Below are 121,099 nucleotides of genomic sequence, written 5' to 3'. Positions count from 1 at the left end.
CTGTTTTATTAATATTTACTGTTTTATTTATGTTTACTCATTTGTATTACTGTATCAATCATTTTCTTTATAAATGTGTGATATGGTTTGAGAGTTGTACTCAACTTAAAACACTGTATGCCCGCTTGACAATGAAGTGTCAGTGTTTCTCAGGAGGGAAATTATGGAATACATTAAATATCAAATACAAACAAATTAATAATATCAGGCAGTTTATCAGACCGAGGTAAAGTTAGTTTGATGTTTGATATTCAACAGATATTCAGACACCCAGTCTCCCGACCCGAAGCCACGTCGTCGTGGGGTTAAGATGCACGATGCAACGGTCTTCTTAACTTCATACCTTCCGTCTATATTTGAACACCCAGTCTCCTCGTAATGAATTGCCGACCCTAAGCTGCTCTGTCGTGGGGTTGTGATAGCAAATTTCACCGCAGCTGTCTTCACCACCGGCGGATAGTTAGGGACCGTCAACAAATTAAAAATAGCAGAATTTAAACATAACTATCTCCGCAACCACTGGGGCTATGAATGTCAAAATAATTTTAAATAGTTTACGATTTATCTGTGAGTGCTACACTGCCTTTATTTTCTCCATTTTCATCTAGTCCTATTTTATATGAATTTTTAATCAATTCAAACATCAATAGGTTTTTACTCACGTGACTTACACACCTAAAATCACTGCCTAATTACTAGTCCAGTCCTGCCACACATTGCACAGCCTTTTATTTTCCTCATTTTCATCTTGTGGGATTTTATATGAATTTTTTAATATTTTAAAGTTCAATAGCTTTTTAGTCATGTGATCTAAACACGTAGTCGATGCCAGTTTTAGCTGTTATCCACTGGAAGTCCTGTCATTAGACAGAGATGGTAGCTGTTGGTTAGATTGCAGGCTCATCATCAGAGTGAAGAGATCTAATCATGGGTTTTGTGAGAGACCCACTGCTGGGATTTTCTGTGGACCTGAGGACAAAGTCTCAGTTCTGTTTAATTGTCTGATGAAACCTTGCAAGATTGTAGATGAGTGAACTTTAACAGACCTATCTGAGGTCGAGTCTTGGGGACAGCAGACAACAGGTAGTAATACTGCCATCAGGTGGTGAATTTGGGTATATAACACGCATCTGTTTATCATGAAGGGCAAATTATCTTGTCATATACACCAGTGATCCTCAATCCTGGTCCTTGAGGACCGGTATCCTACAGGTTTTCCGAGTGTCCCTGCTGCACCACACCCTATTCAATTCAATGTGTACTTAGCAGACATGTGCAGAGCTTGTCTTAGGCTGAGTCAGATGTGTTCCAGCAGGAACACTTGGAAAACCTGCAGGACACCGGTCCTTGAGGACCAGGGTTGGGGATCCCTGATATACACCATCTTTCGAAGTTTAAAGCAAAGAAAGTTGGATGAAAATTCAGATGACCCGTGTGAAGATAAATCTGTTGGACCAGTACAACCAGAACCAGAGACTTAAAGAAACCAAATCAACTGATGCAGAATTTCTAGTTCATTTCTGGGAACTGATCTGAAGCTCCTGGAGTGGATTCTCCAGAGAAGAATGGTGGACAAGCTGCTGGACATGATGGACAAATCTTCACTTCCTCTACAGAGCAACCATGCGTCCTCATGCAGTCGGATCCAAACAAATGGCTTGGAAATGAAGCAAAGCACCATAATTACAATTTTATCACACTATTATATTGATGTTTTATACACACACAAACACACACACACACACACACACACACACACACACACACACACACACACACACACACACACACACACACACACATGTCTGATATATATTTTAAATAAAATGATAAATTAGTCCTCTGCAATAAATTCTATTCTATTCTATTCTATTCTATTCTAATAAAACAGTCCCTGGATAATACAAATAAATTACTAAAAAATTAATAGTGAGCAGCATCAGCTGTACTGACTGTGGGGGTGGGAGTGGGAGTGGGAGTGGGGGTGGGGGCGGGATGATGATGCTCAGTACACCGGAACCTGAACAGTCACGGTTCTCAGACGCTGCTGCCTGGTGTCTGGAACATCACCGTCGGCTCTGGGCTGCCTGCCGGCCGCTGACCCACCCAGGTAGGTGTCTTCTGCTTATCGGCAGCCCCCTCCTCTCCGACGGCCATGAGAGGCAGCGTGGGGCCGCGGGATGAGCGCTGCGCCCGGCGTGTGGGATGAGACAGGCCGGTGGATGGAGGTGGTTGGAGGCGTTAGCGCCCATCAGACAGCGTTAGCTAACAGAAAGCTGTGGTTCCTGCAGCATCCTGTTACAGCCACAGATCAGATCATAAACAGCATGTCTAATCAGACATTTTCATAATTGAAAGCATTAACGTGTCAGATTTATGAAGAGGATCAGAACAGATGGAGATCACCTGCTTTTCTACTGAGGATGCCAGGCTGGAAGACGGTTTCCATCGGGAGCAACAACACCTGCCTGAAATGGTTTCAAATTACTCCTTCTGGCAGAAGATGATGATAGAAAAAAAAAAGAAAAAAAAAAAAGGGAGAGAAGAAGCAGATCTAGTAATGTGTTGATGTGTTTTTGCAAACCAAACTGAGCTGCTGTTGGAAAGAATGAATGTGTTCACAGCAATGTTTGTTATGATTGTGTGTTTTATTTCAGACTGAGCTCACATAATGCAGATCATGTGATGTTTAAAATCTTTGTTCATCACCGTTTGATAAAACCAACCTTTTAAAAATCAGTGTCTCTGTGTAAAACAAATAACAACAGAGCAGAATGATTTCCAAATCTCATAAAATAACATTCTGTTTCCAGCAGAAAATAAACAACATATTAGATACTGAAAATGACATTTCACCATTTCATGAAAAATATGAGCTTCTCATGAGTCTGATGACATCATATCTGTGAAAAGTAGTTCCAGGGTGATATTTAGCCTTGTATCGTATCCCCTGTTCTTCTGTCTGTAAACATCTGGGAAGTGTGGAGACCAGTCGCTGGAGTTTTAGGAGAGAAACCTTGTCCTGCTCTGGTCTGATGCAGGATTCTAGCTGATCATCCCTCCAGGTTCTTCACCATCACAGTAAGATCATTAACTTCTGGTTTTGTCTGTGTCCTGCAGCAGAGCAGTCCTGTGGATCCTGATGCGTCCGTCCAGTCACCATGCAGTGTTCCTGGAAGTCCGTGGTACTGCTAGCATTAGCCTCCATAGCTATCCAGTACACAGCCATCCGGACCTTCTCCACCACCCCGTTCAGCCTGCTGTGCTCGGTCGGTCTGGCCTCCACCAGCCGTTCGATCAACTGCACCCTCAGAGAAGCAATGGGAGCCTGCAGGGACACACCAGGATGCGATGACGTTCTTTCCCCAACTCCATCATCCATCTCCTCGCCTCCCTCCCATAACGCAAACAGGAGAACCAACATCCTCATTCTGGCCACCACACGGAGCGGGTCTTCGTTTGTGGGCCAGCTGTTCAACCAACATCCAGAGGTCAGAACATCATGTGCGTTCATGTAGATTCCAGAGATTCAAGTCACGTGGACGATATGAAAACCATAAAAGCAGAAAACACAAATGTTCTCCATTGTTTTCCAGACATAGACATTTTCAGTCCAGCTAATTGTTGATCTACAAGAAATATTCCATCATACTTTAAAAATGCTCCAGGAAAATGTCTGTTCCACTGCATTTGGTGATGGACTAAATATTTTGTACAACAAAAACATACAGAAAACGAACGTAGACAGCTCAAACGGTGAAGAAATGAGTGTTTGGTGGATTTTTTGTTCGTGGTAACAGTGCTTCTTAATGATAAATTGTGTACAGTTCAGTTAACTTATAAATGGAGCCACATTTATAAGGAAAATGTGTTTGTGGACAGGAGAGCTGAGTGGGTTGTGTCTGTGTGTGTCTGTCATGAAAAACTTGCCAAATCTTTGTCAGACAGCTGGTTCTGCGGTTGACTCTTGTTTGGTGTTGGTAATTAGACTGAATGACTTATGTCTGACAAAACAAGACGTGTTGGGAAGATAAGTATGTCTGTATTTATCAAACAGGGACCTCAGCATCATGTTGAAAAGCACACACAGTCTGGTACTTCTTCCTCATGCTGGTCACCAGTTCAGTCATTCTGGTACCAACAGCAAGAGGATCCTGGTTTAGGTCAGGACTGCAGGCAAGCCATCTATCCTGTTGAGGTAGTCTCTGATAAACCTCACTCTGCAGGGGCCAGCATTGTCATTATGGAAAACAGAGTTCATTCCCAGACTGTGGCGATATAGAATTCCTCCATAATGTCAAGCCCTGTTTTCCAGATAGAGGTATGCTGTCCCACATCGTCACACTGCCTTCACAAGAACATGTTACTCATCGCTGCAGCAATCAGCAGCATTCTCCATGTCTACTCCACACTTTGACCCTACAAGCCAGCTGAACTCTGTTGCAGGACCATGATAGTGCTGCAAATCAGGCAGAATCAGCTGTTTGCCAGAAAAGTTTTGCCAGATTTTTCATGGCATAATCCACATAATCAACTCTGTCCCACAAATACGTTTTCCTTACAAATGTGGCTCCAGTTAAAAGGGAAATAGACGTACTTTCCACCATTATAAGATCTATTACCAATAAGCATCACAACAACAAAGAAGTAATCCAAACAAAGTGGTTGCAAAGGTTAAGGTTAATCACTGAACACTAGGGCTGTGACGATATGCTTTTGTCCCGATTCGATTTGTTTCTGATTTTTTGGGTGCCGATTCGATTTAAATTGTGATTCTTACAATTTCTCTATATTGCTGATTTTGTAGATTAAAAACAAAAGAAATGTATAAAACTTTTTCTTTTTGTTCGTCATTTTTCTTGATTTGAATGAGGAAAAACAACACAGTAGCCAGATCATCATTCTGCTGCTATTACGCCCAAGAAGACAAGTAAAAAGATCAATAAAAACAATTAAAATTGCAAAAATTTCATAATGGATTACTTTTATTTGTTTAAAAAAAATGTGATTTTTTTTTAACAAAAAAAAAAATCGATTTTAAAATTGTGAAGCAAAAAAATCCAGATTTTCGATTCGATTTTCCCACCCCGACTGAACACACACTTATTACATGCGTAATAATACAGAGGAGTGCATGAGCTGAATTTATAAAGCTTGTAGTAAAGTTGAATCACATGCTGTAGAAAGAAAAAGCAAAAAAAAAAAAAAACCCAAAAAAACAAGAAAATGAACAAGAGATCCTAAAAACTGTGCACTTTTCCTTCTACTTCTTTTCCTTCCTTACTGCTGATAGAGAAACGGGTATGGGTGGGGCTATACCTGAGTAGAAAAATTACAGTCTGATTTCAGCTGGTTTGAAAAATATTCATTACTTTGAATAATAGATTTGTTTGGCCAAACATTTGAGGAGTTCAGTGTGTTGGAAAAGGAAAGAAACAAGCAGAAATGGAAACACAAACCTGCTCCTACCACCCACCCCCTGCCTCAGGTGATGTATCACTTGGCATCCTGTAAAACCTAGACTGTATGCCATGAGAACAATTCAAAAGCATACATACACTGTATTTCACAGGGGACATACGGTTAAAAAAAAATATTGGAACAACAAAATCAAACAATGTTAGATAAAAAATAATCCCAGACTTTAATTAGGAACAACAGACCATCAGAATCTGGGTATTGTAAATTTTTCTTGCAAGGAATTTTATGGACTCAATATAAAGTCATATTATTTTCCAGCTGTAAATGAATGTTTGCAAAAAATCTCAGAGTTTATATTTGTAAATTCAGTTCTGTCATCCTGCACAAGGAATCTGCCCCCCAAAAATAAGTTTGTAGACATTAAGGATAGGACTTGAATGGTTGTAAAAAAGGTTTACATTTGTGGGAAAAAAGTAATTTAGCATCAAACTTCATGTGAGACTCTAAAGTTGCAGATGTGAATTTTGTTCTTTTTATACTTCTATCTGATTGGATGGTGCCTAATCTAACTGTACAATCAGAGAGCAGGTGGTTTCTTGTTCTTCTGCACCACTGCAGGTTCTTAAAGAGGAGTAAATATGTTTAAAAGATGGGTGATAGTATAACCAGAGTGGTTTGTTTAATGGCGCTCAGTTTGACAATCTTTGTGACTAAATTATCTCAATCAGTGGTTGGCAAACTTGATGAGTCATTACAATGAGGTATAACTTGTTAGGATTGTACTACTGTGCAATGAGCAACCCAGCCCGGAGCTGCTGAGTGAATGTGATAAACTGATATTAGGCTATTCCGTCTAATACTTGAGCATCAGATGTGTCAGGCTCTCTCTACAAACCACCACTTTCTCCTCTACCTGATCGCTCTTCTCCAGCTGGCTTCTCTGTGCCACAGTTACCATTTCTGTTTGATAGCAAAGTTAAAAATGCTACAATATCCCAAAGTTAATTGTTGGATTGTTGGCCCGTTGGGGCTGTACCAAAGATGGTTGTTAGACTTGTTCGCTCAACAGTTCGCTCAAGCTTCATTTTGAAAATACACAATTCAAAAGTTCAAACCTTTTTTCTACAGACACCCCCCCCCCCCCCCCCCCCCCCCCCCAAACCACGCCTCCAAATTACGGAAACACAATAATTGTTTCCGACGGATTGAGCAGGAAGGAACAAATGGCAGTTGAGTTAGATGGACATATCACCATTGTTTAGAATGGGCTGGTAAAGGGGGGGGGTTAGGGGGTATGTATGTGTGTAGAGTGGAGTATGTGATGGGGTGTGTGTGGGTGTATAGAGGTGGAGCGAGGTGGAGGGATGGGGTCGGAGTATGGGCATGTATAGGGGGACAATGTATAAGGGGAACTGGGGTGGATTGAGTGTAAAGCAGAAGTGTGTGTGGATGGGGACTGAGTAGGGGGCGCGTGATGAGTGTGAGGGTGTGTCATGGGGAGATGGGGTGTGAGTTTGAATGGGGTGGGGGGGGCAGAGGAGCGGGGGAGTGCGGGATGGGGTGTCTGTAAGCAACAGGATAGATAGTGTGTGTGTGTGTAGGAAGGGAATGTGTGTGCACATATGTGAATGCGTGTGTGTGTGTGTGTAAGTGTGAGTGTTTGAGAGTGTGTGAGAGTGTGTGAGGGTGTGAGAGTGTGAGTGAGTGAGTGAGTGGTAGGGGTGAAAGGGCCTTGGTGGCCGGGGAGTGCGGCTGGTGCACTGGGGCGCGGCCTGGCTACCATTCAGTGGCGGTCTGGGTATCCTGGCTCTCCATTGGCGTGGGCTGTACCTTCTGCCTACGGGGGTGGGGGGGTTGCCTTCGGGCTCTTGGGGTCCTGGGGCCCGCATTCTGTCTGCCCTGGGTGGCCGGTGCCCGGCAGAGCCGGGCTTTGCCGCTCCGGGCTGCTGGAGCCTGTTCCCCCTCTGCCACCTCTTAGGTGGATGCATGGCTGGCTCTGGAGCTGGGCGGTTGGGATCTGTGCTTGGGGACGGCCGCCAGCTGCTTGAGCCTCGGGGTTCTCCGGGCCTTCCTCTTGCCTGCGTGTGGGCGGGGCCACATTGATCACTCTTCTCTGAACACGTTCCACTCTGTATGTTCTGCATGTGACACAGTCACTGAGTCGCCTGCAGGTTCAGTTACTAACAACGGCTGGTTTTCTTCCTGTGTGTCTAATTTAGCTTGTGAGCTCTGGGTTTTCCTGATAGTTGATGGCTTCGTCCTCCCGCAGGGGGAACATGACTCCAGTATGTATAGGTGTATGGATGTGTGCATATATAAGTGGGTGTGTAGGTGTGCTTATATACAAGCAAATGTATGTAGGCTGTTCTCTTTTTCAATCTTTTTTTTTTCCTTTCTCTCTCTCTTTCTCTCTCTCTACGAGGTGTTTTCTGTTTTCTCTTCTTTTCGATTCTTTTTCTGTCCCTCTTCTGTCCTCTCCGGTCCGGTCCAGCAGTACAAACTTTGTAATACAAAGAATTATGCAAAATAAATTGAAAAATAAAATTAAAATCCAGAATATCAAGGGGAGCATTATATCTATGATGCTTCCCTTGGCAAAGTAAATTTGCCCAGCAGAATAGAGCATCCAGAAAATCCATTTTGCCTGCTTAAATGCTGGACAAGACAAAAAAAAAAGAAAAAAAAGAATGGGCTGGTAAAAATGTTTGGTGTTTTTTTAATTCCTGCCCGTTTGACCGGTAGCTAAATATCTTTAATTTTGTGTTAAAGCATTACTTAGTTGGTTTCAGTTGGGATATGAAGGGGATTTTAAGCAATATAAGAAAAATGCTCCTGGAAAATGTCTTCTACCGTTCTCTAAATGGATGCTTAAAACTGAATAACTCTGTTTAGAAAAAGATGTGCTGCAAATTAATTCTAGGCAGCGGAGCATTCTATGTGTTTTTCAAAAACAACCTCTGACTATCCAAATGATTGTCATGTTGGAATTCATCTTTCCTTAGATTAAGTCTGTTGACCTCTTTGTTGTCTTTGTCTCTGCAGGTCTTCTACCTTTTTGAGCCTTTGTACCATGTCCAGCTGGCACTGCTGCCTCGCCTGGCACAAAGTCGTAACCTGTCTGAGAGGAGGGTGATGCTGGGAGCAGCCAGAGACCTGCTGAGGTCTCTGTATCAGTGTCACCTCCACAGCCTGGAGAACTACATCCAACCCCGTCCTGCTCAGCATCTGACCGACAAGCTGTTCCGACGAGGAGCCAGTAAGAGACTTGCCCGTCCATGTCACACCAGTGTCTTTACAACATGCTAACGTGTGTATGTGTCGTGTTTAGGTCGGTCTCTTTGCTCCGCACCTGTGTGTGAAGCCCAACTCGGCCCAAAAGAGCAGAGTCTGGTCCTGTCTGATGAGGGTGAATGTGTGAAGAAGTGTGGACCACTCAACGTGTCTCTGGCAGCCGATGCCTGCAGAGAAAAGCACCACGCAGCCATCAAGACGGTCCGGATCCCACAAATTAGCGACCTCAGAGCTCTGATGGAGGACCCAAAACTTAACCTGAAGGTAGAGGAACATCTCACTCGGTTCACATGGAGCTACTACTGTCAGTAGCTGCAGCAGCCAATAACTGTCTACATGTTTGCATCAGCGTTACATTTCCGATCTGACCTTTACTGTGAACACGGTCCTGAAAAAGTATGATGTTTACATACATCACATATGAATGACATAAGTCATTTTGACATGCCAAGAACATGATTCCCAAAACAGCCAAAAATGAAAAAAAAAACAAAAATGAATTTCAAATATAAACAAGCACCACCGTGGGTATTTGTTTCCATTTTACTGACATCAGTTTTTCCCTCTTAATTATTCTCTATCCTCTTAGTACCAGACGTCCTGTGGGCAGGATGTGACAAATATATGTTCTCAGTACTTGGCCTCCTTTCCAAGTCCTTTCTTGTGTTAGACACCATTAGAAAGTTAAGATTCATTGAATCTGAATGTATAAAATTCCAGACTGCAATCATAACTAGATTCAGTAAATACCTGTTGTAGAACAGTCGGAAATGAAATTTATCTCTGAAGCCATACTCCAGTAGTAGATGACACTGCAACAAAAACACTCTTGTTTCATCAGCTAGTAAGAGTAGTCCAATAAAATAGCTGGTCCACAACAAGTCTTATATCCAAAAACCCTTTAGCAAAAACTGAAGGATTTGTAGGATCTAGCTTTTTGTATCACATGCAGGACACATGCAGGTTTCCGTAGGAGCAAAACACTGAGCTGCATCAGACCAAACGCTGAACGCTCGACCCTGGTCACTAAACTGCCACTTTTGTGTCCGACGCCCAAAACGCTCCCAACGCTCCTGCCGCGTCTGCCGCTTGTGTCTGGAGCAAGCGGCAAACGCGGCGGAAAAGAGAGGAGGGAGGCAGCGCTTTTCTTCCGGTCAGTTTGAATGATGGCAGATTTAGTAGAGATATGACATGGTTTTATTTAATAAATAAAGCTAGAGAATGTTGTCGTAGGGCAGTGATAGTCAGTGTTAATGCAACAAGAGCCGCACTCAGCAGAGAGCAGCCGCCACCCCCAAACAAAGCGTTGCTAGGCAACGTATCCTGCTACGTTGTCAAATCAGCAATATTCAGTTTTTTTTTTTTTTTTTTAGCAAGGAATGGTTATTCTAAATATTGCACGGAGTAATCGCATCTCAGCCCCGTGTCTGGGTTCACCACAGAAATCCTCCAGGAGCCCCAAGTTCAGTTTTGCCCATCTCTGGCTTTTGACGCGCGTTCCGCACGGAATGCCGACGCCCAAAACGCTCAAAACGCGACGCGAGAAAGCTCAACGCCCCCTTGCCGCTCCTCCACATAGACTTTACATAGAAACCTGCCGCTCTTGACGCTCAAAACGCGTTTGGTCCGAACACACTGTGAGTTGTCATGAGATTACCGCATTCTTCCACATTGCACCATGAGCCATTTCTCACATTCAAAAACTTGAATTATTCAGGCAGATTTCTTTGTACAGGGTGAAAAAACTTGATTTACAAATACAACTTATGAAAGGATTTGCAAATATTCCTACATTGCAGCAAAATCCTTATCACTTTTTATTGAGCCCATAAAAAGGCCAGTAGGACTGCCATAGCTTCCTAAAACATAGTATGTTTCTGGATACTACTATGGGGGTAGAGAGTGGACTTGTAAATACACAAGCAGGAATTATTGAATGTCAAACAGCTTAGGCTGTTAACAAGACGGAAAGATACAGATTCAGAGCACTTTGGCCACCACCGAGTGGTTTTTGAGGTTGAGGACTTTTTCCCTCCAGAATCCCTTCAGCTATACAACACAGTGGTTCTGAGGCACATCGCTATGAGCTGTCAGCGCCCTTGCACTGGCTTGCATCAACAGCTCCAGCAAGCTCTGGCAAGCTGTGGAGACTCATGGCAGGTTGATGCAGCTGTTGGAAGTACTGCTGCAAGTTGCTGCTGCTGTGAATTGAGTTGATGCCTGTCACCAGATGATGATCAGCAGGTAAAGAATAAAGTCCAGACCTATTTTCATACCGTTCAAAAGCACAAACTTGTCCTATTGCAGCCATATTTTTTCCCAAAGCTCTGTAAAAGTCATTCTACGTCAGATAACAGTTTTACAGCCATGCATATGTGTTGGTGGGTGTAATTTCTATGCCCTCAAGGCCATTCTGCCTTTTTTTTTAAATTTACTTGTGATGCAGGGGAGCACCAAGTTTACGGATACATCATGACAAACAAAGCCTGGTTTTATTCTGTAGGGGCTGTTTTGATCAACAACAATATAAAGTGTTTTCATCACAGTTAAGTTATTATGTTGTTTACAGCTCAAAAATCACACTTTCAAGTGCAGTTTCTCTTTAAGAACCCTCAGTGAAATTTGCTGATCGAAACTTGTTTTCTTCACATTGAAAAGGGCTCACCAACGTCGGACCTCGCAGCCAGTGTCTTACAGGTTTTTAAATGTTTTCCTGCTGCAACACACCAGGTTCAAATACTGGGTCGATAAGAGGCTTGCTGCTTGTAGGACTTGACATAAGATACTGGAGATTGATTGTCATGATGTGGTTTTAGTATAGTTTTAGTATAGTTTTCGTCTTGTAGTTTTTCCTCCCTGTGTATTTCGTTTAGCTTCCCCTAACTAAGTTAATGCTATCCACCTGCGTCTTGTTGTGTTTTTTGTATATAAATGCTACCTGGTTTCTGGTTTCATTCTCTGGTTCATTGGCTGTGTCTGTTCAGTTAATTAAAATATATTCATAGCATTTCCTCTGCCTCTCTAGCCTGCATTTGGGTTCACATCTCCATGCATCATAACAACCATTTCATCTGAACCAGATGTGTTGCAGTGGGTAAACACTGAAAACATGTTTCAGTGTTTCCCCACTGCGAGTCCAAGAAGTCCACCAACTCTGAACTCAAGAACTCCAGAACACAAGAAGTCTAGAGTTGGTGATCCCTGCCTTATAGCATTCATAAACTCACTTGCTTTTAGAAGGCTAGCCTGGGTCAAAACAGAAGGGTGGCCTTTGTTAGGAATTAGAGGAATTATATTGGTTCTTGAGTAGGTGTGTAAATGATTTGTACTTGTAAAACTGACTTGTATTTTCAGACTAGCAAAGGTAATCTGTATTTGTTGATTTAATTTCTATTTGTACTGATAGTAACAGTAACAAATATGGAGGTTCAAGTTAGCAAATGTGTCACTATCATAGTTCCATACAGAACCACACAGACCTGATACAGGGGGCTCAGATATGTACAGAGGAGGTAATAAACAGGCCCAGGGCCAGAAAAATCAGGAAAAGAGATGTAACAATGACAAACAAAATTCAATATGATTGATCAGTACATGGTGGTCTGCATGTTGATGGGAGGTCAGTCAGCTTGTGTGAGCACTTTTGGTGTGAACTTTGATTGAAAATTTAGCAGATGCTTCTCTTAAAAGCAACTTATCTGAGAGTGAGAACAACACAAGCAAACAAATCAAACAGTAAGGGTGTCCTAATTAAGGGGTAGTCAGACTACTTTGAGACCACTTTAACACAGTTCACACAGTTTAACCATGTAGTGCTCGAGGCAGTGAATTTTTTTTTAAAATTTGTTTTGTTCTGTTTTTGCTCCCTTCCCCTCCTTAGTCTGCTAAAAATGATTTCATCACATAATATCTTCAGGTTTTTCTAACCCATTCTCATAAGTAGAAGAGGTAAACTAAGGTCAGAAATGCTCCTTGAAAAGCTTAGTTTTTAGCTTGCTCTTAAAAGTAGACAGGGACTCTGCGGATCAGCCAGAGTTCAGTAGATCATTCCACCACCGGGGAACAACTGAGGAAAAGAGACTAGCTACTGATTTTGTCTTGCATCGTGGTAGGAGCATTAGGTGTCTTTCATTGGCAGAACATAACTCTGGATTAAGATTAAGAGTTGTTTCAGTTATTGCCTTGTAAGCCAGAATTAGAGCTTTGAATTTGATGCACATTGCAAGTGGAAGGCTGTGAAGTATGATTAGCAGCGAAGGGACATGAGGTCTTATGGGCTGGGTTAAGACCAGACATGCTGTTGCATTGTGAATCATCTTCAGGGGTTGAATTGAGCATGCAGGCAGGCCTTTCACTAAGGAATTGTAGTAGTCGATGTGTGAAATGACCAGAGCCTGAATCTTGAATTGTGTTGTGTTTTCTGTTAAGTAGGGCCTGATTCTCCTGATGTTGTAGAAAGCAAATCATCAACCGAGACAACATGGATCTTAAAAGTCACCAAATGACACCAAGATTCTTTGTAGATGACATAGGCAGAAGTGTAATGATGAACTGCACACTCATCTGCTGGGTAAGGAAGGATTATCTGAAACCACAATAAGCTTGGTATTGGAAAGATTTAGCTAAAGGTGGTGGTCTTTCTTCCATACAAAGATATCAGCAAGGCATGCTGATATTCTCTTTGAGACGGCTGGGTCATCAGCTGGGAAGGAAAAGAAAAGCTGAGTGTCATCCCCGTAGCGTGGTAGGAGAGGCCATGAGAGCTAATCATTGAGGAGATATATAGTTAAAAGAGAAGAGGGGGGCACCCCTGCTTTTAAAACCCATGCGATTTGGAATCCCCACCCTTGCCAGGAAGCTCTGAAGATCTTCCTGTGAGTAAAGATGTGAACCACGAGAGGACAGATCCTGAGACGCTAAGCGAGAATGTGGAGAGGATAATCCGCTGGTTGACTGTGTCAAAGGCAGCGAGCTGAAAGAGCAGCTTGTTGGGGCAGGCTAAGTTGGTCAGGCTCAGATAATTGTTTACCCATTCAGTGAAGTAGGAAGCGATCGTTTCTCAGCCAACGCAGCGGGTCGCTGAGCAGTTGGTGCAGATAGAAGACAGTTAAATACTATGAACAATTGTGTGTTGTAAGCATTATGGATCACCTTCTGATAAAAGGCTATCTTGGCAGCCTGTAGGCTGGATGTGAAAGAAGCAAGTTTTTGTCGGTACCCAGACAAGACGTTTTGCTCTTTTGATTTGCACCACTTTCTTTCTGCTGCTTTGAGTCCTGCTGTCTGATCCTTTAGGCCCTCAGTGAGCCGTGGACTGGAAGATTTTGTGTAGCTGTTTTTGACACCAGAAATTGCTTAAACCTGTTGTAGCCTGTTTCTGCCACTGAGCGGAGCTCCCACAACCTGAAACAGAGCGAAAGCTTTGTTCTGCTGGGGAAAAGATGTTGTCTCTTTGTTTTTAATACTTCTCTGAGAACCTTCTGTGGTCTGCTTCCTGCCTGATCAGGCCAACTTTTTACCAATGCTGCTTTGCCGAGCAGCTGTAAGCTGTGTCACATCACATCCCCGTAGCTGTATGTCATTGAAATTAAATGCCGTTAAAAAAATATGGGACAAAATATGTCAATTTTGTTTAGCGGACTTTACACTGGAAACGCTGACTTTATACTTATTCACCTGTAACACAGAGTTGCATAGTTTATACTGTCCCAGTAAATACCTTCATCACTCTCAGGTGGTCCAGCTTGTCCGTGATCCACGTGGCATCCTGGCATCTCGCATTGAGACTTTTCGAGACACCTATCGGCTGTGGCGTCTGTGGAGGGCAACAGGACGTCGACCCCACAACTTGGACCTGAAACAGATCAACACAGTGTGTGAGGACTTCCTCCAATCCGTGTCCACAGGCCTGGCTAGACCGCCATGGCTCAAAGGGAGGTACATGCTGCTCAGGTGAGAAGAATGAGGCTTACAGGATAAAGGACAGATAAATTTGTGTTTCTTCTTAAACTGTTAAAAAAAACTTGTATTGTTTGATCAAAGTCAAGAAGCTTTTTCCAACAATTAATGTTGGAAAAATGTATTTAATTACATTTCTATTCAGTAGAAAAGTAAGGTGAATAAGGTTGGGCTAACCAGTGGCTCCTTTGCACATTTCACCTTTCGTTTGGCCATGAAGCAGATGTGAAAACCTCCATATCGGACAGCAGCTTGGCGCTGGGTGCTGCATGAGGACCAAACCTATTGTGTGTTCTTTTGGGTAGGGCCCTGCGGCAGTACCTGCTGCTGCTCATTGATAAGAGGGAATGATACCAATTTTAATTTCGGTTTTCAAAGGTTTTCACCACCACAAAAATCTGCTAGATTTGTCGCTCATCACTCTTTTTTTAAGTGAATCACAAAGCTGAGCTTCAACATGTGGACCAGTGTAATTGCTGTACCAGAAAATTGTACACAGATGAATGTTACAGATTGGAGTTCTTAAATGTTTCTTAATAGCAATTTCTTTTGAAATTAAATAGTCATATTTAATTTGTGGAAGCCCCCCTATGTACAGTATAAGGGAACACCTAAACAACACAATGTAACTCCACATCAACCACACTTCTGTGAAATCAAACTGTCCACTTAGGAAGCAACACTGATTGACAACCAATCACATGCTGTTGTGCAAATGGAATAGACAACAGGTGGAAATTATAGGCAACTGGCAAGACACACCCAATAAAGGAGTGGTTCTGCAGGTGGTGACCACAGACCACTTCTCAGTTCCGATGCTTTCTGACTGATGTTTTGGTCACTTTTGAATGCTGGCGGTGCTTTCACTCTAGTGGTAGCATGAGACGGAGTCTACAACCCACACAAGTGGCTCAAGTAGTGCAGCTCATCCAGGATGGCACATCAATGCGAGCTGTGGCAAGGTTTGCTTTGTCTGTCAGCGTAGTGTCCAGAGCATGGAGGCGCTACCAGGAGACAGGAGGAGGCCGTGGGCGGGCAACAACCCAGCAGCAGGACCGCTACCTCCTTCTTTGTGCCAGGAGGAACAGGAGGAGCGCTGCCAGAGCCCTGCAAAATGAGCTCCAACAGGCCACAAATGTTCATGTGTCTGCTCAAACAGTCAGAAACAGACTCCATGAGGATGGTATGAGGGCCCGACGTCCACAGGTGGGGGTTGTGCTTTCAGCCCAACACCGTGCAGGACGTTTGGCATTTGCCAGAGAACACCAAGATTGGCAATTTCACCACTGGCGCCCTGTGCTCTTCACAGATGAAAGAAGGTTCACACTGAGCACATGTGACAGACGTGACAGAGTCTGGAGATGCCGTGGAGAACGTTCTGCTGCCTGCAACATCCTCCAGCATGACCAGTTTGGCAGTGGGTCAGTAATGATGTGGGGTAGAATTTTTTTGGTGGGCCGCAAAGCCCTCCATGTGCTCGCCTGAGGTAACCTGACTGCCATTAGGTACCGAGATGAGATCCTCAGACCCCTTGTGAGACCATATGCTGGTAAAGTTGGCCCTGGGTTCCTCTTAATGCAAGACAATGCTAGACCTCATGTAGCTGGAGTGTGTCAGCAGTTCCTGCAACACGAAGGCATTGATGTTATGGACTGGTCCGCCCGTTCCCCAGACCTGAATCCAGTTGAGCACATCTGGGACATCATGTCTCGCTCCATCCACCAATGCCAAGTTGCACCACAGACTGTCTAGGAGTTGGTGGATCCTTTAGTCCAGGTCTGGGAGGAGATCCCTCAGGAGAACATCCACTGCCTCATCAGGAGCATGCCCAGGCATTGTAGGGAGGTCATACTGTTACACAAATAAAATACTCACATTCGAAGTCGAACGTTAACTTTATTTCACTGACACCATGTTTACCACATCTACACCGACCCACTTCCTTCCGTCCACACCTTTAGAATAAAATAAGACTTCTACTCATTTCACAATAATACATATATAACAATGAAACATGTACTAACCAAAACACAGTTACTGTATTTTAAACTTATCAATACAGGCACGTGGAGCCCACACACACTACTGACCTCATTTTGACTTATTTAAAGGACATTACATCAAAGTGTGTTTTTCCACTTTCATTTGGAGTATAACTCCAAATCCAGACGTCCATGGGCTGATACATTTGATTTTCATTCATAATTTTTGTGTGATTTTTTTGTCAGCACATTTAACTATGGAAAGACAAAAAAAAATTAATAAAAAAATTTCTTTCATTCAGATCTACAACGTGTTACTTTAGTGTTCCCTTTATTTCTTTTAGCAGTGTATATATGGCTGCATGGATGTAGTTGGGTTATGTTTTACACATTTCTGACAGTTTTGTTTTATTTAGATAACTTATACTTATGCTCCCTCTTTTGTTTAGGTATGAAGACTTGGCCCGGTTTCCCCTCCAGAAAACCCGGGAGCTGTACAGCTTCCTCGGTCTTGTTCTGGACCACAATGTCGTGGACTGGATCCTGAACAACACTCGGGGCAGCAGCGATCTATTGTCCCGACAAAAGTTTACCACAGTTCGGGACTCTGCAGCCAATGCAGAGAACTGGAGGGTGAAGCTGTCCTTCGATATGGTGGTCTACACCCAGACTGCCTGTCAGCCACTTTTGGGCCTCCTCGGATACAAAACAGTCTTCCATCCCAGAGACCTGAGAAACTTCTCACACTCGTTAGTGGAGGACAGGACGTTTCTCCCATTTTTGTAAGCTGATGGTTACCATAATCCACCCAGACATAATGGTTCATGGAAAATGTGGTCTGGGTTCCCTCAATCTGTCTCAGACGGAGGAAGAACTGTGTCCATCAATCGGTTTCAGACTTTTAATAATCAGTGACAGATGGGACATCCTCTCCCACACATCATGGTTTTTTTGGAGGTCAGGTCATCTGTCTCACATTAATTTATTCTCTGAGCAATCAGCTGCGTTGGTTCTCGTCTTTTTTTCCTGCTGAGGCACTGCTGGGTAGATTTCAGTGACAGTGCAGATGGAAAGTTAAATGTTTGAGTTGTTTATTCAGTTATAGCATGCTTTATTTTTATGGAGTTTTATTTCTGTGTGTTATTTAATAAAATGTCAAAAACTAGCAGAACGTGCTTCATTTGTAGGCAAAGACATTCATCTGGACGACGATGCTAAGCAGTAAAAGATTTTGTAACAAAAACTGAGTTACTCATCATTTGAAATGAATGCACAGAAGAAAACAAGAGGCAGTGGACATAACATTATATTTTAATCCCAGTAGAGCTCAAAGAACATATTAAATGTTAAAAGTGAGACATTTTACCATGTCATGGAAAATATTAGCTTATTTTAAATCTGAGGTTAGCAACACATCAATTATAGTATCATCGAGAGATTTAGAGAATCAGGATTGCATGAGACTGTTTGCATGAGACAATGGTAAAGGTCGAACTGGACTCTGGTGATCTTGGAGCTCTCACACAGCAATGCATTTACAGTTATTAAAGCAACACAACATAACTTTCTGACTATAAAAGTCCATGCTTTTGATGGTATAGTGATTTTTACATTCCTGGAACATTTGTTGCCATGCAGCACACTTTGAAATCACACTTCACTATTCATTTGTCTCGCAATGACCATCATGTTCCTGCTGTGTTTCGCTTTATGCAGCATGAACTAGATATCAACACACTAGCCATTTAAAAGTGGACCATGGGTGACCCATCAATGTAACACAACAGGACATTATCAGAGGAGGTAAGGAAAAGAGAGAGGGAAAGGGACAGACAAAAGATAAGGCAAGATATAAGACTGACTTTTCCTGACTGGAGATATCTCAGAGAAGTTACAGGGAGAAGATGGATGCTGATTTAGCCATTGTTAGGGGTTGCCAAAATATTAATATACCTGCCAAAGTCTATTTGTATGGCATTAAGACAAGAGGGGATGCTACACAATGGTAAATGTAACCCTGTTCCAACTTTTAAAAGATGTGCTGCTGCCGTCCGATTCAAAATGAGCAAATATGTTCTATGAAAGGCTAAAATGTCTCATTTTCAAGATCTGATATGTTGTTTATGTCTTTTGGGGATAATATAAGACATTTCATTTTTAATCCTTAAAAAAAATAAATAAATAAATAAAAATAAAAAAAAATCCAGAATGTGCCCTGCAGGTCACAACTCACAAAGGGACTGCAGGGACAAACCTGAATCTGGATCCCTGGGTTCTGGAGTTTTTGACAAACTAGGACAGAGGAGGTTAAACCCCAGATACTCAACAAAAAGATCATTACAGCTCAGCTTTGCTTTAGTACCTGTTAAACCTAAGAGCTTAAATCAAAGGCAGCTGCACTTCCTTTTGTCTCATGGAAACATGTCTCCTCTCATTCAAAAGGCCTCTTCAGGTCTAAACTGACTGGAGAAGACTTCCAGACTTATAGGCTGTAGTTTGGACAGTCACACTACAGGGTTGGTGAAATCACATGAATATTGTTGGGACTGCTGCCATCTGTTAGTTGCTCACCTGCCTCACCAGCATGTGATGCCCTTTAGTCACAAGACTCTAGATTAGGGGTCTGCAATGATTACTAAAAAGCCATTTTTGCCACTTGTGCTCGCAAATAAAGATAGTTTAAAACCATGAAAGTTATTTCACTCTTAAAAAATAGCTTTGAATCAACACATTTTATTGATTTTTTTAAGTGTCAGGACAAAAGAAAATAAAGAACCTCGTCATTTGACTCATCCCAAATGCCTGCTGGAACCGAAATCAGTTTGCTGAATTATTTGCTTTCATTTTGTGTCATTTTCTGTCCTTGACAACAAATCTCCAATTTTCTGGACAATTTAACTTCTTTGAAATATCTTCCATTTGTGAACAACTTTACTATCTCCCGAGTTGCCACAAAACCCATAGAATTAAACTCTATTTTGCTCTAGAACCAGTGAGGAAGGTACTGCATGAAGCTCAAAAGTCACAGGCTGCAGACCGCTGCGCTCGGTGTGAAGTGGAGTCTTGGCTGCGCTGTAGGTGTTGGACAGATGAAACCCAAGGCCACCTGTCCAACACCTACATGCAGCCTTGACGAAGCCTCCCAACACTCCTGATGTGCCTTTTGAAAGAACTGTGTTCAAATGTATTATTTGAATGCATTAATTTGTGCAGAAAGTACATTAACCTGTTTTAATACTTGACTGGTTATTTTTATGCAAAGTCATATGGCACCATTAGTACGAATGTGACAATATGCAATAAAACATTTAAGACAAGCAGAAGCTCAATTTTCTGAAAGGGTAAATGGCCCTTTAGTCTTTTACCAAATTCAAGGAGAATTCTTGTCTGTGAGGAGCTAGGAAAGCAGCACTTCCTTCCTTAAATTTATAGTATTAATGCCTTTTCAACCTTTGCTTCAATAATGTCGAAAGGCAGACAATAGATGGCATCGGTGCTTAAAGAACCTCAGGAACTCATCACATCTCTATAAAAGATGGACAGTTGCCTGGCAAGAAAGGGAAAATTTAAATGATAAGGATGCAGCCAGGTAAGAACCATCCTTTACTGACTATCGCCCACTCACTACAGTACGCGATAGCCACTCTACTTCAGTCTTGAACTACAGCAGAGTTTTCACTGCTACACATCCATGCTGACAACACCTAGGAAAAGCTTTACAGTTGTCAGAGGTAAAGAGCAGCGAGCTTGGGTGTACACGCCACAGATTTCCACTTTCACTTGGTGCTCCAAGCCTTTATCCAGACCTCCAACTTTAATGACTCCAAACATATATTCACTTTTGTATGACAAAGCCTTTTACTGAGGCCCTAAATGAAGCTGAAAGTGTCAAGCATGTTCTAGGTACACAAGAATGCATTGTCTGAGACACCGAGCCTGACAAACAGACTATGAAGAAAGTGATTATAAAGATGTAACTCATCAACCCACATGATGCCCCTCTGCAGCCACCATTATCAAGCATCTCACCTTCAAGCTTGTCACAGTATAGCCCACACTGGCTGAAACGTGTTGGTGTTTTTAAGGTCACTATGGCCATGCCGCAGAAATGAAGGCATTTTAGTTATTTTTTACCAGAGAGCCTTGGACTTTTTTTGGACAGTCTACTCTAGAGAGAGTAGACTGTCCAATCTTGTGTGTTTGTTGATGGTGAAAAACTCCAAGTGGTGTCTCAGTTAAAGTATGCTGGCACACTGATCACTAACTTATGGCAATTAAAGGCTCAGACAAAAAGTTTGCCAGCAAATGAAGTTCAGCATCCTCATATATATGCACAACTGTATGGCCACTTAGACTGCTTTTATGTAGATGTATTCAATAATTCTACTGTTTAGAGAAAATGGTAATAACAGAATATTTAAATTGAATCTAAAGAAGTGACTGCTTACCATTCAGGTTTGTCAGCATTGATATTACATAGATTTTTGCCAGTTAGACAAATACTTACATTACTTAGTACATTTGTTTTATAGTATGTTTATGTGCCCTTTTTTCTTTCAGGATTCTCCAACCTTTTTAAACATCCATCTATAGATAACATGTAAAATAGTTATCTGACACATTCACATTTTGATGTTCTTCCCTGTATTTGAATTTAAGCTTTCAATCAAATAAAAAGGAGCACATTTAATCTGCAGAATCTGGTTCCAGCTTTTACTTTTCCAGCTGAGCAGACAGTCACCTGTTCTCAGTTACCTGCTGGAGGTGGGGATAAACATTGTACCTAAAGAAGACAGCACTGACAGGGCATGTAAAACCCAACACATCACCCAAGTCTTCACTTCGGATTGTCTCTGTGACATGCAGCTCTGCGTCGAAGCATGAATCAGGATCATCATCACTTAAGATGTTTTTAATTACATTATAAATTAAATGTGGAGTTTTTTTTTTTTTTTTTAAATGAAACACACTGAAAACATTATAATGCTTGATCATCATCAGATTCAGAACTGACTTAAAAAAAATTAGACAGTGATCTGACTGCTGAACACAAAGCTTTGACCGTTCTTGTTATAAAAACTAAGTTACTGTATGTGAACACAAACACAACTCCCATCTGTTTCCTGTGAGAAGCAAACTCTGACCCCTACATCTTGCTCCCAGTATCAAGTCAGACACATGGTCTCTCTTGGGACTTGACAGCCTGTGATCTGCAGGGTCTCTGCTTTCCTTTGCCTGATTCTCTGTATATTTTTTAACTCTTAAAGTCTAAAAATAAACTTGAGTGCGGATGTTGTTGCTGTGTTACATAAGCTTGTGGGACTGAAGTGTCAGGAATGAGAGGTTGTACAGAAAGTTTTTGGATCTCAGTTCTCACAAAGTAAACAGTCATGGAAGATGGGACAGTTTCCTGGAACAGCTTCACAGAACCAACTCCATGGTTCATGTATTGGTCACTCTTTTCTGTACATTAGGAGGAAAGTCGCAGAATTCCTCAACTTCAAAAGTTAACACTAACAGTGTTCTGAAGTCAGACTGTGTAGTCCCTGATCCAGTTTTATGGATCTCAGCTGTTTGCCCAATCCAACAGTGATGAAAAACATCCCTGCAGCATGACTCTAAACGACAGTTTAAGCTTTGACAGCAGCGCAGTCTTTTGAGCTGAAATTAGAGTAACAGTTTTGCAAACCGATGCTGCATGGCGACGATGGCTCCAGGAATCAGCATAACGATGTCAGTCTGCGTTAAGAATGGATCAGAAGCACAGAGTTTTATGGTCAGAAGCTTATTAGTGTAACCCTCAGTCCAACTTGACTTCAACACTTATCTGTTGCTCCCTCATCAACACAACCTAAATAATGACGGAAAAGGGATCTTAATTGGTCATTACTGGGATATCTGTGTGGCACTCTCATAAGACCAGTTTGTCAAACAACACATATAACATACAATGCAATTAAATTACACTATAAAATAAAAACAGACGGGTGAAAATATCAATAAAAAAAAACTCAAACAAAGCAGCAGTGATTATAATATCACTGGACGTCAAAAGGGGGACATTCACTAATAAATCAAATTATTGTGATCCTTTCTCAAACAGTGTTGCCAGGTTGGGCAGGTTGCCACCAAAGTATTCTAGTTTTTAACATATTGGGCTGAGCTGATGTGTATATATATATATATATATATATATATATATATATATATATATATATATATATATATATATATATACACATATATATAGTGTTGCCAACCTGGCAACACTGTTTGAGAAAGGATCACAATAATTTGATTTATATATATATTATATATATATATATATACATATATATATATACATATATATATGAAGAGAAAACATCTTGTAAACTCCACGGGGCTTGATCCACCACCATCCATCACACCACCACCATGCAGCCCTTAAAGCTGGGGTAGGTAATGTTGGGGAGCTAGCAAGACTTGAAAGTGGCACCCTGTCTTGTCTCTTCCTCATCTGAATTTGCTCCTTGCATGATCCAAGGCTTTTTTCCTTTTTATTTAGAGATGAATAACTTCAGTTTGATCCGAACATTTGGATTTGTCAGAGTTTATACAGATATACTGTAAACTGAGGGGTGTAAATATATTTCTTATTATTCATGATTACAAACTGTATATCAGGGCATACTATCGGGGCATACTATCAGGACAAAGAAACATTTCACCCAGAGTAAAAAAATAATGTCTCTGAGCAAGATTACCTACCCTAGCTTCAGTATGTTAAAACCTGAAAAGTCAACTTTAAGTCTACATAGAGACATCAGAACTGGACTGATGTGATCCACTTTTGGTCTAAGTGAGAATGCTGGACCAGTTGCAGTCTTATCCATCTGTCCCCAGTAAAACCAGTCAAAACACCTATCAAGTTTACTAAAGATAAACACAGCTTTTGTGAACAACTCAGTTTTTTTTCTTTAGGGGAACTTTGGTGGACTTGAAACCCAGCCCTGGAAGTGACTTTCATAGTTCAGGTCTGAATCCAGGTTGAGACTCAGAATCCTGGTTCCTTTATGGTTTTTAATGTCAGTGACTGAACTCCAGCTCTGAGTTTTAACGGCACTTCCTTTGAAAAGAAAATTACTTTTTTTCTTAACATTCAGCTGTTTATTTGTTTCAGAGACTTAACGAGACTTTGTGAGGAATTTTAATTCGGCGGTGACGTAGGTTTGTGTGTCCACATGCTGACATTTTTAGTTGTCTTGCCTAATCTGTGGATGTGGGAACATGAAAATGTTTGTAATACAGTTTCCAGAAACAAACCCTGCATAAAACCACTGGAACCAGTACAGTTCTACATGTCCTTCTGCTTAAAATGTGTCCTCTCTTCTGGCTTATGATCACTGAATACATTGCTCTACTGAAAATAGGCTCAGCTGATACTCCACCTGTTAAGGAGTCTGTGCTTGTTCACCTTCTTTCACCTGGCGGGTCAGGAGAGAAACTTTTAGGTTTAAATTAAGCAGCAGCTTCACATCATAGCAGATCTTACTTCTTTGCTCCGTGTTCTGTCCATGGCTCACAGCTAATTATACATGCCTATATTATGTTACAAGCTAAACTTTTCATGTTTTATCTTCTCACATATTATTCATGTTTTAATATTTTCATGATTAATATTTTGATGTTTGTTACTTTCCAGGTTTTTTTTAAAAATTATTTTTTATTTATTTATTTATTTTTTTTACATATTTTCATATTTTGTTTGGTTCTTTTTAATGTGTTGTTGTTTAATGTTTCTATATGATCACATTTTCATGTTTTCATGTTTTATCTGCAGAATTTTTGACTCTTTTTAGGTTTTTTTTTTGTTTTATTTTTGCAGCACTCCGTTAACACACTCTAGCTGTTCATGACTGAAGTCTTTTTACTTCCTGAGTCATGCTGATATGTCATTTACATGTAACACACTTATTTCACATGACATGTGACCTCTCAGTGAGACTCGGAGGGATGTCAGCTGGACGTGGAGGCGGCTGATCTTCCATCAGTGTTGAGTGAATACAGAGAAAGTGAGGGAGGGCACTTTGTGTTCAAAGTTTTATCGTTGTCTAAGTTTAGATCTTGGCTTGCAGACGGCTTCTCAAGTAACAAGGCTGCAGGCTCAGCTCAGGACTCCACTCTGCAGACGGGACACAGATCAGAGCTTTACAGACACAGAAAAGTGGGAAGATCCAGGGAAATAAGAGGGGAGGCAGTAGTAGGACTGTTAATGCCAGGAATAGTCCTTTATTCAATGGGAGACACACACAGGGACGCTTAGGACACACACTGGACTATTCCGTTTGGAAACCCTCTGCAGGCATCATGACCGAGGAACCAGGAGATAACCCGACTTCAAAATCTGAGCACTACACTCCACATTTTCTACGAGATGTCATCTTCCATGGAAAGTTCAGGGTGAGTGTCTACAAAGGAGACGCAGAATGACGGGACACTCAGAGAAGGAGACAGATAACCTGGCACAACCAAAAACCTGATCTGTTCAGAGTTTACGTCTTAAAAAACACACACAAAATAAAAACAAGCCATGTGTTGAGATATATTTTTCAAAATAAATGAATTTCTAAATTAAATAATTAATTTGTGAATTTAATGCATGAATTAATTTGCTTCACAAGACAGAGAGGAACTGGTCTGAGTTCTTAGATCTGACTGCTGTTTGACTTCAAATCTCCCAGAAAAAAAAACCCAATCAGAGACTGATAATAATCCAAATGTTTCTAAATGTTACTGGTATGTCTGAGTGATGTTAAAGGAAACTATGTGTCAGGTATCTCCTCTCCTGATGTAAGTGTTCAGTGAAGTACTATTTTCAGATGAGTTGTTTACAGACTGAAAGTGAGGTCTTTTGTGATTCTTTGTTAACCATTCAACAAATTTCCGATGAGAACCCATTTTATTGCATCTTTGCAGCCGCTCTCAATGGCTTTCAGAGATTTCTGACTGGTTTTTTCTTCATGCAGCAATGGTGGTGGAAGGAATATTGACTTGGCCTCTAGATGTCATTAAATCTTACTGACTTGTTTTGCAGATAATTGCATGTGAGGAAGAGGAGTATTTCCAACAGTCTCAAAGTTTTCTTACTGTGATAAATCTGCAGAAAACATTAAGGAACTTGTTTTTTTTTTTTTTGTTTTTTTTTTGTTGTTTGTTTTGTTTTATCTGTAAAAAAAAACCAAAGTGACATAAAAAGAGAAATTCTTTTTTCCATCTCTTTTCTCAGAGCAAAACCAGGCATTTTGCTGCCTGTTACTAAGCTGTTGATATGATTTCTGGTGGGCGTAATGTGACCACTCACATGAGCATTAACCCTAACCCCCTGCAGAGAAGCCTGCTATCCAAAATATTGGGAAATATATTAAAAAGCAGCTGTGGTTTTACAAATAAGATCAGTATCTCACAATTCAGCTGCTTGTGACCAAAATTATTATTCTGTTTTTAGAATCTAATTTTATGGGGAGTTCAAAACAAAACAAGTAACTAATAAACCACTACTGCTGTTTACTGTTTTATCATTAACTTAGATCCAGCCATACCAGATCCAGAATCTGAAGATGGATGGATGGATGGATGGATGGACGGACGGGTGGGTGGATGGGTGGATGGATGGATGTGTGGGTGGGTGGGTGGATGGGTGAATGGATAGATGATGGATGGATGGATGTGTGGGTGGGTGGTTGGATGGTGGATGGGTGGATGGATGGGTGGATGGATGGGTGAATGGTTTGATGGATGGATGAATAATTCATTTAAATTCCAGTGTGTTTGCAATGTACTTATTTATAAGTAATTTCAAGGCTCGTTATCCAGTTTACAGCAGCCCAACAATAATCCTATAAAACAATAAGATTTAAACACATTGGTCTTTTTAATAATCAGAGATAAAAATAAAAAAAGACATAATTTAAATGACAGAAGTAAAAAAAAAGTAACGTTTCCTCTTTGGGCTGCAGCGCTTCATCAACCAAGCTTCTACATGCATATCTCCACATAGTAAGACATCTAGTGAGCTGAAGCAGAGCTGACAAAACTGCAGGAAATGACATCACTACAAGAGCTTGGATCCTGAAAAAAAAAACAACTTCTAAACAAAATGAAAATGTATATTCATTATACTGTATATTATTTTTAATTAAAGCACTTCAAGTGCAATAATATTACAAAGAAAACTGGTAGCGACATGAGATTAAAATTAAAGTTAAAAGCTAATAATGTACATTTCAGAATGATACAAAAAGTTTTTTGTGTCCACAATAGGCTGTTAGTTTCAATAAAAAAAACTTCTCTGCTCTAAACTACTGTTTATTCACTTGTGGTGCGGAAATGGCAGATCAATGTGTTTTTACTGGTTTTATGTGCCCGTATCAGGTGCACATGCTTGATGTTTCTTGCCTGTGTTTAGCATGTGGTTCATTTTCAAGCGTGCTTGTTCTGGACCTAAATAAATCCCATACAGCTCTTTTTAATAGAAAGACAGTGGCAATCAGAAATCATATCTGAGATTTAGATTGTTTTCTATTTTAAAGAAGTACTAGAACTTACTTCAAAACCAGCTTGTATTAAACCTGAAAAACACTTTAAAAAAAAAAAAAAAAAGAAAAAAAAAAAGAAAGTTAAATTAATCCCTTTTTTAATTTTATTTTAATGTACTGGACTTTGATTGGAGGTGAATATTTGTCAGTGTGCAGGCAGTGTTAGTCACCTGCAGAAGAACAAATACCTTCCTTTCATTAATTAACGTGGGAGGATTACAAATTTTAAAATAAAAAGGGTAATGAACAGTTTAACATGTTATGACAATCCTGTTATTCTTTTTTAAAAAAAAGTTACTGCTTCTCTGCAGTGAAATAAACATGTGTGAGCAAAGCGGTAGTTTAAATACTAGCTGTCGAGTATTTAAACACAGTACAGAATGTGTTAAGATACTCCAATTAAAGGGGAGAAATACTTTTCAATGGGTATAAATCCCTTCCCAAAGCATCAACAGTTTCAGTTATCCTAAACATAATACATTCATCTCACCTGACTCCCTGTTCTTTTGAGCGAAGTGGTATTACGCAATGAGAAGTAAAACCACAGATATTAGCATCTGAACACTAATGTTAACAACAGATGCCACCAAAGTGTTCCTTGTACTTTTAGTAGTATTCTTTTGACTACCCCCTCTGCCACAACAAAACAATAGAAAAAATGACCTGATCCGGGCAAAGTCGTTGATATTTACTTTCTCCTGTAGATTTATCATGAACACTGTGCTCAGTTGATGCCTTGCAGTAATGTGACGTTATTATGCATACAACTTTGCTGCCATCATTGTGAGTACATGATTCTCTTTGATCAGAATGCTGCTTTATTTGCGATACAGTGAGACTGAGGTAATGTGAAGCTCATTTTAATCCATAAGAACTGAAAAAAATGGCTGTTTGGATGCTATCTATATAGAGTCCCTGGAGACGATTTCCAACAGTTAACACTGACTGACAAACTATACTGTACTTTTCCCCTCTAAGACATTTAAATCGACCTGATAGACAACACGTCTTCAGACACTGGAGGAACTCTTCATGTTTGGTAAAACCACAGATGCTTATCGTCAGGGCTGCTGGGTTATTGACCCCAAAAATACGGCATCAAGGAGCTATGGTTGCTGTAGATCAATATCTAAGCTAAGCTAACACTTGCTATCACTGTAGCAAGATCTGCATATTAAATGCTGATAAAATGTGTTTGATACACAAGGGTGGATAATAGGCCTATCGCAATAAGCAATAAATCGATTAATCGCACGATAAGAAAAAATGTGTGCAATAAGTTTGCCAGACGCAATCATTTTCATTTGTCTTTCTTTTCTTGTGTCACATTTGTTTTAAGACATATTAACTAAACACAGCAATACAACAAGCGTCCATCTGCACATAAAACACTGCAATTTTCCCAGCTGTGAAAAAAAGACCGTAACAAGCAGGCTAGTTCCATCTTCCCGACAGTCCATGATCACTGGGGTGTTTAACAGGTTAAATACCAACAGGACAGTGCAAAATGGTCTGCACTCAGACTGCATGGTTCGGTAAAGCCATGTTGCCCTTTAGTATTGTTAAAAAGGTGACAATTTGAAAAATGTTGCAAATATTTCACAGCCAATATGAATCGCCTGGATGAACATACATGTTACAAACGGCATTTCCACAACTTTACAATGACATGAAAAATGACATACTGAAGGCGTTCAAAGACATTCAATTTTACCATTCCAGCTCTGGTCAAGTCCAAACATGTACCCGTATATTGGCTTGACCATAGACTATGTAAATGTGCTACATAGCGTTTGGAGACCATATGTTCCAGATGACCATGTTGCCAAAACCCCAGGGGAAATCCTGATCTGTTTTAGCAGACTGGGGCCTGGATGAGAATAAACTAGTCTGCACATTGAGCTAAATGTTCTTTAGAAATTAAAGTATGTTGATCTTTGAATTGGTGTACTTGCATTATTATGACATTATTGTTATTTTAGTTTAAAATAGTCTCAAAATTATAACAATCATCACTTAGCGCAATATTATCGTCTATCGCAATCATTTCTGAGACAATTAATCGCATGGCAGAATTTGTTATCGTGACAGGCCTAATGCATAATCAGATTCACTTTAATTAATGAATTTTTTAAAAAGTACTGATAACAGACATCAAACCCAGTTAGCGGTAGCTAAAGCTAGCTCTCTGTGTTCTCTGGGTGTAAAACCAGTAACTCTCTGTGACTCTCTGTGTTCTGTCTTTCCTGTCGTCTCCACCCCAACCAGTCGAGGCAGATGACTGCCCTTCCTGAGCCGGGTTCTGCCAGAGGTTTTCTTCCTGTTAAAGGGGAGTTTTTTCCTTCCCACTGTCGCCGCATGCATGCTCAGGATGGGGGTTTGGATCGAAGTCATGACTTGATACAATCAGTTGGTTTCTATTATAGGATATGCATGAATTGGCTCGAAATGATGTGTATGTTGATTCGTGTATGTAAAGTCCTGTGACAACATTGTTGTGAAGTGGCGCTATACAGATAAAGTTGAATTGAATTGAATTCTATTCAAACTCACCTGATACAAAATGGCTCTGTGATGGACTGGTGACTTGTCACCATCCCCTCATTGCAGTTCCTCAACACACCTCTGGGAATTTATACATGTAAAAAAGGCACTTACTCCAAATTTGCTTGTTTTCAATGAGACACTTTTACTCACAAAAAGTTTTTTCTTGAAGTGGAACTTTTAGACACCTAGTTGGAGTTCTGATGAGTGCAAAGCCCTATAAGATGTAGGGTCACACAAGTTTAGGTGTGCAAAATTGACCACCAAGCACTTTACATCCCATTTAGTACAATAAATATTCGAAAGACTGTAATGACATGTACTCTTTTTTTTTTTTTTTTTTTTAATTATAAATTCTTTAGTACCGTAATTTTTAAAGCTTTTTTTTTTTTTAATGTATGGATGTTTTTTTTTTTTTTCTTTTTTTTTTTCCCCTATTTTTGAATGGTGCATTTCATATTAGAGGTTTACATGAATGAACTGCTTGGGACAGAACAATATCTAATTTTTTTAGTATGTAGAATTTTACCTTAGACATGGTAAAATACTCTAATTTTGTACCATAAGCAATAATTAAAATATGTATTATAAATGAATGACATGGATTGAATAGAGGACCAACATAGCATTGGTCTCTGTGGGTCCTTGGGGTTTTTACGATGGCCGCAGTCATAAATCAATATAGAACTAAAAAGGAGCTATATAAAAAAGCGAGTGAAGCTGCATGACTATGTGGTAACTTATGAAAATACATATCTGGTACTGAATTTCAGCTATCAGTTACACCTTACCACAGACCAACATAGCACTACTGTTAGCTGTCGCAATCAGTCAGCTGGTTTACCGATTTGGTTGCACATAGCAGGACAAATTTGAGTGCGCTAAATGAGTACAAACATTGCTGATCTCTGATTGGTATATTTGCTCATTATATTTTTATATTTTTTCTTGTTTTTTTAAAAAATTTGTTTATTTATTTATTAATTTTTGGTTGTTTGAAAAAGTTTACATTAACGTTTCAGTGCATGATGAAATTAAATGAAAAAAAACTAAATAAAACAAACAAACAACAACAAAAAACCTGGTGACTAAATTGTGACAATGGGGAAGAGGAAGTCTGAGGAAAGCTAGACCTTTCCTCCTGTTTAGTCTCTCCAGTTGCTTCTTCAGCTGACCACAGGAGACAGACAGGCTAGAGGTAGAGGAAGTGGTCTTCCTAAATGCTTTTTTTTGTGTTTTTGTTTAAGTGACTTTTTCCAGGTCACTGGTGATCCAGAGCTTTTCACAGAGAAGAACCTTCATGTTCTTAATGGGATGATGCTGTCCTTCCTGCCTTTTCTCAGCTATGTTTGCCTTCCAAGTTTCTTCTTCACTACTTTGTATTTTTATCCTAACACTCTATTTATATGCAGGGTGTGGCTATCAGGTGGTAATGCGTTGCCTGAGGAGGAGAGTTGGGAGAAGAAGCTTACGAAATATAAGAAATGAGCAATCAATTCAGCCTAAACGTTTGTCAGAGTTTTTACAGATTTACAGTAAACTGAGGGGTCTAACTAGATTTCTTATTGTTCATGATGACAAAATGCATAGACTTTAATAGATGTTGATTTCCGAGTATAATCTGGGCAATGAAAATTTACACCATGCCATCTAATGATATTATCTGAAGGAATCATGTACAACATGAAACGTTTGAGTCCAAGTACAGATCCCTAAGGAACTCCATGAAAAACAATAGCAACCTGAGTCAATACAATTTGTACAAATGATGGATGATGGACAAAATGTGGAGACAAAGTGTCACTAAAACAGTTTGACAAATTACTTGACAAAATATAAATTACAAGTTGTAGAGGCTCAGGTTTCTAAATAAACTAACAACAGCTAAGTTTGAAAAGAACAATTAACAAATGCAGTTCTTTTAAAAATAAAGAGCTGAAAGGCTCCCTGACTCACAATCACAGGTATGGTCCATGGGTACCCACGGGTACTGTTGGTCTGCAAATTCATTTGGACCAAAAAAACAAAAAAACAAAACAAAAAAAAAAAACAAATAAAAAAAAAAACCTATATTAAATAACTTTGTTGTATTTTGCTAATTTAAATAATAATATTTCAGAAAATCAGGCATAATAGTTTTCTTTTCTAAAACAAGTATTAATATGATTTGTGTTGTTTTTCTGTTGCTTTTTTTTTCTTGATTATATCTTTCTTTCTTCTTCTTTTTTTTTTTTTTTTAAAGTAATTTTAGTTCAAAATACTGTGAACTGTTTTTTTTTATTAGTTTCCAGGATCAGAACCAGACATGTAAAAGCTGCATTCAGCTTCCATGCTGATGTCTAGGAGAGAGCCACACATTAGCAGAAATAACCAATTTATTTAAAACCAGACCCATCTGTTCTCAGCTGCATTTCAATAGATTGTATTTAAAAGGCCAACTACTGTTTATTTTAAGCTTGAATTTTCAAACTTCTTCCCACCCCCGAGATGTCTGACTATCACATGTAAGCCACTTTGGATAAAAGCGTCTGCCAAATAACTGTAGAAAAGAAACAGCTGGTCTTCACTGTGAAGCGGGATGTTTGGGATGGCGTCTTTGTTTAGTTTTTCTTTTTGTAAAAGTATTTTTCATTGAGACAATACTCAAACACACACACACACACAAACACAAATATATACACACATATACACTCAGCACAAACAAGCTTGGGAAATTAATGTTTCTTATTATGATCCCAGTTGGCTGGAAATTATTGAAAACCCTAATTAGTCACCTTTATAGCTGTAAAGGATGGCACCTCTGTGGAACGAGCAATACAAATAAATGCAGCAGTCGCGCCCTAAAATAGTTCTAATTATATCCAGTGCAAAACTTTCAAGTTGGTATCTAGTCTGGTTCTGAGTTACAATATAATGACATATTGATCAGGAAAAAATAACAGTTATTTTTCAGTTCCAGTTATGATTCATTCATTCATTCATTCATTTTCCTAACCGCCTAATCCAATTCAGGGTCACGAAGCTGGAGCCTATCCCAGCAGGCTTTGGGCGACAGGCAGGGTACACCCTGGACGCAGAGCCCAGTTATGATTCATTGTGTAATAATTTTTCTTCTAATCTGCGTATTTGCATTGCATGTCAGCTGCTTCAGGTGGGAAAAGACAAGGTAAAAAACTCATAGTGAGAGTTCTCTCAACTTTTTGAATAGAAACGACAGACCTCGCAGCTGTTTGAGCAACAGAAAATGATGAATTGATATGGACATGTCCCTACCGATGCCACTCAGTTCTATGCAATCATCTGATCAATATACACACTCATGTGTGAAACACGTATCAGCTTCCAGTCTTTAGAGAAAAATTGCTTTTGCAAACATAGCTTTTTGTTCTCCACAATTAATATAAAGAGATTAGTTGAAATTAAAGTCTGAACTGGATCCAACTTAGAATGAACTAATAAACAAATCTAAACTGGGTGGTGGTCCCCTTACAAAACTGGCAAGGACCACGTAGTTTGATACGTAGAAATATTTCCTCAGACCTGCAGCCAGACGTTATAAGTAGACTTCATAATGTAAGAGGCTGAGGTCATGACACAGCTCATAATTCACACACTATTTATGTCTCATAGAGTTTCTTGGAAGAACTACAGCAGTCATGACAGCTGCTGTTCCTACTATGGAATGCGTCTGCTGCACAGACTCCAGAAATCACAAATTAACAAAGATTATGTCGGTGTCCAGTACAAAGCCTAGAGAAATATCTTTGTCTTCCTCTTCTGTAAACTTAGATAATTCTGTTGTAGAAGTACAACAAACATTGTGTCAGAGAATGTAAATATGCACCATGCTAAGAACATGTAAAAAGGGAATGAATTGAATTGTTTTTTTTTATACCAAGAACCTGCAATACAAAGGTTTTTACATTTAAACCGTAAACTACAAACCATCTTGACTCATATAGCAAAAATATATGTTGCCCCAATTCTAGCAATATAAAGATCATCTGTAAAAAAACAAAACAAAAAAAAACAATTTCCTAATCTCATCAACCTATATACTTACAACTCTTCCCTCACCTGCCCTCCCACCTCCAATGGTTAGGGTGGGTGGGTGGTTGTTCATCTGAAGTTCAGGTCCCCTACCAGAGTCCTGGGAGCTTGAGGATGCTGTTTAGTAACTCAGCTGTTCCCAGGACTGCACTCTTCTGGACAGAGATGTCTGACGTGTCTCCAGGTATCTGTTGGAGCCACTTCTCCAGCAAGGGGAACGCAGCCCCCTGTGCTCCAGTAACTATGGGTATTAGCCGTTGCCTTCAACCTCCAGACCTTCTCCAGGTCTTCCTTGAGTCCGCTGGTATTTCCCCAGTTTCTAATGTTCCTTTGACCTGATATTTTCATCATTGGGGATTGATATGTTTATCATTACGGCCTTCCTCTGTGCTCCCTATTCGTGTTCACCATTTTGTCACGCTGTATCTGGAAGTCCTGATCTTATCCCTTTTTCTGCCACCTTGAGGTGTTTCCCATTGTTACCCACTTGTCTCCAGTCCGTATTCTGCGCAGATGTTTTTCATACACTAAGCCGATTACTTGATTATGGCGTTGTATGTATTCCTTGCCTGTCAGTATCTTGCAACCTGCTGTGATGTGCAGGATTGTTTTAGGATTCTCTTTGAACAGCTTGCACCTGGGGGTCCTGCCTGGTGTGGTAGATTTGGGTCTTAAATTGCCCTGGTACTCACATCTTGCTCCTGTGCTGCAATGATTTGTGCCTTTGTGCTGTCCTGTGCTGTCATATATGAGCCTGCGTGTTCTAATCCTGGCTCAGCTGGGGAAAAGGGGATGGCAACATTAAACCCTAGAAACAGTTTTTGAAGGGAATTTATAAACCGACAAAATGATCGAAATAAAATAAAACAGTCTCAAAACTCAAGTCAAGAATAAACTAAACTCCAAAATACATAAATGAAACACTTTGCTAACATCTGCAGCCATCTGTAATAATCGCAAACTCGTGGACCACCTCCGGCTTTTCACCCTCATAATAAGTTGGCATGGCTAGAACAAAAACTAGAAGCAGGATCAGAAAAACTTTTTAAACCCCCACTCCTTGTATTGTTAATTTGTTGTATCTGCTGTAATGACTAAACAACAAGAACTAAAAATATAAACAATTTTAATAAAAGAAAGAAAAAAAACATTATTCTCACAGTCATGTATAGATACATATAAAAACTCTAAAGTTGTGTCAATGTATGGTCAGCCCAGTGCTGAGTATGCATCTGTCCAGGGTGGGTGGTAAAAGTATTGTAGAGACTGACAGTAGCAGGCAGGAATGACCTTTTGTTTTGTTCCTTCACACAGTATATATAGGATGGAGGACTCTGTTACTAAAGCTCCTCTATCGGTCCAGTGTGTATGGAGGGACTGGGATTTACTGTGTTTTGATTGCCAGCAGCTTTTCCAGCATTCTGTCCCTGATCACGTCCAAAGTGAAAAAAGCTTCATCCCGATGAGGTACTCTGCCTTTTTGATAAGTTTGTTAATTGAGTCTTCACACCTATGCTTTCTATGTATGTGCATATCATAAAAACATGACACACTCATAAAACCATGTTACTGTCAAGTTCATGTTTAACAACCATTTCTCTCTGTTGTGCCTTGTTAAATAAACTGATTCATAAATACCCTACCTCTCTTCTGATGCCTGATGAATCCTGGGATAGGCTCTAGCTTCTTTTCCATCCTTTATTGAACTAAGAGGCATAGAGAAATAAACAAACTGAATGAAGAAATGAATGGATGAAAAGCAACTATTAACGAAAGTAGGAACAGAGGCACAAACTGTTTGATGGGTGCACCAACAGTTAGAGGTGGGAATACTGTAACTGGCCAACAGAAAACCATTGAAACAATGAATCGCCATTTTGAAGCCAGAGAAGCCAAGGATTATGCAACCAAAAAAAGTTCATCCAAAGAAGAAACTTGACAGACTTAGAGGCTTTATATTTGTCCATCTGTGGAAATCTTGGCAAATTTGAAAGGACAAGAGCAGTATTTGTAAAAGCACTATAAAATCCTTGATTTGACCAATCTTGGGTGGGCTTCCCCTTTCTTCTTCTCCAGGCAGGTGTAATCAGTTGCATAGCAACGTTGTAGATGACAGATTCATGCAGCACTGACATGGCTCTGTGTTTGTGGAAAACAAACAGGTTCACCGAACCAGGCTATGTTCCTGTTTAATTGAAAAGTGCTATAAAAAGGGTTCATAAGTCAATGCATCTATGTGGATAGATGAGAATTTGTCATACCTGGTAACCATCTCCTCTCACCTGTCAGTTCTGTACTGTGCAACAGCACTCGGTGGAAGCAGACATTGAATGAATGCCAGTATGAAAGGCCAAGAAAGTCAAAATGAGACCACTTTACCTGCCAATCAAAACCCTACCTGGTATCTGTTACACATCTAAGCATCATCAAGAAGGAGAGTTGCATCATATGACATACCTACAAACACCCACATCAAATGGACAACGTGGTGTTTTTTATCTTCTGGGTTTAGAAGAGTCCTGCTGTGAGTTTTGGACTAAAATATGTGAAAAAAAAGCACGAACATCCCACATTTCTGTCCTGATGAGAGCACAATCAGCAAAATGCTACTTTATCCCATAGCTAACATAGCCTCTGCAAGAACTAGGTGACGTACTGTCAACCCCTCTATTCTCTCTCCAGTCTTACATATTTTTCTTTTCTTTTTAAACTTCCTGATATTTCTTTGATATTGTAACATAATACTCATTCTGAAACTTCTGTAATAACCTCCAATGGATCAGCTTTCTTTTGACACCATGCAGCCCCTGTAGTTTTGAAGATAAACAAAAAAAAAAAACAGGCCTCATGATAAAGAATTTTGTTTATATATCTGCTGCAAACTTGAACAATAATCATTAAACAAACCTGACTTCTTAATCCTCACTGTCTGTCTTCATGTTCATTTGTCCAGCTACTGAAGGCTCTTACGCCAGAAGAAAACACCCGTTGTCAACATGGACTGTTCTTCCAGGATGGTCAGCGGCGTGTCGACTATGTTCTCACTTATCCTGTGAAGAAGCCAGGTGGAGGCCGTTCCAGTCGACAGTCAGTCCACCGGCTGGCTGAAAACGCATTCACCCGCAGTCTGCGACATGCTTCTCACAGTCAAGCTGAACATATCCGAGTCCGTCAAGCTCAAAGGGTCACCAACTATTCATCACAGTCATCACCAGCAGCTGATGTGGAAATGGGCTGTCTGGGAGAACCAATCAATGGCCATGAGGACCACAAAACTCTGAAGCGGGAGGAGTTTGAAGGAAAACTGAAGGAGATGGGGCTAGAGCTGGAAAAAGATGAAGAAGTGAGTTTTATCTTTGTTCAGTTTTAGCAACCAGTTTCTAAGAACCCACTACATGGGACTCGAGTCCATTGCACATGGAACTTAGAAATATTTCTTACATTTGTTTGGTTTCATGCTACACTTGCCACACGGACCAAGCCACCTGAGAAATGTCTCACTGCTCAATAGGGGGCGATGTTCTACAAAGCGTCCACTGACCAAGAGGCCAGAGGAAGAAAATCCCATTCATTCATTGACTGAATATGGCACATTCACCACATGTAAACAGTAGAGCCACTAAAAGTGTCTTTGCAAAGCTAGCACAAGAGCTGGATATGATGTTGTACAGCTGAAATAGAAGGGATGTAGATCAAAGTAATGGATATCTGGCTGACTTGCCTGCTGCTCAAACTGGACAGATTCTGGTGGAAATCATGTTAGGTTTCAAACCCGGTACAAACCCGGCACATAGTTTACTTTTGCTAAAGGTTTTGCACGACATTGGAAATTCTATGTTCATATTCCATTTCAACAGAAACTTATACACCATGTATAATCTGGAGGGACGGTTTGGTCTGCTTTAAACTGCCTCTGGTCTCCTTCCATAGACAATGTGGTTCTGTCCAGATTCATGTCGACACACAACTCAGGTGAACCATCACCTTAAAGTCCAAACAGCAACTACTTTTCAGTATTTTTATTGTCCAGTATTTCTCAAAGTATGTCTCCAGTGTAAACAAAGGGTCCACCAGGTAGCTGCTGGAGGGAGAGGTGCTGCCCGCTGCAGCGCCTGTTCAAAATGGTTGGAGGTGGTGTAGGTACCAGATCTGCATGGGGCCCTGCGCCTGCCAATGACGTTGTGGTATATGATTGGCTGGATGTTGGGTACACTATTGTGGCTGGTCTATACAACTTATGGTAGTTTCAGTTAAGTAGGATTGTAGTGCTTTTTTGTCACAAAAGCAATTTTCCAACAACGTGGGGTTGTAGTTCTTTTTTGAAGATACGCGGACAACGTTTATAAAGAAATACATCATTACTTATTAACAGGGACTTACCACAGCCTGACCATCACTTCTAAAACTCCAGAGAGTAGAAAGACCACATTTCTGAAGGCACCCAAAAAATTACACAATGAAAAATAGCAATATGACTTAATGTTAATGTTATTGCAATATTTATTCACAATTTAATAAATTACTATTAAATGATACACTCGTCCCTAAATGGACAAGTGTATCATTGCTACTGCAAGCTCTGCTTGATGGTGGTTTAAACACATTTAAAATGTATTGACAAGTGGCCTTGATAATGAGATTGATCCATCTTCAAATTTAAAAGGGCCTTATTGGTCTGGGAAAACATACTTAGTTTGACAAAGAAATGTAAAATAAAAACAAAAACATCTATTGATAAATTAGACACCACAAGCATCTTATTGCGCTCTAATGGAGCGCAGCCTCTATGACAGCAACATAGTGTGGCGTCATCAACAGGCGCAGGGCCCCGAGCCGATCTGACCACCTGAGCAGATCTGCTACCTACACCGGTCGTTCTAAAAGTGGCATTTAAGTATCTATACCAATGTTAATTAATATCTAACCCGAGTATCTACTTTTTTAACCACACTAGTACCATATGTAACAGTTCTTGGCATTTAGCGGTAAAGATGGGCATAGCATAATACTTTAACAGGCACAGTTGTAAACAGATTGTGGCCATCAGTATGCAAAATTGTTCCAGAAATAAACATGTTTTCACCTGTAAATGGATCCAGTGGCCTCGGGTGGAGCAATGACTCACTACAGGTAACTACTTTAACATTGTGCATTTGTTTACTCTCTTCTTCTATTGTACTTTTATGATGTGTCTCGCACATATCTAACAAAGCCAATACTCCAGTTTTAAAGCTTCACACACAGAGTAGTTTGTCCATTCTGATACAATCTAATAAAAATGGTGGCACAAATAAGGCAACTGCCATGTATGTGGACCGACAGCAAGTAGATAAAAATGGATCATTATGAAAAAACTACAAAAGTAATAGATATTTTAATATGTAATTATGTACTGGTAGAAACTATAAAAGAACTCAGAGCGCAGACCTCTGCCAAGCAGCTCATTTCCACCATATTGTGAAGAGTCCTTTCTTTACAAGATTTTCAGAGATATCCCCTTTTACATGCCGACAACAAGTTTGGAGGGGGATCATTTCTTTACAAACATGTGCCTGGTTGGAATTTACATGTATGCGTGTCAGTGGCTGAAAGGTGTTAACTGATACTCTGCCAGTGGGTAACATGTACTCATGCCAGCATATAAATAGAAAAAAAATCTCGGCAGCAAAGGCTTCAAATGCTTGACCTAAAGTTGATGTCACCACAAAGAAAGTCTAGACTTGAGTTTTCTTGAAACTGAGGACACCAACAATGCTGCAGTTCCAAATGTTAATTTCAGCTGGTTCACTGTAACCCAGAAAGTAACGGTGTGTTCAGACCAAATGCGTTTTGAGCGTTTTCGACGCTCAAAACGTTGAACGGTCAACACTGGTCACTAAACTGCCACTAGTGTTTCCGACGCCCAAAACGCTCCTAAAGCACACAGTTATCGGGAATGAGCACAGATTAAACCATAAAGAGAACGTGGTAAGGAGAAGAGCATCATGGGATATGTAACAAACCCAGCCAGGCAGTGGTAAAATGTACTTATGTTTTGAATTGTCTTTTATTATTGTTCACATTTTTTTTTGGACAATTTTCCACTTTAAAAACTAAAAGGACATTTAAAAAAAACTAGACAATATTAAAATACAAAGAACAAAGAACTATATAAAATAATGTCTTCTTTAAAGACAGCTAAATTAGTGCACTATAAAATATCTATTATTTTGGACAAAGAATTATAGAAGACCCTGATCCAACTTTCAAATGTTTGCTTGCAAAGAGAAACATCAAGTTGTATGTTGGTGAGTTGCAACCGGCTTCCTTATAGTATATTCAGTAGTGCCATTCCTGCTTTGTATGGTCAACAAAATACATGCCTAGAAAGTTGCAAAATAGCTTTCACTTAGTTTTCTTCTCTTTCTTCTCTCTTGGTCATTTACAGGATGTTTCTTGTAAGTGCTGGTTCAGGGCCACACACTTGAGCACATCATTCACACTCTGGGTTAGTGTTGCTATATTTCCTAGCAGTTTTAGTACCTGCAGCTGTTCTGTCTTTGTATCTGTGACAACGAGAAAAGTAGAAAACACATGTGATACCCTTTTGAGACTCATTTTGTTCAGACCATTTGGGGACAGTAGTGTTTGTGTTGTGTGGGGGGTGTTTTGAACATTAGCATTTAACCTAGTCTGACTGCATTACGAGGCTATACCAGGTCAGTTAAACACTGCATCTGCAGAACTGTTCATCTCAATAAAACCTGTTATTTTTCCTCATCTTTCTATGTGGTCTTTTTGCTCCTGTAGTAGCAACATTTCTGTGGCTGTTTAGTAACTGTGCTGCTCCGGTCTTTTGCCATCCAAGGAATGGCAAAAGACCATCCAGGAAGAAAAAAGTAGTGCACTCAAAATAACCCACAATGCATCTTGAAAAGTAGTGTACATCAATGACATTGAGACAGGTTGATATGGACCACAATGCATTGTAGGCAAGAGCTCGAAGTGGTGCGAGTGACACAAACGTCAAAGCAGGTTCAGAAAAAAAGATAATTAATATAATAATAATAATTAATAATATAGATAATTAATTTATATCCTTATTAGTTGAATAAATATGAAACAAAGAAATGATAAAATACAATATATGAAAGAAATTTAGATTAGATTTGAAATAATGCATGGTGGTTGCCGCGGTGACAGTTGGCAGTCATGTGATCTCCAACGAGGAGATCTGTGTCCGAATCGCCAACAAAATGAGTGCACTAGTATGCTGTATACCAGGCCTCTTCAAATGCCAGCCTGCGGGACACAACTTCTATGTAGCCCAGCTTATGTAAAAGAATAAAGATATTAATCAAGAACCTTCAGTCATTCCTCATTAAGTAGCCTACAATTCTACAGTTGTGAGGACTATGAATGCAACACTTGGTTGCCTTGCAATATTAAACCCAGCATGTGTTGTTGTGGTTTGAATTTGTAAGAGTAGCGCTATCATTTGGGCATTTTGTCCCAAAATGCAAAATTGACAAAGAAAACCACAGATTTAACTCCGCCTGAACTGTTAAGTATTTATTTTGCTGTCACACTCAAGCGCCAAACCGATGTGTTTAATATGCAATGAGTGTGTGGCGGTGTTTAAAGATTATAATGTGAGGAGACACTAGTATCGAGAAGTTTAGTTTGATATGACCTTCTTATGTTAAAAGCTAGGAGAAAGATAGGCCCTGACTGGAATTTTCATTATTTTATTTTGTGCATTTGCCCTTGTCATGTGGGACGGAATTTAAAATAGAAAAATTAATAAACTACTTATATTTTAAAATCTAAATGTTTTTTTTTTTATTTATTTATTAATTGTTTTTACAGATTTATTTTCCCTTACTTTATTTACTGGCTCTGAGCATTTTTATATTTGAAAATCTGGCCCACATATCTAATTGAAGAGCCCTGTGTTGTAAATGAGAAGTTTGGGAATAGGGTGGACACTCAGACAGCCTTGGTTTACATGACAGAGGATTTAATCAGTTAAGATTTAAAATGTGGCGGTCTGGGGATCCCGGCCCTCCGTCGGTGTGGGCTGGGCCCTCTGCCTGCGGGGGTGGGGGGTTGCTTCTGGGCTCTTGGGGCCGTGGGGCCCGCGCTCTGTCTGCCCTGGGTGGCCGGTGCCCGGCGGGGCCGGTCCTCGCTGGTCCGGGCCTGCTGGGGCCTGTTCCCCTTGACTGCGGGGGACTCTGGCTGGGACCCCCCTCTGCCTCCTGGGTCGGTGCATGGCTGGCTCCGGGGTGGGGCGGTTGGGGTCTGCGCCTGGGGATGGCTGCCGATGGCCCTGGTCTCGGAGGTACTCCTGGCGTGCCTCTTGCCTTTGTGTGGGAAGGGTCACACTGGCATGATCACCTTTTCCGGAACACGTTCCACTCTGCATGTTCTGCATGTGACACAGTCACAGAGTCGTCACGCAGTTTTATTCCCTAACAGCAGCTAGTTTTCTCATTTCTGTTTGTTTCTCATTTATATTTAACTTTTTAGATTCATAGTTTAGTTACTATGAGCTAAAGTTGGCTTGTATGTGTATGTATATGTGTTAATACTGGCAAGTGCGTATATGTTTGTACGTATGTATGTGTGTGTATGTGTGTGCATAGAGGTGTGTGTGTATATGTATGTATGTGTATATGTATATGTGTACATATGTATATATATGTGTATATATATATATATATATTATGTGTGTATACGTGTGTGTATATGTATGTGTATGTATGCGTGTGTATGTGTGTGTATATGTATGTGTGTGCCTGTATGTGTGTATGTATACATCTGTAGGTTGTTTTCTTTCTTTTTGTTTTTGGGTTATTTTTTAAGTTGTTGTTTTTTTCTCTCCCTTTATCTCTTTCCCTTTTCTTATGAGGTGTTTCTTCTCCTTTCTCTTTCTGTCTTTTGTCTGTCCTCTCTGGTCCAGCAGTACAAACTCTACAATTCAAACAACAATACAAAATAAACATAGAAATAAAATAAAAATTCAGAAAGTCAAGGGGATCATTATATCTATAAAGCTTCCCTTGGCAGAGAAAATTTGCTCAGCAGAACACAGCACCCAGACCATCATTCTGCTTGCCTAAATGCTGGACAAGACAAAAAAAAAAAAAAAAAAAAAAAAAAAAAAAAAAAGATTTAAAATGCGAATAAACCAGCCACATACATCGGAATTAAGTTTAATTCTGTATTGACCTTTGCATTCAGAATTAGGTGTTTACATGGTCATTTTTTATCAGTTTAAAGCGGAATTAACTTTTATTTAGAATTAAAAAGTAATACAAACTCCCATGTAAATGTAGACATTCACTGCTAAACAGGCTTTTTCTCTCAGCTAATTTTACTGCTCTGCTCCTCCATACTTTACTCAGACTTGTGCTATGCATCTCTCTCTCTTTTAGGTTTCAATGTTTATCTGCTGTAACACACCTTACAAAACAATTGATCATTAATTTGCTTGTACAGATTTTGGCTGGCTGTGTAGGCTACTCAGTAGCTATTGTAGTTCTAGCTTACAGTGGCCATTGGCCATTTGTGAAATTTGCCAGTTTACCTAGCCAGCAGTGGGCCCTCTAGGCACTATTGCCCAGCAACCTAAGATGAGACAATTATCAAAAGTTTAATATTCATAGGCATTCTGATTCTTACTAGGATTTCCTTCAGTTACGTTTGCATTTTGAAACCCAAATGGAGCCGGATTTTTCTTTTCATTTACCTCTTTCTTGAAACGGAAAGCTTTTTCTCGCCACTAGATACCCAATTAACCACTTACAAATACACAAATATTAAACAATACCATTTTAATGACATTAAGACATCTGCTTTTGTCAAATTTCTACTAAAGTGAGGTAAATGATAAAAAACATAGCAATGGACTGCTGCTCGTTCACCATCATATTGTGCAGTGATTTTTTAGGCAAAAACAAGGCAGTGAAGTATCAACTACCAATGGTATCATGCATGTCAAATAGAGTGCAGGTTTACTGGGTGGATTTGGGGGTGCCTTCCAAATGGGACAGTGATGGGACAATAGCACACCATTGTTACCTTCGCCAAGGAGGTTTTGTTTTTACTGGCCTTTATCTGTTTGTTTGTTTGTGTTCAAGATAACTCAAAAAGTTATGGATGGGTTTTCATGAAATATTTTTAGGAGTTTTTGAAAAATGTAAAAAAGGAAGAACTGATTTAATTTTCCTGCTGATCCGAATCACCATCAAGGCCTTGGCAGAGATTTGTGCTCTCCGAGTGCTTTTCCAGTTCTGTATGTAGCCAACAAACCAGCACTCCAAAGTCAATAGACTCTAAACAGAGACACAAATCTTAATAAGCTGATAGAGAACTATTTGATTTGATCCTGGTGAGTTCCTGTTGGAACATCATAAACTTGGAGGACACTGGCCCCAGAGGTCCAGAGTTGGTGATCTCTGGCATATAACATAAACAAGCCTTAAGACAGCGTAACGTTAGTATTTTCCACAGAGAGAATCTGGCTTTCTATTTCATCTAAGGTTAATAAACTCTGACTACATCAAACTCTGAATTTCTCCAGTACATTTGCTACTTTTCTGACTATTAAAACATCATGGATTAATTAAATTTTCACCACAGGGCCAGGTTTGGGATGGGACTCTATGGTTTGGTAAAGTCTGATCACTGTTGGTTTTCCACAGGCAACCATACCCTAGCACAGGGATGGGCAACTCTGCTTCTCAAGGGCCGCAGTCCTGCAAATGTTGGAAGTTTTTCTGGTGCTACACACCTAACTTAACATCAATGTTTAATTAGCGAACTTGCCCTCGAGGATCGGAGGGCTGCTGTCTTTACATCGCAATGTCCTCTTTGAATCATGACTAAATAAATGACCCAGAAACAAAAGAGGAGAAAAGTGGACATCCAGCAGTGTGTGTTCTTTCTTCTTGACATGCTGCTTCAGCCAACAAAAATATATATATATACTAAACCATGGAACTGTTGCTGCTTTGTTCTCATTTCCGAGTCACACATTCTTTCAACCAGTCAGTGGATTCAGTGTGCCACATTCCACCCTTTAAGGTTAACTCTTTAAGATAAGTACCCCAGTGGAAGGGTCCCATAAAAGGGTTGTGGAGCATGCACTCTCCCATCTTTTGTTTAAGGAAATACAAAAAAATGTGTACTGAGCCACCCTGTGCTAGACCCCTTAATAGAAATGGGGCTTTTGTCCTAAGTCTGTTTTTAAGCCAGACTGGGGTTTTTGGTTTTCAACTCTTTCTACCACAATATATAATGTTAATCTGAAAAATTTATTTTGCTTTACTTCTGTGTTTCTTTACACAGGATCTGATGTGTAACTTGGTGTTCATTTTCTTTTCTTCTTATGAAACAATGACTATGATTCTTCTACCATTTGTTCACTATCTGTAAGGCTAAACTCCCAGGACTGGGCTTCGTTAAGATTCATGCTCCCTGGAACGTTCTCTGTCGAGAGGCGGAGCTGATGAAGCTGAAAATGCCCACCAAGAAAGTAAGTCTTACCAGTGTGTGCCCTGGTCCTGGTCCTTGTCCTGATCCTGGTCCTTTCCTGGTCCTGGTCGGGTTTAAAATGAAGGATCTTTTGTTATAATACCAGTTAAGTTTTTCTTCTTTTCTTTTTAATGCCAGTGGAGTTATGGAGTGAGTGATGGGTTGGTCAGTATTGGTATGAGCGTCAGACTCAGGCTTCATATTTACATGATAATATTTACGTGTATGAGTGAAAGAGGATTTACACTAAGCTGTCTCTACATCTGAATATGCTTCATTTATTTAATAGTATGACACTCTAGCTTTGACTATTGCCTCTGATTTTCTCTGTTTTGTTACCTTGCTTATTTATCAGATTTTCTGACTTTTAATCACATTACAATGACCAGCTGGTAGTAGAAGGGCTGTTTTATGGTAAACCTGAGGAAATATCAGCCATCTGTAAAACAATCAGCAGAATTCTACAATAAAAAGTGTTTTGCTGTAAAACAAACAGTATTTTACAGCAAAATAAAAGATCATAGTAAAGTTGATCTATTTCTGACATCTACTCAGGGCAAATAAGTATCTAAGAGTCATGGACCGAGCATGTTGTTTGTCTCCATTTCAAGGTGTATGAAGTCAAACAGTCGAGTGGGGTTGTAAAGAAGATCAGCTCTTTGTACCATAAAGTTCTGGAGCCGCTCCATCCTCATGTTGAGGAAAACAGACCGAAGAACATTAAGCACCTATCACACACCTTCTCCAGAGAAAAACAACACCTGTAAGTAAACTTCTCACACTCAGTTGAGGAGTTGGTCCGTGACGAGCTGTGAGATCAGTGGAGGAATGGTTGACCTAATATTCAGGAACACTACAAAGAAGGTTCCTGGTTTGAACCTTGATTGAGACTTTTCAGTGTGGAGTTTACATGTTCTCTCCCTCCATGCGAGGTTCTCTCTAGCACAGCCCTCTGTCAGGATAATACATAGTGGGCTCAACTGTCCAGTCTGTCCCTGCTGGGGAGTAAATGTTCGGATAGCACTATATTTTTAATTATGTAAATAGACACACCTAAAATGTATAAATGACACAGAAAAGTGCTTAAAGAGGAGCAAAGTTTGTTTAGTTTTGCCAAGGAAGACATCAAAGCATTAGAGCAAAAAACTCAAAGTAACATGACTGAAAATGGAAAATGTCTACCAAAAGAAATAAAAACTATGAACAGAAACATGAGTTATTGCGATTAATTCATGGATTTTACCAGCAAAATTGTTTCTCAGTCCCACTTAAGGACTTCTTTTTGTCAATAGCCTCTTCCTGATCTGCTTATATTTGTCCATAAGTTGAATTTAAAATGTTTTTTAACATAAAACTTGTGCTGTATTCATGAAAATGTTTGCAGATGCAAAATTGTTTGCATCTGGCCTCAATTTACAGGCAAATGTTTGAAAATATTTATGAAGCATAATGACTGATAGGCTGTAAGCAAACAGACAATATTTAAAGGGAAAGGAAAATTTATACAGTGTACTACTACCCTCTGTCCCCACAACAGAGAGACTGGTTTCCACCAATCTAAGATGAAAGATCCAAACAGTTTTGCCATTTTGTGAATAAGATCATTAATTGTTGGATTTTGTAAAAAACTTCTCATAAAATCTAGAAAATATTTAGATATTTAACAGATATTGGTGAATGAGGCTCAATGTTTGTGAGTGAACAGGAATAAAACACCTGAATGAACTAAGATTTCCATCCTGAAAACTCAAACATGAACCATCCCTAACAGCTGCACAGAAGAAAAGCAGGTTCTTGTGAAGTGGAAGAGAAGCAGTCATGGACTGGGAATAATTTATGGAAGTGATGTTTAGATCACTAACCTGATTGAAAAATGAGATGGTGCAGGAACTTTAATTTACATCTGTTTAAAATGTAGAAAATGAGTGTGTGAAGACAAGTAGCAGATATCCTCCATCAACGTTGATCTAGTGTTGATGTAAAGTAAAGAACCAGGGGAGATGGAGGTCATGACCCTACAGGTGTCCAGGTGGACATTGTTTTCATTTCATTCATTAAATGAAGGTTAAGGGCACATTGACATCAGCTTTTTTGATTTGAATCCTAATCCGTTGGCTCGGAAAGTTTGCTTTGTTTGGGGAGCTGTGAATGCGCCAAACAAATTCTGATTCGGACCAAAGAAGCGGACTTGGTTTGCCTACAAATACAGCTCTTGGTCCGTTACAAGCAGACCAAATACAGGAAGCGGACTACAAAAAAAAGTCACTTTGTGCATTTGACATAGCATTGCATTGTGGGTAAATGCGTAGCGATTGTGTTAAGAGCCTTCTGTCTCATCTGTTGTTCATACTGCGCCCATTGTTGTAGTGTATTTCTGTAAACTAAAATAAAAATCCCAAAACAGCGATAGTTTCATGCTTTATTTTTAACTCACAACAGAGTTTTTTTCTTCATTTGGGTCTTGTCCCCTCTTTTGCTAAATACTAGTGCAGCGCCACCTTTGGTGGGAATGGGGATTTATTATTGAAAAGGTTTGACGCATTTGACCCAAGTGCTGCATGAATGCAATCTCAGACTGCATGGATACACTCCCCTACAACTGAGCAGAGTCTCCAATCGGACCGAGTCTAGCCGACCATCCTGATGTGAATGCACCTGCTGAACCCCTTTTTATGGTTGTTGTTGTTGATGATGATGATGATGATGATAAATCTCACCACAGAACCAAGAGTGTTCACCCAACAACTCAACAACATGGGCAGAAAATTGGAAAGACATTCCTCCTGGAGAGCAGATCTATTAACAATTTCATTTCATTTTATTTTACTCATGCCTCAATATGTACGTCTTCATGACATTGATTCCATAATTTTCTCAACTTGTTGTGGATCAAATCACAAGTTGCTCTATTCCTTCCTGAACAACTGCAGGTAGTGAAGACTATTATAACAGTGAAGCCCATGTACCACCTAACCAATGATCTAAAACACAGTTAGCTGGTCCAGTTAGTCAGATAACAACTGAGCAGTAACTTCTCATTTTCTTTTAAGTTCTAACTCTATATTCTCTTCACAGAAAGATTAGCTGGTTCCAGTCCAAGACATGATATAATCCCTGAAAGCTTTGCTTCCTGTTGTTGTTAAATAGATAACCAATCATGTTCATTCCTGGTGTAAATGTTAAACTTCTATTTCTAGATTTCCAGGCTTTATCTTGACAGACTTCTGAGTCATCTGGCATACATTTAAACATCCAGTGTTTTCAGAAATGTCGTGTTATCAGGGTATTGACTGTAGAAAAGGGACTGAACAGTTATGATAATACCTGCTTTGTTTGTTTTGTGTTAACAGGTTTGACCTCTCGGACAAAGAGAACTTCTTTGACAGCAAAACCAGGAGTTCAATAGTAAGTCCTGCAAATCTCTATTTGACTGAAATCCTCTGGGAACGCCTGCTGACAAATCAATTCTGAATTATACAACAGAAAGTAATAAGTGAACTTTGTGAAATTACACATGTAATATATGTTTTTGTCACATCAGGTGACAAATTACACTATCAATCAAAAATTCAATTTCTGTTTGACTGACATTTAAAAGTTATTCAAACAAAATTTAAATTTCACCATAGAATCATAAAAAAACAAGAAAAATTTATAAGTCCAACATGTTTAATATTTCATACATCTTGTCTGAGAATTTATCATCTAGCTGCTTCATCAGTTCATCAAACTGAAGCACCAATCATTCATGTTCCTGTTCTTCCATATCAGCAGGGGGCAGTAAGGAGCCAGATGCTTCATTCAGAAGCATCCTTCCGTTCATCCATTTTCTTTACAGATTTGTCCATTTTAGAGTTGCAGGCATTCAGAAACTTGTTGTAATTTATATATAGTAAACAGATTATTTCTTTCCACAACTAAGTTGTACATATTAATTAAACTAAGTTTAATTAATATGTACATTTAAAACAACCACAGCGGATCAAGTAAGAACACTGCAAGACAGAAAATCAAAACGCGTGGAAACAAATTAAAAGGGAAAAATAGTAATGCTGATAACCTCTTTCAAACACTGACTTCAATAAAAACTAAATAGAAAGAAGAGAATTCTGTCCTATAATTTCCACCCCTGCTTCTCTACTTACTGCAAAAGAGAATGTAGGCACCCTGATTGTTTTTGTTTTGGTTGTGAACAATACTTTAATCCTTAAGGGAAATGACTAATTACTTGTAGCTTTATTCTTGAGAAGTTTTGTTTGATAGATTCTCTTTTTGACTCCCTTCCAGGTATTTGAAATATTGAAAAGAACTAAATGCAAGGCCAAGTACAGCATGGGTAAGTCAGGCTTTGGTTCAAGGCCTCTGTTTGACAAAAATCTTCCCTCAAAGTCTTACCTATCCGATAATGATAAGTCTCTGCTTGTTCACCAAGTCCTTCTAAAACAGACAGAATGTCCATTCTATATCTTCAGTGAACAAACAGTTGGACTTCAGACTTTCTAATGCACATGGTCATGACATCAGACTGAGATACAGATATGCAGATGAGGCAAGGCAAGTTTATTTGTATAGCACAATTCAATGACAAACCAAAAGAGGAAGGAAAAAAAGGATGTCAGATAAAAACAGCAGTAAAACATGATCATGTTTCAAATTTCAAGCTTACAAGATAAAGTTATATATATATATATGTTTTAGGGTAGTTTTACAGAAGGAAATCTACTTTTAAATTAGTCTTAAACTCTTAATCAATCAATAAATCAACTCAAAGATACTTTATTCATCCTCGAAGGGAAATTCAAGGTTCAAACCAGCTCGTCCAAGGTTTGACATACAGACATTTAACATTTATGATAAGTTTACAGAACCGAACTGAAGCTTTGGCCCCACAGCCAGTGTTATTTGCGCCGCCTTATCTGGCCACTATAGCATCATAGTTCTCAATTTTTTTGTATAGTGTGTAAAGTTTATCTGTTTAGCACCTTTCACAAGTTAAAAGACACAAAGTTCTTTACAAAAGTAAAAAAAGGGAACATCAATTAAAAGTCTTTCAGGCTTTTCACAAGTGAATTTAGCTAAAACCATGCTGGAGAAAAACATCCTGACTATGATGGGCTCATGAGAGAAGTGAAGAGTTGTTATACTGCAGAAACACTAAATAATAATATTGCTATGACCCGTTTTGACCCGTTTTGGGCACAATCTAAGCCTTAAATTTGGTCTACAGTAAATTTGGCCGTTATGAGCCAAACCAATACTGCAGAGGTGGGTCACATTGGGGCCACGCATTTTTATGCTATCTAGGAAGCAAAAGTTCAGGTTTAGATTACTTGCTACTGGACTGATAGAATTCCCGTCAGTCTCGGACTACGGATGGAAATTAGCACCTTTCTAAATCTGGTATATTTATAGCTATATTGTACTTTGACTGCCCTAGTCAATAAACAATCAAAAAGAAATTACATGAGTGTTTACATGGCATTTGGCAGAAGTTCCTACACCTGTCACGACTTTATGAACTGCTGATCATTAAATGTTCATGAAGCCGTTTCACCAACAGATGGATGAAAACCTGCAAGTCTACAGCTCTTCACTGCAACTTAACCATACTGGAAATTGATTTGTTATCTATAAATTTTAATGTCACAATATTTTGATTCTGAAATCATATATATTATTTTTGTAATCTGTGTGAGTTGATTTATGATAAATAAAAATATTCTTGGGTTTATGTCAGATGTCTGAATGTAGAGGATTAAATCATTCATTTTATCGCTGCACTGCCTCCAAGGCAGAGGAAGGCAATTTCCCTTTTAGAACTGCAGCTGCAGCTGCTGTACACAACCCAGAGAAAAGATTAATTAATGTTGTTAATTGTTGTTGTGCAGCATTGACAAAGCTCAGCACCAACTGGTTGGTTTCGCCTCTGCTGGACTCTCATTCAGAGCAGAAATGAAGAACCCACACTCAGCCCTACATCTATGTTTTTTTGGCAGGTATCACCAGTCTTCTTGGAAGTGGAGTATACACAGCGGCTTACCCTCTTCATGATGTAAGTGGGGGAAGTGCTGGCTAGCATTATAGCTTCTCCACATGGATATTTTTTTTTCAGACATGTACAATAGTCAGAGAAGAAGAGTTCTCTGTATGTTAGATGTAAATTTCTGCCAATCTGTCAGTAAAGGGTACTACCTGTTTTATTACAAGCATGTGCTTTTGGTAAATGGTCCCAGTGTGAAGCCATTTCACACTCATCTTCACATTAGAACATTTGAGATGATTGAATCCTGGGTAATGACCTCAGATATGTGTGTACAGCAACTAGCTGCTGCTTTCCATCTCTTTTTGTCAGGGAGACATTAATGAAGAGAGTGCAGAACCTAATGACAGAAAGGTAAGAATAACAACTTCTATGATTCACACAGGAACACACACATCTGTTATTACCCAAGCTTTACATTTATAAGTCAATGATCTAAATTTGAAGTGCGGATTATGTGGATCATCATTTAAACTTCCCCACATGATACGTGGTCAGTTTGGTCTGTCTGTTTTTCTGTTAGCATGTTCACTGTAAGCGAAAAATTTACCTGAGGTAGGACGCGGCTCACCTAGTTTAACTTATAACGGTGGACCGGACAAGTATGGCAGAATAAAAACATCCAATCTCATTATTGTTCATTATTTTACACAGCTCTTGTATGAAGAGTGGGCTAACTACAGCGTCTTCTACAAGTACCAGCCAATCGGGCTTGTGCGGTAAGGACACATTTCTTAAAGCATTTTACTGCCCATCATGACTAACAGGGATCATCTCTGATCTTACATAATGTTTGGTTTTGTTCTAATCTCAGCTGCTTCTTTCTATGTGGAGTTAACAGCTTCCAAAGCTGTTTAAGATGCATTTTCAGCTGCTTGGCCTCATGTGCATCCGAGCTGTAGAACGAATACATCTGAGCATCAATAAGTTCTTCTGGTTTTATAAGTTAGAGTTGAATCTAAACAGAGGTGTACAAAGTAGAAGTAGAAGTAACAATAGCGTCGAAGTCCTGCAACATTTTTGGATTTACCGATGAATTTAAAACTGGTGTTTTCACTAACAAGCTCATCTACCTGCAGTGGAGCTGAGTCAATTGAATTCAGCTGGTTTAGTGACTGGTTGGAAAGCGCTGCAGGACAGGACTTCTGCTTTCTACTTCTATTTTATAAACCTCTGAATCTAAATTCTGTTGTATAAACGAAGAGCTTCATATCGAGACAGTTTTAATTAAAAACAATTTAACAATTAAAGGTCCCATATTCACCTCTAAAGGTCTTTTAACAATCAAATGTTTCTCTATAGCCTGTGTGTGAGGTGCAAAAAGGAAAAAATTCTCTCACCTTGTTTCCTTGTCTGCTCCACTTCACACTAAATGTGTGCTCTAATAGGTCAGACTGACATCTTTGCCTTTTTGACCTTAAAAAAGGAAAATAACCACTCCCCCCCGGTGGGTACTGCCATGGACCCCTAATAACAGTATCCACTTGTAGCTATACAGGAAGTAGCTAGAAATTTTATGATGCTCTGTTTCTTGCTGTAATCACAAGAACAGGCATGTAAACAACGTGCTTGCAGAGAACCTGCGTTGAGCATGTCTGTCAACAGTTTTATGTTGTGTTTGCTTGTTGTTGTGTGAATGAACTCCATATTACTTTGGTTTATCATGCCATTAGGAATCGTAATAACAGCATGTAAAATTAATGTAAATATTAGGAAATGTTGGATTTTGTATGTTATATGAAATCATTGCTAGGTGTAAAACATGAGCCAAATCACCTGTGCAATGATTCGTTGTGGTGACCCCTTCAGAGGACGAGCCGAAAGGGAAAGAACAACATGTGTGGAAACGGTTACCTGCCACTGCTGACTCACCGCTTTGTTTTCTTCTTGTTGCTGGCACATCTGAAGGCTGTTATCCATCACTCCCTAAGCTCTGAATCTTTGGTAATTCTATGAAATGATCTTCCCTTTGCTTTGCAGGCTGTTTTGGCATCCCAGAGCACAACAGCTATCCACCATATTTACTGTTTAGTTCTACCAGCTCAGCTGCAAGTGGTGAAATACCTTGCAGTAATTTAAGCAGCCTGCCTTCCTGCCAAAAGGGTGATGTTTTGATTTAGACTGTTGCATGCTGGGATTGAGTGATGTCAACTGCTGGATCTCAGTTCTCAGTGGAGCTCACCGGAGCCCCTTTTAGAATGGCTGAAATTAAGGGCCAAGGCTGAATTAGGTTTAATACACTTTGAAAACATTGATGTTGGATCTCTGACACCCATATGAAGTTGATAAAAAAAAGTTATAATATGGAAGCTTTAAAAGTCTACTAGATTTTCATCACCCCCGAGTGCTATCACTTGTGTCATCAACAGTTTTCCAGGAACAGTAGTGGGTAATCGTGGGGTAATTGTGATCCATGGATTAACCTTTAAGTGACCCTTTAAGTGACAAATGTTTCCAGTCATTTATATTTAGTCAAGAAGGTTTGAAATCCAGTCAGAAAAGGTATTTTCACATTTTCATGTGTAGCGTATTAATTCAATTCAATTCAACTTTATTTATATAGCGTCAAATCACGGCAATGCCATCTCAAGACGCTTTACAGACAGAGGGGAAAACATAATGAAGGCCAATTCATAACAGCCTATATAAGGAAACCAACAGATTGAGTTGAGTCCAACTCAATCTCCCATCCTGAGCAAGCACACTGGCAACAGTGGGAAGGAAAAAACTCCCTTTTAACAGGAAGGAAACCTCCGGCAGAACCCGGCTCAGGACAGGCAGCCATCTGCCTCTGCTGTGTGGGGGGAAGAGGACAGAAAGACAACAGACAACAGGAACTGCTACTCCCGGCCAGGGAGACCTGCTGAGACAGGAGACATACATGTTAATGATGCAACACTGTTATGGGGGGGGGGGGGGGGGGGGGGGTAAAAGAAAGAGATAAAGAGAAAAAGAAAGAAGCTCAGTGTATCAGGAAATGTCCCTCAGCAGTCTAAACCTATAGCAGCATAACTAAGGGATGCTAACCATCCCTAGCTATAGGACTTATCAAAAAGATAAGTCTTCAGCCTAGTCTTAATGGTGGGGAGGGTGTCTGCTTCCCTAACACTAACTGGGAGCTTATTCCATAAGAGAGGGGCCTGATAACCAAAGGCTCTGCCTCCTGCTCGGCTCTTTGAGACTCTAGGAACCACAAGTAAGCCTGCAGTCTGCGAACGAAGTACTCTACTTGGTATATAAGGAACAATGAGGTCTTTGATATATAGTGGTGCCTGGTTGTGTGGGGCTTTATATGTAAGGAGAAGGATTTTAAATTCTATTCTAGATTCAACAGGCAGCCAATGAAGAGAGGCTAAAACTGGAGAAATATGATCTCTCATGCTGGTTCTGGTCAGGACTCTGGCTGCAGAATTCTGGATCAGCTGAAGGCTTTTCAGGGCATATTTAGGACAGCCCAGTAATAGAGAGTTACAGTAATCTAGTCTCGAAGTAACAAAAGTGTGAACCAGTTTTTCTGCATCACTCCGAGACAGAATGTCCCTAATTTTGGCTATATTACGTAAATGAAAGAAGGCTGTTTTAGTAACCTGCTTAATATGTGGGCCAAAGGACAGGTCAGGGTCAAATATTACTCCAAGGTTTCTCACTGTAGCACTGGAAGCTAAAGTAATGCCATCCAGGTTCATTACAAAACCGGAAAATTTAGCTCTGAGTTTTTCAGATCCAACGAGAATTACTTCAGTCTTATCTGAGTTTAAGAGGAGAAAATTTCTAGACATCCAAGTCTTTATGTCTATGAGACAATTTTGTAGCCTATTGGGCTGATTTGTTTCATCTGGTTTAAAGGATAAGTATAGTTGAGTATCATCTGCATAACAATGAAAGTTTATTCCATGCTGTCTAATAATTTTGCCTAAAGGGAGCATATATAGTGTGAAGAGTATTGGTCCAAGTACAGAACCTTGAGGAACTCCATGACTTACTGTAGTTTGGGAGGAGGACTTGTCATTTACATGAACAAACTGAAGTCTATCAGATAAATATGATTTAAACCAGCTTAACGCTGTACCTGTAATTCTAATCACCTGTTCTAGTCTTTGTAACAGAATGTTATGATCGACTGGGCGCTGACGTTGCGGTAACGTATTGTGTCATTTCCTGTTTCCCTAGCGTGTGTCACTGCGGATTGCTACGAGCCGTTGGCTCCTTTAACTTCTTTCTAACTTCTATCTACTGTTAACCAACCACTCACTTTAGCGCACAATATCTTCCCAAACCACTGTTCTATATATTGCATTTATTTTTGGGATCTTTGGCTTTCTGTTTACTGACTTAAACAGCTCAAGCACTCGGTTTTAGCATGGCTGCTAGCTCTCTTCCCACACCCCGGTCCCCTGCCTTTTCTTGCTCGGTGTGTCTGATGTTTAGCTACTCCTCCGCCTCCTTTAGTGATAACGGTAGGTGTATTAAGTGTAGCAGCTTGGCAGCCTTGGAGGCGAGGCTCTGTGAGTTAGAAGCCCAGCTCCGCACTCAGTTAGGGAAGCAGTTAGTCAGCAAGCCCCCATTAGCCAGTGCGGAGCTACCAGCCAGGGCAGCCATCCCGAGCCATCCCTCAGCAGTTCCTGCGCAGCCGGGAGCCGAGGCGGGCTGGACGACGGTCAGGCGGAAGCGTAGCCCCAAACCAAAACCCACTGGCCACCACCGACCTGTTCACGTTTCTAACAGATTTTCCCCGCTCGGCGACACACCCACTGAGGCAGAAACCCTGATTATAGGTAGTTCCATAGTCAGAAACGTGGCTCTAGAGACACCGGGGACCATAGTCAAATGCATTCCTGGGGCCAGAGTGGGCGACGTCGAATCGTATTTGAAACTGCTGGCTAAGGCTAAACGTAAATACCGTAAGATTGTAATTCACGTCGGCGGTAACGACACCCGGTTACGCCAATCGGAGGTCACTAAAATTAATGTTGCTTCGGTGTGTAACTTTGCCAAGAGCATGTCGGACTCCGTAGTTTTCTCTGGTCCCTTGCCAAATTTAATCAGCGATGACATGTTTAGCCGCATGTCATCCTTCAACCGCTGGTTGTCTAGGTGGTGTCCCGATAACAACGTGGGTTTTATAGATAATTGGAGCGCTTTTTGGGGAAAGCCTGGTCTTATTAGGAGAGATGGCATCCATCCCACGTTGGATGGAGCCGCTCTCTTATCTAGCAATATGGACTCTTTTATTAGTCAGCTAAATTGACAACTCAGGGTTGGGACCAGGAGGCAGAATTGTAGTCCTACACACTTTTCTGCAGCTTCCCACCTGCCACCACCCACCCAAAACCCCATTCCGACCTTATACAACTTCCCAGCAGTAAGAATTAAACAACACAAAAACACTTCTGGGGTTAATCGTGAAAACCTCATAAAAATAAAAACAATGGATCTAATAAAATCTGAAAATAAGACAATAAAGTGTGGCCTACTGAATATTAGATCCCTCCCAAATAAGTCTTTATTAGTCAATGACTTGATAGGTGATCACCACATTGATTTATTCTGTCTTACGGAAACCTGGTTACAGCAAGAGGATTATGTTAGTATTAATGAAGCTACGCCAGCTAACTATTTAAACTTTCACATTCCTAGAACTACAGGCAGAGGAGGAGGTGTTGCAGCTATTTTTAAGTCAGAATTTTTAATTAATCCTAAGCACAAAACTAACTATAAATCCTTTGAATTCCTGACATTAAATTTATCTCATCCAAAATGGAATTCAGAGAAACCGCTCCTTTTAGCATTAGTGTATCGCCCACCTGGACCTTACTCCGAGTTTCTGACCGAATTCTCTGATCTCTTGTCTGAGTTAGTGCTGACTACTGATAAGGTCATTGTACTAGGTGATTTTAATATTCATGTTGACGTTGAAAATGATAGTTTAAACATTTCCTTTAGCTCTATTCTAAACTCAATTGGGTTTTCACAAAATGTCAATGGAGCCACTCACTCTCATGGTCACACTCTTGATCTTGTTCTAACATATGGTATTGAGACTGATAAGCTCAAAGTATTTCCTCAGTATTATCATTAACGTTAATCTGGGATCCAATGTCGGAGCGACAGTGGGTGTTTTAATTATTAATTCGCCGTGTCCTCAGACAAGCGGACGATCTCGGGGCACCACCCAGCCCTAAATTTGTTATACGGTCAGGCAGGGAATACCGTAAGATGACAATGATATTTGTCTAATAACAGATAACCATCAGTCTCAAAATACGCTTACTGTAAGTATTCGTCAGAGGGAACAAATCACTTCTCAAAGATCGATCACGCTACCATGACTTCTTAAAATATAACACACTTTATTAAAACCCACACCAGTTAAAATCAACAGGCACAAATTAAATTAATAATGTAAACCAGAAATAGCGTCATTAAGCATCAAATACTAAATTAGCCAAGATGAGGATGAGAGAGAGAGAGAGAGAGAAAGATAGAGAGAGAGAGAGTGAGAGAGCAAGAGAGAGAGTATGGAAGCTCGAGCCGAGCCAACAGCAAAAGTGTAACATAAAATTATTAAAGGTAAAGTTATGTAAGCAGCTTACATAACTTACACAACTAGGAAGGTTGGAAAGATGGCAAGTCTAATGAAGTTAACTAACTATGTCAGGGTAGACTATCAGGCAGATACTGGGGGAATGGATTTAAAAAGGGCAGCTTCTGCTAAGACACCAGCTGGATCGGAGACAGTGGAATAATGGGTCGGCCTTACTTCAGCACCTTGGTGGTCGAGAACCCGAACCTAGGGTCCAGTGGGCAAGGATTCAGTGGTCGTCCTGATACTTGTCCAAAGGGGACCTCCACAGAAGTCAGGAGCTCGCCTGGAACCGCCTGGTTCGACGTCTGAAGCTGGACCAACTCCGATTAGAATCCATGGGTCACGGGTGCCGGCAAAGTTCTGGGATCAGCTGGAGCAGTAACGTTCGGGTCGTCCGTACATTACTGGTCACAGTCTTTGTGGGCCGGGAGAGCAGCTTCGATGGTGTGTCAGAAGCAAAAATTGTTCAGCCAGAATTGGATGAGTTTTCTGGTGTTAAGCAGTCGAGCGAGCCTGATAAAAAATGAACACGGCGCCAGATGGACAAAAACACGATTAAAGCAAACATCAAACGAAAGCGAAGAGAAGAACAAAACAAGACGAAAAAACAAGAGAAAAACAAAAGAAACAAGAGAGGAAAAAAAGACAAGAGCGGAAAAAACAAAAGAGGAGAAAAAAACGAGGAAGAAGAGATGAGTTCCGGGAAGACCCGCAGTTAAATTTGCCGGCGCTCTGGGGCGGACTTTAGATTATCCAATCAGAGCACAGGGGTCAGGACATGGGGTCTGAAAGTTTGGTCAAAATACTAAGTTCTTGAGGAATTAAACTTAACATTTTTCCGTCCTCAAAACACGTCTATAAAATCCATTTATAGATGAGAAGAAGTATTAATGATCCTTATAAACATGAACCTTAAAACAGTTTTGCTGCTGTCAAAAGGGGAAAAGGTTTGTTAACAGGCACCAGACATTTCAATACATTTCATCAATGATTTTCACTTTCCACGGACCTGGTGGGTCAAGAAATCATTTCCACACCACAAGTTCTTACTTTGAGTCAGAGTCGTTAATAACAACAGCATATAATGTTAATCACAATGTATTTAATCAGCCTGAAATGCCTATCTGAACCTGTTTGAGGGTGTCTGCTAGATGGCGCCATTGCTCCATCCAAGGAATCACAGAAATTAACTAACTTGCTAACTTCTGTGGATTTCACATCTGAAAAACAGTTAAAGTCTTGGATTAATTTAGAAAGGAAGAAGAGTCCATTTATCCAGGTGTGCTGAGGATACATCCAGTATTTTATACAGTTTAGAATTCAGAGCTTAAAGGTTCTGCTCTGGAATTTGATCTTTGTGTGCTGTGGATACAAAGGGACCTCCTGGGGTGATGGACAACAGGCTCTTACCAGGGTCCAACTTCAAAAGGGTGCCACAGTCTGTCTGTGTAGACATTTCCTACCAGGAACAAGATAAAACCAGCAGGGTTCCTGGTTTAAAGTGGAGGTCTGTCTACCCGGATTAAGATGGATCTGATTTTTAGGGCTTTCATTGAGCTCTGTTTTGGAGATGTGTGGATGGACTTCCTTTTGAAGTAGGAAGTCCTGAGTTGTTATCTGATTCAGGGGTTAATTCAGCCTTGGGAGGTTGCTACACATGATGTAGATAACTATCACTACTATGTTGTTACCAGTAGCAAAAGTGGAAATATGGCTTGAAGGTTTAAGGTTTAATATCTGACAAAACAGATTATTAAAGTCCCACACAAGTTCTTTACTGCTGGTGACTGCACTGGAGAAGACATTCATGCCACGCCCCCATCATATGGATGATGAGAAGGAATAAAAAAAAACTTTTTTTCCACAAATTCTACCAATCGGTTTCAATCTCTATGTGAAACATTAGTAGACAAACATGTATCTGTAAAAAAAAAAAAGAAAGGTGATTTGTGCTCATTTTTGTTTATCTGAATGTAGCATCCTCAGTAAAAGCCAATGTTTACACCTGTAGGAGTACTGAGCCGAGCTGGAGCCAATCAAAACCCACATAGTCATTTCAGGTTGGACTGAATGCAGTTTAAATATTTTGGTTATAAAACTTAGAAAACAGATGTAAGTTGGTGTTGTTTACTTTATCTTATTAATTAATTAATTATTTTTTATATCTATCAAAAATAGCACTGTAAGCCTAAAATTTATGTTAAATAGTGTTGATGATTTTTTTTTTAGATTTTTCTGAGTGTGTATACCCCAACGTCTGCTAATTCAGCTCACATCTTCATCCTGTCTTTTCTCTGAGATCTCTCCAGCTAGGAAAAGTCAGTCTAGTGTTGACTCTTCTCTTAACGCTTGTAGTCTCTCTCTCTCTCTCTCTCTCTCTCCCTCTCTGTGTGTCTGTTCACTGTTGTTTTATAAAAAATGTCTTCTTGGGTTTCTGTGAGGAATGAGCCACAGTGGGCATTCATAACTGCCAGTGTCTTAATATCCAGTTATATCCGTAAAGCAAAAAGCCGCTGTGTCATGATGCTCCAGGCATGAAAAAACATTTTGAAGTGCTTTTACTTATCCTCTGGATGTTGCAGGACAACAACAGTTACAATGATTTAAACAATGATGAAACTAGAATTAAGATGATCTCCTTGGTTTTTCTGTCCTACAGCAAATATTTTGGTGAGAAAATTGGTCTTTACTTCGCTTGGTTGGGTCTCTACACCCAGATGCTTATTCCTGCCTCTCTGGTGGGGGTCATCGTCTTTTTGTATGGATGTGCAACAGTTGATGACAACATACCAAGGTAAGCACAAACACACCCCTACACACGATAGGGATTAGACAAATGAATTTATAGGAACAGATAACTGCGTATCTGTTTTGGTGCGTTACCGAGATGGGATTCAGTCCACATCCAGATGACACAGCTGTGAACAGGGTCACATGATGTCCACTACCAGTCAAAAGTTTTGACACACTTTCCCTTTGGATTTCATGGGGAAGTGTGTTCAAAACTTCGACTGGTCATGCATACTGATTGACAATACTGCTCAACCAGTTAAAGATAAGTTAAAAAAGGTTGGAAGTGAAGTCAAAGTACAAAAGGCTGAATACAACATCATGTGTCAGTCCTGCTGCGAAGGGAACAGCAGAGGGAATCGGCAGATAAAGAGAGATCTGGATTAGACCGCTTATTTTTCTTTAAATTGCCATGAACAAAATAAGTTTCTGATATAAAAAATATAGTGTAAGAAGTAATGGAATAATGGAAAGGAATGGAAATATAGAAAAGCAGGAGGAACAGAAAGAGTGATAAACGAGCTTAGAATCTGTTGCCTCCAGTTCTTTCTCTACCTGCTTCACATCATCTACAGGATATTATGACTTTCTGCCAGTATCCTTCTTCATCCCACTGCATACACTCACCTCACACTCAGTGTGTTTTCATGTCAGGAAACGTCAGTGTTACGTTAACCAGAACGTCAGTCTGTCAGGAAATTACTGCCTCAAGGAGACTGTTTAATAAAATCTACTAAATCTCACCGCTAAGAAACCATGAATCACCCAAAGATGTTGTAGCAGTGTCAATGCTTCCGGATTTCAGACGGCTCAGCAACAACACAGGCTTGGTTCTGGTTTGACAAGTTTTAATTCTAACGTGGTGTAAAAGGAAGACCAGATTGGTCGGCCAGTCATGCTGCTCTCCACCCTGGTCTTCAGCACACAACTGCAAATAAAGAGAGATCGTGATTAGACATGTTGCACAGCTGCACCAATCTGCCCCAGATTGGCCCCTGAACAACAACCTAACCCCTCCTCCCTACAGATGAGCTGGAGCCATGAATGACCATGACCACCACCACCGTCATCACCACAGCAGCCAATAAACTAGCAACCATTATGTAAAAAAGATTAAAGTAATTTAACTTGGAAGAGAGCACAGAGCTGAGAGAAAAGGCAATAATCTCTACAGGACAAAATATAATCAGAGCAGCTGCAGCAGGATGCTAGCATGGAGATGTGCATTCTCAAGTTAATGATGTATACAAAGACAAAACAGCTCCAGAGGGACAGAAGTATGATTAGTCTTTGTGTTTGTGTCTGAATTCCAGCATGGAGATCTGCCACCCAAAGAACAACATCACCATGTGTCCGTTGTGTGACAGAGTGTGTAGCTACTGGAAGCTCAGTACAGCATGTGGAACAGCCCGAGCCAGCCACCTGTTTGACAACCCCGCCACCGTCTTCTTCTCTATATTCATGGCTTTGTGGGGTGAGTGGGCGCACACCAACCTTATAGAAGCACAGGTATCATTAGTACTTCATGAGGTTTGCTGGGTTAAACAGTGAGGCTGAAAGATGATACAGCCTGTAAACAAGGTGTGTCCAAAGTTGGTCCTTGAGCACCACTGTCCAGCTTTTCATGTATCCCTGCTCCAACACACCTGACTTACATTAAATGGGTCAAAAAGCAGAGGAAGTTCTGCATAATGACTAATTCATTTGAGTCAGCTGTGTTAAAGAAGGGACATTTGGAAAACCTGCTGGATTGTGGCCCCCGAGGACCGTAGCTGGACAGCCCTGTCCTAAACAGGTAGCCACGATGGATTGTTTTATTCAGGACCTCGTGATGTTGTTTACTTGATTGGCTCCTGTATTTTAAGGGAAGCAGGAGGAGAAGGAGCACACAGAACCACTTATACATTCAGACATAGGGGTAAACTGAAGAGACCATTGAACTAATGAAGTATAGCCCATGTAAGGAAATAGTTTTAATTATATGACACTTGGTATATTTGGACATTGCTTGTGTTTGTCCTTTTGCTCATTCCACAATTTAACCTAAAATACAGCACAAAAACCGTTTCCTTGTGGTTCTCAACAAGTGTGTTTTCAATTGCGTGTTCCCTCGTAAATTATAATCTTCATTTCTCTGACTGAAAACATTTTGGACGCTAAGTGTTGGAAGATGCTTACTATCTTTAACCATGATCTGTATTATAAGGAACCAGGTTCTGAAGATTAAGTCATTTAGATTATAAAAACAGATAATTTGTTTGATCAAAATACTCAACTTTGTGATGGACTTCCCTTTTTATACTCTTTCAGACAGTGTCCCCTCTCTGATTATCTCCTCTCTTGCTCAGACAGTATTGTGAAAAAGCTGTTCATCATCCCAGTGTGACACAAAACAGATCAGTTTCTCTTACATGTATCACCTAAAATGAAAATTCAAAGAAAGCATGAACTGTACTTGCCTATACCACACCACAGCTCTAACCTCATCCACCTGCTCATCTAACTGTCTTCATTTTAGACCTGCTTATTGTATATATTTACTTTCTGGTCCCAAATTGATGTGATGTTTCAATTGTTTCAAAGCTGCCATGTTTATGGAGCACTGGAAGAGGAGACAGATGAGACTGAACTATGAATGGGACCTCACAGGGTTTGAAGATGAGGAGGTGAGGGCCTTCAAACTCACAGTGAAATATAACGAAGCGACTGCAGTCATCATATCATTTATTTTATTTCATCTCATTGTAACTACAAACAGAGAGCAGCGATTTCTAAATAATAGATATACTTTATACAAAATAGAAGATGGAAAACATCAAACTGAAAATAAACATAGAATCTGCTGACAGCAACATGTCTCATAAAGTTTTGTTTAAAAATAAACCACATAAAAAGTAAATAAACATCTGGATGAACATACTGCTGTGATCTGCCTCATTGTTAACAGGTCAGTAGCGCGATTGGGTTTAGAAAGAGCACCTCAGGAAAGCAGAGTAAAGAGGGTCAGACGTTTAAGAATCTGTCAACAAGTTGTGGATCTGATCCAGCATTATATTTCTGCATTAAGACATTAAGTCTTCCATGATCTACGGATCACCGTGGTCTGCAGGTTCAGAGAATCCAGAGACATCTTTGGGAAAGTCAGCACTAGATGTGTGTGATGTTCGGACCCTCAGCCAGTAAAAATGCAGGTTAAAGCTCTATCAGACAAAGAAGAAGCCAGATGTGAACAGGATGTAGAAATGCAGCTGTTTTCTCTGGACAAGCTGGTTATGGAACGAACGTCTGGTTCATTTGGAAAGGCTCCAGCAATGTTTGTGCAGGTTGCAGCAACCATCCAGACAACGTCTCTTTTAGGGAAGACCTTGCAGATTTCAGCAGGACAATGCTAAAACACATAATGCGCATGATTTCACAGCAGAGGAGTCCAGCTGCTGAACTGGTCCGCCAGCAGTCCGGACCTTTTACTAATACAATACTTTTGGAGCATCTTAAAAACTAAAAACCAAGATCGAGGATTGTTGACCACCTAGAATCGAGTGAGACCAGTTGAGCACCTAGACCAGAATGGAAATCGTTCCTCTAACTCGAGTGACTGGTTTCCTCACTTCCACTTACATACGGTTGTTTTAACAGGAGAGGATGCTACACAGAAAAAGAACAAAAAAAAAAAAAAAAAAAAAAAAAAACAAGCAGACCTGGAGCTATATTTATGATATGCGTTGCTGTCATCACATGCAAAATGAGCTCCTGTTTTGCTTGTTTTATTTGACTTAATCTTTCTTTGTCTCTATTTTTATTTTTTACAGGAGGCTCTTAAGGTTTGAATAAATTCCTTTTCTTCTTTCATTTCTGCCTTCAGCTTTAAATTTCTGGCTTTTCTCTGCGGTTTCTGCGAACTGCCTACCAAATCACTCACAATTAAATTAATTACTGATATCATTTTCTCACTTTAGACAAATCCATTACATTTAGAAACAGTCAAACAGGAAGATATTATTTTACTTATGACACATTTCTGTTTATTTTACCACTATAGGAGCTTGTTTTTTGTGACGCCTGAGAGGGTTATTTAAGGTCACTCATCAAGCTGTGGTGGTGTTGTCAATGGGAAAGAGGCAAACAGTTTTTCTACCGCATTTCAAGTGGGCGTCTTTGACATTGTTTTTGTACTTTTTTGTGCTTTATGTTAAGAAAAAGGAAGGAAACTGACAACTGAAACTACATGTAGTAAATAGAGCCAGCCTTTTGACAACCAGGAGCTTCATTCTGGATGTTAACCGCTACAAACACTAAAACATTTGAACATGAGAAATGAAAACATACTTCTTTTCATGAAAGTTTCAGGTTAAAAAAAAAATTATCAAACAATTAAAAGCATTTTCAATCAGCTCTCTGCTTTCTTTTAGCACTGCAGTCATTTCCTTCAACTTTCCTGTTTCTGCTCACATTGATCACAGCCTGAATGTTTCTGTTGCCAAATGCTTGTCTTTCATTTTCACATAAAATCATAGAAAGTGGTTCAGGCGGTGAGTATAGCAGGACTTCTTTTCATTAACTTTACGTCCTTTGTGTTTGTCTGTGTGTGTGTGTGTGTGTGTGTGTGTGTGTGTGTGTGTGTGAGAGAGAGAGAAAGAGAGAAAAGAGGAAGTTCAGTCCTATAATTCTCCATTCAGTACCTGTACTCCTGCATGTGTACACCTAGCAGCCACGACTACTTGAATGAGAAAACATAAAGGAAAAGAATCTTTGATGAAACTTACTGAAAAATACATACATTAGTCATTCCAATGTTATACATATATTATTGTAAACCATTATTATATCATATATCATGATGTCCTGAGTAATATTAAGAGTCCTGTACTGGAGTGTCCAGTTCTACTGGGACATTAACAATGAATGTCCAGTGAAACAACCTGTTTGGAGTGGCACACATGGCTACCTGGTGGCAAAGAGGTCAAGGATCAATTGATAGGATCGATGGGTTGAATTTTTTTTCTTTAATAGATTAGACTCTATAGCTACTGATTTCCCTTCACTGGACAGAGCAGCCAGCCGCCTGTTCTTCAGAGAGTCTTGTATTTTCAACCTAAAGGCATCCTCTGTTTGTCCCACTCCTCCATCCTGGTTTATGTGTTGGTATATTTTCTGTGGACACATGAACAAGCATTTATTAAATTCTTCATCCTTTTTGTTTTGCTCATATGTCTGTTGTCTAAGTAAACACAAGCTGAAATAGGCTCTTGACTTTACTTTCCATTCCCATTTAGGTATTGTATTGAACATAAGTGAAAATCACCTCACATTTCTGTTATGTGATTTGCATATTTTTGTATAAAAACTTAAGAGAGAAGGACCTTGGAGAGAGAAGTGTCTTTATTAAAATATACAACCACTGTACTTTAATAATTGCCATGTGTGTCTCTTTGTGTCACCATTATAGGACCATCCCAGGGCTGAATATGAATTCAGAGTAATGCAGAAGTCTCTAAAGAAAGAACAAACACAACAGCAGAAGGTGAGTGCACAGTATGCTGCACGTAGATCATTATATTCTTGATCATTATATAACACTGCAGTTGCTTTTATAACTAAACTGAATTGAAAATGTCATCAGTTCAAAAAATGGAAATAGATGGAACTGCTTTATGAGTCAGTAAGACATCATGCATCTCTAAGCTTTATAGAGGATCTGAAGAATTGTCCATCATATATATATATATATATATATATATATATATATATACACACACACACACACACATATATATATATATATATATATATATATATATATATATATATATACATATATATGTAAAGAATAAAACATTGCGCTTGCAGTGGCTGTAGCTCAGGAATAAGCTGCAAGCTACAGTGGTCAGCATGACTGGAAAAGTGCCATATAAGTCCATTTACCATTAGACGCTACAATGCTGCTGTGAGGAAGCAATAAATTGGGGATCTATCTATTTACGCATGAAGCCAACCCACCCAGAGTTGTGCTTACTCCTGTTCTTCCTTAAGTCAACAATTATCTCTTGTTTTCTTGGTATTCACAACGAGGTGATCATTACACATCATCTCATAAACTGACTGATCAGATCTCTTTATTCATGTTCTTGTTCATTATTGATACACCCCACAACTCCAGAGTAATCAGAGTATTTCTGCAGATGACAGGATTTGTATTGCACGTCTTAGGTTTACAGGGTGAATAGAAAAGGCGAGCGTACAATCCCTTGCAGTGCTCCAGTGTTGCTGGAGGAAGTGTCAGTGTGTTCTGATGCATAGTGACGTGAATTTATACTGAAACGGCCATAATGTGTTTTTTTTTTCTTCATGCAGGTAGAAAAGCTTACCTGCCAAGACCGCCTCCCTGCCTACATGACCAATATTGTCATGATGCTGTTGATGGTGAGAATTAACTTATTTACCTACATATGTTGTTGGATTCTTGTACTGCCTCTCTCGGCCCTTACCTCATTGTTGTGTAATCTTGTAAACCTTTTCACTGTCAGATTGGTGTTACATTTGCCATTGTATTTGGTGTGATCCTTTACCGGATCTCCACCAAAGCTGCTCTTCATATGAGCTCCAGTTCAATCACAAGGAACCATGTGCAACTGACGGTTAAAACTACTGCAGCCATCATCAACCTTGTGGTCATCCTTATTCTGGACGAGGTGTATGGGGCTGTGGCACGATGGCTCACCGTGTTGGGTAAGCTTGCAGAATGAATGAAAAACTCTTTCAACTGTACTGATGGCAGACAATATGGCTGTCAGAATGTGCTTAAAAGTATTTTCTAATCCTTTTTTATATTCCTGTTACATCAAGATTTGCACTTAATGTCTTTGTGAATTAAATTATTTATGGACTACAAAAGTGAGCCGTAAAATCTAAAGATTGTAGGTCAATTTCAATATTTGTAAACATGAAACTGCTAAGACTTTGAAGACTTTGCTCTATAGTCTGTAACATCATAAAAAGACTGAGAGAATCAGAAGGAATCTCTGTGCGCGGGGGACAGAGCCGAAGTAAAACCTGCCTTCTTAAACCCAGTCACAAAATAAAATGTATCACTGACTTGTCATATGTTGCGTGTTGTCCTGGTCTGATGATGTCTGAATGTGAACAGTACGCTATTATAAAGAGGATTGTTTGGATACAAGCTGTCATTAAACATGGTTAATCATTTTGTCAGATTACAGAAATTTAAGCAATAAGTACTTCAACACCGAATGAGTTGTACATGTGCATTCAAAAGTTTAGAAAGAGTCCAATTTAGTTGACATATTGCATTGTAGGTACATTTTAGGTTGTGACTGTGACAAGGAGGCCTTGTCACGTACCCCGCCGACCAACGTCACACCCATTCATACACATACACACCCCACCGACCTGACAGAAGGGACCCTTAGACATCTGCTAGTAGGTAAGATCCACTTTCCACCTGCATACGGCGTAAGATTAGGGGTGCACACTTAGGCTAAGTCTCAATTCTATCTTTTACCCCTTCCCCTATCCCTAGCCCTATCCCTCGGCCCCCCAGTGGAGGGGTAAGTGTCAAGTGGTGAAAATGTTCCCCTAAGAAATGGGACACCACTACACTGTGACAACGTCATCAAGCTGCGGCACTCTAGCTGCTACGTAAACAGAGGTGACGACTGATTGTTTTCCAGGATGCCGTTGTCGTCAGCCGTGCAACTTTCTGTTGTCTGCGCAACATTTTTTGTATGCTTGTTGGCCGGTCACCTTTCCTTCCAACCACGCCTCTTTATGAATGTTTTGTATCGAAAGTAGAATTTTTTTTTTTTTTAAATGTAGATATAAATACAGACTGTAGTAGTAATTGTATAAACATTTTAATGCTGTGTAAACTGCATAAACGGGAACTACTGTCCCTTGAACGTTGTTTTGCAGACATTGTATTCACAACATGGGAATTGCACATGCAACTTCTTTGTGTAATTATAACTTAATAGAGGCTTTTTAACAGAAATTAGTACAAGAATAGGAACGTAAACAATAAACTCCTCTTTTTCTGCTCTGTAGCGGATAAGTGCCCTTGTGTGTTCTGGTGTCCCTGGTTAAAACATATGATACAATTTAGCACTGTGCACAGAAGTAAAGGAAATGCTACAACACATATAGATGATTGTCACTGAAAGAAAACAGCGACAATGGTTTTATGCATTCATATATCAGACCAGCAGTTCGGCAAATGCTAGCCTCTTGTACTAACTGTGGCAAACTTTCATAGAGCAGAACATACGATCGTAAAATAAAATGCCGTAATTTCAGTCTTGTTATTAAATCATAATTTAACGCTGAAAATACTTAAATTTCTAAACCTCTTTGTCAGCATTGGTAGACATGTTGCTGGTGAACGCGCCGTACAGGAACTAGTAATGGCAGCCATATGCTTCCCCCCCTTCTTCAATGAAGTGTGGTCCTGGAAAATCTTCACTTTAAGGGGTGTGTAGCCCTCACCCTTCCCCCTTAGCCTTTGTCCAAAGGACAATTGGGATACCCCTTCCCCCCCACATGATTGCACAATGTGGAGGGATAGGGCTAAGTGGAAGGGGGAGAATTGAGAATCACCCTTAATCTCCACGCTGATGCTACTGTGAATGGATTGTGCTGTTATTTACCGTTTGTCATCCATTTCTGTAATTGCGGGATCAAACAGAAGCAATACCCAAGTGACGTTTAAGTAGACAGTGCCAGTAGTTATTGACGTCACCGGCTGTGACTCACTGACACGCCACACTGAGCCAATTATCTTTATTATTTTTGTCCATGTTGATTAGATTATCATGATGGTTTGGTTTTGAAATATTTATTATTTATTTGATTAAGCTGTTGTTTTATCTCATTTAGAGAGATCAGGGAACTCAAGAAAAACTAATTTAATGTCTTAATTGAAACACTTCCTGTTTGTAGTAGAATGATGTTTGTTATTTAAGGAGCCCATTCAGGACTCAGTGGTGTGGAGAGTTAGGAGTCGAGAGCATTACTGCAAAGCTGACGTTGTATAATTGTGTGGTGAGAGAACCCAGTCTAAATATTGTACATTTTTGTAAATATTTCAATTTATATATTGCTGCACTGTTAGGATCAGGATCGGAGAGGACAATAAATCACCTCAAACAGAGCCACCACTACGCCATTGGACTTGCACAGAACCCCGTCACAGTGACTATGTTGTGAGAATCCATATTTTACTTTGGCAATGTCCCCAGTGCACAGAGATTCCTCCTGATTCTCTCTGTCTTTTAATAATATGTTACATTGTGAATGATTGGATATTCAAAGTTTTCATCATTTCACGTTGAGGAATATTTTCTTGAAATTATTTCACAATTCTTTGGTTCATCTTTCCATCTTTCAATGTGAGACTCTGCCTCTCTGAAATGCTCGTTTTAAACCCAGCCATGTTACTGAACTGTTGCCAGCTAACTTGATTAGTTGTCAAGTTCTCCATCAGTTGTTTTTTATTCAAACCATTTACATATCCAGCCTTTTGTTTCCCATGTTTTAACTTTTCATGAATGTGTTGCTGCCATCAAATTCAAAGTGAGTTAATACTGCATGTCTCAATTTCACCTGATATTTTATTTATGTTCTAGGAATAACACACGGTTAATGATCTAGAAATCACATTTTGATTTTGTTTGTACATTGTACAATTTAATACAGCATCCTAGCTTTTTCAGAAAAAGTGTCTATGTGTGTGTATGTGTGTGACGGGGGGCTACAAGAGATATACATGCATTGCATAATATTACAGATTCACTTGTTTGATTTTGAGCTTTAGAAGTGATCGGATTTTTCATCAGAAATTAAAAAGATTTAGTTTGAGAAGATCTCATGTTTTACTTTTAGAAGCTCCAAAAACCGACAAAATTTTTGAGGAACGACTCATCTTCAAAACCTTCATCCTCAAGTTTTTCAATGCTTTCACTCCGATCATCTACATAGCTTTCTTCAGGGGAAGGTTGGTAAATGCTCATTTCTGTACATGTGATTTCCTTTTTAGTCATCTAAGCTCTGTAATAATATGCAGTTAATTATCTTTCTCTGCAGACTGGTGGGCAGACCTGGCAGATATTTGTATGTGTTTGAATCTTACAGAATGGAAGAGGTAAGCTTGACATTTTTATACGTTCATGAATACAATTTAATTTGGTTGAAGTTGAGGTGCTTCTTACAAACAATTAAGAAATTCATTTTTAAATCAATTTAGCACACCGAGGATTAAAATGAGCATTTGTTTATTTCTTTGTAGTAACAATGCATCTTCAAAATCAACCTTATGCTGCTGTAAAGTCTGTTTATTTCCCCTTTAAATGGAAGGAAAATGCATTTGATGGATGAGCATCATGTGACTGATCAATGTGACAGATCTTCTGCCAATTCCAAACTGCTGATTCTGCTACTTACTCTTGTTTTGAGCTTCTGATCCCTGATCAGCACCTTATTGTCAGCAACATGTGCAGTAGAACTAGAATTTAAACCAAATTAAAACAGGGACTATCTTAAAAGTCCAGAACAACCTCCTTAAGTAATTTGCCTTTAATGAAGATCATCCTGATATAAAAATCAAACCTGTGAGATTGTTATTAATGATTTAATGAAACAGGGGAAGCAACACAGGATAAATCTATCACAGAAAAACTAAATACTAAATGTTTCTTTTACTGAAATCCTGCATGTAGAATGGTCTGGAACACAGAGTACAATATTAGAAACTCCAGCATGTACTGATATCATTCATCTCAGGTCTACATTTATTCTCACTGTGGAATTGCTTCACAGTGTGCTCATGGAGGCTGTCTGATGGAGCTGTGTATCCAGCTGAGTATCACCATGTTGGGAAAGCAACTCATTCAGAACAATCTGTTTGAGATTGGAATACCGTAAGTACATTTCAGTGTAATAATTCTGACTTTAACACTTTGACAGTCATGAGCCTCCATTGGTGAATGCAGTTTTTTGTTGTTGTTTGCCATAAGTAGACTCACCAGATCTCCACACGAGCAAATTCTTCACAATCACCTAACTCCATCCTCTTTGTTAAAATTTTATGTAGCTACAAGATTCCCTTTCCTGCAAACCAATATTAATAATCATGTTTCTGCTAAACCACATTTGTTTTTCACCAACTTTAAAAAACACAAATCACTGACCAGCATTCTCAAACTGACCAAATGAACAAAGACATAGAAATAAATTAGAATATCAATAAATAAATGGACAGCAGCTTAAGCCAAAGAGCTGAAGATCCTGGGGTTCAGCTGATCTGCACACCCCCTCAGAACCTGACCAGTCCATCAGGTCCGGTAGCTTTGCTCAAGTTCACAGCCTTTAGTGCAGGGGTCTCCAACTCCGGTCCTCGTGCCGGTACCATCCTGCTGGCTTTAGTGTTTCCCCGCTGTGACACACCTGACCCAAATCAATGGCTCATTGACAGCAGAGGATGACAACAAGTTGTTTTCAGTTAGACTTTCATTTGAATCAAGTGTGTATACCAGGGAAATACTAAAACCTGCAGGATGGTAGCTCAAGAGAACCGGAGTTAGAGACCCCTGCTTTAGTGTGTGCCTCACCTCAAGCTCATCCACATGAAGGATTGGGCTGCCATGGGCAGGTGGATGAGGTGTGGCTGTGGGTGACTCCACCTCAAATCAAGCAAAGAAGTGGTTCAGTTCCTCCCCCAAGTAAGGCGTCAGCTGTGGTGTTGCTTTTCCTGCAATTAATGTGTTGCAACCCCGTCCACACCTGTGAGGAGTTGTTGCTCTGGATACAGTCCTGAATCCTTGTCCTACAGGCATCCTTAGCTTCTCTGATGCCTTCTCTCTGGCAGCACTACACAGCATCCCATTCCCAGTCCTGAAAGCATTGTTGCATCCAGAGCTTTGTGTTGGGATAAACCCAGTGCACTTGTCCACAGTGACCATGTCTGTGCAGCGTTTGATGTAATTCAGGATCGTGACAGTGTGCTGCTCCAGATCCTGATGTTCAAAAACATCCCAGATAGTGAACTCTAAGCAACGCTGCAGTATCTAAGAGGCAACCTCAGGACAGGTTTTATCATTTGTTGTTCTGCTGGGAGCCATTTGCTGGAATTAACAGCAGGGACAGACTGGCCCAGATGTGGCTCTGACTTGACCCTGAAGCCCAGCTTGATGTTTGAGTAGACCTTGTCATATGTATTTGTCCCCTTGGTGGCATGTTTAACATGTTGATGGAGGATCCTAAGTAGGTGGCTGGTTTATTCAGATTTGAAATCTGAATTGAATAATTCCTCAATCATGTTATGCCAGGGGTGACCAACCAACTCTGGTCCTCGATAGCCGTTGTCTTATAAGTGTTAAGAGTTTCTGGGCTGCTTAACATCAAACTCTGCAGACTTTATTGATTAGAGTCAGGTGTTTTGTAACAAGGAAACACTCAGTAAAGATCTTTGGAAACTTTGGAATCAACAAGCTGATATACGAGAAAACTTTATGAATACATCATAGACCTTCAGATGCTACAAAACAACTGAGGCATAATTTGTGAAAACATGTGCATTCATATATTTATTGACTCACTTATTAATTTATTCAGTTTTGGTGTCCATGTCTGTGTTTGGGTGTGTGTTCCTCAGCAAGCTGAAGAAGCTAATTCGATACATCCGGTCAAAACAAGGAACATTTCACGAAGAGGAAAGACAGAAGAAACTGCAGAGATATGAAACTGACCACTTCCTGGAGCCATTTGCAGGATTAACACCTGAATACATGGAAATGAGTGAGTACCAAAGCAGACCTCTTTTCAACCCAACCATGTCATGATATCAGGACCAAACACTAGCAGAAACAAACAGTAAAACTCAGATTTTCTGAGGCCTTTGCTGATATTTCTTGTGTTCATGTCTGACATCACAGAATTAAGTAAAACCACATATTTGTTGTATATAAGGACGACATGGAAAAAATGACTAGGTTATCCATCTTGAAGTTCTTTGACTTATTATTTGGATTCTAGGGTTTCAGAATTGAAGCAACATTTGGGAATTTTGACATTTTTTGACACTCCGGCTCTACCTAACAAAAGCTATTCTCTTATGATCAAGAACAAGTTGTTATAGCTCTGTGAATAGCAGTATTCCTCTTTTCCAGTCATCCAGTTTGGATTTGTCACGTTGTTTGTGGCATCCTTTCCACTGGCCCCACTATTTGCCCTACTGAACAACATAATTGAAATCCGACTTGATGCGAAGAAGTTTGTGACAGAGTTGAGAAGACCAGTGGCTGCAAGAGCCAAAGACATTGGTGTGTAACTTCAAACGTACTGCAGGTCTTATCAAAATACAACACAGTTTTCTGAGCTTGGGGATTAAATGATGTTGTAAATGGTAAATCTGCAGGTATATGGTACAACATACTAAGAGGGGTCGCCAAAGTGGCTGTCATCATAAACGTAAGTACAGACTATATAACACAGTTTCAGTCCAAAGTTTAGACACCTGCATGTTTTTACAGCTTACAGGCTTCGGTCGTTGTCTGTCTCAAATCGCAGACATGCTTGGACCTAATCTGGGCTAGTTTTAGCACTCATAGCTCAGTTATGACGCTGGCAAATGGTGTCCACATGTGGTCCAGATGTCATGTGCTTTAAAGTCTGAGATGCATAATTGCAAACTCAAAATGTGAAAAAAGTGACAAACTAAAACCTTGAGGAAGGTTTGGAGATGCCTTCATATTTAGTTAGAAATTGAAAAATGAAATTCACAGTTGAAAACATACTCTCATGCGCCAAGATGAAATAAATGTCACTAACACCATTTTTTCTCATGGCCACAATCTGGGTTAGCTGCTAGTGCAGTTAAAATCTTCCATAATTTATTTATTTTTTTGCCAATGATTCTGGGCCTCATCTGTTGAATTAAAAGCTGTAATGGCAAAATTCTCTCCATCGCCCAATAGAAAAGTGACCTTTTAAAAAAAATTCTGGATCCAGACAGTAATCCTTATTACCCTTAAAATCTATTCATTGGTTCATTTTTCAATTTCTAATGTTTGCCGAAAATGTAATGAAAATTCTCCCATAACTTTTTGAGTAATATTGCAAATAAACAGGCAGACAGATAAGCCAATGCTTCTAAAAACAGCAACGTAAACCTTGGTGAAAGTAGAAAAATGAGTTATTCCTTATGAAAACCTCCAACTCAACAAACAAAATGAAAAAAAAGTTTTGTTTCAAGTGCGGAAAATATTTTGTAATGTTCCCCACTTATATATATATATATATATATATATATATATATATATATATATATATATATATATATATATATATATATATATATATATATATATATATATATATATATATATATATATATATATATCATAGGGTCTGCTAAACCTAATGAGTATCTGACCCCCACTCTTTCTCTTAGGCATTCGTCATCTCCTTCACGTCAGACTTCATCCCTCGGATGGTGTACCAGTACATGTACAGCCCCAATGGCTCGATGCACGGATTTGTCAACCATACGTTGTCCTACTTTAACGTCAGCCACTTTGAAGATGGAAAAGGAACCATGGACTCACTTCACATGGGATACTCGATTGAGGTTTGCAGGTAGGAAATGACATCATATATATATATATATATATATATATATATATATATATATATATATATATATATATATATATGTATATATATATATATATATATATATATATATATATATATATATATATATATATATATATATATATGTATATATATGTATATATATATATATATATATATATATATATATGTATATATATATATATATATATATATATATATATATATATATGTATATATATATATATATATATATATATATATATTTATACATGCCATACTGATATATCAGTATGGTCTTTACTTAAATTTTTTATATTTTCTTGTAGATTTCACCCACAAGTTGGACATCCCTAATTTCTTTTGTTTAATGTATTTTTAGCTATCCTGAACATCTGTGTTTCCTTCTGGTACTTCAACCCTTTCAGTTAGGATCACTTTACTTTGACTTGAAACCACTCGTCCACATTTATCCAGTCTGAATGATGAAGTGAAATCATTGTTTAACATGCTGGTGAGGAGGAGCAGTGGTCCATGCAATTTGGGAACTGTTTGCATGTTATACATCAGGATGATCAGTTTGAGATCTTTAGGACCAGAAGCAAGCAAGTAACATCAGTTTTACTGACCAGCTAGTCATGCTGTATATGCTGTCATTTAGACAAGCAATAATAAAGTGAACAGATTTCTTAGGAATGTAGGACAACAGTACGTCTTTGTTTTCCATCTCAAAGGTATAAGGACTACAGAGAACCTCCCTGGTCGCCCACACCTTATGAGATCTCAAAGGAATTCTGGACAGTACTGGCTGTACGACTGGCCTTTGTTATTGTTTTCCAGGTAAAGTAAAACATTCAGAAGTTGAAAGATTTTATTGTTATTCATGTTATATACAGGCTGCACGGTGGCGCAGTGGTTAGCACTGTGGCCTCACAGCAAGAAGGTCGCTGGTTTGATCCTTGGCTAGTTTGGTCAGTGGCCTTTCTGTGTGGAGTTTGCATGTTCTCCCCGTGTATGCATGGGTTCTCTCCGGGTACTCCGGCTTCCTCCCACCATCCAAAGACATGCATGATAGGTTAATTGGTCACTCTAAATTGCCCCTAGGATGGACCTGCAATGGACTGGCGAGCTGTCCAGGGTGTACCCTGCCTGTCGCCCAAAGCCAGCTGGGATAGGCTCCAGCTTCCCCGCGACCCTGAATTGGAATAAGCGGTTCGGAAAATGAATGAATGAATGTTATATATATTTAGTTGAAATTTCATTTTGTAACAGAGGTTGAATTTGGTTTATTTATGTAGCGGCAAGTCATGGAAGAAATTATCTTAAGTGCTTTAAATATACAATCCAATTTAAACCATAAATCAGTCTGGTTAAGCAAATTATTAGAGTTCATTTAAAACATATTCATTATCATTCAGCTCAGGCATTAGTTAAAATTTGGCAATTTGTTCATATGCAAGGAAACAAACAGACTGCATCAAATATTCTGCTCAGTTTAGTCGCCTGTCGTCCAGTAGAACCAGCTTCAGGTTGGGTCGCCTCATGCTTTATCAGCTGTGGGTGAAATGGACAACACAGAGACATAAACAAACATGTGTAAAGAGAGCGAGAGGAACCCAGTGCATCTTGGAATGTCCCCCAGTAACCTCAGCTTAAAGCAGGAAGGGACTGAAGGGAAGGACAAGAGTCCAAGCCAGACTTGACAATTACATTTAGCAGAAAGACATGTTGGAGGTCTGATCTTAAAGGTAGAGTTGGGATCTGCTTCCTGCAGCCAGACTGGGAGCTGGTTCCACAGAGAGGGGTCTGATAACTGGACGCCTCCCATTTTACTTTTAGAACGTCTAAGAACCCCAGTAGAGCTGCAGTCTGAGAGCAAAGTACCACATTGGGAAAATCTGGAACTCTGAGATCTTTAAAATCCAATAGAGCATGATCACTTTTTACACTCCAGCTGCACCAAGTCAGAAAAATAAATGCCACCAAAGTAGCCAATTTATGAACATTTATGCCATATAAAACTAGAAAACTCCAAATTAATTGTAAAAATGTGAACCCAGAGATCTCAAACCAATTTTGGCAAAAATGATTATTAAACTACATTCTGACTTGACATTTCACAAGTAACTCCACCTAAACAACATAATTATCAATACTCCGTGTTTACACAAGAAACTTAATAAAGTATAAAACCTAAGAAATCATTTTATTAAAGACAGTGGACCATACAGGTGATACTGGGGACACCTATATTCACATCTGGAATCTTGGGGTCCTCTGAAACTTAGGATTTCTCATTCAGAAAACGAAGTTGCCTCATCATTTGGTCATCTATTCTGGCCTCAATGTGAAGCCCATGAAGATGAGATAAGCTGGGGAAATATGGTCTCGGCTGGTAGCTTTCATCAGAACCCTCAGTGAGGCATTTTGGATCAGATGGAGACTTTTCAGATTATTTCAGGGACAAAACAATATTTAGGAATTACACTTGTCTAATTTACAGAAAAGTTAAAGCCTTCAGTACATCTCCGGGATCTCAATACTTCAGAATAATAGAACTCTGTTCCTTAGATGAAGTCAGTATGCGTCTGCATGATGAAACTGAACCCATGGCTATTCTGCATACTTGTTATATCTCAATTTTTAAATAAAAATTAAATTGAATTTTAAAAAAAATACAGTATTAATCCCCAAAGGGAAATAATAAAAAATTATAACAACTATAAATTTAAAAAGGTAACTCTATAAAAATGTGTTTTGTATTTTATTTACAGATTATAAATTTAAATAGTTTCCTACACTAATTAAAAAGGACAAAACTTAAATACTTATTTCTTCATTTATCTTCACCAGAATGTTGTGATGCTGATGAACGATATTGTGGACTGGCTCATCCCAGACATCCCCAAAGATATCAGCCTGCAGATCCACAAAGAGAAGATCTTAATGGTTGACCTCTTCATGAAGGAAGAGCAAGGCAAGATGAGGACCTCATCAGGCACCAAGGAGAACTACAGCAGGATCAACAGCACAACGGCTCATCCTCGCTCCTCACAGCAGAGCAACAACTCCAAGGGTTTCTGATAGCGGGTTAGAAATACATCAGAATTCAGTCTTTGTTTGCGAGTCAAAACCCTCAGGTCAACCTAAAGTCAGTAGTTTTCTTTATGTCCAGAACATTCCAACAACTGGGAGAGCAGCTGGCCAATCAGGTGTGAGGAAAGTAAGGCGTATCCAAATATGTGTTTCATAATTTTAAAAGGTCAGCCAATGTGTTTAATGTTGATTTGCTCACTGAACATGTAATCAGCTTTGCATGCATAGTGACTTGGGAACATGTGTGTATACATAAATCTGCAAATGCTCATGGAGTTCACAAATCCCTGAACATGCCTAAAGATTTACATGAAAGAAGAAGAAAATGTTTACTCCAATACCTGAACATACATTTAGGAAAAATGGACTAGCTCACCACTCAGAATGCCTGATAATAGAAATAATCTCATGCAGGGATTCTTAGACTATTTGATCAGTGTGTTTCTTGATCAAGAATGCAATCCCAGACCACTGAATGTATTGGGATAAATTGGCATTTTCATTTATAGAACCACTGGAACTTCAGGACCTTTTAAATTAACCTTAACATACAAAATAAGGCTTGATGCAAACTACTGTCAGATTAATTATTAATAAACAGAATTGGCTTTAAACTAATATGTTCTCACTTTAACAAAGAAACGCTACTGAGAAGTTATTAGTCCTCAAATTAAACAAACATTTGTTTAAAAATTGGAATCGTGTAGCTTTTCTTATTTTTCTTATTTTTGTAAAACCTAGCTCAGTTGTTTCTTATTCGGATGGTCTTAATACATTTTGTTTGTGCTGGCCTGTAAGAAAGGTCGCTCCATCAGGAGATATTACTTGGTTTGAGTTCAAGGAAAACAGGAAACACATTAAAACTTTCACTTGTAAATATTCACTAATACTGAAAACAATCTAAAAAAACCTAATTCTGTAAAGTTAGGACGTAGCTTAAAATGTAAATGTAAACAGAATGCAACAATATCCAACTCTCATCAAGCCATACTTTATTTCCAATAGAACTTAAACAGCAAGTCAGATGGTGAAAGGTCTGGACTGCAGGCAAGCCAGTTCAGCCCATGGACTCTTCTCATGTGAAGCCATGTTGTTGTGATAGACGCAGAATGTGGTTTAGCATCGTCTTGCTGAAATCTGCAAAGCCTTCCATGAAAGAGATGTCTAAATGGGAGCAGATGTTGCTCTGAAACCTTCATGTGCTTCTCAGCATTGATGGAGCTTCACAGATGTGGAAGCTGCCCACAAAGGCACTAATGCAGCCCCATCCCATCAGAGATGAAGGCTTCTCACCTGTCCACTGATAACAAGCTGGATGCATCCTCTCCTCTTTAATCTGCAGGGTACGGTATCCATGGTTTCCAGGAAAGATTTCTCATTTTCATCCACCTGACCACAGAACAGCTTTCCATTTTGCCTCAGACCATGTGGATATAACTGAATAACAATGATTGTGCTTCTCTTTAATAAAATCTATTTTAAGAAATCTCTTTGGGGTCTTTTCTTCATGTGAATTGTGACAATTGCAGGTTGCAAAAATCTGATGCATAAGCATCATTGTCTGCTCTTTGTATGTCAAATTTATCCCAGATTGACACACACACACACACACACACACACACACACACACACACACACTGTCAAAACTGATATCACTATTTAGCTATAGTTTCCAATAGAATCTTCTTGGAGGTGCCCTGTTATGTTTTTCATGTATAATTAAATACATAAAATGTCCTGTGGTGTCAGGACAACTTCTAAACTAGCTCCTAGTGTGTACTTCCAGTGTTGTGTATCCTTAACACTGGAAGTACACAATGTTAAGGATACACAACACTGGAAGTACACACTGATTAAACTGATGTGGCAAGTGTTGTTTTTCTATTCTAAGTATCTGTATGATGCTTTATTCTATTCTACAGTCATTTAGCAGATGCTTTTATCCAAAGCGACTTACATACATGCTCATACAACGATAGGCACATCAGGGGGCAACTTAGGGTTCAGCATCTTGCCCAAGGACACTTCAGCACATAGACAGGGCAAGCCTGGAATTGAACTCCCAACTTCCCAGTTACAAGCTGACTGCTCTTCCTCCTGAGCTGCAGCCGCCCGCTTTAGTAAAATACTTCCGTTTTAGCAAAGAAAACTGGAGTGCATTATGCTAAGCTTTTAAGAAACATTTTAGTGTGAAAGCAGTAAATAGGGATTGTGATGTTTTGGTGCAGTGCATCGTTGGTCCTTGAAGTGAAAAATTAAAAAGTTTACATTCACTGAGTTATTACACTTTCCAATATTGCCTCTTCTTAGACAGTAATACCTTCTAGCACATCATGCAAAAAAAGTTGGGGAGCTTTTATGCATCAAAGCATCAAATATGACTGACTTAAATGAGTATTTTGTGTAGAACATAACAATTAAAATGAAAGTGCATACATGAAAACTGTGATAATACATGAATTATACTTGGAAGATACAACAAACATTAATCACCAACAATATTATCTGCATTCAACAGAGCAAATGATGACATGGAATTCCTTCAGTGTAAGTTTCAACATGACTCAATGGACTCAAAAATGAGCACATTATCTATACACACCTGCAGTATCCTGCTGCATCAAGTGTCTCTGGCAAACAGCAAACACAAGCATCATGATCTGGCAACATGTAACCTGTGGAAAAGTTTCCTATTCAAGTCGTCAGTTTTTATTTAATAAGTTGATAAAGGCATGTTTTACTTTAGGCAATTTTGCATCTTGAAAGCAGAAGAAATTGGTGGGTTACATCAGTCATTTTCTGGCTACAAATGATTACTGAACATATATTTACATACTATACACAGTATTTGATTGGACAGCCTTTAGCTTTAGTGTTGCTTCTACAATATCACAAGATGTATTATAATCCTGAGATGCAGTAAAGCTTCACCAAGATGTGCTGATTATGGGAAAGTCTAACTACTGCCTCCTAGTCTCCCAAAAGATTCTCAATTGTGTTCAGGTCTGTGATCTTAAGTTCCCCGAAGGACCCTTTCACAATTTTAGCCAGATGAATCCTGGCATTGTCTGACACTCTGTACAAAGTCTGTAGGTTTGTAATGAGTTTGTGCAAACTCTGTGCAAACCCACATTACCATTCACAGGTTTGAACACACTTTCCTACTGGATGTTTTGGGAAAGTGTGTCCAACCTTTTGATTGGTAGTGCATATTTTAACAAAATGTTGCCTTTCAGATAGAAATGTGCATGTTTAGTGACAAACATGAAACCTCAAGCGGAAGAGCTCAAAAAAATCAGTTCAATTATATTAAAGTTTATTTGTACAGCACAAATTCATTCATTCATTCTAGTAATCTCCAAGCATTTTTAAAATGCTGTATTTTAACATTTAAAAATACAGTCCAATTTTGACCTAATTATAACAAATCAGTAATGCGATCCATATTAGTCAACCCCATATAAGTCAACAATCAAAATAATTTCCATCATGACTTGCACAATTTGTGATGGACTGGCGATCTGTCCAGTACCCTGCCTCTCACCCAATGATTGCTGGGATTGCCGCTCATTTGTCTGAAGAGTATTTGATATTATAATACTGTAGAAAGCTCAGAAAACTAGAAATAGCACAATAGAGCTCCTTTAAATTGAAGATTGAACAAGCAGCCAATGAAGAGAAAATAAAACTATGAATCTGATCTGCTGATAAACTTCATCAAATCCTTCGTTGCAGCATTTTGGATCAGACAGAGAAATTTCTAAACTTTTCTGACAAAGCAAAAATCAGGATCTGCAGCAGGCTTTTAGAGTGAGCTAATGTTGCAGTTCATCCTGTAGGTGGCAGTATGGTTCCAAGATAAACACCAGACTGTCTACTAGAGAGTTGCAACGTAATTCTCTGTTTTTAAGTAAGACACTTGATGATCATCAGGGTTAGCATGATCAGAAATGCTCCCTTTTTTTTCCAGAAAAACATGAAAAAGCTTCATTAATGTCATAAGATCAGTAAACCCTGGCCATTTATTTATTTATTTTTATTTTCTTGCTTTTAAATTCAGAGAAACTGATTTGTTTACAGCCCCAAAAACTTTAAAAAAATGTCATTAACCCAAGCATCTGCAAAACTATCTAATAAGTGTTCATTTTATCACTATCCCAACAAAATTTTATAGTTTAGAGTCATAAAACCTTTATCACCCCTTAACTTGAAACTGTATGTTGCTTTTTATCTGTCTTAACAAAAAGAAAATGCCAAACATGTGCCCCATCTGAGTTTATATCTACACAACAATGGCATCTGCTCTGCCACACGCAGACGCCCCTCGATGCTTGTGGCATTAGGGGGTGAAACCCACCTGTGTACTGTACAGAAATAATGTAGAGAGAAATAAGGTGTTATGTTGTAAACAAGATAAATAACATCAAACTGTTTAGGCTTTTTGTTTTATTGCAAATACAAAGTATGAGGTGGCAGTGGCTCAGGTGGTAAAGCTGCTTGTTGTGTGGCCTGATGGAAAGCAACAAGTTGGATTAAATCTTCTCCTTGAGTCAATCCTCTGTCCCTACTTATACAAGGCGTTATTGAAGAGTAAAACCTCCAGCAGAACCAAAACCAAGAAGGAAAACCTCCATCAGAACCAGGAATGAAAACCTCCATGAGGACTGGATTAGGGAAGGATGTCCATCTGCCTGGACCAGTCTGAGGTGGAGGGCAGGAAAGAGAGCTCAACAAGCACCGTAACTATAAGCCAGAATTTTTTTTTTTTACTAGGAAAGAAGAAGAAAAACACAAACTGATCACAAGAAAAATGTATTGATGCTGTGAAAGAAATCATTCCCAGTTTTTCAGACACTTTTTTGTAAATATTTGTGTGAAAGATTGACTATTTTCACATGCCAACATCTTTAAACCATAATAAAAAACATAGGTCTCCCAAACCAGACCTTACGCCTCTTCCCAACTATTGTCCTAATCAGAAGGGGCTCTTCATCACTTATGACTGTGGATCGCATACAAACAGACCCTTCTGTTAAAAAACTGAGGTGGGGACACAGGATTTCCATTGTTGCAGTCCCCGGAGACCTTCTGACCTACCTGGACTTCTGACACCAAAATTGGGAAGAAATTATTCATTATAACCAAGAAAAGCAGTGCTTATTGGAGTCCCACAACTCCCAGGTCTCCCATTTCCCCCCTCCATTAATATGAAGGGAAAACTTAGGGTAAGACTACAGGCTATGCTAGATTCTAATATTTTGAGGCATGATTTGTTTTTCTTTCTTTGTGATTGTTCACAATATAGTTTAAATGTGACCTCTGTGTGGCCTTAAGGAGACCCACATGTGCAGAAAAAGATGTGTCACACACAGCGTGTTTAGAGATGTAAACATGGAGACCTCACATTCCAGTGTGTTTTGAAGTCATTGTGCACGCATGGATGTTACTGAAAACATCTGATATGGATGGAATTTAGGACAACACAGAAAGTGGACTGGCTTTGACCTAAAAAATATGATGTCAACTGTTTAAAATATCTACACAACAATGCTATCTGCTCTGTCACACACAGACGCCCCACAATGCACTTGGCATTGGGGGGTGAAACCCACCTGTGTGCAGTACAGAAATGATGTAGAGAGAAATAAGGTGTTGTGATTTTACTGCATAAACACTGAACAGAAGCTGGAATTTGAAACCATATCAGAGTATTTGTCAGAAAAATCACAATTTGATTTTTTCCCATATTTTTCAGGTCAACACTGGACAGCCCCAGAGGGTTCAACACCAGGAGAAACTTTGAAGTCATTTATTTACTAACTTTTGTTTCAGTGTGATTCATTAGTTAAAAATAAAAACTACTGCAAAACAAGCAGTTGAAGGTCCTACTAATTTCCTGAAGATCTTTGTGTATCACTCCAGTCAGAGTTCTGATCAGTATCATCAAAAGAGATTACACTTCACCCACTTTGGACTTTCTTTCGCTCACTTTAACATCTGAAATTAAATATCAAATATCTTTTAATCACCTGCAAAGTCCTCAACAGTCAAACTCAGATCTACCTAAAGATGTTACTCAGATAGCAGACATTTAAAACCCCTAAATCTGGACTACTTTTGGCACTCATGGCACAGTTATGACACTGGCGTGTGTGTGGGACAGAAATCAGTTCCAAATCTGGCCTGGATTATGACAAGTCTCTGGTGGGCTACATGTGGTCCAGACATTGGTTGTTGGCCTGGATGTGGATTGTGGCAAGTGTCTGTGGCTGATTATATAAATTCAATTCAATTCAGCTTTATTAGTATAGCGCCACTTCACGACAATGTTGTCACATTCATATCATTTCAAGCCAATTCATACAAAGCCTATAATAGAAACCAACTGATTGCATCGATTCATGGCTTCGATCCAATCCCCCATCCTGAGCATGTACGCGACTACAGTGGGAAGGAAAAAACTCCCTTTTAACAGGAAAAAAACATCCAGCAGAACCTGGCTCAGGGGTCGAGGCAGTCATCTGCCTCGACTGGTTGGGGTGGAGAGGACAGGAAAGGCAGATCCTATTAACTGGCCAAAGGTCAGTGACATAACTGGGTATAAAAGAAGCATTTCAAAAAGGCAGAGTATTTAGAGTCTCTAAAGAAAGAAAAGCTGCCAAAGAAGGAATGTTGCCAATCTGAGACAAACTAAAAAATGTGGAAGAAATTCATTAAAATTTTTACTAATGTAAGATTGTGAAGATGTTGAAGATGATATTACATACAGACTTTTGTATTATCAAAGGATTGTGAGACTCAGGAGGAATCTCCGTGTGCATGGGACAATACGGAAGTCCCAAAAGTGGATGCTGATGAGTTGGCTTCCTCAGGCAGCACAGCATAAAAACCAGACACGGTTCTCTACTGAAAATCACAGCATGGGTTCAAGAATACTTCTAGAAATAATCTTCTGTGACAAAGTTCCCTTTGAAAAACTTTTGGCGCATCATGAAAGCAAGAATCCAACAAAAAGGTTTCAGGTCTGTTCAGCAGAATCCTGCATCAGGACCAAAATGGGACAACATCCCTCTTTTAAAACTCCTGCAACTGGTTTCTTTACATACCAGACTTAAAATAAAAGAGGATGCCACACAATGCTAAATATCACCCTGTGATATCTTATATACTGTGATATTTCATATTAGAAACACTCTCAGTCTTTTCTTTTAGGCCCATTCTTTTTGCTCCAGCTACATTATGCATGTATTTGATAATTAAAAAGCAGATGGATTACTGAATCGTGCTGACCACCTGTTGCAGGGATTGGTCTTTTATAAAGCTGTTACGTGTTTGAAACCCTGATGTAATGAGACAAGGCAGCATGCAAAAGAGCAGAAAGAGACAAATAGATGTTCGGCTAATTCTTTTGTCTGCTCTCTTATGGATTGTCAAGTAAATTTGCAACCAGTGTCTTCGGACACTGTAAATATCACAGCCTGTATTTTTTTTTTCCATACCAATGGCTAGACTATATCAAAGGCTTCAGCCCTGCAGCCTTACTGGATATCCATGTTGCTATAGTTCCTCTTTATCATTTTAATGCAGGGATCTTTAATCTTTATCAATTTAAACCAGTTAATTCTGATGAATGATGTGTTTGTGAGGTGAAGCCATTTGACCTTCCACTGCTTTGACCCCTGCTTTCCTTCAGCAAGCTCTGAGAGGAGCTTTGTCAGAATAAGTTGATCCCATGAAACAGTTTGTTTCGGCCCTCGTGAGAACAGCTGACAGCCACATTAAATTAAAACACAATTCCAACAACCCAGCAAAGACTACCTACTACTCACCGAGGAACATTTACTTTTAGAGTCATTGTGTCTGTAGTGAAGAGCTGGCCTTCATGTCCCCGTCTGGAGCCTTTTCACGTGCTAGAATAAGAGTTTCGCCCTCTTTCACGAGCCAACATGAGTAAAATAACCGCAGTGAAAGGCCCAAAGAGTGCTTCTATTTGACGACTGGCAGCCTCGGGTTTTGTGTCTAAGTGACACTATGGCTTACTACAAAAGGCCGTCCTTTCTCCTGCTCGAGGAAAACACAGAGAATAGAAAAGAGGTGGAGCATGATGCTGAGGAGGGAGGTTTTTAGGGGTCTTGCTTTTGAAATGGGACCAGAACAGATGCACAGGGAAGGGGGGATTAGGCTGAGGGCGTTGGTAACATTTACCCTGTTCCATTCTCCCTTAGCTGTGACCCTCTTTTTGGATCTCAGAGACCTTGGGGTGGTAAGCCGTTACCCAGAACGGGCTCAATGAGCACCACAACAGCAGTCGAACAAACATATGAACCTGCTCCTCTCAGCTCCTGTCAACCTGTCAGATTAACGACATCCTGGTTGAATGTGAGTCGACAGAGTCACAACACTATAATAACAGCCTGTTTACACTCAAACAAGCATTTCTGGAGCAGCCGCATACAGTCTGATAGCTGTTTGGGTCGTTGATTGACAGCTGCTTTTGCACATGAACACGAGAAAAGGAAAATAAGGTTCAGACTGCGTTTGCAGTTCACACACTCCAGATGAGAGATGCCAAAGTCCAGTCCTTGAGTTTTACCATCCTGCAGCTTTTACACGCATCCCTTCTTCAACACATCTGAATTAAATGGCTGGATTCCCATGGATTCTGCGTGCCATTCAGATCCACAGAGGCCTGGTAGCAAGTCATTCATTTGATCCAGGTGTGTTGCATCTAAAAGCCACAGGACACTACAGCAGCTGTTAAAAGAAATCAGAGGAAAATTCAGCGAAAAATGTGATAAATGAAGCTGTTGAGGATGCACAGTTGCACAGTGAAGAGGAGACAAAGTTTTCTTCTGTTAATGGCCTATTTTATCACAGAAAATTAGTTGGCCAATACAAAAATTAGTCGTCATTTGCTTACATGTCCTGCTTTCAATAAGCAGCACACTTAGTGCAGAAACAACAAGCTATTGCAGTTACATTAATGAAAAAGGACCAAGCCATTGCAAGTATACTTATGGAAGATGTTAACAGAGCTGTGCAAAGAAGCCCTGTGTTTTCATGAATCCACTGACACTAGTAACACGACTCATGTCAGGTACGTAAAAGACGAAAGAATTAAAGCAAAAGTTTTTAGGACCTCTGAAATTGTAGATGGAAAATCATTTCAAGTTGTGAAGTAACTGTTGACAGAAGGATTTGGATGGAAAATAAATTTGCTGCAGTTTGTACTGATCGAGCTGCTGTTACAACAATGACAAGATGTCACCAAGGAGTTAAAAAAAAAAACAGAGTAGAATATAACTCAGATCTGGTAGGTGAGCACTGTACAGCTCATTGTCTTGCACTTGCAGCCAGTGATGTAGCAATGTCTGTGCCACAGGTGAAGAGGTTTCACCAGGATTTGAGATCAATTTTTGCATTCATCAGTAATTCTGCTGCACGGTGGAAGGGTTGCACGGTGGCACAGTGGTTAGCACTGTGGCCTCACAGTTCGATCCTTGGCTGGGGAGGGGTTTGGTCAGTGGCCTTTCTGTGTGGAGTCTGCATGTTCTCCCCATGTATGCGTGGGTTCTCTCCGGGTACTCCGGCTTCCTCCCACCATCCAAAGACATGCATGTTAGGTTAATTGGTTATTCTAAATTGCCCCTGAGTGAGCGTGAGTGGTTGTTTGTCTCTCTGTGTGGCCCTGCGATGGACTGGCGAGCTGCCTATCGCCCAAAGCCAGCTGGGATAGGCTCCAGCTTCCACACAACCCTGAATTGGATTAAGTGGTTCAGAAAATGAATGAATGAATGAATCAGTAATTCTGCTGTCAGTAGCAAAAATTGCAGAAATTGCAGAAGCAGCTGGATGAACCTCAAATGAAGTTCACCCAACCACTAACAATGAGGTGGTTTTCATATCACAATGCTGTGTCAGTGTTGAATAGGCCACTGAAATCCCTGAGAGATGTGCTGAAACTCGTGGCTTCCTCTGGTGCTCAAGATTTTGCCAAAGCTAAAGGTCTACTGATAGCTGTCACAGTTCATTCACCTTTGTGGTTCTCCGTCACAAAATGAAGGATATCCTGGCAAATATGTTCCTTTTCTTAAAATATTTTCAGAGAAGATTTGGACTTCCCTACAGCCCAGCTAATGATTGAAAGCACCAAGGAGGTCCAAAGAGAAGTAATAGTCCACCCTGGCCCCACAGAAGAGGAATTGGTTAATTCTGTTCAAGGTAGCACGCTTAAAGGAGACACAGATATCAGATATCTGACAATCAAGATGGATAAGCCCCAAATTATGCTGAATTTCAAGGTAAAATAACATTTAAATGGATGAGTTATAAGAAAGATTGAAAACATTTCTCATGACCCAAGTTTTATTCTTTAAATTATAATCCAGTTAATCCAGGTAAAACAAATTCATTATTTGATCCATAGTAGCCCAGTTTATTAGAACTCATATTCATAAGACAACTTTGTTCAGGAAAGCAACATTTTGGATTAAATCTTCTCCTTGAGTCAATCCTCTGTCCCTACTTATACAAGGCGTTATTGAAGAGTAAAACCTCCAGCAGAACCAAAACCAAGAAGGAAAACCTCCATCAGAACCAGGAATGAAAACCTCCATGAGGACTGGATTAGGGAAGGATGTCCATCTGCCTGGACCAGTCAGAGGTGGACCAGTCAGAGGTGGAGGGCAGGAAAGAGAGCTCAACAAGCACCATAACAATTAGCCAGAGATTTCTTTACTGAGAAAGAAGAAGAAAAACACAAACTGATCACAACAAAAATGTATTGATGCTGTGAAAGAAATCATTCCCAGTTTTTCAGACACTTTTTTGTAAATATTTGTGTGAAAGATTGACTATTTTCACACCCCAACATCTTTAAACCATAAGAAAAAACATAGGTCTCCCAAACCAGACCTCACACCTCTTCCCGACTATTGTCCTAATCAGAAGAAACAAAGACAAGGGCTGGAAACTAGGAAAAAATTAAAGAAATAGTTTTAATATACTAAATATCAAATCTCACCCACCTGCATATGGAAAGAAAGTTGGGGCTCTTCATCACTTATGACTGTGGATCGCATACAGACAGACCCTTCTGTTAAAAAACTGAGGTGGGGACACAGGATTTCCATTGTTGCAGTCCCCGGAGACCTTCTGACCTACCTGGACTTCTGACACCAAAATTGGGAAGAAATTATTCATTATAACCAAGAAAAGCAGTGCTTATTGGAGTCCCACAACTCCCAGGTCTCCCATTTCCCCCCTCCATTAATATGTAGGGAAAACTTAGGGTAAGACTACAGGCTATGCTAGATTCTAATATTTTGAGGCATGATTTTGTTTTTCCTTTGTGATTGTTCACAATATAGTTTAAATGTGAAAAATGTGTCACACACAGCGTGTTTATAAATGTAAACATGAAGACCTCACATTCCAGTGTGTTTTGAAGTCATTGTGCACACATGAATGTTACTGCAAACATCTGATATAGAACTTAGGACAACACAGAAAGTGGACTGGCTTTGACTCTAAAAAATATGATATATGCTGTTTAAAATAAAAAATAAATAAATATGCTAGGTAACACATGTGCAATGAAGTTTTATTTTCTGAAATGTCAATAAGTGTCTTCCTAGAAGTTGTATCATACAATTCAATATTACATATGAAATCCCTTGAAACATGAAAATCAAACTATGTTATTTATTCACAGCATTACTTGTATCCAATAAAAATAACTGATGCTGCTCTACACAAATTCTGCAAAGTCAATCTGAGCTTTGTGTCTGATGGCTGTAATAGTTTTCTCACTGCAGGTTATACAGAAGTTTATTTCAGCCATAGTAAACCAGATGCCATCTAATCCAAGTAATTGCAACAAATTTTGAATAATGCATTTGTAGATCCAATGGCCTTCATACACCAGATGAGGCATGCAACTAAAAGCCAGGATTTCAAACACGCAGAGCCAGTTGAGCTAATATTAACTACTAATGTGTATACAACCCCTGCTCTATCAGGGGAACTAAAAACAATTCAACAAAGGTCTCACCTGGATTGTAGTGAAAGGACCTGGCAGAATCCTGATGCATGTGGCTATGTTCACACAAAGAGACACCTTCATTAGCATGTAGCAAAATGACTGGAAGAAACTCAGCTCAAAGACTGAGAACTTCCAACCCAAACAAAGTATAATTAAATTCCAAAAATGAAAAAAATCATAAAGCCTTTACTGTTTTCTGGTCAACACTTACTGTATATTCCAGCTGGAAATAACTGCTAAGGTCTAATCCTGTTAGTTGGGAATGATCCTCACAGGTCCAAATTATTTATGTTGAAAGGAAGTTTTTCTGGCATAAGAGTGTCATAAACACTACAATACTTTACCTCTGGGTTCATTTTTTCATGAATTCTCATTGGTGTTTCAGAGGTGAATTTGAGAACTAGCCCTAAACTCTGACTAGTCAGAGTGTTAATTGTCAATGTATTGCCAGTGCCCCCGCCCCCACACCCTCCAGGACACCCTAATGTCCTGCTTATAAGAATAATGCAGTCCCTGGCCCTTGAAACCCCCTGGAGGCAGTAACGTCCCAGTTGAGAAACACTAAGAGGAGTCTTAGTGAATGAGTCTTAAATCAGACAACTTGTCTCTCTGGGTTTTGACATGAAATGAAACTGATCGATCAGAAAGTAGTTCAACAGAACTAAAGGGATGGATAGGGGTCACCAAGCCAGACCTTTCTATAGGGTCTATCAAAAAGGAAAGCGAAAGATTGATCTGAAAGGAGGAGGGGAGGTCTGCTTCCTGAAGCCAAACTGGGACCTAGTTCTACAGAGAGGGATCTGATGACTGAAGGGTCTGTCTCCCATTCCACTTTTAGAACCACTAAGGAACCACCAGTATATATGCAGACGGTCTGTGAGTGAAGTGTTCTGTACTCTGAGATCATTAAGATCCACTGGAATTAAAGCTGGGGTAGGTAATGTTGGGGAGCTAGCAAGACCTGAAAGTAGCACCCTGTCTTGGCTCCTCCCCCTCTGGTTTTGCTCCTTGCGTGATCCGAGGCTTTTTTCTTCCCTCCGCCAAGGAGGTTATGTTTTTACTGGCATTATCTGTTTGTGTTCAAGATAAATCCAAAAGTTATAGATGGATTTTAATTAAATTTTCAGGAGTTGTTTGTAATGTGAAAAGGCAGAATTGATTTAATTTTGGTGGTGATCCGGATCACCATTTGGATCCAGGAATTTTGTAAAGACCATGACGGAGGTTTGCGCTTTCCGAGTGCTTTTCTACTTCACAGCTTTTTCCACCAACGATTTTCTCTTTCTCAGCTGTTTAGCGGGAGGAATCGTTCCGACATTTTCTCAGCCATGAAGAAGCTTATGAAATATAAAAAAATGAACAGCTCCATTTCGGTCCAAATGTTTTGATTGGTCAGAGTTTTTACAGATTCACAGTAAACTGAGGGGTCTAACTATGTTTCTTATTGTTCATGATTACAAAATGTGTAGACTACTATCAGGACGAAGAACCACTTCACCCAGAGTAAAACAAAGATGTCTCTGAGCAAGATTACCTACCCCAGCTTTAAGTCACCGGGTGCTTTACATGTGAGAAGAATCTGTAGCAAAAAACATAAAAAGCTAAATTGAAAAATGTTCTTTTCAACATGTTTGGTTTTTCTAAATACACCATAGCAATAATCTAAGGAGCTGTTTGCTGACCATGAAGTGAACACTTCCCACCACTTTCAGCAGAAATTCACCTCAATACCATCTGAAAGCTGCTTTATGTCCAATTTGCCTGCAACTGAGGATGAAGAAGAATCTACAAATTGCAACTTGGAGCTGTGATTCTGGGTTTCCCAGCAACATGTTCAGTGAAATAAAACCAACAGTTAAAGCAAAGTGTTTATTCACTGCTGTTTTATGTGTTCTTTTCACTGATGCTTGCTTCTATTAGATCAATGCTGGGTTTTTTGGGCTTTTTTGGGGGGGGTTGGGGTGGGGTGAGGAGGAGGTTGCCCATAATACCCCAAATCTCCGACCTAAAACACACATTTCTCCCTCAATGCATTTTCAACAGCAGCATCGGGTTCAATTTGCATGTGTAGTTTTTTCACTGTAATCTCTCTCTGCTTTAGGCCTGTTGAACGTTAAAACTCACAGGCCCCCACCTTCTCCCCTTCTTTCTCTCTTAAAAAAAAAGCCAAGACAAAAGCACGAATGCATAATTAATATAGTGAAGCTGCATTTTTAATTGTTGCTGGTCTTCAAAGTTGCCCAGCAGTATTGTCTGTTGATTCAGGCTGGCTGCTTCCAATGGCAGAACTTCATTCAAGTCTGGTTAGGGCAGGAGCAGCACTGGCAGACAACAGCCCCAAGCTCGCCTTTTCTCTCAGGGTGTCTGCCCACACAACAAACTTCCTCAGCCTCCACACAAAAGAGGCTGGCGCATGAAGGAAACACCCAAATTCAATGGCATTCCTCTTCACAATGCTCTCTAAGAATACGTGCCTGTCCCCTTTCCCTCTCCCTCTTTTCTTTCAGCAGTGGCTGATGTATAAGGATGATGTGTGAGGATTGGGAAGTGATATATTCTGTTTTGGGATGGTAGAAGTGGAAAACTTAAAAAGAAAACAGACAGAGGTGATGTAATCACACTGGTGACTGAGAAGATGTTCATCGACTTACGGATCAAATCAAACTTTATTTATATGGCCCTTTTCAGACAAAAGTAACTGAAATTGCTTAAAACAATGCAACCATAAAACATATGCATACAAAGATAAATAATGGAATGCAAAGATAAGATAATAACAGTGCAAAAAGAGCAGGTTCTCCAAGCATGGAAATGCACAAATTAATAATAAATACAATTCAAGAATCAAAGACTTGTGGAATTCAACACGTAAAAGGTGAGTTTTAAGTTGTGATTTATGAGACTCAGGAGACTTAGTTGTGAGGGGGCCTGTTCCAAATGGAAGGAGAATAAAAACTAAAAGCAGTTTCTCCGTGTTTAGTTCTGACTCTGGGAATGGAAAGCAAGCCTGCACCTGATGATGCCTGGAAGGTTCATACCAGGACGAAACTGGGAAATATCAATGCCAGATTTATTTCTTAACTGCCAGTCACGTCAAGTCTGTTTTATGTATGATTAATCAGCTCTACAAGCAAAGTACAGGTGACTTTTCAAAGAAAGTGTTATACAAGTTTTAACTGTGCTTTTATTATCCTATTATTTTACTGGTTTGAAATATAACAAAACAAAACAAAAACTAACAAAAAACAAAAAACTGACTTTTGACAGTTTTAAAGACAAATTGACCCATTAAAGTCAAACAATGCGCATTACTATTGTTCTATTCTATTCTATTCTATTCTATATTCATTTAGCAGACGCTTTTATCCAAAGCGACTTACATATGAGTGAGAACAACACAAGCATGAAATCAAAGAGTAGAGGACATCGTAGGAAGGTGCTAGTGGAGGTCCTTCCCTGAAGTGTTACAGGCTTCTTTTTCTTTTTTGTTTTTGTTTTGTCTTTTTGGGTTTGTTTTTTTTTTGGTTTTTGTTGTTTTTACTCCCTTCTCACCCCATAATATCACCTATGTTATAATACAAAGAATTAATACAATAAAGTTTGTTGCAATGAACTGGGCAAAGTTCTCCAACTTTCCAATATTATGACAGTTGATTTGATATTGTCACAAAATTTATCATATAAAAAGGGGTTTTTCCTTTAAACTTTGTTTTTCAAAATTTGCACTTTTAACCCCATTCGTTCATTTTCCAAATGTCTGACCAGTTCAGGGGCGTAGAAAAGCTGGACCCTCGTCAGCAACTGCACTGAGAAAAAGATTTTTAAATCTTATCAGATTTTATTGGCTGCACCAAGCTGGTTATATTTTCTGTCTGTATGTCTGTTAGCAACTTTACATTCAAACTCCAAAACAGATTTGTGTTTTGTTTCTTTTTTTCTTTTTTTGAGAATGGATCTTGGTCTAATTTAGATTCCATTCAGCCTTTTAGAGTGAAATGGAAGGAATTATGGACACAGGAACTTTTAAGGAGATTTTTCACAATATGGCTGGAAATTGACTGCTTGTAAACAACATATCATATGTTGAAACTAAGACATTTTACCATTTTATTTAAAAATATTACCTCATTGTGCATCAGATGGCAGCAACAAAACTGTAGAGATTTGGGACAGTAGCAGCAAAAGGCTGGAAGAGTCATTGCCACAAACCTAAACAGGTGGAGGAGCATTTAATTAATTTGGTTAATTAGCAACAGGTCAGCGACTACTGGGTATAAAAGGATCATTTCAGAGAGACAGAGCTTCTCACATGTAAATGTTGACAAAGGTTCTCAAGTCTGAGACAAACTGACTTTTAGTTTTTTTAGTAGTTGACCATTTCAGCAAAAGACTTTGATCCCACCATCTATGGTGTAAAATATCAAAAGATTCATAGAATAAAGAGGAATCTGTTTGGATGGGGACAAGAATAAAGGATAAACTGGCAATGTTGGGGCCCCCGGGCAGCACTCCATTAAAAACAGACATGATTTTGTGAAATATACAAATGATCCAGAAACACCATTGTCTTCTCTGGACCAAAGCTTACTTAAAACAGTAAAATGTCTCAGTTTCAACATCTGATATGTTGTTTGTGTTCGATTGGGAATGAAATATGGGTTGGTAAGACATTGTAAAGCACTACATTCTGTTTTATTTACTTTTAACACAGGGATCAGACCTTTTCTTCTGGAATTCGGAACCGTTCTTTCTAGGCATTTAATATTTAAAGAGTAATTTAGGTTGTTTACTTTGTGTTAGTTGTTTACTTTATTGAAGCTTCAACTTTTCCTCCATATGTCCAAATTGAAGCTGAGTGATTGTGAGGAATGCGGACTGTCAGTACTGTCAACTACATCCATATTTGCTAATGGAGCTATTTATTATTTCCAATTTGATGTATTCTTTATCACATTTAGAAGGGGTCTTTTAAAGAAGCTAAAAACAAACTAAACTAGCTTAGATGCATGAAACCACGAAGCACAGATTTCCTGAGCAACAGGGCTTTTAGGGGACATTTATATCAGCCTTTTTGATACGAATCTGAGTCAGCTTGCTCAGAAAGTCCGCTTCGTTTGGGAAAATGTGAATGCACCAAACAAATTCTAATTCATGCCAAAGAGGCAGACTTCTGCCTACAAATACAGGTCTCAGTCCATTTCAAGAGGACAAAATACAGGAACAACAAAACAGAGTCACTTCCTTCATTTGACATAGTATTGCATTGTGGGTAAATACATAGCGATCACGTTGAGAGTTCTGCCTTATCTATTTTTTAAACTGAGTCCATAGTTGCAGTACATTTCTGCAGGATACTTGCGAGAAACAAAATTAAAAACCCAAAACAACAATAGTTTTGTGATCTATGTTTAAAAGGGTCCTGTTATGCTATTTCGAGTTTTCTGAGCTTTCTACAGTGTTACAGTGTTGAATCCTCATCAGACATATGAACGGCACCCTTTTTTAATTACCTAAACGCATGTTTGAGTTTTCCAGCACTGTCTCTGTTTGGTTTCTATAGCGACAAAAACGCGTAATTTTAGAGAGTATTTTCTACTTCAAGATTCTAGTGACGTCCCGGGGATGGGGCTCAGTGATTGGTCATCTTCTCCAGCTTGTGCATGTTCACGATAAGAAAGCCCCGCCCACTTTCACTGCTAAGTATAAGAGGTAGCTAAAGAGGTAGCTAAAGCTATGGTGGACATCTTCAATGCTAACATGTAGCACAAGAAATGTTTAGCAGCCACAGCTTTGGAATATTTGAGACCGGCACTTCACTGCAGACTGCTGGATAAACAGGGTCCAGCATGATGAGGATTTGCTACCAGGCTTCTGCTGAAAGGAGGCTCTGTTCCTACAATAAAGGACCGCGTTTCCCATCCAGAGACACAAGCTGTAAGTAAAACCGAATTACTCAAAAAATGTTGTGTTGTTAAGATAGTGCATGAGCTGAAGCTAACTCTTGCTAACATAACCATGCTAAAAACATCCTGGTGATAAGCTATGTGAAACAATAGATCTATTAGGAGGGATACAAACGTGATGAGTCATCACTAATGACCATGCTAAAAACATCCAAGTTATTAGCCACTTTAAAACAAGATGTAAATTGGGGGAAAAGAAGTGATCATTACCGTAGTTCTAATGGCTGCCCTGTCTCGTTTAATAAGACAACACAAAGCTAGGTCTTCTTTCAATCAGACATGATCTTCAGAATGATTCATCACTTCTTTAGTTCAAATTTATCACTTCTGGGCCGGGAATTTGTTGTCCACGCTGTCGCAAAGCTCATGTTTCCATTTAAATTTAACACATTTTAAAATGTTACTATTCTCACAGGTACTTCTGGGACACACGGCCAGGACACAAAAATATTCCCAAACATGGCATGACACACTGAACTTCCACATACTGTGTGTGTTGCATCACAGCATTCTGTGGAAAAGAAGTCTGTCTGCAGCCAGAGTTCAAACCTGACCTTATTCACATCTGCAGTTGGAACAGTCATAGTCAATGTACACAGTAAAGGTGTGATTATAGATGTTACAGAACTTGAATATTATTTTAAATATTTTTTACAGCAATGTATGAAGAACTATATATACATGTTTATATTTATCAGGAACCCAGGCTACTGCTGTGACTGCCAGTGCTGATACAGAGACAAAGCAATGAAAACCTTTGGGACAGTTCTCATCCCCTCCAGCCAAGCCATCCACACCAGGGGTAAGACCAGCAAAAAGTCCACGTATCGATTATTAAAAAACTTTTACTTTTATAAGTTATGTTGTTGTGGAAAAAAAATAAGTAAACAAAGTGCACTCAGCATTACAAACCTTTATTTTTTTTACTTTTGTTTTTAGGATATGTCAGTGAGCTGATGAGGCTTCTCTTCCTGCCACATTTGTAGAGGAGCTGAAGAAGTTCCAGTTCCAGAAGACCTCAGTGCTCAGTACATGAGAGGTCACCAAAGGAAAAAGTTGTCACAAAGCGCTTGTCACGTTTCAGTCGAGTTCCAGCTCCGGATGTATCTGGTTTACACATGTCAGGATGACTACCCTGATGTGTTGTCCCAGGTATTCCCAGCTCCAGTAACAAAGTTGCAGTTTACAAGACACCTACAGCCTCTGCAGGGGAAGAACATTATACCAGGTGTTGTAAGCTATCCTGGACCGTGGTGCGCATTGTAAATATTTTATTTATCTTGCTAATTTTGTTCACTTGGCAGAGAAAAACTCTGTTATACTGTTTTACTGTGAAACGGCAATAAAAATCTTGAGAAAAGGGACTGGTTTAACTGGTATTGCACAGGAAAGGAAAACTTTGTTTCACTGAACTCTGCCTCAATTCTCCTGAGTTGGTCCATAGTCAGCTGTGTATGTATTGTTTGTGTTGTAGTGTGTCATTTACTACTCCTGGCAGTTGACCAATCAGACGCAGGCAGAGGGCGTAGCTTTCTCTGTTTGCCTGTTTTTGGCAGAGGCTGATCTGAGAGGATCAATACAAAATAAATGAAGAGGTTTGTGAAAAATGCTTCATTATTTCTTTCCTTCTGGACTTGCTTATAAAAATAAATTAGACTGAAATGTGCATAGCACAGCCACTTTAACTTTTCTTCTTCATGTGGGTCTTGTTCACTACATTCTAATGCAGTGCCACCTTTGGTGGGAATGGGGCTACATTATTGTAAAGATTATGTGCATTTGACCAAAGTGCAGCGTGAATGCAATCTCGGTCTGAATGGATACACCCCCCTACGACTGAGCCGAGTCCCAAATCAGACTGAGTATAGCAGACTATCCTTCTATCAATGCACCCTAAAGATTGTAAAATCAATATTTTGGTCTCTTCTGACATAACACGTTGTTTGAACTAGTGAGTATTGTTCAAGCAGAATTTGAGTAAACAAATAACAGCTGTTGTCTTTCACTCACCATATTGTTTCCCTTGTTGTGAAAAATAAAATGTCTCCTCAAAAGGAAATTCAACACAGGTTTTCATAGAGTGACTGCTGGACAAAACCTAAACCGCCACTTGGAGATAATGGACCGTTGGCTCTGATCATTCTTTGTTAACCAAATTTTTCTCTCAGTCTCTTCACCCCAACATAAAAAAGGAGAGTTTTATGCCTCATTTCACACTTCTCCAGCACAGATTACACCCATCAGCTGACACTTCATAAAAACATCAGGCTGTATGAACAGAGAAGGGAGGTATATACAGAAGCTATTAAGATATGATAAATTGACCTGAGAGATGAGTGTTATCAAAAAAAAGTATTCTAGGTAGGGAATTATCATTCATTCATTTCCTGAACCGCTTAATTCGATCAAGGGTCATGGAGGAGCTGGAGCCTATCCCAGCTGTCTCCGGGTGGGAGGCGGGGTACACCCTGGACAGGTTGCCAGTCCATCGCAGAGGTCGGGAATTAGTCTTTTTTCATTTTTTCTTCCTGATGTTCTGCCAGTTGGAGGTGGCAGATCCTGCACTGTGCTCCACCTGCTGGTAAAGCCTCCTTGTTTCCAGCTTTGTGGTGTGCACATCAGTTCTCCATCAGACCATAACTGATCCACACTTAAGTAGAAGCTCAAACCCTGCTGCCTGCCAGATTATCGTCTTACGGTTGCAAAACAACTCTTCACTTGCTGAAGAACCTTCCAACCACTGATCAAAACAAATCTGTTGCATCCAAGCTGCCCAACCTTCCCAACAAGAGTTCCAAAGCAATCCCCTTCCACACTCCATTCCTTGTAAACCCTCCGCCATTTCAGTCTACCCAAGGGTCCCTGACACTGCCAAATCTTTGGAAAGATTTTTAGGAGCTTTAAAAAATTTTTTTTCAAATCTTCATCAGATCAAATGAGCTAGAAAATTTCTGAAGAAGTTTCCTTGAGCGCCAATGTCGCTGATACCTGGAGAGATACTTATCATTTAGGCAGGTTTAAGGGTCGTGGGGAGGCTGGAGCCCATTCCAGCAATCATTGGGTAAGAGGCAGCCTACACCTTGGATGGGTCAGACAAAATCACAATAAACCATTATATTACTGATGTTCTGTTTTTGGTATTTGACCATTTTCTTTTCAAATGACACACTTGCGTACTAGAGTCAACATCAGACTGACTTTTATGGGTTGGAAATATCCTAAGGAGACAGGATGAAGGCGATGCTGAATTAGCCATTGTTAGGAGACACCACAGTGAGAAAATTTGACAAAGGTCAATAGCTTTAAGGCCCACAAATTATATTAGTTGTGCTTCTTATCAAGAAACAACTGGTGGTTAATGTCAACAGCTACTATTTTTTAAATTACCATTCTGTCTGACACAACATCCTCTTAAGTCAGTCAGAACAGTCAATTCGTTCAGTGATGTGACTTTAAAAATTGACATTTCACAAGCTTAATTTTGTCTTTATTTATTTATTTGTGTATTTTGTTTTGTTTTTTTGTTTGTTTATTTGTTTGCTAAGTGCAATTAAGGGTTGTGGGAAAACAAGAGCCTATCCAAGCAATCATTGGGCAAGAGGCAGGGTACATCCAGGACAGGTTGCCAGTCCACACTCACTAAGGGACACTTTAGAGTAACCAGTTAACCGAACATGCATGTCTGTAGATACACAAAGGCCGCCATTTGAGCCTCCCCCGAACCAGCAACCTTCTTGCTGTGAGGCAAGAAGTGCTAACCTCTATGCCACAGTGGTGCAGCCATTTTTTTTTTTAAATTTATTTAGCAAATGTGTTTGTTAGGTATTTTTCTATCTGGGTTAGGCCAGAGTGCTCCAATGAGACTGGTAACACTACCATGGACTTCTCTAGAGAGAATGGAAGGCAGAAGTCTGGTTCATGGAGCTGCCAATACTTCCAAACACTAGTAGTTTCACCACTGACCATGGTTCATTCTTGGTGTTGCAGAAGCTTCTGTCTTTTAAGTGGCTGAAACTAGGGCTGGGCGATTCATCGGATTTTAGATCTGGGTTTTCAAAAATATAAAAATAAAATAAAACATAAATCATAAAAATAAAGCACCCCCAGCGGCCAGTCTCAGTCGGCTCCGGCTGCAGGTCAAAGTAGAATAACTGCAGTAGGTTGTGGAAGTTTACAACAACATAGTTTATACCATTGTCAGTGAGAACTGGCTGCATTATTTTTGTATACATAGTTCGGAGCGTTAAGTCACAGTAATATCCCTCCGTGGCGTTACCATAGCAACGCGTTAATCAGCTGGTTCAAATCAGCTGTCTTTTAATAGGGGAATGAGAGAAATACAAGAAAGTCCCTGGTTTACTCTGTGTGTCACAAGGGGGTGGTGAAGGTGTGGACCCAAATGCAGGACTGGAGGCAGGAATGCTGAATCTAGACGTTTATTCCATAAACACAGGAACACAAGAAGCTAACAAAATGAACCAGACATGGCGAACAGAAACCAAAGGGTATAAAACCACAGAACAAAACAAGACACAGGTGAAGTGAATAAACAAAACGAGACCAGGTGAAGTAATTAACAGGAAACCAGACATGAGAGAACTAAACAAGGAAAACTACAAACTAAAACAGGAAACCAGAACTAAGATACAAATCAAGGGACCAAAATAAGATTATAAAACACACATCATGACACTGTGAGCATAATGTACAAAACGGATTATCCAGAACCTTCATTCTATAAAGTTTACAGGGTGTCAAACAGGTTCCATGCACAAACTGATAGTGAATAATCTGATGATCTGAGTTCCTAAATAAATAAAAATAGATTATTCCATACATCATTCCAGTAATATATGAAATCCCAATCTAATATATTCAAACTCCATCTTAAGATACATGTATATAAGAGTTTTTTAAAATGTGTTGATACATGGTAGTGACTATACCTCTTATTTTTTAACTTATGTAAGAGTTCAAACAAAAGATATTTTAGGTTATTATCATTTGATATATTTTGTGCTTGAAATGTAGGTCAAATTTGCAAATACAAAAAAAATAAACTGTGTTCTGCAAATTAAAACTGTCCCTAAGATCTTGGCATTTTGAGGTTTTATCTGAATAATCTGCAACAAATCAAGTCATCTGTGTTATTTCACTTATTAAACTGTGGTAAGCTAACTGGAGCTAGACTCCAGTATTTAGACAGCGACATGTAAACATGTATCTATCATTAAGTTATAATATTGTTATTATATCATATTATATATATTGTTGTATTATTATATTATTATTAGCAGTTATTTGTTCCCATACAAAGATTTTTCTTGATTATTGGATTTGTCCTTTTGTGATGCCTGTGGTGGTGTGTCGGATTTTAAATCCAAATCGCAAACTATATATTTTAATATCAATAATATTATTATATTTTCTTCTGTGAGACTGATATGGTTAATTTAGATGGACTTTCACATCCTTTAAAGGACAGTGCCACAAAAATAACAGTATTAATGGAGAGACGGCCTGGTCGTGCTTGATAAATGTGGATGTTATTAGAAAAAAAATTGATTTGAAAGTGAAAATGAGTAATTATTTATTATTTTTCAGCCTATGTTAATGTCTGATGAAACTACACTGGTGTTGAAAAAGATTCCTCTGCCTGATGAAGTCGACTTCCAGACAGTCTTTTCCATCTTGTGCTCTCTGCCACCGAAGTACAGCAAAGGACCACAGACTGGGACCTGAACTTCACTGCATCAACATTTTAGCCTCTGTTTCCCCCCCTCAGCTGGTATAACCTGTTCAAAAGAATCATAATAATAGCCAGCTGAACCTATTTCCTATTGCTTTATGTCACTATTGAAACATGTGTAATACATACTTATAAATTTGTATCTTAGTTTGTGATCCAACTTAAAAAGAACACTTTCACACGGATCTGGAACATCTTCATCCACAGGTCATGTGTCAACATGATAAACAACCCACTGATTTTAAGCAGATTTAGTTTTTCTGACAAACAAACATAAAACTTACCATTCATGACTTGGTGTTTTGGGCTACAGCTCACGTGTGCAACTCACCATGTATTTCAAGATGTGCTTCAAATCCAACCTTGATTGTGTGAATAAAGGTCTGAATGCAGAGCTCATTAGTGCTGGAGACCGCTGGAGGAGAATCGTAGATATGTTGGAGTGAACATAAAAGTTCCTGCCTCTTTATTAAGGTGATCTGTGAACTTCTATTTCCCATAATAAGACATTTTTAAGTTGTACCTCTGTGTGTTTGTGTGTATGTATGCATGTGGAGCATATGTGGAGGCTAAATGTGGAGCATACTGGACCTCTTCTCCTAAAAGGAACTTGTCAGTTGAGAGACCACTGAGTGCTCTTATGCACTAAGTGGTGTGTGTGCAGATAAAAGTGAATCAGACCTGCTGTTTCCTGAAGCCTCCTCCACTGGAGAGGCTGAAGAGGAGTGTTTTGTTTTGACACTGGTATGCAGAGAGCAGCATGGATGCACAAAGAAGCCAGTAATAACAGTTAATCTTCGAAAGGGTTCAATGGCTGCCAACCAACCAGCCGCTCTGAGCAGCCGGCTGTGATTCAGACCCATCGCAACAATAGCAGCGAAACATCAAAGACGGTGGGAGACAGAAGCAGCTGGTTCCCATAACCTAAATCAACAAGGACTGTGCAGAAAGTAAACATGTAGAGTTAATAGATGTGGCCACATTTATATGGATTGCGTCTTTGCTCTCTTAAACTGCAGTACCATTGGAATTTTGCTAATGGCATTTCTGGTTATTTTTACTCTTTCATGATAGTGTTCAGACCTGATTAATTTTCCAATTTTCTGTTTCTTTTACATAGAAACATGTCAGTCTTCTTTATCCTGTACGTATTTAATGTGTTTTCTCAATGAAAGCTGTTGATCATAAGACAGCAATTCCCAAATCCTCTGCTATTCTGACAACATCTCTGTGGGTAGGGTATGAACAGGGGTGGGTCTAGAATATTTTGAATGTCGGTGGGGGGGTGTGGTGCTGGCCGGTAGACAAGGGGTGGGATATGTAAATGAGACCTTTAAAACAAAAAAATTTTTTGATTTAAAAAAATTAATAGGCTGATTATTACAATTTAAACGTTCAGTGTTCAGCGTAACTAATTTGTCTTTTAGATTAGCAAAAATCAAGTATTGTTTTCATAAATATATATTTTACCAAAGTCAAATCTCAACTGCATCCAAATGAAAGCGTGGAGCTTGAAATGAGTTATCCACAAATCCATAGGTTGCAGCGCACCCAACAGATGGCGGCCATGTTGTATTACCACAGCGTTAGCTGTCCGTTACACCCTCTTCATAAACAGATTGGACTGACAGATTTTATCACCGCATAGGCAGATGATGCCTTCTGAATGCTGTATTATGGTCGATGGCATGCTTGTGATGATGGAGAACATCCTACAGAAGTACATTACTTGCATTTGAGCATCTGAAGTTTACCAGGCAAGCGTCGGTTTACATTCAATGTTTCTTGCAAATTGATTGCTTATACTCATGGTGGTACCTGAAGGATCAGTCAGTCTGGTATTAACAGTGGTCCATGCTCCCCCAAAGTCACCCCTTGGTACCACCACCAGTGCAAAGGGTTTTGGGTTTTTTTTTTTTTTTTTTTTATCACACTGATCACACAAGACAAATCAATACACCATCCAAAAGTTCACTGCCACATGCTGCATCTGTCAATACATGAATACTCAGATGGGCCAAGCTGACCTGATTCATGATATTGATGGTATCAATGCCATGAACATACAAGTTTCTAAGAATGCTGCAAACTAACCTTTGAGATAGATGGATCACTTCAGCTCTTTGTAAAAAAAAAAAAAACACTGTGTGTTTGTCAACATTCTCCAGAGGATGCTAAAACCTGCTGCTGACTGTCACCAGGCACACAGCCTGATCCCTGACCTCCAAATAGGGAGGGGTGATTATACAGAGCGATTGGGGGGGGGGGGTAATGACACCCACTCTGTTTTGTGTGGCATGACCTCAATACCTCAATCTATGTATTGATGATAAGAGGAGAGAGTGTCTGTTGTGACAATGTATTCAGCTGTGATGCTGCTGTTAAAGGATCAGTTCACCCAAAATTAATTTAACTAGATAGACCTTGATTCAACTCTCATTGGAGAAATTCGGTGTTGTAGACAGCTGTACACAGCATCCACAGTATAGACCAAAACAAGTTAAAAAAAAAAAAAAAAAACCACACAATCCTCTGTATTATATAGATATATACAAACAACATTATGTAATGGAGAAAAAGAGCAGTTGTAAATGTCATGGTGGCAGTGGGGAAGTGGAAGGTGTGGACCCAAATGCAGAGATGAGGGAGCTGGGATGCAGGTTGGAGACAGCTTTTAATCTTAACCGAGGCAAACAGGGAACAAACAACAAAGTACAACAAAATGGTCCAGCAACCAAGAACTAAAACTGAGGGGTATAAATACACTGGGGAACCAAACAAGAAACAGGTGTACGGAATGAACTGAAACAAGACCAGGTGAACTCAATGAACAGGAAATCAATAAAGCTAAACAACAAACAAGGGACCCAAACAGGAAAAACTACAAAATAAAACAGGAAACCTGAACTAAGGAAAAACACAAACCACCACATCATGACAGTAAAATACAAAGGGACAGTTATTTTGACCAGTTAATATGACTACATATTGCACAATAATAACTGCTACAGAAATCATCTATGATTAGAATTTCCTTTTAACTTCCCATACATCTTTCCCATCTGGTTTCCTCTTTTATTTTGTAGTTTCCTGATTAGTTCCCTTTGGCTTCACGTTTACCCTGGTTTCTGTTCAGTTCACCGGTGTTCTTCTTGTTGTGTTCTTCTGTGCATTTATACTCCTCATTTGTAGGTTTACTTTTCTGGTTCTGTGTCTAAGTTTAGTTGTCTGCCTTGTCTTGTTTTATTAGGTTAAAACCTAATAAAAGAAAAACCTCTTGTTTTATTAGGTTAAAACCTAATAAAACAAGATTACTGGAACCTACTTAACATTTTGCCTCCATTCCTGCACTTGGGTCCACACCTCCATGACACTGTGGTATCATCTTGACATACAGCGCCTTGCTCTATGTGTCATGCAAGTCTGAAGCTGTAGATTGCACCTCATCATTTTTTTGTTTTAAAGGTTTTATTTTTTATCATTTCTCTCTTGCAACCTGCCACGTAAATTTGTCAGATCTATTTTAGTCTTTAATTCTGTATAATGTTTTCTTTAAAGGGATACTGTGTAAATTTTCTGGAGTGGATCCGTCTCTTATTGGACCATGTGACCTGGAGCATTGTGTTTTACAGTTAAACACACTATAAACACAAGGGACTCTGCTTTGTGCTACTTTTTCCTCATTTTGAAAGTAAGTTTTCTATGCCTGAACAAAGTCAAAGGTGAAAACGGTGTCTGAGGAGGTCAGAAAGAGAAAACAGGAAAGGGATTGCTCCAGAGGAAAGACCCAAGTTGACATTGGCAAAGAATTTGCTCGCTGGAGTCTCATGAAAGAACAGCGTGGATGTAAAACCCACTCTCTGTTTGCCTCAGTATTATTAGACTGGTACGTCAGTGTAACGGGATAAATAGTGTATTCCACTTGTCATGGCATTGGGCTGCATTTTACACTGAGTCTGTGTGGTGGCTCTTGGGCGTTCCTCCCTAATGCTGGCGTACATGGATCAACTACGTCTGATTGTCACCAGTTTTGGGACGGATGCATTCAAGGTAAGTCGGGTATATTTAGGACTCTGTTTGCAGGGATATTTTTGCCACTCTCTAAGTCTATTCATTCGCTTATAGTGTCATGTAACCAGACTGGGTGTTGACTGTGCCTGACCATCCCTTTTCATTTTCTGTGCAGAATAAATGGCTGGTGCAGGCGAAACCAGACCAATGTCTCAGTACTTTCATTAAGCTCAACGTCGAGTGTCATCAAGAGTGAACTGAACCAGCCAGTACTAGGGCCGGTTACATCAGCGCGGTGATGTGTACTTTGTTGCATCATTTAGCTAGCATTTGTTCAAAACAAGGGCAGTAAGTGCCTGATGAATGTTGCAGTACACATCTGTATCTTTATTTAGCTGTTTAGTAGAAGTTAAATGCGGCAAGTTGAAGCTAGTCAGCGACAGAACAAAGCTAATGTGACTCTGTGAACATTTCAGTGGCGCCAAGGCCCCACCCGTTAATGGTGAAGAATCCTTTGAAAAATTGCTGAATTCCTGAATCCAAATAACTTCACTATCAGGCAGTAGAAGTGCTCTGCAAACATGATTCCAAAACACGGATGGAGACTGTTCAATTTTGTGACTGTTTTGTGGCCTGACTGAAGCTACAGGTTTACTGTCTCTAGTGGCCAAAAGTTACACAATATCCCTATGTCATTGTTTAGGACACTCAAATAACTGTTCTTCAAGGTAAAACCTTTTTCAACAGCAGGGCTTTGTTTGGTGGTTTTTTTTCTATTAATAACTGCTTTATGGAGTTGGGTGGAGCTGAAACCCTACTGCATGTCTGCAAAGGTAATAAAAAAAATCACAACTGCAACAAAAATGAAGTCTCTTATCTGATGTCCTAAAAACTCATCCTCAAGGGAACAAGCTTTGTCTCATGTAAGATAATCTGAGGGAGAAACCTGACTTTGGAAGTGAATAAAGATGTTTGCTATTCTCACCTTCTTTTCCCCACGATGACAGTAAAAAGGACCTACATGATGATTATATAATCTTTTTTGTTAGTATGGATTCAAAAGAGATCCAAAGCCGTGATTTTAACCTGAAAAACCAAAGACTTCCAATGACTAAACATGTCATTTCACCTTCATATTCCAAATTGCACAGGCTGAAGTTATATCTAATCATATATCTTGTAAATATGTTGTTTGTTTACACCTTATTTTACTACTATTCTGTAAAAACAATAATTTTAGTTGGATCTGACAGGACTGTATGCAGATAAAATATCCATTTGTTTGTTGTGGTTGTTTATTCGGTTGGGTCAGTACAGGTTACAGAAAATCAAGGTCAGTCCATCTACAGAGAGCCATAAGCAGCCTGCAGATGGAAAGACAAAATCTTCCATTCAAGTGACTGTTCCTAGGAACACTGAAACATGTTTTTCCTAAGAGTGTCCCACTTTTGATGCTATCACTTGTGACAAGTTTCCAAGTCCCAGCTGATAAAAAAAAAAACATCCCCTTAGCATGATGCTATCACTACTAGGCTTCACTGGTGAGAGATTACTTTTGGAGAGATGTGAGGGGTTGTTTGTACCTGACAGTGTGTTGTAGTGTCTGATCCCTAGCGTTTGGTACGTGCAATTACTAATTTACTTTAACTGTACAAGGATGTGGAGGTCTTGGGAGCTGTCTTGATGTGAACTTAGGAATGACCATGTCTATGTTCTATATCAGTGAACTGATACAGAGGGTCAGTGGCTTTGGAGTCCTCACACATTTTGCAGATCTGCTTTTGATGCCTAACTTATTGCAATAAACCTTTTCTTATTCATCAAGTTGGTGTCCCGAGACCTTTTTGCATCCAAGCTACTTTGTTCACCTCAACCTCTTCAGAATACACTTCAGTGTGTTTTCTTGATGGCTTATTTCTGTCTCACTTGAGCCGAGTAACTTCTTCCAGATGTTTGAGAAATCTTCCCTGTGCCTTCTGGCAAACCTTTGTCCAAACATGTCTGCTTGCAGCTCTTTCAATGTTATCTTTGGTGTCTTTGTTGCCTCTGTGGTTTTGTTTTCACGTTCCCCCAAATAATCCATTTAATTTACAAGATGTCCTCCAAAAGATAGCATGACTGCCAATTGTATGAATACTTTTGTTAAAAGCCCTATAAGGATTTACACGTTTTGTATCATATTATTTTATTATACTGCTACTACGGGAAGCAGAGTAAGAATTTGTTGCTATAATAAAGGATAACACAGTGGACTGCTAAACATATGTCTAAAGTATATTACAATTTACCTTATGTAGTGTAATTATTATGTAAAGGCATTGTTCTTGCTCAAGACCTTTTCTTTCTACCCCACATGACACTTCTTAGGAGGTAATTTTGACAGTGACACCATGCAAAAATCTGTAAAATGAACAGAAATGTAAAGTGCACCCTCTTAGACCCTGTGTTATGTATTCCTCTGGCATTTTGTGGGATTCTTGATGTTATGGAGTAAAGGTAATGTTGATACTTTTGTAGTTGAACTTTAAACATTTCGAGGATTTATAGTTAAATGTATTTTGGTCAGATTATTATTCAAAACTTAAGTAATGAGATATGACCATTAGTTTTCTATGTCAAAATTAAGTTAGTCCATGGTGGTGTGGTGGTAAATACCATAACCCAACAGTAAGTCACTGGTTTGAGCCTTGGCTTGAGGGAGGTTTGAACAGTGAAGTTTGCATGTTCTCCCTGTATGCATGGTTTCTCGCCAGGTACTCTGGCTTCTTCCCACTGTCCAAAGACATTCATGTTAGGTTGAACATGAGCCTGAATGATTTTTTGTGTTTCCCTTAAGATGGAAAGACAGTACTTATAATGTAATCAGTCATTTAAAAACAAACTTAAATTCTCCACTGTAGCACAAGCCATTAATCATTGCCCATGTAAAAAAGCTACAACCACCCTCTGGTTATTACAAAATATTAACTGCTTGATGTTGTTCGTGATATGGAAATGAAAAAGTTTTTGTGCCAGAAAGATGACTACTAAATTTCTTAAGACTTTGATGAAGTTAAAAGTGATGGTGATAAATTTGCGGAATGACTTCTTGATGCTTGTTTGCCATTCTCTCACAAGCAGGACACTGCTACTTTCTCATGAACAAAGGACCAAATGGTTGTGGGAAAGGCACAATAAAAGCAAAATGACAAAGTCATTGTCATTCTAAATATGTGTTCTCTCAGATGCTATTGTTAGTTTTATATGTTGACCTGGCACCAGGTAGAGATTTGGCTGATTTTTTTATGGGTAAAACCCACACATTCATCTTTGCTGCTCATCCCACAAATACATTTTCCTCACCGACATGGTTCCATTTAAAGGGGAAATAAACAGACATACCAACAGAATTTATTGCCAAGAAGCATTGTTCCAAAAAAAAAACAAAAAAAAAACTTATTTTCTCACTTTTTGTGCTGTTTTGTGTTGTTGGGGGTTTTGTCAGCCTTTGTTCACCTAACTTTGTTCAGTTAGTATCTGCTAATGTTTCTTTTATTTATTTATTTTTTTTTTCTTTGGAGCTTTAGCTCTGCTGGGTTTTGTTAATGTTTTAGTCCTTGGCTCTGGTTTCAGAGTGGTTTAAGTTACCTTCCACTATTGTCCCATGTCTTCGGTTGACTTTATCTTGTCATTTGATCACCACTTTACCAGCTTGCCTCAGTAATTATGGACCTACATCCACATCGTCTAATCAACATCCTAGTGTCTTTCCTTGGGTTTCATTATTTTTTCAATAGATTGTTGTTGTTGTTTTCTTTCTTGTCAGTGTTTTCTTTGTGGTTCTTTTTATTTGGAGTTTAGATTTCCTACTTCAGCAGCACTCTTAGTTTTGTTTAAAGGTCCTATACTATCCACTACAACAGCTCCCATACAAAATACACTTTCTAAGAGTTGTTCTAACAGTTATATGAGTCTCCATATCCTGTGCATGAGGCCCAGAAATGAACAGTGGGCAGCAACAAAAGCCACATCCTCCCCCTGAGAGGGGTGTGGGGTGGGAGTGGTCAAACAGACTGTTCTAGGTAGAGCACACTGGAGACAGTTTTAGATTGGGGTAATAAGCTTTGATAAAATTGTTGTTGTACCCCTGACACCTATGAAATATTTAAAAATGTATAATATTGGACCTTTAAATAAAGATTGTTAGGTTTTTTTTTTTATCCTACACCTTTTCTTTTTCCTACCTAGTTTGGCCTCTATTCATTCTCATATTATGTTGTGCCACTTTATTTATATCTATTATTTATTTAAAATTGGAAGTTTTTAGTAATTAGCAATTCATTTCAATATTAATGGATTATTAATGGATTATTGAAAGAATATTGGAAGAACTAATGAAGAATAGTTTTTTTGTTCATTTGTTTTTATGTCTTCTTCACATTTTCAAGTCTGTCCATGTACTTGTTCATTTAAATATGTTTTTCTTTCTGCTTGTCCTGTCCAACTGCCTGACAGCAGAAAGTCTCCCTTTGTTGCTTTAGTGTTGGTCTTTACTTCTGTTAATGCAAAGTTCCATTTCATCTTTGACCTCATAAGAGAAAACTAAAGAAGGTGAGGGACGTAGGTGCATGGAGAAGAAAAAGAAATACAACAAAAAGAAAGCAGCATTTTCAACTGTACAACCAAAACTGGAAAACCAGAAAACAAGCTCTGCACTTGGAAAGAAACTCAACAGCCTCTGTAAAAAAAACAAAAGAAAAACAAGGCAGATAATCATCAGGAGCACCTAGCAGAAACCAAACTGAGAAAAACATGAGTGAAACAATAACCTGCCCAACACCCAGGATGACCAGGCCATCTCAGAAAGCCAGCACCACCTCAGCCAAGCAGCCCACTCACCTGTTAGGGAGTATGAGATTTAATGGGAAATCCTCTGGTGTTTTTCTTTATTTTTTTTCTGTGAGGCATCTGAGAATTCAGATTTTTATTCATTTTCTATGTAATTATTTATGTTTTTGTGTGAAACGAACACAAAGTTGACATATTTAGAAACAGATCATGAAGCTGCATTTTGACTTAAATATTTTTCAAGTCACAAACACAATCTCACACAAGTTATTCATCCCAGAACAAACTATATAAAAGTATGTGTGTTGTTTGTGTTTGCAACCAATATAAAAAATATTTTGCTGGCATATTGCATTTGTTGTTTTTAGTTGGTTTGAACTTTTTTGTTTACAGCACCAGGGTGATTTCTTTGTAACTTATTTGTTTACTTTTTAATCTGATGTACAACCATTTTGTGTATCATCTCAGACACCGGACTGGTATCTGAAGAATTAATGTTGAACACCCACAGACTGCCAGGTCTCCTAGCAACACCGAAACCTAATCTCTGTTAGCTATCTGCATTTCTGTACGGACAATCAGGCAGTGACCAAAGTTATGTTTTTTGTCCTGACCTTTGTTAAGGAGGTAATGCTTTTGTGTGCTCATCTTACCATCCAGTAGCTTTTGTGTAAAGTTTCTAACAAACATCCAAATCAGAATGTGTCTTGGTCTAATTTGGAGCGCATTAACTTATGGGAGTAATCTGGGAAGAACTGTAGACAGCCATTGTTAAAAGGATTCTTTACCACTGCTAGGCAGAGAAATTGTCTAATGTTACTTTTACACAACATTATTAATATGTAACAGCATTATACTCACATATCCAAATGGTAGGACTGCGACAATATGCTTTTGGCACAATTCGATTCGATTCCAAATTTTTGGGGTGCCAATTCGATTTAAAATGCGATTCTCACAGCACAAATTTTTTTTGCTCATCATTTTTGTTGATTTCAAAAAGGAAAAAATAGCACAGTATGCCAGACCATCATTCTGCTGCTATAATGCCCAATTAGACAACTAAAAAGATAAATAGAAACAATAACAATGTAAAAAAAAAAAAAATTCATAATGGATTATTTCTTTAAAAAAAAAAAATCAATTTTTTAAAAAAAGATTTATTTTAAAGTAATAGATTTCCCACCCCTGTCAAATGGTATGGAAAATATAGGAGAGGTTGGTTATATGTCTCTTACAGAATATAATATTATTGTGCATCCAGTTTTATGTTGAATAACAAATAAAAAAATAAATTGAAAAAAAACCAAAAAGAAATCTAGGACTGTGGTCAATGGCTGAACACAGATTCAGACAGAAAGATAAAAAAAGAAACATGAAGTAAATATTGTGTAATTTTGCACATGTTGAAAGAACCGCTAGGTCTAGTGTATCTTTCCATCCGTCTGCATAAATAATCATAGTTTCTAAAATATTTATATTTGTTTTACAGCTGAAGTAAAATCAAATCAAATTAACTTTTATTTCTTGAACATTTTGCCTGCCACGGGCAACACAAAGTACTTTACTAGAGAAAAACCAAGTCATAAAGATGAACACAAACAGTTGATAACAAGACATTTAAAAACAATTTTAAAAAAACATGTGCAAGTTCTCTCCACACACAAAAAGGAAAGACAGGCCCCCCCCCCCCCCCCCCACCACCACCACCACCACCACCCCAAACCTCCAAATAACATCACTGCCTGAGTCTCTTTAACTGAACACAGGTATAATTAATGAAACCTAACTTGAGAGATAAACGAATAAAAGAAAAGAAAAAGAAGAACTCTAACAATATTACAGAATAATGTAATGAAATAAAAGGTATCTGCTCCAAACCACAAGGAATGTCTCGAATGTTGCATTTGATATGCCTTTAAACAACAAATAGAGAGTTTAAACAAAGATCAGGGATGCAGAGAGAAAGGAGATTTACAGTGTGAGGAATTAACAGTTTTAGAAGTTTTTATTTAAAGCTGAGTGTTTCAGCAGACTTGTCGTTTTTATGTGAGGAACATAAACACTAAATGCTGCCTCTCCATGTTTAGTTCTGACTCTGGGAACAGAAAGTAGATTTGATGCAGATGACCTGAGGGATCTTGTTGGTTACCAAACCAGAAGATTTTAAATGCATTTAGGTCCTAAACCATTCAGTGTTTCATAAACTAACAACAGGATTTTGAAATAAATTCTTTGACAGACATGGAGGCAGTGTAAAGACCTGAACACTGGGGTCATGGGGTCCACTTTCATGGTGTTAGTGATGACTTGAGCCAGCTGCAGCTGCAGTCTGATGAACTTTTAGGGACACCTCTAAGGACAGCATTACTGTAGCCCAGTCTATACTAAAGACAAATACATGAACAAGTGTTTTAAATCCAGCTGAGACATCAGTCTTTTAATCCTTGATACGTTCAGTTCAGAGTCCAGGATGACACTGAGATTTCTGGCTTTTTGTTAGTTGTGAACATAGCTGTCTGGAGCTGAGTCACCAAAACCTATTATTTTCGTTTTATGCTCATTTAACTGAAGTAAGTTCTGGCACATTCAATATTTAATTTATTCAATGGATTTGATCAGCAGCCCATTTATTTTATTTATTTATTTATGGAATTTATGTAATAGTCCCAAAACATTACTTTCTCGTCTTTCATAAGACATATGGAAATGGGGAAGTTTCTACCTTTATTTTCAGCTCTTAAAATGTGCACATCCTTCTTCCTTTCTGCCATTGCTGTTTGGTTAGGCTAGTTCTCAGATCAATTTAGTTAAAGATGTTCATAAACTTGCTGTACAGACCAGAATCCCATTCTATCTCTTCTGTCATCCTGTACTCTTTACCCCAGTCAACCATTATTAATTCTCCTACATCTTTCCTAAGTTGACCATTTACTCAAAGTCTTTTCAATTCGTACTGAATTTGACTTTTTGGTTAAAAAAAAAAAAAAAAAAAAAAAAGGATAATTGCACAAATGAATATATAAATAACGTGAAAATATGTAACCTACTTAATAGTTGAAGATTTTACACCTTCGTGGTTGGCCATTACACATCCCATCCCAACTATCGGTTGTGTTGCTGTTGAGGAGGAACCGTAAACTGTGGGCGGCGCACCACCCAAATCTGGAGGCTCCTGTTCGGTCTGTCAGTCAGTCTGTACGGAGGGAGGCAGACGGAGTGGTGCTGCGCGCCGGGACCCGGGATTTCTAGGCCCCCCACGATAGCACAAACAGTCAGACCCCATCCAGCAGGAGAGCAGCTTGGCAGCATGGAGCTGTGAGAACTGGTGATCGATCGGATTTGTTTATTTACCGCATCTGCAACTATTTTTCATCTTAATATGGAGACCACACGCTGTTGGCTGCTACCGGCTGTACTCTGCATCACCATCTGCCTTCTAGGTAAGGTTTACTAAGGCATAGAATTGCCTTCATGGTCAGAAAGGAGGGTTTGAACTTGCTGCGCCAAGTTTAGCAGAGAATGCGCAGCAGCTTCAGGTGCGCAGCGCAGTAAAGTGCGCTGCTCTGCTCAGACAAACTAAAGGCACCTGCATGTCTTTGGCGGACAGTGTTGCTTTTAGTTTAGGCTACAAAGCTTATTTCCTAAATAAAAAATAAGCGGATTCTTGTCTGCTGAAAATGTTGCGCGTCTTTGGAAACACATCCAAAACGCGAAGAAGAAGAAAAAAATTATTTCTTTTCCCTCTTGTTATTGAGATGAGTCTATACTTTGTGTGCTATATACACTGTGTTGGTTTGTGGGATCGCAGATTAAACGTTACTTTGTATGAAACAAAGTTTGGACACGGTAGTCTGGCTGGTTTAAATAAAAGCGTGTCAGACGGTCCAAATCTGGCCGCAACAATAGCGCCAGGCCTGATCTTCAGACGCGTCCCGGAGACAGACAATGAAGCCGGGCTTTAATTGTCCACCCCTTCTTCATAGATTTAGGAGTAAATAAATAAAAATAGGCTGAGTAAATAAAATAAAAAAAGTGAAGTTCCTGCAAACACGGCGACGCAGTGAGCGGTTTGAAACATCCTCAGTTCGCGGTGGGAAAGCGTATGTTGAACTTGGCTATGACGTCATGTTTGTGTTGGGACTCTGAGCTGTTGTGGCGCAGGTGGAAGAGAGTCTCAGCTGCCAGGATGTCAGAGGTTCGAGTCTGACTTCAGCGGATCACGTGTGTTGAAATGTGTCCGAGCAAAAGACTGAAGTCCTGGATCCACCAGCGTGGAAATGTGATGGAGGAGGAGAAAGAAAGCAAAAGTCTGTAAAAGTGCAGATAAGAAGAGCAGCTAAAGTGTGTGAATGGATGAAAGAAATATGATACTGTGAAACAAAGACCAGCTCAGGTTCCCAACATCACTGCAATGTCAGAGGTGTTGAACTATGTTCAGATTCCACGTTTTTATTCTGATTGAAGAATAACCTATCAATAACTGAAACTCTACATTTTCCCCATTTGTTTTAGTGAAAAGAAGATGTTTACATTTAATGATCAATCCTTTTAGAAAATATTACGAACAATATGAGATTTATTGGGAAAAAAAATAGGTAACGTTATTATGGGTGACACTTCACAATGCTGGACACAAAATTTGCTTCGTTACTAGGTAACACCCTAGGACTAATCACGAAATAATTGCCAATTGATCAATACTTACTGGTGACCACAAAGACCAGCCTTATTAGGGTACTACTGGTTAGTTATCAGAGGAAAAACATAATAAATAACAAGGTTTGTTTTCAGGGAAACCAAAGAGGAACAAATTATGGATTAATAGTTACTTAACCAGTACTTACTGGTGACCACAAAGACCAGGCTTATTATGGAATGAATGGTTCTTGTGGTCACCTGTAAGCGCTGGTTAAGTTTTTTTCTTTTTACTTTACTAAACTTTTTTAAACCGGGTAAAATCACTTGAGACAACTTCTCATTTACAATGGTGGCCTGGCAAGTAAGTATCTCTTAGTCCCTGATTTGTTCCGCTGTGGATTCCCAGATATCTAACCCGTCGTTCCCTAATGTTCTCCCTGATCTCATGCTCTAGCAACATCTAAAACGAACCATCATCCTATTATCCTGTCCAGGTGGATGTTGATGTACAGCTTCAGAAAATGCCATTTTCACAACTAAAGATGTTAAGTAGGCTACATGAAGTCAGAGATGCAACATATTCATTATTACAAGTCCTTCTCTCAGCTGTCGGATGACCAGAGAGCCCTTTCTTTGCCAACGAACCCTCAGCTGTGGTTGTTTGCCTTTTGTTTTTATTTAGCTCAAGACATTTGAACTTTCCAACCAAGAAGAATGTTCACAAAAGAAAACTGAACAACAACTGAGTGACAAATAAACAATTTGGAATTAATTTCCATGAATCTCTGTATAAATCAGACGGACCACTGTCAGACTCACCACCTCTTCAGCGCAGCGCCTCACCTCCACCTTATTTCTTGAACAGGTGAAGGAGGGTGGAACTAGAGCATTAAAAGAGGGCTGTTGCACAGACTCGCCTTTCTTCTTTGTGTTGGTGAAAATTTCCTGGAATATCTTCTGCCTTTCCTCTTTTTCTGTTGCTTAGGTTTAAATCCAATTGAAAAAGGTAGTTTGGGAGTCACGTTTATCCCAAAATAACTGGATTATCTGCAGTTATTAGAGGACGACACATCTCAAACCCCTAATATGAGACCTAAGTTCTGGTGGACTAAAAATGAGAAGGTTTTGCTTTGATATTATAAAACAAGAACATCATCAATATCTGATATTCAAGATATCAACCTTAATATAGTTAGCTTTGAATTTTAATCAAAAACTCTAATTTAATTGGACTTGTTTTTATCGGTGGGCACTGCGTTAAAAAAAAAAAAAAAAGATAAATCTGAATTGGTGAAAAGGAGGGAGAAGAACAAAAACAGAACCTTATTTTACAAATTTTTAAAAAGTAAAAATAAGAAAAATATCCAAAAAGTGTTCAAATTCTTGTTTGAGTTCCCTGGAAGAGTGAAAGAGCACTTCTTTAAACATTTACCTGCATTTTGCTCCTTCCATTATTCCCTCCCTATTCCAAGTCTCCCAGTCCCTGCTGATAAAAAAAACATCCGCACAGCATGACACTGCCACCGCCGTGCTTCACTGTGGGAATGTTCTTTGAGGGATGAGTGTTTGGTTTGTGCTAGATACATCCAAAAAGTTGCATTTTGTCCTACCTAACTGAAGGACTGTCTTATAATTGTTTAGGGAGTCTCCCACAAGTGTGGACAGATCCAGAAGTCTGTGCTGTGGAGTTTTCAGCTCCCTCAGGTTTACATTTGAGCTTTTGGTTACCTCTCTTATCAACATTGTCCTTGCCTCACTCGGTTTTGCACCAGAGAGACAGTTTCATGTAGTGTCACATTCTTTCCATGTTTTGATCATGGATTTATTGGTACTCTGTGGGAATTTTCAGTTTCCCATTTTCTGTTTTTCTGTTTTCTACTATAAACTGATGCCGAGCTTGAAAGATGGTTGTAATGAGAGACAGTTTTCTATTTTTAGAAGTCATTCATGCTATAAAGTTCCATATTGTAAGAAATTTTTTTTTTTTCTAGTTTGCCAGAGATGTGGTGGTTCACACTGGCCAGCTGTGTGGAGGTGAATCTATGCTGCTGCAAAATCATCAGCAACAAAAAGCTTAATTATGTCAGAGTCATGCTTGTGAGCAACTCAGCCAGCAGGATGAAATGTCATGTCAGACTGAATATTGTCTTAATTACAGGTTAGTTTCCTGATGGTAAACACAGTGCTGCTGGCAGTGGTACATGATTTAATTGGCTCATTTTGGCAGCTGTGCCCAATTTAAAACATCCATCCATTTTCTATGCCTTATTCTGGTCCAGGGTTACAGGGTGACGGGGGGGCTGCAACCATTCCAGCTGCTACTACAGACAGGGAAGCAGGGCACACCATTGCTGGTCAATCACAGGGCCAAATTTTAAACAAAACAAACAAAAACATACACAAATAAAATTCCACAAAAACTGAGAAATTAGGGAAAATGGAAAATGAAGAATTCTAACTTATTTTAATTTTCTAGCCATTGTTGTCCCAACAATATCAGAAATAGTTGAAATGATGAGATGATGATATAATCCTTGTTAACAGCAGCAGGGGCAGTGTTGCTGACTGAAGCTTATTCTGTAGCTAGCAAGAAGAAAAAAGTAATTAAATGCAATTTCATGACTTTAAAAAGAGGTGGTGTATATAGAAAATTTTTTATAATGATGACGTTGATAAGGCATTTGATGGTTTGTTTCCAGTAAGATGTTGCACAGACCACAGCAGTGAGAAGATGGAGATTTCATGTCATCTTTGGTAACTTTTATGTTGAGTATTAATTTTAGTTTTCCTAAACTAAACTCTCAGTTGGAGTTTTCTGGCTCCAGGAAATCACAGAATGAATGACTATAAATATTAACTTTCAGAATAAAACAATATAAAATAATGATATTACTCAAAATGATAGTCTCTAATGTTTGTAAAGTTATCAGTCAATCAGAATTTTCATTGGCAAATTTTTCTTTGGAGAAAATAATTCAGATCTTATTTAAATTTAGAAAGCTTTCATTTAAAAAAAAGAAAGAAATACAAACAACATCTTCTCAATGTTTTTTTTTCCAATGAAGGACATACGAACTTTTGGTCCAAACACAGTTGAAATGATTAACTTTAAACTTCAGCTTTGTCAACTTTTACATAACTTACTAAAATTTTTTAACTTTTCTCCTCTTCCTTTTGGTTGTGATCTACCTTATTTTTATACCCCTTTTCTTGTAACAAGTTTTTCACACCATTCTAGGGCTGCATGATTATGACCAAAATGATAATCACAATTATTTTGATCAATATTGTAATCACGATTATTAATCATGATCATTCATTATGTCTGTAAAAACGTGTATTTTTATTACACCACTTGTAAACAACCTGGCAACTTTACACACACAAACACACACACACACACATATATATGCAACTTGTCCACGGCAGGGTGGGTTGTGCATGCGGCAGGGTTTGTGTATTTTAATGCCACATGTTGTAAAATTGTTTGTTCTTTTAACCACCTCGATCAGCTGTTACATCAAAACATTTCGTTTTACCTGCAACAGAAAAAATGCAGAAGCGGCGTCTTACCGCTTCATTCTTTTTCGTGTTAAGCACACCCACCTCAAATGTCAAACCGGTCCAACAATACTTAACTGGCTGCTGGTGAAAGATGTGCACGCTTGGTGAAGCTTAATGAAGCCTGAACCACGCCTTCGTTCCCTGGTGGTTAGCAGACGACTGGTTGAGAACCTGAGTGATCAAAGTTTATTTAATTGTGGCCACCAAACTCGTAAAGGACACCACACATTTTAATGAAAAGCCAAGGGATAGGTGAGACCTCATAGAATAGTGTTAATGTAACAGCCCCAGACAAATAAATATGGTTTAATTCAGTCATCACCTGCAGAATTGGACATGATGTTTTCATTTATGCTCTTTGTTTTGTTTATCCTGCTACCCAAACAATAATCTGCATGATTTCCTTCTTCTTATTCTACTTCATGACTTATTGCTGTTGGTATTCTTTACTTTCTTTTTGGATAGTCTGTCTGTAATTGAAACAAGACTCCCAGCTTACTGGTGGATCAGAGTCTGATTCTTCACTCCCCATCAGAGTGCTGCTGGTGTTCACACTGCCTCAAACAAATAGTATTATCCATGAAAGTGGACCACAGTCCACAGTGAACGTACCATAAATCAACACCCTCCAACCCAAAAAATCAAGGTTTGAAGTGATTGAGAAGAGACAAATAATGTTGGGGACAGACAGACCTTCAGCACTGCTGCTCAGTAAAGAGGGGCTGGACTTTCGTTTGATGGACATCCTATTGAACACCAATTGGCCCATCACATCCTGGGAAGACTTGGATCATTCTATTGTGCAACTGCAGTTATTTGGCAGACGCTTGTATAGAAAGGGACTTACATGTGAGAAGTGATCAGTTAACCTAACATGTATGTCTTGTGGGTGATGGGAAGTCAGAGAACCCAGAGAGAACCCATGCATACATGGGGAGAACATGCAAAGGCCACTGTTCCCCCAGTGGCTTGAACCAGCGGCCTTCTTGCTGTGTTGCTAACCAGAATGTCACCATGTACCCAAAGTGCAAAAGTAAGAGGGGGTAACAGTCTGTGGACAGTGTAGTGGTACAGTTCACAGATGAAAGAGAGACAGATTAGAATGCAAACAAGGTATGAAAATTGTGAGTCAGATAAAACGCATCATGCTGCTGCGTTTGAATGATACTGAGGACTGAAAAACAGTGTGCAGAAGTTTTTAAATGAAAATCTGTTATTTTATTTAAAGTAATATTCAGGCTTTGATCTTCATTTATGTGATTTTTTGGAAAAACAGTTCTATGTTCAGTTGTTCATTTAAAGGTTTGACTGAAATGTTTGTAAAAAAAAAAAAAAAAAAAAAAAAACATGTAAGAATGAAGCTTTTAGGAAAACATTGATTAAAAAGGCTTGGTCGCATGTAACCAGCAATTGCTAAATTAGGCTAAAACTGAAGTTCAGAGTAATTCTAACTGAAGAGCCATTTGGGACCCGGAAGAACTGCTTCTTCTAAGGGAGTCAAATGAATGAAAAGACATCCCATCATGCTCAGCGAAGCCAATCCCTACATTTTCTAGTACTTCTGTTCAGTGACGTCTCATCCATCCATCAGCCGAATGGTGGCGTTCTCCAGCTGCTCCCTGAACACAGTGCAGCTAAACAAGGCTAAAAATTTGAGGAAGGTATTTAGATGGAAAAACAAAAATGGGGTGTTTGGATAATGTGTATCACTACGCTGGTTAGCTGCTGGTTAGTAAGTTATTGTTCCTTTCTGAGAAAGACAATGTTGAAGAAATGTTATTGCTGTTCAACCTTTTTTTTTAACATAAA

At 39.2% G+C, this 121,099-nt stretch overlaps 2 protein-coding genes across 2 annotated transcripts; both read left to right on the top strand.

Annotated features, from left to right (window-relative positions):
* Positions 1-3,161: 3,161 nt before the first annotated feature.
* On the top strand, positions 3,162-17,438 carry LOC306763650 (carbohydrate sulfotransferase 1-like; the record flags this gene model as incomplete). Its single annotated transcript, XM_079250510.1, has 5 exons — positions 3,162-3,491; positions 8,464-8,677; positions 8,750-8,976; positions 14,447-14,664; positions 17,102-17,438. The coding sequence occupies 5 exons, from the start codon at positions 3,162-3,164 to the stop codon at positions 17,436-17,438; spliced, it is 1,326 nt and encodes a 441-aa protein (XP_079106636.1).
* A 7,386-nt stretch (positions 17,439-24,824) lies between these two features.
* On the top strand, positions 24,825-79,971 carry LOC306764325 (anoctamin-1-like). The gene is made up of 24 exons (XM_079251451.1): positions 24,825-25,094; positions 36,777-37,166; positions 45,243-45,341; positions 45,952-46,103; positions 48,691-48,745; positions 49,628-49,676; positions 51,337-51,392; positions 51,693-51,734; positions 52,035-52,099; positions 60,626-60,760; positions 62,070-62,230; positions 63,340-63,422; positions 66,203-66,277; positions 67,108-67,176; positions 67,281-67,482; positions 70,651-70,762; positions 70,852-70,909; positions 71,584-71,684; positions 73,418-73,560; positions 73,932-74,084; positions 74,180-74,232; positions 75,215-75,399; positions 76,131-76,236; positions 78,250-79,971. The coding sequence occupies exons 1-24, from the start codon at positions 25,002-25,004 to the stop codon at positions 78,478-78,480; spliced, it is 2,868 nt and encodes a 955-aa protein (XP_079107577.1). The 5' UTR covers positions 24,825-25,001; the 3' UTR covers positions 78,481-79,971.
* Positions 79,972-121,099: the final 41,128 nt, after the last annotated feature.

The sequence above is a fragment of the Telmatherina bonti genome (assembly GCF_933228915.1).
Source record: "Telmatherina bonti genome assembly, chromosome: 2".
Classification (NCBI taxonomy): Eukaryota; Metazoa; Chordata; class Actinopteri; order Atheriniformes; family Telmatherinidae; genus Telmatherina; species Telmatherina bonti.
The sequence above is the reverse complement of the archived record's forward strand: the minus strand, read 5'-3'. Positions and strand labels throughout refer to the sequence as shown.

Excerpts from the sequence above, each read along its gene's own strand:
- LOC306764325 (XM_079251451.1), top strand. The coding sequence starts at position 25,002 with ATGACCGAGGAACCAGGAGATAACCCGACTTCAAAATCTGAGCACTAC. Across the intron at positions 37,167-45,242 it reads AGCTGGAAAAAGATGAAGAA|GCTAAACTCCCAGGACTGGG; the intron begins GTGAGTTTTATC and ends ACTATCTGTAAG. Across the intron at positions 74,085-74,179 it reads TGCAAGAGCCAAAGACATTG|GTATATGGTACAACATACTA; the intron begins GTGTGTAACTTC and ends GTAAATCTGCAG.